Below are 116,247 nucleotides of genomic sequence, written 5' to 3'. Positions count from 1 at the left end.
TGCACCCTCTCGCAATCCGGGACCCCTCAAGGGATGTCAGAGAGCCAGTTTTGGCCCGATCCCGCAGGCCAGGCCGAGGAACCCCACTGGTGCATGAATTCATGCACTGGGCCTCTAGTTGGTGTATAAAAAGGCCATAGGTTTCTAGGTGTTAATTTTGTATCCTGCTACATTGCCAAATTCATTTATTTTTAAAAAAATGTATTTTATTGATTTTTTTTACAGAAAGGAGGGGAGAGGGATAGAGAATTAGAAACATCAATGACAGAGAAACATCGATCAGCTGCCTCCTGCACACCCCCTATTGGGGATGTGCCCGCAACCAAGGTACATGCCCTTGACTGGAATCGAACCTGGGACCTTTCAGTTCGCAGGCCGATGCTCTATCCACTGAGCCAAACCGGTTAGGGCGCCAAATTCATTTATTAAGTCTAGTAGTTTTTTTGATGGAGTCTTTGGGGTTTTCTATGTACAGTATCATGTCATCTGTGAGTAAGGACAGTTTTACTTATTCTTTTCCAACTTGGATGCCTTTTATTTCTTCTTCTTGTCTTATTGCTATGGCTAGCACTTTCAGTACTATATCAAACAGGGGTGGTGAAAGTGGGCATCCCTGTCTTGTTCCTGTTCTTAGTGGAAATGGATTTAGATTTTGCCCATTGAGTATGATGTTGGCTGTAGGTTTGTCATGTAGGTTTTATTATGTTGAGGTATGATCCCTCTATTCTCACTTTGCTGAGAGTTTTTATCAAGAAAGGATGTTGGATTTTGTCAAATGCTTTTTCTGCATCGATTGATATGATTATGTGATTTTTGTCTCTCAATTTGTTTATGTGATATATTGCACTTATTGATTTGCAGATATTGTACCATCATTGTATCTCCGGAATAAATCCCACTTGGTCATGGTGTATGATATTTCTAATGTAATGCTGGATCCAATTAGCTGGAATTTTGTTGAGGATTTTAGCATCTATGTTCATCAGGGATATTGGCCTGTAATTCTCTTTCTTTGTGGTATCTTTATCTGGTTTTGGAATTAGGGTATTGCTGGCTTCATAGAAAGAGCTTGGAAGCGTGTCTTCCTCTTGAATTTTTTGGAATAGTCTGAGGAGGATAGGTTTTAGTTCTTTGAATGCTTGGTAGAACTCCCCTGTAAAGCCGTCTGGACCAGGGCTTTTGTTTGCTGGAAGATTTTTGATCACTGCTTCAATTTCTTCAGCAGTTATCAGCCTATTCAGGTTTTTGTATTCTTCCTGATTGAGTTTTGGGAGCTTGTATTTTTCTAAGAACATGTCCATTTCATCTAGACTGTCCAGATTATTAGAATAGAGTTGTTCAAAGTATTTTTTTCATAATCTTTTGTATTTCTGTGGGATGGGTTGTTACTTCACCTCTTTCACTTCTGATTTTGTTTATTTGGGTCCTCTCTCTTTGCTTCTTGGTGAGCCTGGCTAGAGGTTCATCAATCTTGTTTATCCTTTCAAAGAACCAGCTCTTGGTTTTGTTGATCTTTTGTACTGTTTTTTTTTTTGGTCTCTGTGTTGTTTATTTCTGCTCTGATCTTTATCATTTCCTTCCTTCTGGTTACACTGGGCTTTTCTTTCTACCTCTTTGAGTTGTAGGGTTAGATAATTTATTACCATTTTTTCTTGTTTTTTGAGGTAGGCCTGTAGAGCTATGAACTTCCCTCTCAAGACTGCTTTCACTGTGTCCAATAGATTTTGTATTGCTGCGTTTTCATTGTCATTTGTTACCAGGATGCATTTTATTTCTTCTTTGATCTCTTTGGTAACCCAATCATCATATAATAGCATGCTTTTTAGCCTCCAGGTGTTTGATTTTTTTTCATTGTTTTTATTGTAGTTGATTTCTAATTTTATGCCATTGTGATCTGAGAAGATGCTTGTTATGATTTCTATCTTCTTGAATTTGAAGAGACTTTGCCTGTGTCTCAATATGTGGTTTATCTTTGAAAATGACCCATGTACTCTTGAGAAGAATGTATATTCTGTGGCTTTTGGGTGAAATGTTCTGAAGATGTCAATTAATTCCATCTGATCTAGTGAGTCATTTAGGACTGATGTTTCTTTGCTAATTTTTAATTTAGAGGATTTATCCAGTGGTGTCAGTGGGGTATTAAAGTCCCGACCATAACTGTATTGCTGTGGATATCTCCCTTGATATCTTCCAGAAGTTTTTTTTATGTATTTGGGTGCTCCTTTATTGGGTGCATATATGTTTACCAGAGTTATATCTTCTTGTTGAATTGCTCCCTTTAGTATAATGAAGTGGCCTTCCTTATCTCTTGTTATAGTCTTCACTTTGAGGTATAATTTGTCAGATACAAGTATTGCTACCCCAGCTTTTTTTTTTTTTTCATTTCCTTTCGCCTGAAAAATTTTTTTTCCATCCTTTCACTATCAGTCTGTGTGAGTCATTTGTTCTGAGGTGGGTCTCCTGTAGACAGCATATATATGGGTCATGTTTTCTTATCCACTCAGCTAGCCTATGTCTTTTGATTGGGGCATTTAATCCATTTACATTTAAAGTCATTTTTGATAGGTACTTGTTTGTCACCATTTTTATTCTTTATGCCTGTGTTCCTTCTTCTCTTCCTATTTCTTCTTTTTACAGCAGTCCCTTTAGCACAGTGGTTCTCAACCTGTTGGTCCCTTTGGGGGTCAAACGACCCTTTCACAGGGGTCACCTAAGACCATAGGAAAACACATATTGAATATATAATTACATATTGTTTTTGTGATTAATCACTATGCTTTAATTATGTTCAATTTGTAACAATGAAAATACATCCTGCATATCAGATATTTACATTACGATTCATAACAGTAGCAAAAGTACAGTTATGAAGTAGCAACGAAAATAATTTTATGGTTGGGGGTCACCACAACATGAGGAACTGTATTAAAGGGTTGCGGCATTAGGAAGGTTGAGAACCATTGGTTTAGACCTTTGATTAGATAGAGAAATTTTAAAAAATTTTAACAAAACACATGGAATCATACAAAACATATGCTTTTATTTTGACATGGTCTTCTGTGACTTGTTTTTTCACTTAGCAATCTAAAATATGCTGAATATTTTTCCATATTACTACACATAGATTTAGTTCATATCTCAAAACAGTTGCATATTCCCCATTGGGAATATCTGCCCTGTCTATTTTACTATTCTCTTTTTATGAAGATGAAAAGCCAGCTGTTTTAAGAGCAGGGAGAGAAGGTGGGAAAAATAAATAAATAAAGAGAGGGACAATTGTATGACGGGAGCGAATCAATCAGGGTACAAAGGTACTGAGGTAAGAGCCCAGAGACCAGACCATGGGATTCCCATGAGCACAGCTGTGTACTGGAGCGGGTGTGGTGCCCATTGTAGGCTCAGGACGTTTTGGGGTTGAACCCTGCCTCCTAATTGACCCCTGGCTAATGTAATTCAATTTGTTGAGCATTGTTGTCATCAAAAGTTCGCCAGGTTAAATTCTGAGTCAGGACACATGCCCAGGTTGTGGGCTTGATCCCCAGTAGGGGGCATGCAGGAGGCATTTGACCAATGTTTCTTTCTCTTTCCTTCCCTCGCTTTCTAAAATTAATTAATTGACTTAGTTATTTGTAAATCTTTATTCCCTAAATAATTTGTAGAAATGTTTATTGAGTTCCTCAAAAATCTATGTGAAATTTTTGATTTTTTAAATGAATTTTTAAATTGATTTTAGAGAGAGAACAGGATGAGAAAGAGAGACATCAATTTTTGTTGTTCCACTTATTTATGCATTCATTGGTTGATTCTTGTATGTGCCCTGACTAGCGATTGAATGCACAACCTTGGCATATTGGGATGAGACTCTAACCAATTGAGATTAGTGAACACAGATGAAATTTTGACTTTTGATTGCATCAAATGTATTGGTTGACTTGGGTGGAATTGATATATTTAAAATATTGCCATGCATTCCAAGAGTATGGCTCTGTATTTATTTAGATCAACTTCTATGTTTTTCATAAAGGTTGTTTTAAATTAAATCTTTATTGTTGTAAGTATTACATATGTCCACTTTTCGCCCCCATTGACCCCTTCTAGCCTGCCCTGTCGCATTTCCCCTCCCTGCTGACCCTACCCCCCAGCCCCCCACCTGCCCCAGGCCTTCACCACCCTATTGTCTGTGTCCATGGGTTATGCATATATGCATACAAGTTCTTTTATCTCTTTCCATCCGCCCATCCTCTCCTCCTTCCCTCTGAGGTTTCAGTCTGTTCCATGCTTCTTTGTCTCTGGATCTATTTTGGTCATCAGCTTATTTTGTTCATTAGATTCCACATATGAGTAAGATCATGTGAAACTTGTCTTTCTCTGACTGGCTTATAATTGCTTAGCATAATATTCTCTAGGTCCCTCCATGCTGTCACAAAGGTGATAGATCCTTCTCATAAAAGTTTTTTTTATAAGACATCTTATATAGTTTTCATTAATGCCCAAATTCTTCGCATATTTTTGGTTATTATTAGTAGTATTTTATTTTAAATTATACTTTTAGTTGCTTACTGATGGTGTGAGAAATGCTATTGGTTTTGTATATTGATTTAATATGCAGAGAACTTATTGAACTTATTAGTTCTAATAGTTTGTATTTAGATTATTTTTTTAAAATAGATTTTTATTGATTTCAGAGAGGAAGGGAGGGGGAGAGAGAGATAGAAACATCAATGATGAGAGAGAATAATTGATTGGCTGCTTTCTGCATGCCCCCTACTGGGGATTGAGGCCACATCCCGGGACCTCTTGGTCCATGGGATGATGCTTCATCTACTCACCACCACACCCAGGCTATATCTAGATTCTATTACTATTTCTAGATAGGTAATACATTCATTTGCCAATAATGATAATTTTACCTCTTCCTTACCAAATTTTATAACTCTTATTTCTTGTTATTACTTGATATAAGGTACAAGGAGAAATCTAAAGATTTAAAGAAATTGGAACATTATAGTGGATTTCTCTTTTGCAATCTGTTCATCTCCCCTCTAGCTATTATGTCCTGAAAGAATCCAGGAGATACTTCTCTCATTAAAGCACTGAGAAATGCTCTTATTGAATGAACACCAACTTTAAAAAATAGACCTATGGAGTCCAGCTGGCGTGGTTCAGTGGTTGAGCAAGGGACCAGGAGGTCATGGTTTGATTCCTCATCAGGGCACATGCCCAAGTTGCGGGCTCGATCCCCAGTGTGGGGCATGCAGGAGGCAGCCAATCAATGATTCTCTCTCATCATTAATGTTTCTATCTCTATTTTCCTCTCCCTTCCTCTCTGAAATCAATAAACATATATTTTAAAAAGTAGACTTATAGAGAGTGTTCTTTGTCAATATTTAGCTTCTGTGGGTAATATGAGGTAGAGGATGACCCCAATATTCCTAACTTGGACCAATTAAACCAATGCTAACTAGTCAGAATATTCCTGGAATTATTGTAGTTGTTCTGGAAGTCCTGGCCATCCACAGGACTCAGAATCACCTCTATTAAATTTTAAACAAGATTAGATCATTTCCACCAGGTGGTGCCATGCCTCAACCAGAACAGATGTGCTTAGGAAGCTCTGGATCTGGATCTATGGATTAGTACTAGTTTGGCTCACCTGGAGCATTTTATTAGATCCTCAATAACATATTCCTGCATTTTTGGCAATTGATGTTTTGGATTTGACTTTTTTTTGTGTTTTATTGGCATATTACCATAGAAATTTACCATATTTAGTATGTGGCATAATCTCTGTATTGTCTTTCTGACATATAGAGTAAGAGTTATATGGTAGGAAAGCCAAGTGGAAGCCCCTGGAATTCTTCTTTCCTATCATCATAGTGAAATTTTATAGACCCACAGATATTAGTGCCATCACCAAAGAATTCTGAGACACAAAGATAGTGATTCCTTTCTTAGGCCCATGTAACTCACAAGTTTGTGCAAAAGGCAAATGAGTGTTAGAGAATGACAGTGGATTACTTTAAAGTTAATTAGGTGATAACACCAATTGAATTTGTTATTCCATATGGTCTCCTTTTTTGGGGGAAATAAACATAAGTCCTCGTAACTAATATCTTGCTGTTCATCTAACAAATTATATTTATTCTTGACTCCAATAACGTGAGAATATCTTTTTCCTAGGAGGGACAGCAGTACAACTTCATTGTCTGCCATCAAACTTAGCTCAATTCTGTCTGTGCTACAGGAGGATTTATTGTTTCATCAGTCCACAGGCTGCTACACACTAGCCCACTGCATTGATGACATTAGGATGCAATGACCTACATACCTTTGTAAAAAACAATTATGTCAGAGGGTGGGAGAAGTATCCCATAAAATTACAGTGGTGTGTCATCTCACTGACATTTCTGGGGACCAGTTGGTTTATTTCCAAATGGAAGGACTAATAGTTGCACCACTAAGAAAGAGGCATAATTTTTGGTGGGTTGTTGACCAGTAATGGTAAAAATTTATGAAAAGTATAGCCTTGGCTGGTGTGGCTCAGTTGGTTGGGTCCCTTCCAGTGCACCAAAAGGTTGCTGTTTCGATTCTTCATCAGAGCACATGCCCTGGTTATGGGCTTGATCCCCAGTTGGGGGTGTTATGGGTTGGCTCAACGAGATAGACCACTGACTCAGAATTGAAATTTAAGAGCCTTTTATTAAGCTGGCCAGCTGACCACAGCGCCTATCTCCCCCTCTGGGAGATTCGGAGCATGTGGCAGAGATCAAGGGTGCAGTATGATCTTTATATAGCAAAGCAGTGTTAAAAATCAATTACAAAGCATTCCATTAAAAGTTCATAAAGAGTTCACAAGAACAAAGGGGGTAAACAGAGTCACACCTGGCTGGAGCATATCATAATTCATTGTTTTTCTAAGACAATCTAACAATTTTTCTTCCACTATTACCCTGACACAATCCTGCTTCCACGGTTACCCTGACACAATCCTTGAACACAATCCTCCCTCGTACATCCCCCTCCCTTCGAGCACATTCAATTTCTCATGTCTCATTTCCTCCCCTCAGCACATTCTGTAACATTCTGTAACCCTTTCATGGCTCCGTCCCCTACCCTGTAACATTCCCTACTGGTCTTATGCCCGAATCAAATCTTTGATTCAGTGCCCTCCTCTACGATATGAAATTCAGGAGGCATTTGGCAATGTAGGGGTCGAGCCACCAGGGAAGAGTCCGGCATTTGATGGTGAAGAATTGGCTCGGCCGCTGACATAGAGTCTTAGTTCCCATGTCTTTCTCCTTCCCATTGGTCAGTTCACCAGGTGAGAGGCATGAGGAGGACGGGGTTACAATTTCCAGTGCCTCTTTCCTGCGACTTTGATGGCGGTTGGAGTGCTCAGCACCACCTGGTAGGGTCCATCCCATCTAGGTTCCAGGCTGCTAGGGTCGTGGTGCTGCACCCAGACGATATCACCCAGAGAGAAGGCAGGCTGTGTTGGACTGGATCTCAGCACGTCCTCCTCCCGTATGGTTTTCATCACCCGTTGTGCTGACATGGCGCTGCTCTGCAAAGCCTGTAAGGACTTAAGCAAATTTTGGGTAGACAGCCGGGCAATTTTTTTCTCCCTTAGGCAGGGAAGAAGAGGTGGCGGCCTGCCAAACATAATTTCAAAAGGGGTGAGTCCTTTTATATACGGAGAACACCTAGCTCTGAGGAGGGCAAAAGGAAGGAGACTTACCCAGTTTTCGCCAGTCTCTAATTTTAACTTAGTTAATGTTTTCTTTAAGATCCGATTTATCCTCTCTTATCTGTCCAGAACTCTGTGGTCTATAAACACAATGCAATTTCTAAGTAACTTTCAGGGCCTTAACTATGGATTGTAACTTTGGCGATAAACGCCGGGCCATCATCGGACCCCATATATAGTGGTAAGCTAAACCGGGGGACAATTTTAGTGAGGAGTTTTCTAACTACCACCTGTGCTGTCTCTGCCTTGGTTGGGTATGCCTCAGGCCAGCCAGAGAAGGTATCAATGAAAACCAGCAGGTACTTAGACCCTCCTTGTCCTCCTGGTATCTCGGTGAAGTCCACTTCCCAGTGTTCTCCAGGGTTCTGACCTCGGAATCGCTGTCCCGGCCGGCGACAACAGGGAGCCCTTGATTCACCCAGGCACACACTTGGCACCCTCTAGCCAAGTCTTGGGATAGTTTCTGGAGCCCTGGGATGTAAAATTTTCTTCCTAGTAGTTCTGATAGCTTCGTTCCCCCCAGGTGGGTGCTCTAGTGGGCCTGGGAAGCAATGGTCCGCCCCAGGGCTTCTGGCACTATAGGCCTCCCGTCTGGCAGAATTAGCCATCCAGCCTCTCCTTCCCGGGCCCTTAGTTTCTCAGCTAGCCACTGCTCCTCTGGCAGATGAGTAGGCTTCTCTGGGAGCCTTCGTGCTGGCAGGGCTACGAGAACTTCTAGGGGCCCTACTGATCTTTTAGCCACTTCCTTGGCCTCCTGTAAGGGCAGTGTGAGGAGATATATCCTTGCAGTCCCTGGGTAGGTCTGGCAGGACGAGTGCCAGGGCGCTCACCAGGGCTTCTTAGATCTCCCCTGGCTCCTCCTCATGTCACTACTGCCGCCCCGCATACTGCATACCGGGTACCTTCCTCTACGAAGCTGCTCCCGTCGGTGTAGAGGGTCTCATCCAGATTCTGCAGGGGCTGGTCCACAAGGTCCTCGCGGAGGGAAGTGAGGGTAGTCAGTGTCTCCTCAAAGTCATGCAAAGGGGCCTCTGCCTTCTCGTCAGAGAGGAGTGTGGCCGGGTTCAAGGCAGCTGTTTTCAGGAAGCTAAAATGTTTACTCTTTTTCCCTTTCCCCACCAGAGGGCCTGAGTGAGTGCTATGAGTTCCACAAGGAAGTCCACCTTTTGGCCCCCCACTGTCAGGGTCATTCTGGGCTCCTGGGGGCCAGCTGAGCCCCGACAACCCCAATCCACCTCCTCCACCAGCATGGGAGGGAGTCGGTTCCCCTGCACGTTCAGGGCACTCCCTTTTCCAATGTCCTTCCTTTCTGCAAAATGCACATTGATTTTTCCCAAGCTTGGGTTGGACTCCTTTTCTTCCGCGAGGCTTTTCTTTGCCCTTGTTGTCTCTCCGGCCCCTTGGGCCTCCCTCCTCGCTCAGGGCCAGGAGGACCTTGGCCATCCGGGTGTTTAAACCTGCCATCGGGTCCTTCCGATTGTCAAAAACCTTCTGGGCCACCTCAACCAACTTAGAGATTGATTTCCCCTCAAAGCCTTCTAACTTCTGTCATTTTTTCTAATATTTGGGGCCGACTGGGAAATAAATGCAACATTGACAGCCCTCCGACTTTCCGGGGCATCAGGATTAGGCCCCTGGACTGTCTCTGTCACCTTAGAGAGGTTTGTGGGTCTCCAAGCAGCAGCTCGGATGCCCTCTAATAGAGTCTGGCGATACCGATCGAGAGCCTCCTTTCCCCTGTTACTATAGGGGTTCCAGTTGGGTTGCCTGGAGGGAAACACAGCCTTTAATCTGTACTAAAGGAGCTTTATTTCCCTACAGGGTCTTATATGTCACAGGACCTCACAGGGTCTGTAATTCCTGTAACAGAGGGCTAGTATTCATCACTTTATTAACCCCTTCTGTTCTAGACAGGCCTTTCCCAGTTTCCTACAGTTGAGGTTTTGTGCCACCCCTGACATGGGCATGGTCGCACAGGCCTGTAAGACAGCATACAGGTTGCTAACTGTCAACTCTTTCTCAATAGAAACCAAAATTTAATGGGTATTCTTCTTTGCCCACCTGGGCAACTGCCCTCTCGGCAGCTAGACACCTTTTACCTTTTGGGTTCATCCTACATAGTCTTCTTTCAGGACAGTTTACATATAGGCTAATTCTTCTTTCTAGCCATAAGTACAGTTTGTCCAATTTCCTTAAAATGTATGCTGGCACAGGAGAAAGTTGTTTTGCTGTGCATAGGTAGCTTAACCCCTATACAACTGGGCTCGGACCTCTGCCTAGCAAATTGCAGTCTATAAGTTCAATATGCAGCCTCCGGTCCTCCTAACCCAACGAGGTTTCAGCTAGTCTCTGAGTCAGACTCCTCCTCTCTTGGAGAATTTCAAAGTCCTGATGGCTCCCAGGTCTAGGGAGAGTGCCCTTTTCTTAACTCTGTTTATTAGTTACAGGGCCCTGCTTTCCTTGTCTTCCCACCAGTCCCCTTTATGGCAGAGCAGCGACCAGGCCTCTTTGAAGGGAGTGTACTGGAAGGGGATAGCAGCCCCTCCTCTTCCAGCAGCAACAGGTACTAAACCCTTTCAGTACATTTGCAAGCAGGGAGCTTTTACTAGCTCTATCTGCAGTTTTCATAGATCTCAGGCTTGCTACTCTATTTCTGGGGCTGTAGGAAAGCTAGTACCAGTCACTGGCTTATGGCTTAACTGCTGTAGCCTGCAAGCCAAAGGCCCAAGTACTTTCTCGCTGCTGCTGCTGCTTCTCTTTTTTAGGGCCACTGCAGGCAGCTCAGGCATCCAGCCCCCCTTCTTTGATCATTCATTCCCCAATCTGGTCTGGAGCTGGGGAATAGCGCCTTTATCTGCCTTGCATCACCAGAGGGCTGTTTGTCTGGCCCCAGATCTATAGAGGGCCGGCCTGCCCTAGTGGCAACATAGGAATAGCAGGACTGGCGGATGTCGCAAGGTCCTGCAGGTTCTCCCCCTCTCTCCCTGAAGGACCAGGGGAGCCTTTCCCTTCTGGGGCCCGGCCAAAAGAATTGTCTGTCTCTGTCCCAATTTTCCCCCTGGGAGGCATGCCCTTATCTACCGGGGTTTCTTGGACAATATGTCAACCCAAACCTGAATATAAGGAATTTGGTTAGGATGCCCTGGGTGGCCGTATATGACATAATGGACCCGGTAGGCAGCGGTCAGATCAAAAGACCCTGCATTCGGCCACCCCTCCTGGAAAGTGGGCCACTCCCATTCACAGAATCGCTGTAAATCAAAAGCATTAACATTATAACTTTTAAATCTACCCCAGAACTTCAGTTTAATACAGTAAATTACAACCCAGGTAAGAGCAACTGATAGACAGAAATCTTTATTAACTAAGTAGGCTGATTCCCCTTTAACAGTGAGCAAAAGACTCTGAGAAAAAAATAATTCTCGCAGCTGTAAGAGGCTTTGAAGACTATTAAAGGGGCCAGACCAAACGTTCAGCCAAGCGTATCAACAGAAAGCAGAATAAATCAAAGTAGCTTTTACTTTACATAGACCAGTAATGATTTACACTTTCTTAGTAGATCAGCCCAGGCTGGAGCTGTATCTAGTCCTCCTTCTCTGTAGTAATTTGGCTAGTCCCACACAAACAAACTTTGTCCCGACCCCATGATGATCGGTGGTGAGAGACAGACAAGGGAGGGGGTGACCTGTTTTCACAGATCCTCAGTCAGATGCCCGCCTGGCCGCGTCCCTTGGGAGCTTAGATTCGCCTTAGCTAAGGTGCACCCGTATAAACCCCGGGCCTGGTCACCTCCACATGGGGGTGAGTCACCGTTATGCCATATGACGAATCGCGGAACCGCAGGTTGGGGCCCACTCGGACTCCGTAACCGAAGTCGTGGAGCCACATAAAGGAGAGGAGAGGGCAGGCCCCCTCCCTCCACACTCACACACTTTCACCAGACATTCACTCAGAGTTTAAACAATCCACCCAATTCCTAACAATTTCCCCATTCCTGAGGGAGCTCTATAGCTTGCCGGGAGGTGATCAAGCTCCCCTTCCACTCACCCGGAGTGGGCCTGACTGATAGGGGGTCGACGAAGATGACTGACCCTATTCCATTTGACAAAGACTAAGACAACAAAGAACAAAGACAAAACAAACCAGCCAAATGCAACCTAAGGTTGCCCGGAACCTGCAGCTTGCTCCTTGAAGTCCTGAAAATTTTCAAAAAACATTGCAGCAGGGTGTACACAGAAGCAGACAACTTTTTGACAATAAACACCAAGACAAACAAATACCAGACAGACAAACCCAGTGCAGCCTACAGCCACACGAACCAGGGACCCCGGCCACCGTCGTGGCCGCGGGTCAGGACCAGGAGTACCGCTGCGTCCAGCCCTCCGTATAGGTCCTTCCGTGGGACGTCCCAATTCCTGTTTAACGACCGGTCCTTACCTCTCTCGAGAGTCCAGGTGGCTCAGTTTCCAAATTGAAAGTTTTTGGGTGGACTGGAGGCCTCCTTGATAGTCGTTCTCCACAGGTGTGGGGTATCTCGCTGAGTGCCCGGCAACAAGTGGGGGAGAGCCTCCTGCCTTGAATAGGGGGTCCCTCTCACCCCTGCCGGGGGAGAGCCTCCTGCCCTAAACAAGGGGTCCCTCTCACCCCTGCCAGGGGAGAGCCTCCTGCCTTAAATAGGGGGTCCCTCTCACCCCTGCCGGGGGAGAGCCTCCAGCCCTAAATAAGGGGTCCCTCTCACCCCTGCCGGGTATCTCGCTGCGGGCCTCCAAATGTTATGGGTTGGCTCAACGAGATAGACCACTGACTCAGAATTGAAATTTAAGAGCCTTTTATTAAGCTGGCCAGCTGACCACAGCGCCTATCTCCCCCTCTGGGAGATTCGGAGCATGTGGCAGAGATCAAGGGTGCAGTATGATCTTTATATAGCAAAGCAGTGTTAAAAATCAATTACAAAGCATTCCATTAAAAGTTCATAAAGAGTTCACAAGAACAAAGGGGGTAAACAGAGTCACACCTGGCTGGAGCATATCATAATTCATTGTTTTTCTAAGACAATCTAACAATTTTTCTTCCACTATTACCCTGACACAATCCTGCTTCCACGGTTACCCTGACACAATCCTTGAACACAATCCTCCCTCGTACATCCCCCTCCCTTCGAGCACATTCAATTTCTCATGTCTCATTTCCTCCCCTCAGCACATTCTGTAACATTCTGTAACCCTTTCATGGCTCCGTCCCCTACCCTGTAACAGGGGTGTGCAATCAATGTTATGTTCTCACATAGATGTTTCTCCTCTCTCTACCTCTCTCTAAAAATCAATAAACAAATTTCTTTAAAAAGAAAAACTATCATAACCTGACATAGGGAGATGTAATTCTAGGATGTAATTTAATTCTTTCAAGAATTCAAGTCTTAGAATAAAGATTTGATTAGCTGAGGTGCTGCTGGCTATCCACAAAGATCACAGTGGGTAGTTGAGAAGGCAAGCTATAAATATCAGCGATGGCCTTGGATTCAGTTGCATTTTAATGTACATATCGATATATTTTGGGCTGATTTTTCTCTTTGTTCTCCGTCTCCCTCAACATTTGATATAGAAAAAGATGCTTGTTAAATTAAAGAATAGTGGGCAAATTTTCAAGATGGAATATAAGAGGATTAAAAGATAGATGAGCATCATCCCGAGATGATCCTGAGTACAATAATTGAGATTTTGGTTTAATCATGTTTAAGAGGGATTAAAGATATAAGAGGTAGTTGCATTATGTTAGATATTATTGTCTTAAAAGTAGTTTAAGTGTGGGAAGAAACGTATATGTTGATTTTGGGGAGCCAAAAGGGTAGACTGTGGTGAAATTTGCCTCTCTCATGGTCACTTAGCATCTGAATTCCTTTCCCATGTTTAGAGGAATCTCCACACAGAGCAGAGTCTGATTCTAATGCAAAAGTCATGGATCCCAGATATTTGCTTTCCCCACAGCTAGGTACCGCCCCAGTATTGGAATCAGAAGTTAGTGATGCGAAGGAACAATATTGTAGTGCATACATTCTGGAAATGGGTATAGACACCACCAGCAGCTACATGCAGTTACCAGAGGCAGCAGGGTAGCGGTTCTAATTCTCTGGGTCCATATCCAGAGTCCGAAGTGTTGGTGGTTATAAGCTGTGATGGTGGTGCTCAGTGGCAGCAGCCATGGTATCTTTGCCAGACCAGTTCTGTGATATCATTTTGAGATATGTCCTGGCTGCTCAGCCTCTCTGAGCTTTGTTCTCAGCATTTCAGAATTCTGAGATTGTCCCATATCATTTGAATAATTTCCATAATCAGTGTCTGTTGTTTGCAAATAAGAATCCTGATTAATAAAATCTTTATTTTTTTATTTAAAAAATTTTTAATTTAATTTTTAAATTCTTTATTGTTTAAAGTATTATACATAATATTACATACGTCTCCTTTTTCCCCCATTGACCTCTCCCTGGCCACCCCCACCCCCAGCACATGCCCTCACCCCCCTAGTGTCTGTGTCCATTGGTTATGCTTATATGCATGCATACAAGTCCTTTGGTTGATCTCTTATTCCCCCCGCTCCCCGCTCTGCCTTGCCTCTGAAGTTTGACAGTCTGCTCGATGCTTCTCTGTCTCTGGATCTTTTTTTATTCATCAGTTTCTGTTGTTCATTATATTCCACAAATGAGTGAGATCATGTGATATTTATCTTTCTCTGACTAGCTTATTTTGCTTAGCATAATGCTCTCCAGGTCCATCCATGCTGTTGCAAATGGCCAGAGTTCCTTCTTTTTTACAGCAGCATAGTATTCCATTGTGTAGATGTATAGATTGTGTAGATTGTGTTTTTTAATCCATTCATCTGCTAATGGGCACTTGGGCTGTTTCCAAATCTTAGCTATTGTAAATTGTGCTGCTATGAACATAGGGGTGCATATATCCTTTCTGATTAGTGTTTCTGATTTCTTGGGATATAATCCTAGAAGTGGGATTACTGGGACAAATGCGAGTTCCAATTTTACTTTTTTGAGGAAACGCCATTCTGTTTTCACAGTGGCTGCACCAGTCTGTGTTCCAACTAGCAGTGCATGAGTGTTCCTTTTTTTCCATATCCTCACCAGCACTTGTTGTTTGTTGATTTGTTGCTGATAGCCATTCTGATAGGTGTGAGATGGTTTCATTGTTGTTGTAATTTGCATCTCTCAGATGATTGGTGACTTTGAGCATGTTTTCATATGTCTCTTGTCCTTCTGTATGTCCACTTTTGAAAAGTGTCAATTGAAGTCCTTTGCCCATTTTTTGATTGAATTGTTTATCTTCCTTTTGTTAAGATGTATGAGTTCCTATACATTTTGGACATTAGGCCCTTGTCAGATATAACATTGGCAAATATGTTCTCCCATGCAGTGTGCTTTCTTGTTTTGTTGATGGTTTCTTTTGCTGTGCAGAAGCTTTTAATTTTGATGTAGTCCCATTTGTTTATATTCTCCTTGTACACTGGTAATGAACTCAAAAGAAAGAGAAACAAAACAAAAATAAATTACCATTGCCCTAGGAGCTGTATCGGTAAAGATATTGCTATGACATATGTCTGATATTTTTTTAAATTAAATCTTTATTGTTCAGATTATTACAGTTGTTCCCCCCCCCCCCCCCCCCCCCCCGCATAGCTCCCCTCCACCTGGTTCCTCTTTGGATTCCTTTTGTTTGGGGTTTTCTGCACTTCCTGGACTTGTAAGTCTATTTCTTTCAGCAGGTAGGGGAAGTTTTCTGTCATTATTTGATTCAAATAGGTTTTCAATATCTTGCTTTCTCTCTTCTTCTGGCACCCCCATAATTCGGATGTTGGTACGCTTGAAGTTGTCCCAGAGGCTCCATACACTATCTTCATATTTTTGGATTCTTTTTTCTTTTTGTTTTTCCGGTTGGGTGTTTTTTGCTTCTTTGTATTTCAAGTCTTTGACTTGATTCTTATGCTCCTCTGGTCTGCTGTTGGGGGCCTGAATAATATTCTTTATTTCAGTCAGTGTATGCTTAATTTCTAGTTGGTCCTCTATCACAACCTCAAGGGTCTCATTAGATTTCCTCAGGGTCTCTCATTAAGTTTATCGGCAGTTTCCAGAAAATTCTTGAGAAACCTTAAAAGTGTGGTTTTGAACTCTATATCCAGTAGTTTGCTTTCCTCCATTTCTGTCATTTGTGTCCTGTTTCTTCGTCTCCACATTTTTTTATGCTTTGCTGTGTCGATAGAGTGGCTTTCTTTTTTTTTTTTTTTAAATATATTTTATTGATTTTTTACAGAGAGGAAGGGAGAGGGATAGAGAGTTAGAAACATCGACGAGAGAGAAACATCGATCAGCTGCCTCCTGCACATCTCCTACTGGGGATGTGCCCGCAACCCAGGTACATGCCCTTGACCGGAATCGAACCTGGGACCCTTCAGTCCGCAGGCCAACGCTCTATCCACTGAGCCAAACCGGTTTCGGCGATAGAGTGGCTTTCTGTGCTACGTGTCCTATAGGGCCCAGTGGCTCAGCCTCTCCAATTACCTGAGGTAGAAACTCTTGGTGCAACCCTTGTGGGCTTTGTGCACAGTCTTGTTGTAGTTAAGCCTTGATTGTTGTAGGTAACTCTGGGAGGGATTGAGCTCCAGGCCAATTGGCTGTGAGAATCAGCTGTGTCTGCAGTGGAAGAACTTCTGTGCTGGAGACACTCCTTTGGGGCAAGAGTTGCTTTAATGGGGCTTTGGTGCTCACTGAGTCTGCCCCCTGAGTGTGTCCTTTATGAATCCGAGGAGCTGCAGTCTGGATGGTCCCACTCCAACCACCAGGCACACTGGCTCCTGGATCTCTAAGGAGGTGCTAATCTAGCCTCTGCCTGAGGCTATCCAGCAGGAGCCAGCTGTGACACAATGCAAGTTGCCCTGGGGCCTTGGGCCAGCTGCAGTTTGTTAGGTAATTATCAGATTGCAAAGTGCCAGGCCTTTCATATGCAAAAGCCTCTGTGCACAGCTTGGGTGGGGCAGGTCTCAGGGGATCAACAGGGTGGAGCAAGCAGCTATGGCTACTCCTCAGTTCTACCCTAAGAGGCCCTGCGTCTCAGTGTCCCGGTAATCGCTGCAAGCACCTCTGAGAGAAAGCCACCCTTGAGTTCCGACTGATGCCAGACAGTCCAGTTTCTCGCCATATGAGTCTGGGTCCCCAGCGACTCGCCCGGAACTGGAGTTCAGAGCAGTCGGGAGCTTGAGACTCCCTCCGGGTTGAAAGAGACAACAGTGTCCTAGTTGCCAGCCCTTTCCACGTGCGCCTCTGTACTTCTGCACTCCATCTCCGCAGCTCCTCTGAGTCTCAGTGTGCTTTTCTCTTTCCTTCTAGTTGTAGAATTTTCACTCAGCCAGCCTTCCTGTGGTTCTGGATGATGTCTGTTTTGTCTTTTAGTTGTATTTTTGAAGTGGTTGTGTGAGGCAGCAATGTCCAGTGTTTACCTATGCCGCCATCTTGGTTTTTTTATGTCTGATATTTTAATGCCTATGGATTTTTTTTTTATTATTATTAGTTAAGGTATTACAAATGTGTCCTCATCCCCCCCCATTAACCCCCAACCTCCCCCCCACACACAAACTCATGCTCCCATCCCCCTGTTGTCCATGTCCATTGGTTTGGCTTATATACATGTATACAAGTCCTTCGGTTGATCTCTTCCCCTTACCCCCGCCCTCCCCTACTTTCCTTCTGGGGATTGATAGCCTGATTGCTGTTTCTCAGTCTTTGGGTCTGTCCCTTTTCATCAGTCTATGTTGTTCTCTATAATCCACAAATGAGTGAGATCATGTGGTATTTATCTTTCTCTGACTGGCTTATTTCACTTAGCATAATGCTCTCCAGTTCCATCCATGCTGTTGCAAAAGGCAAGAGTTCCTTTTTTTTTACCGCAGCGTAGTATTCCATTGTGTATATGTACCACAGTTTTCTAATCCACTCATCTGCTGATGGGCACTTAGGCTGTTTCCAAATCTTAGCTATGGTGAATTGTGCTGCTATGAACATAGGGGTGCATATATCCTTTCTGATTGGCATTTCTGGTTTCTTGGGATATATTCCTAGTAGTGGGATCACTGGGTCAAATGGGAGTTCCATTTTTAGTCTTCTGAGGTAGCTCCATACTGTTCTCCACAGTGGCTGCACCAGTCTGCATTCCCACCAGCAGTGCAGAAGGGTTCCTTTTTCTCCACATCCTCTCCAACACTTGTTGTTTGTTGATTTGTTGATGATAGCCATTCTGACAGGTGTAAGATGATAACGCATTGTCGTTTTGATTTGCATCTCTCGTATAATTAGTGACTTTGAGCAGGTTTTCATATGTCTTTCGGCCTTCTGTATGTCCTCTTTCGAAAAGTGTCTATCTAGGTCCGTTGCCCATTTTTTTATTGGATTGTTTATCTTCCTTTTGTTAAGTTTCATGAGATCCCTGTAAATGTTGGAAATTAAACCCTTATCGGTGGTATCATTGGCAAATATGTTCTCCCATGTAGTGGGTCTTCTTGTTGTTTTGTTGATGGTTTCCTTTGCTGTGCAAAAGCTTTTTATTTTGATGTAGTCCCATTTGTTTATTTTCTCTTTAGTTTCCATTGCCCTAGGAGCATTATCAGAGAAGAAATTTCTTCGGCATATGTTTGTGATTTCGCTGCCTGTGGATTCCTCTAGTATTTTTATGGTTTCCCGTCTTACGTTTAAGTCTTTTATCCATTTTGAGTTTATTTTTGTGTATGGTGTGAGTTGGTGATCTAGTTTCATCCTTTTGCATGTATCTGTCCAATTTTCCCAACACCATTTATTAAAAAGACTGTCTTGACTCCATTGTATGCTCTTGCCTCCTTTGTCGAATATTAATTGGGCATAGTGGTTTGGGTTGATTTCTGGGGTCTCTATTCTATTCCATTGATCTATATGTCTGTTCTTGTGCCAGTACCAAGCTGTTTTAAGAACAGTGGCTTTGTAATACAGTTTGATATCTGGTCTTGAGATCCCACCTACTTTGTTCTTTCTCAGGATTGCTGCAGCTATTCGGGGTCTTTTTTTATTCCAGATGAATTTTTGGAACGTTCGTTCTAGATCTGTGAAATATGCTGTTGGTAATTTAATGGGGATTGCATTGAATCTATAAATTGCTTTGGGTAGTATGGACATTTTGATGATGTTGATTCTACCAATCCATGAACACGGTATATTCTTCCATCTGTTTATGTCTTCCTCTATCTCTTTTTTCAGTGTCCTGTAGTTTTCAGCATATAAATCTTTTACCTCCTTAGTTAAGTTTATTCCTAGGTATCTTAATTTTTTGGTGCAATGGTACATGGGATTTTTTTGTTTTGTTTTGTTTCTCTTTCTTTTGAGTTCATTACCGGTATACAAAAAAGCCATAGATTTCTGGGTGTTAATTTTGTATTCTGCTACATCACCTAATTCTGGGACCTCTTGGGGGATGTTGGAGAGCTGGTTTCGGCCCAATTCCCGTAGGCCAGGCCGAGGGCCCCCACTGGTGCACGAATCTGTTCACTGGGCCTCTAGTTTTATTACAATAACATTGAGAAATTGTTGGATACTTACCATGTTTCTACTTATCCTGGGAGGGATCAGCCTAGTGAAAAAAATGAAGTTTTTGGTTTCCTTCCAGTGCAAATATTTACAGGTTGGTACCTGTCCATTTTAGCTTTTCCTGTTTAGTCACTTCTTGTTTCTCCTATAGGTTATTTTTAAATAAATTTTCTAATGGAATATAAACAGAGAAAACTACAGATTTTAACTATACAGCTTGTGAGGATATGAAAGAAAAGGAACCCTCATGCACTGCTAGTGGGAATGCAGATTGGTGCAGCCACTGTGGAAAATAGTATGGAGTTTCCTCAAAAAAGTAAAAATGGAACTCCCATTTGACCCAGTAATCCCACTTCTAGGAATATATCCCAAGAAATCAGAAACACTAATAGGATCTTGGTGAGACAGCAGCAGAGCCTTGCTCTCCAAGTCTTGCAATGCTGCCCAAGGATGATAAGAAGAAGAAAGATGTTGGAAAGTCGGCCAAGAAAGAAAAACACCCCCATGAATAAGTTTGGGGGAAGGCCAAAAAGAAGAAGTCATTCAAAGGCTAAATTTGGGACAAGCTCAATAACCTAGTCTTGTTTGCCAAAGAAGCATATGACAAATTCTGTAAGGAAGTTCCCAACTATAAGTTTATAACCTCACCTGTTGTCTCAGAGAGACTGAAGATTTGCTGCTCCTTGGCCAGGACAGCCCTTCAAGAGCTCCTTAGTAAAGAACTTATTAAATTAGTTTCAAAGCACAGACCTCAAGTAATTTATACTAGAAACACCAAAGGTGGGGATGCCCCAGCTGTTGGAGAAATTTCTATAAGATTGAAAAGTAGGAAAAACTAATCTATGGTAATAGATATCAGAATAGTGGTTACTTTTGTGGATAGTGATTGGAAGGAGCTTAATTGGGGCGGGGAGGGGGGCTTCTGTAGGGGCTGCTGTAGGGCTGTAATGTTCTATTTTTTCTTTTTTTCTTTAATAAAGGTTTATTTTTCAAAATGTACAGCCAGTCAGACCTGTTGTTCATGCATCTTCTCCAACAGCTGGGCATCCCCACTTTTGGTGTTGCTGGTGTAAATTATTTGACCTCTGTGCTTTGAAACTAGTTTAATAAAGTCCTTTACTGAGGAGCTCCTGAAGGGCTGCCATGGGCAAGGAGCAGCGAATCTTCAGTTTTTCCGAGACAACAGCTGAGGCTACTGTGTTAAGGCTATTGCCTGTTGTACTTCGTTATTAATAATTATGTATAATAGGATATTGTAAAAATTAAGTTACAAAATTTTCACTAAAATGTTTCTTTTATATATAGGCTGGGCCACAAACGTATTCGTATTCAACACCCTAAGCCGGATGCCTAGGTGGCAACTTTTTTTTTAAAGTAAGCTTAAAAAATGTGCATGTCATAGTATTCTCAAAGTGTGAGAATAATAATGTCACATCATGCCTAGTCCTCTGACTCTACTACCAGCATATTGCATAAAATCAACTACTCATAGTCTATATATGTGTATGCATGTATGTGTGTATAATATTTTCTTTACAACCCGAAATCACACAATATATGCAGTTCTCTATTCTGTTGATGGTCTTTTCCTCATTGAATAACTCATGGGGTCTTCAGGCAACTGCAGTAGCATTTCTCATAAACTTTCCCTAACACCTCTAGTCTGGGTTTTGTGTCTTTCCTCCATAACCTATGTCCCCTCTGCCATTTCTCCCTACTGTACTTTTATAAAAAATTGATTTTCAGAGAGAGAAGAGAGAGAGGTCGATTTGTTGTTCTGTTTATTTATGTATTCATTGGTTGATTCTTGTATGTGTTCTGACCGGGGGTTGAACTGCAACCTTGGTGTATTGGAACGATGTTCTAACTAACTGAGCTACCTGGCCAGAGTTCTTTATTGTGTTTTTATTTACTAGTTTATCTCCCTTACAAGATCTGAATAAGCAGGACCTCTAGTTCAATGCTTAATATACCAAAGGCACTCAATACACATTTGCAGAACACATGAGTGAGTGAGTAAGCTAACTGGGATCAACCCAAAAACTACACAAATGAGGAGCTTAATAAGGGGTGTGGTAATCAGACTTGGCTTATAGCTCTCATGCTTGAAGAGGAACTATTATAACTGCTGTTGCTGCTTGAGGAAAGTTCAGCTACTCCACTGACTCCTTCTTTGTCCGGTAACATGACCAGCAAGAAGTTAATTGCAGTGTTTGGAGCAATAGGTAAAAAGCTTACTTTTAAAGTGCATGCTGACTGCTTACTTTCCTGTCTTCTTGTTTTTAAAGTCAGAGCTTGCCAGTGTGGGTAAATTTCCTGCCTTTGGAGGAAATTAAGAAAAGTTTCTTACTGCTTGGATTTCTGATGTGGTAAAGGGGCTGGTGATTTTATTTTGTCAGAAATGATCTCAGCAGGACAAGGACAACTGACATATTCTCTATTTCTCAGTCATGTGCTGACTTGGTATGTTTCATTTCAATATAAGCTATCCTCTGGAGACTTTTCTCCCTTCACTTCCTGACAAGTGAAAGAAGCAAGTGTGGGTCTGTAGGGCATATCTAGGTGCCTAACCAATACCCCAGCCATTCTGAAAGGATGGAGGGGGTGGGGGTTAGGCAATGTGCTGAGTGACATTTCTGGGTCAGCTGCCTCAGCTTTTTAACTGCCCTCCCTGATTTCAATCTTATTTCTTCTGTTCTTTACATCCAGAGCCATCTTTGCAAAATGTTGATCAAATCAGGACACACCCATTTAATCTGTTCTCATTTCAGCCTCCTGATGATCCATTTGAAACTATCAGATCATGACATGCCTCTGCTCAAAACCCTCCAACAACTGCCTCCTCCCTCCCCCATCTCACTCCAAGTAAAATGCAAAGTCCAGCTAATGGGCCCCCATCTTTTACCCTCCCCTTTACTTGCTCAGGTGTTCCTCAAGTACACTCCCACCTTAAGTCCTTTGCATTGGCCGCCCCCTCAGCCTCCAGCTCCCTACACTGCTTTCTCCCTCCTGTCACCCAAGCCTCTGCTCAGATGTTGCCCTTTCCATGAGCACTTTCCAGATCTCCATATTTAAAATTGCAACTCCACTCCCCCTTACTGTTATCTGGCTGCCCTTCCTGCTTGGTTTCCTCCTTTACTGCTTGCCTTTCCACAGGAGAAGATAAGCTCTATGAGCAAAGGAATTTCGTCTGAAAAGAGGAAAGGACTAAAGCAGGGAGAAGAGAGAAATAAATTTGCAAAAACCAACAGCCAGTTATGACATTGACTTTAGAAGGAGTTCTTACCTTTTTTTAAAAAAATATATTTTATTGATTTTTTACAGACAGGAAGGGAGAGAGATAGAGAGTTGGAAACATCGATCAGCTGCCTCCTGCACATCTTCTACTGGGGATGTGCCCGCAACCAAGGTACATGCCCTTGACCGGAATCGAACCTGGGACCTTTCAGTCCACAGGCCAACGCTCTATCCACTAAGCCAAACTGGTTTTGGCAGGAGTTCTTACCTTTTGAGACAGCATGGATGGACCTGGAGATTATGATACTAAGTGAAATAAACCAGTCAGAGGAAGACAAACATCATATAACCTCACTTATATTTGGAATCTAATGAACAAAATAAACTGACAAACAAAATAAAAACAGAAGCATGGTTACATGGAACAACTAACAGCTGCAAGAGGGAAGGGAGGTGAGGGGACTGGATGAAAGGAGGTGAAGGGATTAGTCCAAAAACATATATACATAACACATAGACACAGAAAACAGTGGGAAAGGGTGTTTGGGATAGGTGGAGGTGGGCAAAGGGGGCGGGTAATGGAAATAGAGACTTTGCTTTGTGTGATGGGCACACTATGCAGTGTGCAGATGTTTTGTTGAGTTGTATACTTGAAACTGTTATAGCATAATCATAAGCTAGGAAAATTCCAGGACAAGCAGAATAGGAAAACTAAGATAGTTAAACCACAGTTTGAGCCAAAGTAGCCCAGCCTAGGCTCTCCTGTTGCTTTTTCTATGCCCATCTTTGTTTCACCCTCATAAGTATATTTATGCTGTGGTCAATAAATTCTTGCTTGCTTTTCTACCCTGTGTCTCTTCATTGAAATCTTTCCTTCAACAAGACAAGAACTGAGTGTTAGGTCCGTGCCAAGAGATGAGGATTTAAGAAATAATTCATATGTTGAAGCCCTAGTTTCTAATATCTCTGAATATGACTGTTATGCCCAGATTTCAAGATCTCCAACAGACCACGCGAGGGAGCCAGCCATGTCCGATGCAAAAGCAAAGAGTCCTTTATTTGAACTAGTTTGGCTCCCCGACCACACTCACCGATGCAACGGTAAGCCCAGTGGCCGAGAGAAACCTAGCCCGATGGGAAGAGGAGTTTTATAGGGGGGTGGAGTAAGGGCAGGAGAGGGGACTGTGGGCCCCGCCGATTGTCCAGGCGCAAGTCGGTGTCTCGTTACACAGGTTGTGGTCATATTAATGGCGTGCACTTCCCTTGATTATCATTGGTTAGTCCAGAGAAATCCTGGGTGTGGCTAGCAGAGGCTTGGGCTTCCGGGAAGAAGCCTTGCCGAGCACATGGCTCTGCCCAAAAATGGAGGACCCAGGGTAAGATGGAGGGCATAGTCCTCACCCTTTCATTCCCCCCTTTGTCTTGGAACTTCTGGCTCAATCATGAGACGGACTGCATTTCTATTCCACTGTTGCTAGAGGCCCATACTGGGCACACAGAACTATCAACTGAACTATCCCTCTACGCTTAACAAATGGTCTGGTGGAAGGGAAAGAAACCATTTTAGATTTAACAACTTCTATTGAAATAGGATTTTTCTTCTTAAAATTCCTCCATGGCTATCAAAAAGCCAAATCAAGATTGATTTATCTACTGTCCTGATGTTTGCATAAACACAACAAGAATGGTAACTGGCTACCTTTGCTGGAATTTCATGGTTGAACCTTAATGTGCCCCGTAGGGCCAGGAAGCCAAGCCATCCAGCTGCCATCAAGCCTGCCTGCAGTATCTGCTGAGTTAGGTGAGTCCCTCACCTGTAGCAATTCCACCTGAGCCCATGCTCCAGGCTTTAAGGCCCATCTCAGTAGCCCTCTTACTCGTTGCGGCCCAGAGTGTGTGGGGGTTCCTCAGGGATGCAGTGGCATCTTTACTGCTCCCCTTCTACTCTTACCAACTGCCAGTGATGGTAGGGCATCGGCCTGACGCTCCAGTGCCAGCCATCTTCAGGGCTCCCAAGCAGGATACCAGGCTTTCTTCGTGGCATTCTTACTGGCTTCAAGTCTTTAGAGCTCAGACAGGGCTCTTTAAAACATGATACTCCAGTCAAAGTTTTCTGTTAATAAAACCACTATTAGGAACCAGTCTTATTGAATCTATGCAAAGAAATGTATTTCCATGACTTATTTAGCATTGCCAGATTTTGGAGGAATTACATAAGGAGAAAAACATACTGATCTACTCTAAGATTTTCTGACTTTCCTTGCTAATTCCTTTTCATGGATTTAAAACAAAACAGTAACTGTTGGCATAAAACCTTCTTTCTATGCATAACCATGCCTCAGACCGTCTATTCTAAACAGGCTTTTTCCAGATTTACTGCCCCTGACATGGGCATGGTGACTCAGGCCTGCAAGACAGTATTACAGGCTGCCAACTGTTAGCTGTCTCTCAACAGAGACCAAAACCTGATGGGCACCTTTCCCTGCCCAGTTGGGCACCTGCCCTCTTGGCAGCTAGACACCCTTTACTTTCGGGGGTCAGCCCACACAACTCCCTTCCAGGACAGCCAACATACATTCAAACCTGCAAAAGAATCAAAGGTTAATATCATCATGGCCGCTTTAGGCAGCCAAATCTTCTGCTACTAAACATGTGATCCTATAAATTGTCCTTGTCTCTTTGGAGCCAGGTCCATGAAGATGCAGGCATCATCTAAGTCTATTACACAGTATTGTGGGGGCTCCTGGTGACAGGAGTGATCGCGAGCAATGTTACCAGCATCAGGCAGGTCTTGAGCTTGAGCAGGTTGCTTTGATTGCACGGATGGGACCGCTGACCGGATGTGAGTGTAATGGACCCAGGTCGCGACCCCGTCTACCTTGAGAGCAGTGGGGGTTGTCAGCACCACAGTGTAGGGACCCTTCCAATGTGGCTCTAGGGTCTCCCGGCGGTGCCTTCTGACGTAGACCCAATCTCCTGGTCTGTGCTGATGAGGAGTTGAGGTTGGGCCGGTCTCAGTCTCGTAGATGGCATGGAGGCGCGGCCAAATGTCCTCGTGCTCCCTCTGGAGCCCTCTCAAAGGAAAGAGATTGTTAAAGAAAAGCCACCCAGTCCCCGCCAGTCTCCGAGTCAGATTCCTCCTCTCTTGGAGAACTTCAAAGTCCTGATGGCTTCTAGGTAACCCTGTTTATTAGTTACAGTGCTCTGATTTCTTGCCTTTCTACCAGTTCCCTTTGTGGCAGAGCAGCAACCAGGCCTCTTTCAAGGGAGTGCGCTAGAAGGGGGTATCAGCCCCTCCTTTGCTAGCAGCAACAGGTACCAAACACTTTCAGTACATTTGACCAGCTTCATTCCCGCCCACCTTTACAGATTCTAAGGCCCATTGTCTTCCTTTAACCAGCAAGCCAAATGACACTGGCCTGTATTATTTAATTCAGCACAGGCAGGGGGAAGGGCCCATGAAATCTTTGCCCTGAGGAACTGTAAGCCCCACCCTTAAATGTCCCAATCAGACTAGAAAAGCCACAAATACCTTTTAAATCTACCCCAGAATTCCAAAATCCCAACCCAGCACAGAATATCACATAGCAAATCAAAGTTCCCAGCAAACAAACAGACAGATGTTTACTAGTTAGGCAGGCCGATTCCACCTCTGACAGAGAGCAAGTGCTCTTGGGGAAAGATCCCAGTGGCCACTCAGGGCGCTTTGCTATCAGTCAGAGCACTCAGCCTTAAAGAAATCAAGCGTGTGCCTTTTTTCCCACAGACTTCCACACTTACATGAACAAATAATTATACCCAAGTAGACATACAAACATCAAATAAATATTTACACTTACACCCTTTCAGTGAACAAGTACCTTTACAGTCTTGGTATCTTGAGCAGATAACAGGAACTCCGCCCAAGTCCCCTGATGGGGGCCTGACAGGAACAGATGTGGGGGCCTCCCTTTCCCACATCCCAGGACAGGATTCTTGACCTATGTCTCATCCAGATAGAAACGGTACTCATATTGAACAAGGAAATCAAGACTAAATAGACACGATAACTAGATACATTCCCCATTAAGAATTTTGAGGTGCATGCCACATTTATATCACAAAATACCAACAAATCAGTTTCAGTTGTGTCGAGATACAGAACAAGTCCCTGAACAGAGGCAGTAGAAAACTGCCTAGGAATGCTTCTTTTCTACCTTTTTAAAAGATAGGCCAGATTCAAACCCTTAGCCAGTCCGAGTTTTGATTTCCCTCCGGAAGTCCCAGAGACGGTGAATCCATCTAAAATCCATTCCTCCAGATACAGGACAAGTCCCTTAGAGATCCTTGATAATCTACATCAGTAATCCATTCACACAATCTCCCAAAAGTTAAAGAGGAAGGAAAGAACCATTCAATGTCCTTCAAGAGGATTTCGGCGAAACAACAAAATCGACAGATTAAACACATTGGAAAACCAAGGCCAGAAGTACCCTCTGATGTTTCAGGGGTACCAAGGAAGGAGAAGTTAGGCCACTTCCAGCCCTTCTCACAATCCACCATCAGTGACCAGTCCCAGCTCACTGGTCTACCATCCATTTAACATTTCTTTTTCCTCCCATCACACCAAGGCCATGCTTTCCAGGTAGCTAGAACTCTTAGCCTTAATTTTTAGGTGATTAGCAATACATTCAAAATTTTTTAAGAGACACAGAAATTTAAACAACAAAGATACATATTTAAGCAATAAAGACAGATCAATTTACAGAAGCAGAGACAGCATGCAATCTAAACCACAGCTGTGGGTAAACACATTATCTAGAACCTAGGTTAAACTTAGGCATATCCTGGGTCTCCTGAACACTGAATTGGCAAGTTAACTGGAGCCCTTCAACCCTGGGACAGCTGCGCTGTCCCTCCCAGGCAAAGGAAAAATGTGCCCTTTAAGATCAGTATGAAACCACAGTTTCTACTGAAATAATTGTACTTTAGAAATTGGATTACTGCTATCAGATCCTTTTAAAGACTTTGACATAACCTTTAATTGCCCTTAGTTTAAGGAAAGCAGGGTTTTCTATATTTAAGAGATTAGCTTAAAAATAAATCCGAGAGGCAAGCACACTTCCTGCCCCATCCACATTTCTATAGCAAAACTCTGCCTTAAAGTTCCACCCCTGACTAAATCAGAGGGAGGGGCCTTTGCTGTTTAAACTGGTCCTTGCATCAAAAATCTTCAGTTGAGATCACAAAATCAATCCTCCCTTCTCAATCAGACCAATAAGCAAAGGCATTTAGTTATTATAATTACAGAACTTTTCCCAATTCAATCCAAACCTTAAACTTTTAGCTGGCAAGTCAAGTATTCAGCATTTCTTAATCAGTAACATTTTTAAGAATAAACTTCAAAAATGCAAGACATTTTAGCATTTGTTCAATTTAGCAAACTCCTAAAGCCTTGGGCTGCCTTTGACTGGAAACAGGTAACCATTAAAATGCAAATTAGTTACATTCTTTCTCCCAAGGATGAGAAACTGGGAAGCAAACCAGTCTCCAGAAGTTGCCACTGGCGGGAAATTTCCGCCCACCTGCTTGTTCTGTTGGGGGAAGGGAGGCTAGCCCTTTCTCCATTAAGAAAAGCTTTCTTAATTAACAAAGGACCAGTTTTTGTTTGTCCCCCCCCCTTTGGAAAATCTGTTCTTTATTATGGAAATGCCAATCCTGCTGCTAGAATTTAGCTAGCATCTTTTTTCCCTGGGTGAATGATTAGTCTTGGGATTCATCCTGCACATTTTAAAGGAGATTCCAGCTCAAAACTCTATCCAAAATCGGATGGTGTGCACATTAGTTTTAAGCCAGCTGTTCTCCTTACATATGCATAGAAATCCCAGACGCATTTACTTGGGGAGGGGGTGACCTGTTTTCACAGATCTTCACTCAGACGGCCGCCCGACCGCCACACAAAGGAGGGGAGAGGGCAGTCCCCCTCCCTCCACACTCGCACACTTTCACCAGACATTCATTCAGAGTTTAAACAATAACAACTTCCCAACTCTTGAGGGAGCTCTAAAGCCTCCCCCAATATCCTTGAAATGATCAATCACAATACCCAAAGGTGCAGTCTGAGTCCATCCCATAACGTCCGTCCAGTACAAACACAGAAAACTAAACAGGGCCCGAAAATACAGCCTTCCAACTCCATGGAAGCCAAGCCCGAAAGCTAGACGATGGCCTTACGCCAAACCGGCGGGAGTGACCCGCCTCGTCTCAAATCCGCTAGGGGAAACTACATCCCTCGTGAGGGGCATATCCATTCCTCGTGAGGGGCATATCCATCCCTCCTGGGGAGCGGAACGTCTTCCAATTCTCCCCCGCCTGTGGTCCTTCATGATGCGTCCACCTAGACCCCTCAGGCACTTACAGATTCCAGAAAAGAGCTCTCACAGAACAGAACACACAATGACACAGGCACCTACCGTGGTCAGTCAGACTCTTCGGATCGGGGGTCCCTCAATGATCTTGGGAATCCTGGACGAGCCCCCAAATGTTATGCCCAGATTTCAAGATCCCTAACAGACCACATGAGGGAGCCAGCCGTGTCCGATGCAAAAGCAAAGAGTCCTTTATTCGAACTAGTTCGGCTCCCCGACCACACTCACCGATGCAACGGTAAGCCCAGTGGCCGAGAGAAACCTAGCCCGATGGGAAGAGGAGTTTTATAGGGGGGTGGAGTAAGGGCAGGAGAGGGGACTGTGGGCCCCGCCGATTGGCCAGGCGCAAGTCGGTGTCTCGTTACACAGGTTGTGGTCATATTAATGGCGTGCACTTCCCTTGATTATCATTGGTTAGTCCAGAGAAATCCTGGGTGTGGCTAGCAGAGGCTTGGGCTTCCGGGAAGAAGCCTTGCCGAGCACATGGCTCTGCACAAAAATGGAGGACCCAGGGTAAGATGGAGGGCGTAGTCCTCGTCCTTTCATGACTATATTTGCAGGTAGGGCCTTTGCTGAGGCAATTATATTAAAGTGAGGCCATGAAAGTGGCCCCTAATCCCGACTGATGTCCTTTTAAGAAGAGGGAATTTTGACACGCAGAGAAGCAGGAGGGGCTAGAGTGCACAAAGGAAAGACCATATGAGGACACAGTCAGAAGGCTCTTCATCTGAAAACCAAAGGGAGAGATCTCAGGAGAAACCAATGTAGCAACACCTTGATCTTGGGCTTCTAGCCACAGAACTATGAGAAAATACATTTCAGTTGTTTAAGCCACAATCTGTGGAATTTTTTTTATGGCCGGCTTAGCAAACTAACATAGCCAACAAATATTTTTTATTGAATTTTTATTTTTATAGATGTATATATAATAGTTTTAAAAGTCTAATAGTCCTTGTCTGGCTTTGGTCAGAAATCGAAGGCAGCTTTCTCTCCGAGGTTTGCAGCGGTTGCTGGGACTCTGAGAGGCAGAGCCCCTGGGGATGGGACTGACCCGCCCTGTAGATCCCCCTGGTACCCGCCCTGCCCAAGCCCTGCACAGAGGCATTTGCTGGATAGCCCCAGGCAAAGGCTAGATTAGCACCTCCCTAGAGGACAGACGTTCTCTCACTGCAGACACAGCTGATTCTCACAGCCAGTTGGCCTGGAGGTCAAATCCCACCCAGTATTACATACAACAGTCAACGCTAACTACAACAAGACTGCGCACAAAGACCACAAGGGGGTGCACCAAGAAAGCATAAAAAATTCGGAGACAAAGAAACATGACAGAAATGAAAGATATAGAGCTCAAAACCGCAATTTTAAGGTCTTTCAATAATTTTCTAAAAACTGCAGATAAACTTAATGAGATCTACAAGAAAACTAATGAGACCCTCGATGTTGTGATAAAGAACCAACTAGAAATTAAGCATACACTGACTGAAATAAAGAATATTATTCAGACACCCAACAGCAGACCAGAGGAGCGCAAGAATCAAGTCAAAGATTTGAAATGTGAAGAAGCAAAAAACACCCAACCGGAAAAGCAAAATGAAAAAAGAATCCGAAAATATGAAGATAGTGTAAGGAGCCTCTGGGACAGCTTCAAGCGTACCAACATCCGAATTATAGGGGTGCCAGAAGATGAGAGAGAGCAAGATATTGAAAACCTATTTGAAGAAATAATGACAGAAAACTTCCCCCACCTGGTGAAAGAAATAGACTTACAGGTCCAGGAAGAGCAGAGAACCCCAAACAAAAGGAATCCAAAGAGGACCACACCAAGACACATCATAATTAAAATGCCAAGAGCAAAAGACAAAGAGAGACTCTTAAAAGCAGCAAGAGAAAGAAACTCAGTTACCTACAAGGGAATACCCATATGACTGTCAGCTGATTTCTCAACAGAAACTTTGCAGGCCAGAAGGGAATGGCAAGAAATATTCAAAGTGATGAATACCAAGAACCTACAACCAAGATTACTTTATCCAGCAAAGCTATCATTCAGAATTGAAGGTCAGATAAAGAGCTTCACAGATAAGAAAAAGCTAAAGGAGTTCATCACCGCCAAACCAGCATTATATGAGATGCTGAAAGGTATCCTTTAAGAAGAGAAAGAAGAAGAAAAAGGTAAAGATACAAATTATGAACAACAAATATGCATCTATCAACAAGTGAATCTAAGAATCAAGTGAATAAATAATCTGATGTACAGAATGAACTGGTGATTATAATAGAATCAGGGACATAGAAAGGGAATGGACTGACTATTCTTTGGGGGGGAAGGGGTGTGGGAGATGCGGGAAGAGACTGGACAAAAATCGTGCACCTATGGATGAGGACAGTGGGTGGGGAGTGAGGGCGGAGGGTGGGGAGGGAACTGGGAGGAGGGGAGTTATGGGGGAAAAAAGAGGAACAAATGTAATAATCTGAACAATAAAGATTTAATTAAAAAAGTCTAATAGTCCTACAAGCCTTATAAAGAAATCCAGCAGACTCTGCTCTATCCCTTTCCACATTTTTTTTTAAAATTTGTGAATGTTTTTTATTTAATATTAGAAAAATTTCCTAATGTCTTTCTCTATTATTTGAAAACATGATTTTTTTTAAATTTTAATTAAATCTTTATTGTTCAGATTATTACATTTGTTCCTCTTTTTCACCCCCCATAACTCCCCTCCTCCCAGTTCCCACCCCACCCTCCGCCCTCACTCCCCACCCACTGTCCTCATCCATAGGTGCACGATTTTTGTCCAGTCTCTTCCCGCATCCCCCACACCCCTTTCCCCCCCCAAGAATAGTCAGTCCATTCCCTTTCTATGTCCCTGATTCTATTATAATCACCGGTTCATTCTGTTCATCAGATTATTTATTCACTTGATTCTTAGATTCACTTGTTGATAGATGCATATTTGTTGTTCATAATTTGTATCTTTACCTTTTTCTTCCTCTTCCTCTTCTTAAAGGATACCTTTCAGCATTTCATATAATCCTGGTTTGGTGGTGATGAATTCCTTTAGCTTTTCCTTATCTGTGAAGCTCTTTATCTGACCTTCAATTCTGAATGATAGCTTTGCTGGATAAAGTAATCTTGGTTGTAGGTTCTTGGTATTCATCACTTTGAATATTTCTTGCCACTCCCTTCTGGCCTGCAAAGTTTCTGTTGAGAAATCAGCTGACAGTCGTATGGGTATTCCCTTGTAGGTAACTGAGTTTCTTTCTCTTGCTGTTTTTAAGATTCTCTCTTTATCTTTTGCTCTTGGCATTTTAATTATGATGTGTCTTGGTGTGGTCCTCTTTGGATTCCTTTTGTTTGGGGTTCTCCGCGCTTCTTGGACCTGTAAGTCCATTTCTTTCACCAGGTGGGGGAAGTTTTCTGTCATTATTTCTTCAAATAGGTTTTCAATATCTTGCTCTCTCTCATCTTCTGGCACCCCTATAATTCTGATGTTGGTATGCTTGAAGCTGTCCCAGAGGCTCCTTACACTATTCTCGCATTTTCGGATTCTTTTTTCATTTTGCTTTTCCGGTTGGGTGTTTTTTGCTTCCTCGCATTTCAAATCATTGACTTGATTCTTGTGCTCCTCTGGTCTGCTGTCGGGAGTCTGTATAATATTCTTTATTTCAGTCAGTGTATGCTTAATTTCTAGTTGGTTCCCCAATATAACATCGAGGGTCTCATTAGTTTTCTTGTAGATCTCATTAAGTTTATCGGCGGCTTCTAAACAGTTCTTGAGAGACCTTAAAAGTGTGGTTCTGAACTCTATATCTTCCATTGACAATTTTGTCCTGTTTCTTTGTCTCCGCATTTTGTTATGCTTCCTTGGTGCACCCCCTAGTGGTCTTTGTTCGCAGTCTTATAGTTAAACCTTGTTGTAGCTAATACCAGGGAGGGTTTGACCTCCAGGCTAATTGGCTATGAGAATCAGCTGTGTCAGCAGTGAGAGACCTTCTGTCCTCTAGGGAGGTGCTAATCTGGCGTTTGTCTGAGGCTATCCGGCAAATGCCTCTATGCAGGGCTTGGGCGGGGCGGGTCGAACAGGATCAACAGGGTGGGCCGGAGAGAGCAGTTATGGCGGCTCTCAGTCCTGTCCCCAGGGGCTCTGCCTCTCTGAGTCCCAGCACCCGCTGCAAAGCTCAGAGAGAAAGCTGCACTCGCTCTGACCGAAGCCAGACAGTCCCGCTTCTCCCATTTGAGTCTGGGTCCCTAGAGACTCGCCCGTATCTGGAGCTCAGAGTCTGCGACTCCCTCCGGATTGAAAACGCCAACCGAGCCCTCCGCTGCCAGCCCGCTCCGCACACTCCGCACCTCAGAATTTGACTTCAGCACGGCGCCTCCTCTGCGTGTCCGTATGCGTTTCTCTTTCCTCCTAGTTGTAGGACTTCCACTCAGCCAGCATTCCTGTGGTTCTTGGTGATGTCCGTTCTGTCTTTTAGTTTCACTTTTGAAGTAGTTGTTCAGAGCAGCAAACTCCAGCGTTAACCTATGCCGCCATCTTTGTTCTCCGAAAACATGATCCCCTTTCCACATTTAACTCTTCTGTTTCTATTGGTATTAGTCTCCATATTTCTAAATAATGCGATAATGAGCTATTTCTTGATTTTTCTATGTTAGATAATATTTATTAGCTCTCCTATATCATTAGTCCCAAATACATATTTCCTTTTTGCTCATATTCCCTGTATAGTTTAAAACAATCTGTATATGAATGAAGGACTAATATGGACTTTTATAGTGACTATGTCATTATTGCTAATACTTGAGCCATGTACTGTGCACTTTCTTGTTTTCCCTGAAATTAGTAATTGTCTTAATTTTTTTTTATTTTCTACCTATCACTCATCTTTTTTTCTAATCTCCCTGTAAAACTGGATGATTTATCTCAAAATGAGGAAACACATCAATTAATCTCTTAGTTCTGTTTTTTTGCCTCTCCATGGAGACCTCCTTCCTGGAATGCTACCTTTTTTTTTTCTTTCAAGCTTCCTAGGATTTCCTTCCCCATTATTCTAATAATTCTCTTTGCCTTTTTCCTGGGTTTGTTTTCTATTTCCTGGGTTCTTCTTCCTTGCTTTATTTTGTCATTTTGCTGGAGCACACCCTCCAGTGGCTTACAGAAAACATGTACATAAGCATTACATTTCTGAGACCTTGAGTGTCTGGAAATGTCTTTATGTAGAATGTTTAGAACCAATTGATCATTTGGTTAGGTGTAAAATTCTAGACAGAAGTTAATTTCCCTTCTACATGACATTACTCCATTGCTTCCAATGTTATAAGGAAATCTGGTGCTATTTTTATCCCCCACTTTGAAGTGGCTACACTTCTGCCAAAGTTTTCAAAATATTTTTATCCCCAGTGTTTTGAAATTTCACAATTATGTAAATAATGTTAGACTTAATTTATTCATTGTGCTGGGCACTCAGTGGCCCCTTAATCTGGAAACTCATTCGATATCCTTGAACTCTGCGAAATTATATTCTTTGATAATTCCATATGTCCATTTCCTTTGGTCTCTAATTCTGGAATTCCCCTGGCTTGGTCCTCTATTTTCTCCTTCCCATTTTCCATTTCTTTTTAATTTTGAGAGATTTCTCTGACTTTTTCGATTGAAAACTTATTTCTGCTATAATATTTTAAGTATTGAGAACTTCATCTTCTCTTCTGAATGCTCTCTCTCCTGCCTCCCCTCCCTTTTTATTGGTGCAGTATGCAGATGTAGTGTTCTGAATGCAAAATCTTCTCCAATCTCTGAAGACATTAATGCTTTAACATTTTCTTCAGTACACCACATTCTTTTTTAAAAAATTTAAATCTTTATTGTTCAGATTATTACAGTTGTTCCTCTTTTCCCCCCCATAGCTCCCCTCCACCAGTTTCCCACCCCACCCTCTGCCTTCACCCCCCTCCCCCGTCCTCATCCATAGGTGCATGATTTTTGTTCAGTCTCTTCCTGCATCCTCCACACCCCTTTCCCCCCCAAGAATAGTCAGTCCACTCCATTTCTATGCCCCTGATTCTATTATAATCACCAGTTCATTCTGTTCATCAGATTATTTATTCACTTGATTTTGAGATTTACTTGATGATAGATGTGTATTTGTTGTTCATAGTTTGTATCTTTACCATTTTCTTCTTCTTCCTCTTCTTAAAGGATACCTTTCAGCATCTCATATAATACTGGTTTAGTGGTGATGAACTCCTTTAGCTTTTTCTTATCTGTGAAGCTCTTTATCTGACTTTCAACTCTGAATGATAGCTTTGCTGGATAAAGTAATCTTGGTTGTAGGTTCTTGGTACTCATCACTTTGAATATTTCTTGCCATTCCCTTCTGGCCTGCAAAGTTTCTGTTGAGAAATCAGCTGACAGTCATATGGGTATTCCCTTGTAGGTAACTGAGTTTCTTTCTCTTGCTGCTTTTAAGAGTCTCTCTTTGTCTTTTGCTCTTGGCATTTTAATTATGATGTGTCTTGGTGTGGTCCTCTTTGGATTCCTTTTGTTTGGGGTTCTCTGCTCTTCCTGGACCTGTAAGTCTATTTCTTTCACCAGGTGGGGGAAGTTTTCTGTCATTATTTCTTCAAATAGGTTTTCAATATCTTGCTCTCTCTCATCTTCTGGCACCCCTATAATTCGGATGTTGGTACGCTTGAAGCTGTCCCAGAGGCTCCTTATACTATCTTCATATTTTTGGATTCTTTTTTCATTTTGCTTTTCTGGTTGGGTGTTTTTTGCTTCTTTGTATTTCAAATCTTTGACTTGATTCTTGCGATCCTTTAGTCTGCTGTTGGGTGTCTGAATAATATTCTTTATTTCAGTCAGTGTATGCTTAATTTCTAGTTGGTTCTTTATCACAACATCAAGGGTCTCATTAGATTTCTTGTAGATCTCATTAAGTTTATCAGCAGTTTCTAGAAAATTCTTGAAAAACCTTAAAAGTGTGGATTTGAACTCTATATCCAGTAGTTTGCTTTCCTCCATTTCTGTCATTTGTGTCCTGTTTCTTTGTCTCCACATTTTTTCATGCTTCGCTGTGTCGATAGAGTGGCTTTCTGTGCTAGGTGTCCTATAGGGCCCAGTGGCTCAGCCTCTCCAATTACCTGAGATAGACACTCTTCGTGCACCCCCTTTTGGTCTTTGTGCACAGTCTTGTTGTAGTTAAGCCTTGATTGTTGTGGGTAACTCTGGGAGGGTTTGAGCTCCAGGCCAATTGGCTGTGAGAATCAGCTGTGTCTGCAGTGGGAGAACTTCTGTGCTGGAGACACCCCTTTGGGGCAAGACTTGGTTCAATGGGGCTTTGGTGCTCACTGAGTCTGCCCCCTGAGTGTGTCTTCATGAATCCGAGGAGCTGCAATCTGGATGGTCCCACTCCACCACCAGTCACACTGGCTCCTGGATCTCTAAGGAGGTGCTAATCTAGCCTCTGCCTGAGGCTATCCAGCAGGAGCCAGCTGTGACATAATGCAAGTTGCCCTGGGGCCTTGGGCCAGCTGCAGTTTGTTAGGTAATTATCAGATTGCAAAGGGCCAGGCCTTTCATATGCAAAAGCCTTTGTGGCTTGGGCGGGGCAGGGTCCCAGGGGATCAACAGGGTGGAGCAGGCAGTTATGGTTGCTCTCAGTTCTGCCCTCAGAGGCCCTGCTTCTCAGTGTCCCAGCAATCGCTGCAAGCACCCCGAGAGAAAGCTGCCCTCAAGTTCCAACCGATGCCTGACAGCCCAGTTTCCACCGTATGAGTCTGGGTCCACAGAGAGTCACCTGGAACTGGAGCTCAGAGCTTGAGACTCCCTCCCCATTGACAAAGACAACCCTGTCCTCAGCCGCCAACCCTCTCCACATGCGCCTCTGTACCTCTGTATTTTACTTCCGCACCGCACCTCACCTGAGTCTCAGTATGCTTTTCTCTTTCCTTCTAGTTGTAGAATTTCCACTCAGCCAGCCTTCCTTGGTTCTGGATTATGTCCCTTCCTTCTTTTAGTTGTATTCTTGAAGTGGTTGTGTGAGGCAGCAATCTCTGGTGTTTACCCTATGCCGCCATCTTGGTTTCTCAGGGCCTTGTCCGTGTTGTTTCTGCTTAACTTTATCAATTTGTTTATTTTGGTTTTGCTGGAGGCTTTCTTCAAACATCTGGTGACTGGCTGTATGTTCATATTTACTACTAGATCACTAAACTTCAACCGAAGCTCCTTGTGCAAAAGCAGAACTCATTGACAGCAGAACCTATAGGGTTATTGGTGGTGCATCAGTTGGGGTTTCACATGAAACAAATGCCACAATCTTTCAGAGAAGCCAAGGAAAAAATAAAGTTTGAAAGGGAAGGTTGAAAGGGAAGAGACCAATCATGAATAAGTAAGCAATAAGAGAAAGGAGCAAAGGGAAGGAGAGATGACCAAAACCCAGGGAGAGTACCAACATGGAGATAGCCACCTTTCTTCCTGTTCTTGGATTTCCTGCTGCTGATGCCTCTTGTTGGCCAGACCAAAACTGAGAGCATGAAGAGAGCCCATTGATGGAGTCCAATACAAGTCAAACTCCTAGGGCACTAAGCAGGGTGTGGAAGGTGAAGGTAGTTTTAAAGGCGCGAAAAACATATTCAGGACAGATATACAACCAATTTGATAGAGAATCCCAAATGTTAGTAACCCAGCACAGTACCGGGCATATATGACAGAGTATTCAGTAAATATTTGTAGAGTACATAAATTAGGCAAGTAATGATAATATAATCAATGACTTTGAATGCCATAAAAAAGAAATTTATGCAAGTTTTCAACTTAAAAATAAAATAGGAAGCTCTTTTGAAAAGAAAATTTTGTGAAGACCTCAAAATAAAATCTATAACCAGATAAAAATAGTTTTTCCCAGCTGAATCTGGGCTATAGGGTCTGGCACCCTGCTCACTTGGTCTCAGTGTTGTTGGAGAGCACACGAGACTTGGTTGGAAAGTTTGTAAGATGGGCATTCTGAGAAAAGGAAAGTGTGTGGAAGGCCGCCTGCCCTGTTTATCACAATTCCAACTTAGGGGAGACTTAGGGGAGTGTTGAAGGTGGTGCCCCTAATTATTCCTTGACCTTTCCAAACAAGTCTGTGAATGTGCAGACCCTTGGGTGTTTACTGGATACCTGATGCCTAATCTTTGGGTGCCCTTGCCTTGAGGACAATGGAAACACTTGTGTCCTCCCAAGATTACTTACCCTACTGATTGTACCTAAAGATAAAAATGCCAATAAAAGCCTAATGAGGCAGGCAGTCGAGGCTGCCTGGTTGCTATAGCCGGGCCATCCCTTAGCCTCTCTTCCACAGCAAATGTGTGTCAGAGTAATCCATTCATCTGTCACTCAGGCTCTGCTGGGCAGCCCTGGAGCTCCAGCAATGGTTACCTTAGGCCTCTCCCATTCTTTCTCTGCCCCATAGATTTTTCAAAGCTGCCTGTGATGCGGCTGTGAGAAACCTAGTTTGAAAACTACTGTTGCAAAAATGGGAATGCCTCCTGAAGTAGTTATTATAACAGCTGTATTCTGAATGGTGGTACTTCCTGAGCAGTTATTTTTTAGTGAACATTTCTCCTGAACCTTCCTCTGTTTCTTCTTCCCCAATGCTGCAGGATCTCAGGGTGGCTCTGTGGCCAGGGCCCTTTTGGAGAGCAAAAAGTTTGTTGTAAGAGCAGTGACCAGGAATGTGACTCAACCAAAAGCACTGGTGCTCCAGGAACTTGGTGCTGAGGTGGTAAAAGGGGACCTGAATGATAAAGCATTGGTGAAGGTCGCCTTACAAGATGCCTATGGGGTCTTTCTAGTGACCAACTACTGGGAACATCACAGCAAAGAGGAAGAAGTGTATCAGGTGGGAACACTTTTGAGCCCTTTCCTCTTACCCTTCCTGGCTGCTCTGCTCTCCCTTGAAGGGGATGGGCCTTAAGTCTGAGCAAAAATTGCCTCACTCCACAAAATCTCTCTGGTATTTATGAAATATATGTACTTGAAGTATTTCTTTGATTGTGAAGTCAGTGTTCTATAGCACATGTTAACGTCTCAAGACCATGGAGATCTGAGGATGTCTGTGCAATGGAGCCGGTCATTTGTCTGTAGATGGCATGTGAAGGGGTACCCCACAAATTAAGGTAACTCCAAAGTGAAAAGGAAAGAACAAAATGTAATGAGTATATTTTTACTTCTGGCAGAGAATTTGGGGAGAACTTAATAATGGGTACATAGAAAAAAACTAAAACAAGCAAATAAACCCACAGTGATTAACAACAGGAAAAATAAAAGTTTGTAGAAAACAATGTAACCATAGAATATTACTTGGTTCAATTTCAGCTGTGTGGTAGGCACTACTTTTTTGATCTAGCCAAACATTATGATATTGGGAATATGAAAAAAAGGGAATTGCATATATGTGTGATGGTGGTGTTGGGCTGTGTGTGTCTGTGTCAGAGATAGATAGAGAGAGAGAGAGAAAGAGAGAGAGAGAGAGAGAGAGAGAGCACATTAAAGATGAGGACTGATCTTTCAGAGTAAGAATTTAATAGGTGATATCATAAACTGAAAAAAATCAAGCATTATTAGTGCAAACCTGTTATTTAGAAATAAAGAAACAGCTAAAAGAGATGAAAGTGGTTACTTCTTGAGAGCAGTTATCATATGAGGGCTCAGGGAACATCATTGTCATTATAAATTCAATCCCCCCCCCCTTGACAATACTATTTGAAATGATGTTTGTGTATAAATTGGAAAAATGTGAAGATTAAATTTTTTAAATGTAATAATGGGATCAGCCTCTTACAGTAATGGCATAATTCAAAAAAATAAGAGTAGGATTCAGCTATTTGAGGAATAGCTGTTAAATTAATTATACCATTTACAGCTTGCCTTTTAGTGATAAACTTTGGAAGAGCTCATATTAGGAACTCTGGGTTCTAATTCTGATACTCACTTACTATGAGATCCAGGAGTACAAAGTCACTTCTCTGCTCACTTTCTGCCTCTACTAAACCAGATTAATTATGTCTTCTCTACTTGCTACATGGGGTTTTGTAAGGAAAAAAGAGAAGGAAACAATCAAAGAAAGAAAAAAGAGAGCAAGAGAAAGAGGGGAGAGAGAGTGATGCGGAAAATAAGGGGGGGGGGTGGGTTGCAGTCTGAATCTGTGCCAGTAACCTAATGTACACTCTTGATATAATTAAGTCACTGCCCCTTTCTTCACAAATTGGTCTTGCAAGACCAGTTTACCTAAGTACTACTCCCATTTTACAGAGGCCACAAACCATGAACAACCCCCCGGAGGGGGTTATCAGTGCTGGCACCAGGCCAGGCCTTTAGGTGTGGTTTCATGGCCCCATCCCAACACATGGGGCTTTTTGCAAAGCCCGCGAAAGGTCCGGAAGCCCCATCCCATATTTGGGGGACAAAGAAACCAAAGGGTATAAAGGGAAAGCTTCTTCCCGATTGGTTTACTCAGGATTTGGAGAGAAACAGTCTCCCCTGCATCTTGTACTAGTACATGCGAAACTTCTGAAAATAAATGGGTATTTCCTGTGCCTCCAGTACTCCTGCGTATTTTTCGGTCGCCTGGTAAATACTGTAACAAGAGAAAGAGAGAAGAGAGAGATGAAGGTGTTTTATAAAATTTGGAACTGAAATACAAAAAAGAGAATGTGTGTCTGTGTGTGTGCCCTCAATATCCAAATGGTGTGCAGATATAATTAATTACTAGAAAACATTATTACACTGTATGAATATTGTTTTCTCAAGTATCCCTGAGGCTCATATATAAATAAATGTGGCAGTTGATCCAAAGATACTGATAGCCTAGAGCAGTGGTTGGCAAACTGCAGCTCGCGAACCACATGCGGCTCTTTGGCCCCTTGATTGTGGCTATTCCACAAAATACCGACTTCTGCACATTGGCCATGTAGTTTCAATCGCACTGTATGTGTGCGACCGCATGTGGTATTTTGTGGAAGAGCCACACTCAAGGGGCCAAAGAGCCGCATGTGGCTCGTGAGCCGCAGTTTGCCGACCACTGGCCTAGAGGAAGGGACCAGATGTTCCTGCTGGTTCCCACTAGGCTGACTCTTAGCTTCTGATGAGGTTCAGTATTGTGTCATGGTGGAGCCTCTGCCCACCAATACTGGTGGCCTCTCAGATGGTAACTTGAATATATTTTGATGCTGAAGAGCTCCCTCTCTATGGAGGACAATAAGAAATGGATGCGGGGAAGGGAAAGCAGCACCTGCCTTCCTGTCTATATGCAAATACAGTGATCTATATAAAGAATTTACGTTGTTCCTTAGGGAAAGCTGGTGGCAGATGTAACCAAGCACCTGGGTGTGAAGCACGTGGTGTTCAGCGGCCTGGAGAACGTCAAGCGTCTGACTGGCGGGAAGTTGGCAGTTGATCACTTCGATGGGAAGGGAGAGGTGGAGGAGTATTTCTGGTCCATTGGTGTTCCCATGACCAGCATCCACTTGGCAGCTTACTTTGAAAACTTTCTCACTTTATGGAAGCCCAAGAAAGCCTCTGATGGAGATTACTACACCGTGGGTAAGTGTAATTTGTAGTGAAAGTTGACCGGACACCTGCTGTCCTCCCTTCCTCGTCCTTTGTCCCCTTCCTCCCTCTTTTCAGTGGACATGTATCATTTGAGTGCCTACTATGTGCTTACCTGTGGGTGAAGTGCTGAGAGGGATACAATATTGTTTTAAATTTCACAGAGGACTGGTTCTTGGACTGGAAACACAAAGGATTTCACTTCCAGTCTGAACAATCGGATGCTCTCTATACAAATGGTTAGCTATGCGACCTCAAGCCTTAGTTTCCTCAAGTCTAATGTAAAAATTGGACAAGATGACTTTTTTTGTTGTTGTTAATCTTCACTCCAGGATATTTTTCCATTGATTTTTAGAGAGAGTGGAAGCGAGAAGGAGAGACACACAGAGAGAAACATCAATGTGAGAGAGACATATTGATTGGTTGCTACCTGCATGCACCCTGACCAGGGCTGGGGATCAAGCCTGCCATGGAGGTATGTGCCCTTGACCTGAATCAAACCCAGGACCCTTCAATCTGAGGGTGAATGCTCTATCCACTGAGTCAAAGTGGATAGGGCAAGGTGACTTCTAAGGTTCCTTCTAGCTCATCCATCTGACCTACGATAGCAACAGGGAAAATATGCTCCTCTTGACCTGAGTCTCATGGTCAGAATTCCTAGATGGGCCCTGAGAAAGAGTCTGATTCTGAAGGTCTGGCGGCAGGGTGTGTGTGTGTGTGTGTGTGTGTGTGTGTGGGCGGGGGGAGGGGGCTAGGGGGGTAGGAGTGCTAAAGTTGTAACAAGGATTCCTAATAATTCCAATGCTTCCAGTCCACTGGCTGGACTTTCTCTGCCCGTTGGAGACATTTTCTTTGTCCACAGTCCAAGGTGGCTCTGTGGAGTGGAGGGGCTATGGGAGTATCAATGGCAGCAATTCAGTCTTTTTTCCTTGGCACATAATTAAGACTTATCAGAGGCATAACTAGTGACAAAGTCAACCTGGAGCACCTGCCATACAACAGATGACTTGGGTAATAGTTCAAACGTAACCCCCTTTCTTCCTATGCCTTTACCAGGTTACAGAAGCCAGCTCACTGACATTTCCCAGGTCCTGAACTAGGGCATTGTAATCTCTTGGTTAGATTGGCCTATATGAAGAGGTGATGCCTTAAACTTCTCCTGGTACCCAGTCCCATCTGGGGCTCCAAAGTCTATATAACCCCGTGTTTGGTATTCCTGAGACTCAGGTATCGTTCCCACTATAGGAATAGCTAATATTTACCAACCGCTTAGTAGTGGCCTGGCACTGCACTATTTACCTTCACTTCACAGATGAGGAAACTCACGTAATATAGATTAAGTAACTTTCCAAAGATCACTAGTAAGGCAGACCAGGACATGGACCCTGGCAGTCTTACTCCAGAGCCATTGTCTTTACCACTGTCCTATAGCTGCTTTGAATCTCATCTCAAGACCTTCAACTCTCAAACAAAACAAGCCTCAAAGTCAGATGAGACTTATCAAAGAGTGCCTCAAAAAGCTTAAAGTGCTTTACAAATAGAAAATACAATTAGAATTTAATCTGAGCAGGCAATGTGCCCACCAAGAAATTGCGACAGGAAGCTAATTTTGCTACAAAAGATTAAATGTGATATTTAATCCCTGGCTGCTAAGCCTGAAGTCACTTTTACACTGGATTGAAATTCAGAGACATTGATTTGTGTCCTAGCCTATTGTTTCCTAGCTGTGAGGCAGCAGGCAAGTCAATAGACTTAGTTTCTTCATTAAAAAAAAAATCTTTGTTATGGAAAGTATTATGTATGTCCCCCTTTTTCTCCCATTGACCTCTTCTAGCCCACCCTCTCCCTTTGCCCCAGGCCTCCAACCACCCTGTTGTCTGTGTCCATGGGTTATGCATATATGCATACAAGTTCTTTGGTTGATCTCTTCCCACACACCCTCCCCCATCCCCACCTTCCCTCTGAAATTCCACAGTCTGTTCCATGCTTCTATGTCTCTGGATCTATTTTGTTCATCAGTTTGTTTTGTTCATTAGATTGCACATATGAGTGAGATCTTATGATACTGCTCTTTCTCTGACTGGCTTATATCACTTAGCATAATACTCTCTAGGTGCCTCCATGCTGTCTCAAAGGGTAAGAGATCCTTAAGTTTTTACTGCTGCATAGATTCCATGGTGTACATGTACCACAGCTTTTGTATCCACTCATCTACTGATGGGTACTTAGGCTGTTTCCAGATCTTAGCTATTGTAAATTGTGCTGCTATGAACATAGGGATGCATACATTCTTTCTGATTGGTGTTTCCAGTTTCTTAATATATATTCCTAGAAATAGTATTACTGGGCCAAATGGCAGTTTCATATTTAGTTTTTGGAGGAAACTCCATACTGTTTTCCATAAAGGCTGTCTGTACTCCCACCAGCAGTGTACTAGGGTTCCCTTTTCTCCACATCGTAGCCAGCACTTGTCATTTGTTGATTTGTTTATGCTAGCATTCTGACAGGTGTGAGGTGATATCTCATCATCGTTTTATTTACTTCTCTCTGATGATCAGTGATATTGAGCATTTTTTTCATATGTATCTTGAAAAAAAGATACATATGATACATATGACTGCTGTATCATATGTATCATATGTATGTACCCTTTGGAGAAATGTCTATTTCGGTCCTTTGCCCATTTTTATTTTTTTATTATTTTATTTAATTTATTTTTAATTAGAATAAATATTTTAATATCACTATTCACCCTTTCTATATAACAGAAATGTCAACCAAATTCATGATTGACAATGACAGATCAAAACACACACATGCGATTGGTGCCAGTGAGAGCTTTATATGTATTGTGAATGCGTGAGTCAACTTAGCCTTTTATAGAATAAACTTGATTGATTAGACCTGCTTTCTGATGTAGCTAAACTTTTTCCCAGCCCAGTGAAGCATCCCAACTTCTCTTTCAGGTAATTGTCAGCAACACAGCAGTAATTATCTACACAAAGCAGATTATTATTGTAGACTAGAGGCTTGTTGAATGAAGAGATTCGTGTAATAGGCGTTCCTTTCCCCTGGCTGCTGGCACCCGGTTTTCTTTCTTTTTTTTTCTTCTTCAATAATTATAGCATTTTTATTTACAAAAACAAACAATTAAAGTTCCTAGTACTTTTTAACATATGGTACTGTGTAAAACATTTTCCTCTATGAAGAGGGACCAAACAAAATTTACATAAGTATCTAGATTCAATCCTTTTTCTATGGGTGGCACAAACTCTGCAGGCTCTCGTAGGAAATTTTTTCTTTCCACTCGCTGGAATACACGTAGGTTCATGCTGCTTCATATCACCTGACAACCTTTTGTTTTATTTTTATTATTTTTTATTTTTATTGTTTTATTGCTTAAAGTATTACAAAGAGTATTACATATGTCTCCTTTTTTCCCCGCCTTTAACAATCCCCCGGCATCCCCTACCCTCCAGTGTCTTATGTCCATTGGTTATGCTTATATTCATACATACAAGTCCTTCGGTTGATCTCTTACCCCGCCACTACCCCCCCCCCCCCCAAACCCTTCCCGGCTTTCCCACTGTAGTTTGACAGTCTGTTCGAGGCAGCTCTGCCTCTGTATCTATTTTTGTTCATAAGTTTATACTGGTCTTTATTATCCATGAGTGAGTGAGATCATGTGGTGTTTTTCCTTCATTGACTAGCTTATTTTACTTAGCATAATGCTCTCCAGTTCCATCTATGCCATTGCAAATGGTAAGAGGTCCTTCTTTTTTTACAGCAGCATAGTATTCCATCGTGTAGATGTACCACAGTTTTCTAATCCATTCATCTACTGATGGGCACTTAGGCTGTTTCCAGATCTTAGCTATGGTGAATTGTGCTGCTATGAACATAGGGGTGCATATATCCTTTCTGATTGGTGTTTCTGGTTACTTGGGATATAGTCCTAGAAGTGAGATCACAGGGTCAAATGGGAGTTCCATCTGTAGTTTTTTGAGGAAACTCCATACTGTCTTCCACAGTGGCTGCACCAGTCTGCATTCCCACCAGCAGTGCACAAATGTTCCTTTTTCTCCACATCCTCTCCAGCACTTGTCGGTTGTGGATTTGTTGATGACAGCCATTCTGACAGGTGTGAGATGGTACCTCATTGTTGTTTTGATTTGCATCTCTCCGATGATTAGTGACTTTGAGCAAGTTTTCATATGTCTCTTGGCTTTCTGAATGTCCTCTTTTGAAAGGTATCTATTTAGGTCCTTTGCCCATTTTTTGATTGGGTTGTTTATCTTCCTTTTGTTAAGTTGTATGAGTTCCCTATAAATTTTGGAGATTAGGCCCTTATCAGATATAACATTGGCAAATATGTTTTCCCACGCAGTGGGCTTTCTTGTTTTGTTGATGGTTTCTTTTGCTGTGCAGAAGCTTTTTATTTTGATGTAGTCCCATTTGTTTATTTTCTCTTTAGTTTCCAATGCCCTAGGAGCTGTATTGGTGAAGAAATTGCTTCGGCATATGTCTGAGATTTTGTTGCCTTTGGATTCTTCTAGAATTTTTATGGTTTCCCGTCATACATTTAAGTCCTTTATCCATTTTGAGTTTATTTTTGTGTATGGTGTAAGTTGGTGGTCTAGTTTCATTTTCTTGCATGTATCCATCCAATTCTCCCAACACCATTTATTGAAGAGACTATCTTGACTTCATTGTATGTTCTTGCCTCCTTTGTCAAATATTAATTGAGCATATTGATTCAGGCCAATTTCTGGGCTCTATATTCTATTCCATTGATCTATATGTCTGTTCTTGTGCCAATACCATGCAGTTTTGAAAACAGTGGCTTTGTAATACAGCTTGATATCTGGTATTGAGATCCCACCTATTTTGTTCTTTCTCAGGAACGCTGCAGCTATTCGGGGTCTTTTTTTATTCCAGAAGAATTTTTGGAGAGTTCGTTCTAGGCCTGTGAAATATGCCATTGGTATTTTAATGGGAAGTGCGTTGAATTTATAGATTGCTTTGGGTAGTATGGACATTTTAATGATATTGATTCTACCAATCAATGAACATGGTATGTTCTTCCATTTGGTTATGTCTTCCTCTATCTCGAGGTAGTTTTCTGAGTAGAGGTCTTTTTCCTCCTTAGTTAAGTTTATTCCTAGGTAGCTTAATTTTTTTGCTGCGATGGTAAATGGGATTGTTTTTTTAATCTCTCTTTCTGTAAGTTCACTATTGGCGTATAGAAATGCCATAGATTTCTTGGCGTTAATTTTGTATCCTGCTACATTGCCGAATTCTTTTATTAAGTCTAATAGTTTTTTGATGAAGTCTTTAGGGTTTTTTATGTATAATGTCATGTCATCTGCAAATAAGGACAATTTTACTTCTTCTTTTCCAATTTGGATACCTTTTATTTCTTCTTCTTGTCTAATTGCAATGGCTAATACTTCCAGTACTATATCAAACAGGAGTGGTGAGAGTGGGCATCCCTGTCTTGTTCCTGTTTTTAGGGGAAATGGTGTTAATTTTTGTCCATTGAGTATGATGTTGGCTGTGGGTTTGTCATATATGGCTTTTATTATGTTGAGGTATGATCCTTCTACTCCCACCTTGCTGAGAGTTTTTATCAAAAATGGGTGTTGGATTTTGTCAAATGCTTTTTCTGCATCAATTGATATGACTATGTGGTTTGTTTCTTTCAATTTGTTTTGTGATGTATCACGTTTATTGATTTGCAGATATTGTACCATCCTTGCATCCCTGGGATAAATCCTACTTGGTCATGGTGTATGATCTTTCTGATGTACTGCTGGATCTGATTTGCTAAGATTTTGTTGAGGATTTTGGCATCTATGTTCATGAGGGTTATTGGCCTGTAATTCTCTTTCATTGTGTTGTCTTTACCTGGTTTTGGTATTAGGGTGATGCTGGCTTCATAGAATGAGCTTGGAAGTGTTCCTTCCTCTTGGATTTTCTGTATTAGTCTGAGGAGGATAGGTTTTAGTTCTTCCTTGAATGTTTGGTAAAACTCCCCTGTGAAGCAGTCTGGTCCTGGGCTTTTGTTTGCTGGAAGCTTTTTGATGACTGCTTCAATTTCTTCCATAGTTATTGGCCTGTTGAAATTTTTAGATTCTTCCTGATTGAGTTTTGGAATGTTGTATTTTTCTAGGAATATGTCCATTTCCTCCAGGTTGTCTGATTTGTTGGAGTAGAGTTGTCCATAGTATTATTTAACAATCATTTGTATTTCTGTGGGGTGTGTTGTTATTTCGCCTCTATCATTTCTGATTTTGTTTATTTGGGTCCTCTCTCTTTGCTTCTTGGTGAGCCTGGCTAGAGGTTCATCAATCTTGTTTATCCTTTCAAAGAACCAGGTCTTGGTTTCATTGATTTTATGTATTGTTTTTTGGTCTCTATGTCATTTATTTCTGCTCTAATCTTTATTATCTCCTTCCTTCTGCTCACTGTGGGCTTTTCTTGTTGCTCTCTTTCTAATTCTTTGAGTTGTAGAGTTAGATGATTTACTATCATTTTTTTCTTATTTTTTGAGATAGGCCTGTAGAGCTATAAACTTCCCTCTCTGGACTGCTTTCATTGTGTCCCAAAGGTTTTGGATTGTTGTGTTTTCATTGTCATTAGTTTCCAGGATGTTTTTAATTTCTTCTTTGATCTCATTGGTAACCCAATCAATATTTAATAGCATGCTATTCAGCTTCCAAGTGTTTGCGTATTTTGTGTTGTTTTTATTGTAGTTTATTTCTAATATTATGCCATCGTGGTCTGAGAAGATGTTTGGTATGATTTCAATCTTCTTGAATTTGGGGAGACTTTGTTTGTGACCCAATATGTGGTCTATTTTTGAAGATGTCCCATGAGCACTTGAGAAGAACGTATATTTTGTGGCTTTGGGGTGAAGTGTTCTGAAGATGTCAATTAAGTCCATCTGATCTAGTGAGTCATTTAGGATTGCTGTTTCTTTGCTGAGTTTTTGTCTAGCGGATTTATCCAGTGATGTCAGTGGTGTATTAAAGTCCCCTACTATGATTGTATTGTTGTCCATCTCTCCTTTGATATCTTCCAGGAGTTTTTTTATGTATTTGGGTGCTCCTGCTTTGGGTGCATATATGTTTACCAGGGTTATATCTTCTTGTTGTATTGATCCCTTTAGTATTATGAAGTGGCCTTCCTTATCTCTTGTTATGGCCTTCACTTTGAGGTCTATTTTGTCCAATATAAGTATTGCTACCCCAGCTTTTTTTTCATTTCCATTTGCCTGAAAGATATTTTTCCATCCCTTCACTTTCAGTCTGTGTGAGTCCCTTCTTCTGAGGTGGGTCTATTGTAGACAGCAAATGTATGGGTCATGTTTTTTATCCATTCAGCCACTCGATGTCTTTTGGTTGGAGCATTTAGTCCATTTATGTTTAAAGTTATTATTGAAAGGTACTTGTTTGTAGCCATTTCTTTTTGTGTGTGGCTGTTTTCTTTCTGAGCTTTTTATTTCTTCTTTTTACACCAGTCCCTTCAGCATTTCTTGCATTGCTGGCTTGGTGGTGGTAAACTCCCTTAGCCTTTTTTTGTCTGTGAAGCTTCTTATTTCCCCTTACATTTTGAATGATAGCCTCACTGGATAGAGTATTCTTGGATTCAGTCCTTGGCTTTGCATCACTTTGTAAATTTCTGTCCATTCTTTTCTGGCCTGATGTCTTTCTGTTGAGAAATCATTTGATAATCTAATGGGAGATCCCTTGAATGTAACTTTCCATCTCTCTTGCAGCCTTTAGGATTCTCTCTTTGTCCTGAACATTTGCCATGGTAATTATGATGTGTCTTGGTGTGGGTCTTTTTGGGTACACCTTGTTTGAGACTCTCTGTGCTTGTGTGATTTTTTTCTTCCCCACCTCTGGGAAGTTTTCTGATATTATTTCTTCAAATAGGTTTTATAACCCTTGTTCCTCTTTCTGTTGTTATGGCACCCCTATTATTTGTATGTTGTTTTGCTTCATGTTGTCCCATACCTCCCTTAGGTTCTCCTCCTGTCTTTTAATTTTTTTCTCCAATTGCTGTTCAGTTTGGGTGTGTTTTGTTTCTCTGTCTTCTAATTTGCTAATTTGGTCCTCTGCTTCTCCCAGTCTACTGTTGAAACGTTCAATGGTGTTTTTTATTGCAGCTATATCACTCTTCATTTCTTCTTGGTTCTTACATAATTTATTGATTTTTTCATCTGTTTCTTCTTGTTTCTTGCATAAGTTGTTGATTTTTTCCTCCATCCAGTTTATGCATTCAAGGACCCTTAATCTGAATTCTTTTTTCTGTCATGTTGCATGCCTCGGTTTCACTTAGCTGCTTTTCTGGTGAGTCCTCCTTTTCTTTCCTTTGGGGGTTTCTTTGTCTACCTATGTTTGATCTCACTGACATATCTAGATGTTGAGTCATTCAGTGGCTCCTCCCTGGGTGGCAGTGGCTCCTCGGGCTGTGGTTGCTCCTCGGGTGGTTGTGGTATCAGCTGCTCCTCAGTTGGCAGCAGCTCCTCTGGTGGGTGCTGTTCACAGTTGTGGTGGCTCCTCTGGCTGGTGGGGGGAGGCTTCACACACAGCTGCTGTTCCTCAGACAGAGGGTGTGGTGATCAGGAGGCTGCTGTTCCTTGGATGGGGGCATGCTACACAAGCAGTTGCTACTCCTTCGAATTGTTACTTTTAATCTCTTAAGTGGCCTCAGGGCAAGGTGTTTTCCAATATGGTGTGTCAACTGTCTTCCCCCCAGGCAAGGCAGATGTCTATGTGGTTGTGTGAGGGAATGACTGAGCCAAGGAGACTTGGGGTGTCTGCCTTCTGAGCTCTGTCCCCTAAGTCCCCAGTGCTGGCTTCTGCTCTCACAGCTCCAGTCCACTTCAGCCTTCCTCTGCCAGAGCACAAGGTGGGTGGCTACACAGGGAATGTTTGTGCCTTGGCCCTTTAATAGGGTGCCTGAACTTTCAGCTGCCACTCCCTGGCAGACAGCACCCCACTGCTTTTCACAGCTTGATGTTATGTGGATACCTTCCTCAGTTTGGTGCTCTCTGCTGGGGAGCCCAGCTCCGGAATTAGATCCCAGAATTCTCAGTGGCACCTTCCCCCCCTCCACCACCGGCTGAGATATCTCTCTGGGTCTTCAGTTCCCCTCTGTGGGTCACGTCTCTGCCCCTCCTACCAGTCTCTATGCCGGCTCCACCTTCGGTCCTTGGGTATCAGGGTTTTCTCCTGTGAGTTTTCCGTTGATTATTCAGGAAGACTTCTTGTATTTCACTTGTAATTCCAGCTTGTTCCTGGGAGCATGACCATGCAGCATCCTCCTACTCTGCCGCCATTTTTAATCTCTCCTTTGCCCATTTTTAAATTGGATTGTTTGTCTTCCTTTTGTTAAGTTGTATGAATTCCTTATATATTTTGGATATTACCCTTTCTCATATGTATCATTGCCAAATATGTTCTCCCATACAGTGGGATCCCTTTTCATTTTGTTGATGCTTTCTTTTGCTGTGCAGAAACTTTTTGTCTTGATGTAGTCCCATTTGTTTATTTTCTCATTGGTTTCCTTTGTCCTAGGAGATGGATCCATAAACATACTGCTGTCGATCTCTCCCTTAAAGTTCTCCAGAGGTTTTTTTAAAAAAATATATTTAGGTGCTCCTATATTGGGTGCATATATATTTACCAGGGTTATATCCTCTTGTTGGATTGATCCCTTTAGTATTATGTAGTGACTTTTATTGTTTCTTCTGATGGCCTTCATTTTGAAGTCTATTTTGTCATGTATGACTATTGCTACCCCAGCTTTTTAAAATTTGTTTTCATTTGAATGGAAACATTTTTTTCCATTCCTTAACTCTCATCCTGTGTTAGCCTTTTGTTCTGAGGTGTGTCTCTTGTAGACAGCATATATTTGGTTCATGTTTTCATATCCATTCAGAGTTTCTTCATTTAAAAAGTTAGAGTTCTGAGGCTAGATCATATCCATTTTGGGTTCCAGCCTCGGGATTCTGGGATTCTGGGGACCCATGAGAGGCTGTGTCACACTGTAGGAAGGGGTTTTTGAGTGACACATGAGGGTTTGAGCCCACTTCTGCTGCTTGCTGGCTGAGTAATTTCTGGAAGTACCTGATATTCCTTGAAACAATTCCTTGAAACAATATTTCAAGATTGTTTTGAAGATTAAACCAGCCAATATTTTGAGCTCATTCATTCATTCATCCATTCATTAAATATTAGAGGGCTTATTACTATGTTATAGTCTTTTACTGGGGAATCAGTTCAAAACAGAGTCTGCCCTCATGGAGTTTTTATTTGGGTGGAGGAGATAGATAATAAACATAATAGATAAGTAAAGTATATTGTATGTTAGGAGGTAAGTACTGTATAAAAATAGGGCAAGGTAAGTTATATGTGGAGTGCCAGCAATAAGGAGGTGGCATGTGAAACTTAAACAAGAGGATCCGTGGGCCTCTTTGAGAAGGTGATGTCTGAGCACCTTCTGATGGAGCTAGGTGGTGGTCTTTGTGAGTATTCAGGAAAGAACATTTTGAGAAGAGCGAACAGCTAGTGTGGCTGGAACAGAGCAAGTAAGGGAGAGTAGTAGAAGGTGAGGCTAGAGTTAACAGAGGTCTGGTCCTGTAAACCACTGACTTGTCTTTTGAGGGACAGAGAGCCATTGGAGGGTATGGTTAGACATGATATGAGCTGATGTTAGTTTTATAAGTTGACAAAGAGACCATGGAAAGGCAAGAGTGGAAATGGGTAGACCAACTTTGCAATAATCCAAGTCAAAGATGATGGTTCAAGATGTCTTTGACCATGGTGGTAGCAGTGAAGTTGGTGAGAAGTGGTCAGATTCTCTAGACATACTATGAATAGGATTTTTTTAAAAAAAGGATATGGGGTGTGAGAGAAGTGTCAAGCTGACGCTAAGATTTTTGACTTGAGAATCAGGAATGATAGACTTGAAATGGGGCAAGTTGGGGGTGAATGGGTTATAGGAATTCATTTTGAAGCACATTGACATGTTTATTAAACAATCAATAAGGATGTTGAGTAGGAAGTTGGGCAATAGAGCCTGGAATTCAGCAGAGAAATCTGGATTGTAGATATAACTAATTATATTTTGCACAAAGCAGATTCTTAGTGAATGGTGGCTTTTAAAAAATCACTACCCAGCCATTATAGTATGTTCTCAAATCTAAACTTTGTAACTAATTGTGCATAGATTGTGGCCACTAGGTGTTACATTGCTTTCCTACCTTTTGTTCAGTGGTTGATTAATTCAAGTTGGTATCAATTCAAGACCTACCAAGGATGTGATATAATTACCTATTTTTATCTCTCTTTTTTGTTTTTGTTTTTACTAGCACTGCCTATGGGGGACATTCCCATGGATGGCATCTCTGTTGCTGATATCGGAGCAGTCGTCTCTAGAATTTTTGATTCTCCAGGAGAGTTCTTAGGCAAGGCTATGGGCCTCAGTGCAGAAGCGCTAACAGTACAGCAATATGCTGATGTTTTGTCCAAGATTTTGGGGAAAGATATCCGAGATGCAAAGGTGAGTTCTTAGAAGATATAAATGTGATCATAAGAGTCCAGCTTAGGTCACACCCCACTGACTTATGCATTCTGGTAGACTCTCCATGCATTTAGACAAGGATTCAGCTTAGGCTGTCAGAAGAAATTGAAGAGGATTTCAGTTCCACAAATCTATCTTGTATTGGTGCATCTGAATCCTACCCTTATGGCTTTATTTCTTTGGCTTAAGGTTAATCAGCTTGTTAGAGTAAAATTACTTTTGGGTGGCAAGAACTTAGAATCTGAAGACTGAAGTACAACTTTTTCATACACACTATCCAACTCTTCTCTCATAAGCACTCATTGCTGATCATTCCAGTCTGCCAGAGCTCTCTGGTGTGGGCAAGGCACTTACCTTTCTGAGCCTCAGCTTCTTCATCTGTGAAGTGTGATAATAGCATCTACCTCAGGATGATCTTGTGGAAATGAGAGAGAATATATTTAAGGGGCTTAGCACAGTGTTTGGTACATACATACCTATTGGTATATATCAAGTACCTCTTGTGTACCTGGTGCTATCTTTGAGGAGTTTACATCAGAGTGAAAATGTTAATGCACATGAAGTCACAGGGATCAGTGCAGCTCTAACACTATAGATGCTTAACTGTGTTGTCCACACTCTCTGTGACCAAAGAAGGGTAGGAGAATGCTTTATGGCAAAAGTGGCTTTGAGGTGGTCCTTGAGGGTGGGCAAGACTGTGTCTAGATGGAGGGACTAAATTCTAGAATTCTAAACTCTAGCTTGACTAAATCCAAATGAATGAACCAGGGGCAGTGTGAGAAAGTAAGCAAATCTTGGCTCTGCTCTTACCTATCTGTGGAATATGTCAAGTTACTTAACCTCTTTAATCTCAGTTTCTTCATTTGCTAAAATATATATATATATATATATATATATATATATATATATATCCACATATATATCCTATCTAATAAAAGAGAAACATGGTAATTAGCTGTAACTTCGCTACCCTTCCCATTGGCTAATCAGGGCAATATGCAAATTAACTGCCAGCCAAGATGGCGGCTGGCAGCCAGGCACTGAAGTGAACATGAGGCTTGCTTGCTCCAGTGACGGAGGAAGCCAACGTTCCCTGCCTGCCGCTGCTGGGCTCTGAGCTGCTCTCTAAGAAACATTGTTACAAATATAGAAGCTAAACAAAACCCCAGAAACCTGCTTTCAGGCAGCCGGGATCTCAGAGCTGGAGTCGCAACAAAGTTTCAAATACAGAAGGTAAACATAGCACAGAAACCTGCTTTCAGCAGCTGAGGTCTGAGCTAAAGCCTGCTCTCAGCACCAGTGACAGCCATAGAAGGTAAATAAATCCCAGAAAAAGAAAAAAGAAAAAGAGGAGAGGTTGGGAGGAGCTTCAGTCACCCACCAGCCTGAAAACAGCCCTCAGCCCCTCATCCAGACTGGCCAGGCACCCCAGTGGGGACCCCCACCCTGAAGGGAGTGTGACCAGCTGCAAACAGCCATCATCCCCTCATCCAGGCTGGCCAGGCACCCAAGCAGGACCCCCACCCTGATCCAGGACACCCTTCAGGGCAAACCAGCCGGCCCCCACCCGTGCACCAGGCCTCTATCCTATATAGTAAAAGGGTAATACGCCTCCCAGCACCAGGATCAGCAGAGCCTCGAGGCTTCCCAGCACCGGGATCAGTGGAGCCGAGAGGCCTCCCGGCCTGGGATCAGTAAAGTCACAAGGCCTCCCGAACCCAGGATCAGCGGAGCCGTGAGGCCTCTTAGCACCGGGATCAGCTGAGCAGTGAGGCCTCACTGCCCCTGTGTCAAGTGGAGCCGCGAGGCCTCCCAGCACTGGGATCAGCAGAGCTGTGAGGCCTCCGGGCCTGGGATCAGCGTAGCCACAAGGCCTCTTGAATCCGGGATCAGCGTAGCCACAAGGCCTCTTGAATCCGGGATCAGTGGAGCCACGAGGCCTCCTGGCCCCTGGAGCAGCGTGACAGGGGGCAGCGCCCAAACCCCCTGATAGCCCTGCAGCTCTGTGTGTGACAGAGGGCGGGGCCACAACCTCCCTATCCATCCTGCTCTGTTCGTGAAAGGAGAAGGCGACCCAACCCCCTGATCTGCCCTGCTCTGTGCATGACAGGGGGTGGCGCTGCAACCTCCCCATCGACCCTGCCTTGAGTGTGACAGGAGGTGGCTCCCCAACCCCCCAATCAGCCCTACCCTGAGCGTGACTGAGGGTGGCATCGCAACCTCCTGATTCGCCCTGCTCTGTGCATGACAGGGGGTGGCACCCCAACTCCCCAATCGGCCTTGCTCTGAGCCCGACCAGGGGCTGTGGCTCAGGCACCTAGGGATTGGGCCTGCCCTCTGCCACCCGGGAGTGGGCCTAAGCCAGCAGGTCATTATCTCCCAAGGGGTCCCAGACTGTGAGAGGGCACAAGTGGGGCTGAGGGATACCCCCCTCCCCCAGCCAGTGCACAAATTTTTGTGCACTGGGCCTCTAGTATATATATATGTGTATATATATATATATTATGCAAAGTGTCCCCTTTGGAGTTCGAGCACTCACTATGATCACTATGATGCGTGCTGACCACCAGGGTGCGGCGCAGAATGAAGGGAGGCACTGGTCAGCAGCTGGCAGCCGCTAGGGACCCTACCCATGCACAAATTTTGTGCACTGGGCCTCTAGTACCTAATAAGATTGTTTAGAGCAGTGGTTCTCAACCAGATGATTCTAATGTGCAGCCAAGGTTGAGAACCACTGGTTTAGAGCAGTGGTCAGCAAACTGCGGCTCGTGAGCCACATGCGGCTCTTTGTCCCCTTGAGTGTGGCTCTTCCACAAAATACCATGTGCGGGTGCACATGGACAGTGCGATTCAAACTTGTGGCCAATGCGCAGAAGTCGGTATTTTGAGAAGGGGCACACTGAAAGGGCCAAAGAGCCGCATGTGGCTCGCGAGCCACAGCTTGCCGACCACTGGTTTAGAGGATGAAATGATATATCAATGGCAGGCACCTGGCACTGGGTCGGCAATTAGTAAGCCCTTGATAATTGATCATGGTATAAATCAGGTGGGAGTGGCTTAGACTAGAGTGTGGATAGGACAGACCTTTTACAGAAAAGTGAGAGGAACTGATGATACCACACATTACCAGCCAGTTCTCCAAAGCAGGTGTTGGTAAGAGGAAGGACAACAGGGCTTCTGAAAAGGAAGTATGTGTGCCTTGCAGACACCCTCAGAGCTAAAAGGAGGCTCCATACCTTTTTTCAAGATGGCAGGCAGGGACTAGTCTGTCTCTCTGCCTCTCTTGGCTTCATTCCACCATCTGTAAAATGAGTGTTGTTGGGGTGATTTTTAACGTCATACCCAGCACATTCTCTCTACAGGAGGGGTCCACAATTAGGACCCACCACCTGCTTTTTTTTAAAATAAAGATTTATTGGAATGCAGCCACACCATTGTTTATGTATTGTCTCTGGTTGTTTCCATGATACATTGATAGAATTAAGTAGTTGTGACTTAGCCTACATGACCCACAAAGCCTTAGATATTTATATCTAGCCCTTTAGGAAAAATTTTGTTGATGCCAACTCTAGAATGTTTCCTAAAGGTAGGCCCAGAAAGTTGATTTTTGTTTTCATCTGCAACTCTTGGTCCAGTGAATCTTGAGTCATGAGGGGTTATCTAGATTCCCAATTCAGAGTCAGGAATAGGAGCTACAAGGAGGCTAAGAAACCCTAAAAAATTATTATAGGTGTCTTTAATGAAGAAAATAAGTTACCCCCCAACCCAAGATGATAGCCAATCACTCAAAAGAAGGACTCATGAGAGGATCTGCAAAGTCACTTGTACCTGGGTGTAAATATACTTCCCAGGGACTGACCTGTCTCCAAGGGTGTTTGCATTTGGGCCTTATATTTCTTTTGTTTCATGGGGTTTGAAGTCTGTATGGAAGAAGGAGAGAAAGGTGAAGGAGTGTGGGCATGTGGAGAGTGTTTATTCTCAGTGGGCCAGGTAGATGTGTTCAGGGCCTTCCAAGCATCACTCAATCACATACTTGGTCCCTGACTCTTTTTGGCACACCAAGTTATTTCACAATTCCGCAGAACTTCTCTGGCACCAAAAGTTCTAAGGCATTAGAAGCTGGAAGTTCTACAGAATGATATTCTTGCTGGGTACAATATCCTTGGATTCAGACCCTTTCTTTGCATGACTTTGTATATTTCATTCTATTCCCTTCTGACCTGTTGTGTTTCTGTTGAGAAATCAGTCACTAGTCTGATGGGGGATCCTTTGTAGGTAACTTTCTGTCTCTCTATGGCCACTTTTAATATTCTTACTTTGTCGTTGGTGTTTGCCAATTTAATTATAATGTGCCTTGGCATCAGTCTTTTGGGGTTCATTTTGTTTGGGACTCTGTGAGCTTCTTGGATTTGTGTGAGTTTATTCTTCCCTATATCAGGGAAGTTTTCTGTCATTATTTCTTCAGACATGTTTTCTTTCTTTTTTTTTTTAATATATTTTTTATTGATTAAGATATTACATATGTGTCCTTGTCCCCACGTTACCCTCTACCCCCCACCCCCCCCACCCCCGCTCATGCCCTCACCCCCCCGTTGTCCATGTCCATTGGTTAGGCCTATATGCTTGCATATAAGTCCTTTGGTTGATCTTTCCCCCTTACCCCCAACCTCCCCTACCTTCCCTCCAAGTCCCGACAGTCCAATCAATGCCTCTCCGTCTCTGGATCAGTCCTTGTTCATCAGCTTATGTTGTTCATTATATTCCACAAATGAGTGAGATCCTGTGGTATTTATCCGCTCTCAAGTTCCATCCATGCTGTGGCAAATGGTAAGAGTTCCTTTTTCTTCTTCCTCTTCTTAAAGAATACCTTTCAGCATTTCATATAATGCTGGTTTGGTGGTGATGAACTCCTTTAGCTTTTTCTTATCTGTGAAGCTCTTTATCTGACCTTCAATTCTGAATGATAGCTTTGCTGGATAAAGTAATCTTGGTTGTAGGTTCTTGGTATTCATCACTTTGAATATTTCTTGCCACTCCCTTCTGGCCTGCAAAGTTTCTGTTGAGAAATCAGCTGACAGTCGTATGGGTATTCCCTTGTAGGTAACTGAGTTTCTTTCTCTTGCTGTTTTTAAGATTCTCTCTTTATCTTTTGCTCTTGGCATTTTAATTATGATGTGTCTTGGTGTGGTCCTCCTTGGATTCCTTTTGTTTGGGGTTCTCTGCGCTTCCTGGACTTGTAAGTCCATTTCTTTCACCAGATAGGGGAAGTTTTCTGTCATTATTTCTTCAAAAAGGTTTTCAATATCTTGCCCTCTCTCTCCTTCTGGTACCCCTATAATTCTGATGTTGGTACGCTTGAAGTTGTCCCAGAGGTTCCTTACACTATCTTCATATTTTTGGAATCTCTTTTCTTTTTTCTTTTTCGGTTGGGTATTTTTTGTTTCTTTGTATTTCAAATCTTTGACTTGATTCTTGGGATCCTCTTTTCTGCTGCTGGATCTCTGTAAATTATTCTTTATTTCAGTCAGTGTATGCTTAATTTCTAGTTGGTCCTTTTTCATGTCCTCCATGGTCTCCCTATACTTATTGAGGGATTCATTAAATTTATCGGCGGTTTCCATAAAATTCTTGAAAAACCTTATAACCGTGGCCTTAAACTCTATATCCAATCGTTTGCTTTCCTCCATTTCTGCCATTTGTGACCTGTTTCTTTGTCTCCGCATTTTGGCAGCTTCCCTGTGTTGATAGAGTGGCCCTGTGCGCCAGGTGTCCTGTAGGGCCCAGTAGCTCAGCCTCCCCAGTTACCTGGGGTGGACACTCTTGGTGCACTCTTGGTGCCTTGGTTGTTGTAGAATCACTGGGAGGAATTGACCTCCAGGCCAATTGGCTGTGAGAATCACCTGTGTCTAAAGTGGGAGAACTTCTGTGCTGAAGACACCCTTCTGGGGCAAGACTTGCTTCAGTGGGGCTTTGGTGCTCACTGAGTCTGCTCCCTGAGTGCGTCCCTTATGGATCTGAGGAGTTGCAGTCTGGATGAACCCCCTCTGACCACTGGGTACAGTGGCTCCTGGATCTAAGGAGGTGCTAATTCAGCCTCTGCCTGAGGCCACACAGCAGGAGCCACGAAGAGGCTCAGCTGTGAAGCAATGCAAGCCGCTGCGGGGCCTTGGGCCTTCTCTTGGAAGTTCCAGGTCTGCCTGGTTCGGCTGCAGTTAGGTACATTCACATGCAAAAGCCTCTGCCGCAGCCTGGGTGGGGCGGGGTCTCAGGGAGTCAGAGGGCGGAGAAAGCAGCCATGGCCGATTCTCCGCCCGGAGTCGCGCGTCTCAGTGTTCCGGTAACGGCTGCAAGCACCTCTGAGGGAAAGCCGCCCTCAAGTTTGCTCGCTGCCGGACAGACCAGCTTCTCCCCGTATGAGACCTGGGTCCCCAGAGACTTCCCGGAACCGGAGTTCAGAGCCGTCGGGAGTTTGTGATTCAAAAAGACAGCCACGTCCTCAGGCGCCACCCCCTTTTTCGCGCGCGCGCGAGCCGCCGTACTTCTGCACTTCACCTCCGCAGCGCCTCTGGCTCTCAGCGTGCTTTTCTTTCCTTCTAGTTGTAGAATTTACACTCAGCCAGCCTTTCTGTTGTTCTGGATGATGTTTGCTCGGTCCTTTGCGGTAATTTTCAATTGTTGTGTGAGGCAATAATTTCCCGGTGTTTACCTATGCCGCCATCTTAGTTGCTCTCCAGACATGTTTTCTATCCCTTGCTCAGTTTCCTATCCTTCTGGCACCCCTATTATGCGAATGTTGTTTTGTTTCATGTTGTCCCAAAGTTCCCTTTGGCTCTCCTCCTGCTTTTTAATTTTTTTTTCTAGATGCTGCTCTGCTTGGGTATTTTTTACTACCTTGTCTTCTAGCTCACTGATGTGGTCCTCTGCTTCTTCTCGTCTACTGTTGATGCTTTCTATTGAGTTCTTTAAGCGGCGATGTCATTTTTCATTTCTTCTTGGTTGTTCTTCATTTCCTCTTGGTTCTTACACATTGTATTGAATTTGTCTTCCATTCTTTTCAGAGACCTTATGACCATTTCTCTGAATTCTTTCTCTGACATATTGCTTGCTTCCATTTCATTTGCTTCCTTTTCTGGTAATGCCTCCCTTTTTCCCCATATGCGGGCTATTTCTTTGTCTCCCCATGATCTCTCTTCTCTGGGTATCTGGTTATATAGATCTCTCTTTCCTGTGTTGATTTAAAGGCACAAAATACAACACAACAAGGCACAATGCACAAGGCACTCAACACAAATGTATGCATGATACTAATAACTCCAAATAAAGGTGACCACCAGAGAAAAAAGAATTAGGGGATAAGAAAAAAATGGAGTGCAAAAATGATATTGAGAAAAGGAAAAAATTAAGAGAGAAAAGAAAGAGAATAAAAATAAGGGGACAAAAACTATTTATATGGGGAGAAAACCCCAATGGAACAACCACTAATCCTAAAAAATGCAGACAACAAACACCCAGAGATGAATTCAAACTAACAACAACTAATAACAAGCAAGGAGTGGAAAAACAGAAGCAAAAAAACAAACAAAACCAAAAACAAAACACACACAAAAAGAGAAACAATCTCACAAACAAGCACAAAAAACAATCTAATCAACAATCAAGCAAACAACAATAGGACAGAGAGAATGCAAGGCAAAACAAAACAAAACAAAAAAACCTAGAACAAACAAAACAAAGCAAAACAAAAAAACAATAACAACAACAACAACAAAAGGGAAGAGAGAAAAAAATTTGAAAAGTGAAGAAAGAGAAGAGAGAGGTGTGTGTGGACTTAAGCAGGCTATTAGAAATTAGATATATAAGTAGGGTGAATTTTTAACAGGGGTTAAAAAGAAGGAATAGGGAAAATCTAAAGCAGGAATAGGGTAAGAGAAACAGGACAACAAAAGGGGAAAAGTGAGGAAGAGAGTGTTCGCATAAAGGTAAAGTTGAGATAGTGTAAAATGATGATAAAGGAAAAACTAAAATAGAATGTAGAACACTAATCCCAAAATAAAATAAAATAAAGAGAAAATAAAATGACACTTTAAGAAAAGGTAAAATAGTAGTAGTAATAATATTGATTAAAAATAAAAATATAATAATTAAAAAGGTAAAATCAAGTGAGGAAGAAGGAAAAAAATAGTTTCTTAGGTAAAAGGTGAAAAAATAAAAATGTGCAGTAGTGAAGGTCATTCACTTCCTCTACTGTTCTGTTTGGCATGCCTGTTTCCTGTCAGGTAGTCAGGACAGTATTGAAGTTCCCTGTGTTCCACTGCTCCTCTGTGTTGTAAGCCACAGTCCTGATCTTCAAGCAGGCAGTATTTCTTTGTTTCTCAGCTCCTTTATTTGTGTTTACACAGGAGTCAATTTGTGATTCAACCCCTGGGTGGCAGTGTTTCTGGATTGACCTCCAGGGTTATAAGTCCTCTCTAGCCAGTATTTAGATTTTGTTTTCCCTGTTGCACTTAATACTGGTTTGGGAGAATGAACTGCCCCAGAGCTGTTTCTCTGATCATTACTCCCTGCTCTGATCCCCAGGTTCCACAAAAACAACTTTCCCCTGCAGTCTTAGAGTGCCCCCAATTGGGTGATCCTATGTTCTAGGTTTAGTAATATAAAGCAAGGATTTAAAGAGAAAAAAAGAGCCAGAGTAAGTGCGCAAACTTGAGACTTTTACCCTCTGGCACTACGTGCAACTCTGTGAACGTCTCTGTGCACGTCTTTTTTCCCCTGGCACTAAGCAGCTGGCACACTGGTAAAATTTCAGGCTGCCTTTTTGCGCTCAATCCAGCTGTGGGTTGATTTTTAGAGCTCCCTTCTGCCAGCAGCCTTGTGGATCCCCTTCCACATTCGCGGATCATAGCCCCAACGGCCGTGGATTTTGTGGGGCACAGACTTCCCCCAAATCTCTAGATTTCATTGTGCGCATTTCTCTCTTCAGCCTGGATCACAGACCTCACCTTTCCCAAGGTGAAATCTGACTTTCTGTGAGAAGGTGCAGAGCTCATCTGAGTCCACGTATTCTTGCTGCTTGAGATCTGGCGTTCCTGGGTTCGCAGCTGGCCCCTGGGTGTTGTGGTTGTAGAGTCCTGGGATGTTTAGGCTTCTGATAACAGCCACTCTCCCCTTCAAGATGGTGTGCTCTCCACGGCAGAGCTGGTTGCTTCCGGAGAGATTTCAGCAGCAGTGGAGGCTGCCCTGTCCGGCAGTCCCCAACAGTTGCCCCCCCCCACCCCCTCCCTGGTCAGAAGGAGGCATAACTGCTTCAGTGAGTGCATGCCCTGGAAGAAACTCCCATCAGGAACTCTGGTCTGGCTGAAACTGTCTGTCCAACCCCAAAAGGAACATGTCCCTCTCAGAAAGTGAGACACAACAAAAATCTCTTCCCTTCAAAAATCTGCAGATAAGAATCCCTTATTTCACTAAGGAATATTAGTTGTCAAAGTTATAGGATGAGGGAGTGACTTAAGGAGACAGACATTTTTAAAGTCATCTCCATGCTTCTCATATAGTCTTCTTACTAAAATTTTAAATTGTTTTCTTATTTCAAATACTAGAGGCCCAGCCCATGAAATTGTGCATAGGTAGGGTCCCTAGGCCTAGCCTGCAATCAGGGCCATCTTCTGCCCGCTCGCCAGTTCCCAGTCCCTCACTGCTGCCGCCAGCCACCTGGTTACCATCGCCGGCCCCAGTGGAGCCTGCAGGCCAGGGGGGTGGGGGTAGGGACCAAGAGGTGGTCAATGCACCTCATAGCGACTGGTGGAGCGCTTGTTCCTGTCCTTATGCGTTATGGTCCCTGGGCTTTTATTATATAGGATAGCAAATGCTTATTTCAGAAAATTATAAAAAAGAAAGCAAAAATCATGTACTCAGAGATAGGAACTAATAAGATCTGACACATTATATTCTAGTCTTTTTCCAGTATATATATGTTTGTATCTAGCTTTTTCATTTAATGTTATATTATGAGCATTTTTATTTTGTCGAAGTTCTTTAAAAACATTAATTTTAATAACTACATAATATTCTTAAAGTATATATACTAAAATTTATTCTGCCATTTCTTGTTTTTGCATAGGCAAGTTATTCTTAATTTTCCATATTATAAATGGCATATGACAATCATTTTTAAAAAATGTATTTTTATTGATTTCAGAAGGAGGGGAGAGGGAGAGAGAGATATAAACATCAATGGTGATAGAGAATCACTGATTGGTTGCCTCCTGCACACCCCCTATTGGGGATAGAGCCCACAACCAGGGCATATGCCCTTGACTGGATTTGTACCTGGGACCCTTCAGTCCCCAGGCCGATGCTCTATCCACTGAGCCAAACCAGCCAGGGCAAAAATGAGTGGTTTGTGTGTGGCAATTTCCAAAGGTCAAGTGGAGTAGCAAGGTTAGGGTTTATCTTTAGGGCCTAAGGACAGATTACACTGGATTCAATAGTTAGAAATTGTCTTTGCTAATTCAGGAGGGGGAACTATTGATGTAGTTAGTGTCAGAGGGACTCAAGGGGTGGGTTTTGTGGAAGGTGACAGAAGGCATCTCAGTAAGTGTGTGGTGAGCAGCATTTGTGTGAGCCTGGGCCTGGCAGAGTCTGGGATGGTTGAAGTCAAGATGCTCATTTCTAATCAAAGATTGGAATGACGATGGAGGGACATCAGCCCGTAGGAAAGGATAGAGAGTGCTGCATGGAGGTGGAGGGCCAGATGGGTAGACTGTCAGAGAGGGCTGCTGAGGGACTGTATATGAAAGCAGGTCAGATGAAGGGAGGACAGATCTATCATTTCTTATCCAAAATGCTTGGGACCAGAAACAATTTGGCTTTCAGAAGCTGCAGCTTCTAGATAGATTGTGTTCTACATGTATGATGTAACATCACCATCAGGGGCAGGACAGGAACCTGTAATATCGCTGCAGAAAAATATATGACTACTTCCACTAAACGGTATCATTAAAAAGCATAAATAGCTTCAAAGTTCAGATCAGAATTAGTTCAGAAAAGTCAGTTTGCTGTCAAATTCCTTATGAAAAAAACTCGTGAGCTTCTTGGGTTTTGGAGTTAGGCTGAAGAATTGTGGACCTATGTCATCATGAAGGTGAATCATTTATTCTCAAACTATTTCAATGAGAGCTGAAACATTTCCTTTTTAAAAAATTTACTAATTTTTTTTAACTTGTTCTTAAAAGATCACCCTGGAAGCTTATGAGAAGCTGCGCATTCCTGATGTGGAGGAAATGGCCAACATGTTTCGTTTCTATCAGATGAAGCCAGCCCGTGATGTCAAGCTCACCCACCGACTAAACCCCGAAGTCAAAAGCTTCAGCCAGTTTGTCTCAGAGAACAAGGAAGCCTTGATGGGCATTTAACTGTTCACCACAGGCACCTGACAGCTTTCTTTTTCCCTGATTCTGGCCCTCTGTACAGCACATCTCCATTTACAGAACAGATATGTTAGAATGCAATAGTTTGCAACTCCAAAGGCATCCCTGAAATTCTCTCTGAAGTAGGAAACATGGAAATGGTGATGGAGACAATGATTTGATTCACATATAACTTTCCAGCTAGTGATAAGGATGGTATACCTGTTAAGTAAGAAGCCCCAAACCTGGCACCTTCTGTAGCTCTGTCTCCCCAATAGCCAAGTCGCCTCACCAGACTCTGGCCTGAGGAACTTGGAGCTTCTTCCCTAACATGAATGGCAAGTGGCCACTCAGCCTTCTCCTGCCTAACTGATCCAGAGCCCTGGCTCTGAACCTCTCCTCCGTAGCTCCAGTTTTTTCCCCAAGTGCATTGTCACATTCTCAATGAACTAAGTAATTTTAATTTCTTTAAAAATATATTTTTATTGATTTCAGAGAGGAAGGGAGAGGAAGAAAGAGATAGAAACATCAATGATGAGAATCATCTATTGCAGCTGTGGGCAAACTACGGCTCGCGGGCCGGATTGAATAAAACTAAAAAAAAAAAAGACCGTACCCTTTTATGTAATGATGTTTATTTTGAATTTATATTAGTTCACACAAACACTCCATCCATGCTTTTGTTCCGGCCCTCCGGTCCAGTTTAAGAACCCATTGTGGCCCTCGAGTCAAAAAGTCTGCCCACCCCTTAGTGGCTGCCTCCTTCACACCCCGTACTGGGGACTGAGCTTGCAACCTGGGCATATACCCTGATGAGGAATTGAACCGTGACCTCCTGGTTCATAGGTCAGTGCTCAACCACTGAGCCACTCTGGTGGGGCTAATTTGTTAAAAGAAAAACCTTTGTAGATAACTTTCTGGGGGAACATGCTATTCAATGAACAAGCACAAGTATTAAAAACTCTAAAATTCAGTTTTGCTTCAGGGTTGAAAGTTAATGTTCTCTGATTCATTCATTAAACCATTTATTGAATCATCACTCAATTACTGTATTTGTCTATTCATTCTTCTGTCTTTCATTTAAACCAAGGGTGGGAAACCTTTTTTTCTGCCAAGCGTCATTGGATATTTAAAACATCATCTGTGGGCCATACAAAATTAACAACTTAAAAATTAGCTGCTATATTCAATCAAACATTCAATTAACTGGCTCCTGATGCCTTTGCAGGGCCAGACCAGATGACTTCGTGGGCCTTATACGGCCCTTGGGCTGTATGTTTCCCACCACTGATTTGGGCATTCCACAAACTTTATTTTTGGCACCAGTACTGATGGTGAATTGGAACTTCTCTCCCCTCCTATATGCTTTCCTTATTTTAAAAATCCTCATCCGAGGGTATTTTTTCCATGGATTTCTAGAGTGAGTGGAAGGGTCAGAGGAATAGGGGGAGAGAGGAGAAACATCGATGTGTGAGAGACACATCAATTGGCTGCCTCCCACACATGCCTCCACTGGGGCTGGGGAACTTGCAACCTGGGTAGGTGCCCTTGACTGGGAATCGAACCCAGGACCCTTCAGTCTGTAGGCTGATGCTCTAACCACTGAGAAAAAATGGCCAGGGCCTATGTGCTTTCTTATCGGAGTGGTCCACGCTCCAAAGCCTACCATGACTCCTTTTCAGCTTGTGGTTGGCTTTGTGTCATGCTAGGGCAAGGGGACTCTCTAATCATGTAGCTCCAAGCCAAACCCAGAGGCTCTGCAGTGGATGAAGGCAGGAGCTTGAGGCAAGGGCTGGGGAAAGGTAGGGAAGTGGAAAGAGGAGGTGATGGAAGGGCCCCCATAGTATTGTTGTATATCTCTGGCTTAGCATTTCTACGCCTCATTTACTAGTCTTCCTCTTGGCTGTGAGTGACTGGCACTCCTTTATATCCTGGTACTTGGCACATGATAGGTGATCAATAAATGTTGGTTATCTAAATGAGTGAATAAAGCTAATTGATCATATCATTGCAAGGAAGGGAAATAAACAGGTGTCTAGGTTGGAGAGTGGTAAGAACCAGCAAGTGGTACTTAAAGGGCCAGAGGTTGTCCACTTCTGGGGGAGGCAGGCAGGCAGTGACTGGTCTTGGGAGCGGCTGAGCAAAGATGGCGGTGCCTATGGGTCTGACTCAGAGGAGAAGGAGCCTTAGAGATGCCAAATATCAGCCTTTTGGGTCTTTCAAGGTATCAAATGGTTTGTTTGTGTTGAATGAAATATGTTGAAGTTATTGCATTTTGATTCTTGAGGGGAAATTGCAGTCCAAGTGCATCTGAAGACCACTCTCCTTTTCAGACTGCTCTCTGCTTACCTTCGGAGCAGTAATTCACTGCAGCTCAAGCTCTCAACCCTGAGAAAAGGGTCTGGATAAATTTCTAAAAAGGGAAAAGCAAAACAAAACCCTAAACTAAAAATAGGTGTTTTATTACTTATCTGGGTGGGCCAGGCAGGAGGAATGGCTGCTGTCTCCTAAATAGACCTCAGTGTCACTGAACTGGCGAGTGCCTGCAGGTCACATGGCCTCTTGGGTGGCTGGCTGGTTCTTTCGGCCTTTGGAACAAGGCTGGGGTAGCCCGAGGCCAGCCCTGTCATTGTTCCTACAAAGCATAAGAAGCTCTTTCGGGATTTGGAAGCGAACCTACAGTACCCATCTGAGATGAGACAGAGTCTTTTAGGGGCCTGGTTTGCATCCCCACCTCACTTGACCAATAAGAGGAAAGAAAGAACAGGGAACATTAGCCTGAAACATTTTATATTTGTTGCCTGTAGACAAGGGACTTCCCCACCATCCTCTCCTCTCCCCCATGGACAATCTCCAGGCCTAGGGAGAGAAAAGCTTCCTTTTGGAGTTGCTCAGAATATACACTTGGGGACTCAGGAGAGGCACAGAGGGTGGAAATGAGGCTGTGAGCCACTGCGAACAAAACCACCCTCTCTTGACCACAGGGAATGGGTTGGGTGGGGGTGGAGGTGCTGGCACAGAAGGAATGCAGGAGGAAATCTCTCTCTGTGGTTCTAGAAGTGTTCCTGGAAACCCAAGCCATGAAGTCAGACCATGCTGGATGTGATTCCTGACGCACCACTGACTGGCTGGGTGAACTGGGGCCCGTCACTTGACCTCTCTGGGTTTCAGTTTCCCCATCCTCACAAGGGGCTGCTGGAAGGACTGAAAGACTGAAAGCATGGAAAGCACTTTGGACAGTCTTTGGTAGATAGTAAGTGCTCAATAAACAATAGCTATAATTATTATCGAGACTAATTCCTGCCCTTGCTGCCTTTACACAGCACCTGAGTTCTGAGGTGCCCAAGGGCTGCTCCAGGTCTCCCTCACCCCACCTGCTCACCCACTGGCTTTCCCACTGCAAGTTTCTTGTGCCCTGACTGCCCTCTGCTGGTGGTCTGGTCCCTGCCCTTCTTCCTTTGCCCGCCACTAGATGGCAGGACAAACCTAGTGTGAGAAAGGGTCACTCTAACCCAGTGGTTCCCAACCTGTTTTTGGCCATGCCCCACCTAAGCATCTCTAAAATCCTGATGGCCCCTCGTGACATATAATTCTTATTATTCAAAAAGTGAACTCCTTGGTGCACATCACAGCCCTCAGTCTCTCAGGCTCTCTCATCACCTTCCTTGGTCATTTCAGCGAACATATGCTGGGCACCTTCCCTATGCCTGGCACTACAGCACTGGCCTGACTCATGGTAGAGGGTGGGCCTCAGGCCAAAGGTGAGCCTTCTATTGAAACAGGGCCTTAGGCCCCTGCCCCGGGAGCAGAGGAGCATAGGAGCGAGGGCAGAGCCTGGGTGTGGGCACTCCTACACTGGCTTCTCCACCATCATCCTCTCTTCCGCCCTGGGGAATCCTTCCAACTCTGGAGTCCCATCAGGACTGCACAAGGAGCAGAGGCAAATTCCCCAAAGGAATTTGGGGCACTGTTAGGAAAAGGAAGTGAATGCTGGACAGGCCCCAAGGTCTACTCTCCAAAGTAGGTGTTCTTTGGCAATGGAGTCCACTGCTGGACTCCTTGCAGAAGCGAACAGGAAGGCAATAGCATGAATTTAACACATCCCAAAGGATACGTTTTTATAGCATTTCTGAAGGGCTATGCAGCAATCTGTTCCAAGAGGATTAAAAATGTGCACACTCTTACCTGGCTCTAGGAAGCTATTTTAAGTAAATAAATACAAATATAAGAAGGATTTTATATGGAAGTGTTGTTCATGAGAGTAAAAAATGGAAGTAAGCTAACTGTTCAGCATTCAAGGAATGTATAATTAAATTGTTGAGTAGTTTAAAGACTCCCTCAAATTTAAAAATTTTGAAACTATTATTTGTAAAGAATTTTTACCCACAAAAAAGCACTGTTTGCAGATAGTCACCATGATGCACATTACATCCCCATAACTTACTAAATTTATAACTGGAAATTTGCACCTTTTGACCATCTTTAGCCATTTTCCCACCCCCACTCCCCTAAGCAATCATCAATCTGTTTTCTAAATCCATGCGCTCAGATTTTTGTTTTATTAGATTCCACATATAGTGAGATCATATGATATTTATCATTTTCTGTCTGACTTATTTAACATAATGCATTCAAGGTCTACCCATGTTGTTTCCTTGGCAAGATTTTATTTTTTTATGGCTGAATAATATTCCATTATATAACACTAGAGGCCCAGAGCATGAATTTGTGCATGGGTGGGGTCTGGCTGGCTCACCCTGATCGGGCCGATTGGGCCGATCGGGCCGATCGGGCCAGGCCAGCCTGGGGGAGGGGAGGGGATGCAATAGGAGGTGGGGCTGGCCAGGAGAAGAGGAGGGGGGGCGCGGGCACCCGCTTGCCCAGCTCCCAGGTTGAACTCCCAGTCAAGTGGACAATTTGCATATGAGCCTTTTATTATATACGGTGATAGATATATCACATTTTATTTTTTATTTTTTTGAATTTCTTTATTGATTAAGGTATTACATATGTGTCCTTATCCCACCACAACCCCCCTGACCTCCCCAACTCATGTCCTCACCCCCCTGTTGTCTGTGTCCATTAGTTAGGCTTATATGCATGCATACAAGTCCTTTGGTTGATCTTTCCCCCTTACCCCCACCCTCCCCTACCTTCCCTCTGGGGTTTGACAGTCTGATCGATGCTTCTCTGTCTTTAGATCTGTTTTTGTTAATTAGTTTATGTTGTTCATTATATTCCATAAATGTGATCATGTGATATTTGTCTCTCTCCAACTGGCTTACTTCACTTAGCATAATGCTCTCCAGATCCACCCATGCTGCTGCAAATGGTAAGAATTCCTTCTTTTTTTACCACAGTGTAATATTCCATGGTGTAGATGTACCAAAGTTTTTTAATCCACTCATCTACTGATGGGCTGATGGGGATCAGGCAGGAAGAGGCAGTTAGGGACAATCAGGCCAGCAGGGAAGGGCAGTTGGGGGCGAGATCAGGCCAGCAGAGGAGGGCAGTTGGGGGTGATCAGGCCAGCAGGGGAGGGCAGTTGGGGAGGGACCAGGCTTTCAGGGGAGGGCAGTTGGGGGGTCAGTTAGTTTCCCTCCAGATGGAAGGACGAATAGTTGCACCACTAAGAAAGAGGCATAATTTTTGATGGGTTGTTGACCAGTAATGCTAAATCTGGTGGTAAAAAATGATGAAAGGTATAGCCCTGGCTGGTGTGGCTCAGTTGGTTGGGCCTTGTCCAGTGCACCAAAAGGTTGTTGGTTTGATTCCTGGTCAGGGCGCATGCTCTGGTTATGGACTCGATCCCCAGTTGGTGGGGTGCAATCAATGTTATGCTCTCACATAGATGTTTCTCTCTCCTCTCCCTTCCTCTCTCTAAAAATCAATAAACATATTTCTTTAAAAAGAAAAACTATTGTAACCTTACATAGGTAGATGTAATTCTAGGATGTAATTTAATTCTCTCAAGAATTCAAGTCTTAGAATAAAGATTTGATTAGCTGAGGTGCTGCTGGCTATCCACAAAGATCACAGTGGGTAGTTGAGAAGGCAAGCTATAAATACCAGCTATGGCCTTGGATTCAGTTGCATTTTAATGTACATATCGATATATTTTGGGCTGATTTTTCTCTTTGTTCTCCATCTCCCTCAATATTTGATATAGGAAAAGATGCTTGTTAAATTAATGGATAGTGGGCAAATTTTCAAGATGGAATATAAGAGAATTAAAAGATAGATGAGCATCATCCTGAGGTGATTCTGAGTACAATAATTGAGATTTTGGTTTAATCACTTTTAAGAGGGGTTAAAGATATAAGAGGTAGTTGCATTACTAGGTGTACCAGTTAATAATATGGATTTTTTCAATAGATGGAGTTACACATATGTTGATATATATGCGATTTGATATGTATGCTATTTTGTTATATTGACAACAAGTTTCAAAACTTCATATGTCAAATTTGCTGAAGGTGTTAACATCATAGATATTTTTACACTTAAAAATGTTGAATTTCGTGCCAAAAAAAGAGCATTTGCGGGAAGTTATAGTTCATTACTTTATTTTGAAGAAAAGTGCTGCTGAATACTTCGGGAAGCTTATGGTGAAGATGCTCCATCTCAAGATACTTGTGACCGCTGGTTTAAATGCTTTAAAAGTGATGATTTCTATGTGAAAGACAAAGAATGTCCAGGTCAACCAAAAAAGTTTGAAGACCGATAATTACAAGCATTATTGGATGAAGATGCATGTCAAACTCAAAAACAACTTGCAGAAAGATTAAACGTTGCTCAGCAAACAATTTCCAATTGTTTACAAGCAACAAAAAAGATTTTAAAGGAAGGAAAATGGGTGCCACATCAACTGAATGAAAGACAAATGGAAAACCGAAAAGTCATCAGTAAAATGTTGCTTCAATGGCACGAAAGAAAGTCTTTTTTGCATAGAATTGTGACTGGCGATGAGAAGCGGATTTATTTTGAGAATCCCAAATGCACAAAATCATGGGTTGATCCAGGTCAACCATCAACATTGACTGCAAGGCCAAATCGCTTCGGAAAGAAGACAATGCTCTGTGTTTGGTGGGATCAGGAAGGTGTGGTGTATTATGAGCTTCTAAAACCAAGTGAAACTATTAATACTGATCACTACTGACAACAAACAATCAATTTGAACCACACTTTGATCGTGAAATGACCAGAATGTTCCAGAAGACACGGCAAAGTAATTTTGCTTCATGATGACGCACCATCACACACTTCAAAACCAGTTAAAGACACCTCAAAAGATCTTGCCTGGGAAGTATTAACCCACCTGCTGTATTCCCTAGACCTTGCTCCTACTGATTACCACTTGTTCTGATCGATGGCACACGCGCTTTCTGAGCAGCACTTCAGAACGTACGAAGTGGAAAATCGGGTCTCCGAATGGTTTGCCTCAAAACAAGAAAAGTTCTATTGGGACGGTATCCACAAATTACCTAAAAGATGGGGAAATGTGTAGCTAGATATGGACATTACTTTGAATAAAGCACTTTTGATGTTTCTCTTGAAATTATCGTGTTTTCTTTGATTACAAAATCTGCTATTATTAACCGGTACACCTAGTATGTTAGATATTATCGTTTTAAAAGTAGTTTAAGTGTGGGAAGAAACGTATATGTTGATTTTGGGGAGCCAAAAGGGTAGACTGTGGTGAAATTTGCCTCTCTCACGGTCACTTAGCATCTGAATTCCTTTCCCATGTTTAGAGGAATCTCCACACAGAGCAGAGTCTGATTGTAATGCAAAAGTCATGGACCCAGATATTTGCTTTCCCCACAGCTAGGCACCACTCCAGGCTTGGAATCAGAAGTTAGTGATGCGAAGGAACAATATTGTAGTGCATACATTCTGGAAATGGGTATAGACACCACCAGCAGCTACATGCAGTTACCAGAGGCAGCAGGGTAGCGGTTCTAATTCTCCGGGTCCATATCCAGAGTCCGTAGTGTTGGTGGTTATAAGCTGTGATGGTGGTGCTCAGTGGCAGCAGCCATGGTATCTTTGCCAGACCAGTTCTGTGATATCATTTTGAGATATGTCCTGGCTGCTCAGCCTCTCTGAGCTTTGTTCTCAGCATTTCAGAATTCTGAGATTGTCCCATATCATTTGAATAATTTCCATAATCAGTGTCTGTTGTTTGCAAATAAGAATCTTGATTAATAAAATCTTTATTTTTTTATTTAAGAAATTTTTTAAATTTAATTTTTAAATTCTTTATTGTTTAAAGTATCTATAATAATAAAAGCATAATATGCTAATTAGACTGGACAGCTGAATGACCTTCCAGACATCATTCTGGACTAAGCCATGGCAGCAGGGGCTGAGGTAGAGGTGGTTAGGGACAATCAGGCAGGCAGGCGAGTGGTTAGGGGCAATCAGTCAGGCAGGCAGAGGGGTTATGGGTGATCAGGCAGGCAGGCAGGCAAGCAGTTAGGAGTTAGCGGTCCCGTATTTTGAGAGGGATGTCTGACTGCCGATTTAGGCCCGATCCCACAGGGGTCCTGGATTGCAAGAGGGTGCAGGCTGGGCTGAGAGACTAACCCTGCCCCCCATACAGGAATTTTGTGCACCGGGCCTCTAGTTATATATAATATTTCATATGTTTCCTTTGTCCCCCATTGACCTCTCCCTGGCCACCTCCACCCCCCAGCACACGCCCTTACCCCTGTAGTGTCTGTGTCCATTGGTTATGCTTATATGCATGCACACAAGTCCTTTGGTTGATCTCTTACCCCCAACTTCCCCCTACCCCAACTTCCCCTGCCTTCCCTCTTAAGTTTGATGGTCTGTTCGATGCTTTTCAGAAGACTCTGGATCTATTTTCGTTCGTTACTTTCTGTTGTTCATTATATTCCAAATGAGTGGGATCATGCAATATTTATATTTCTCTGAATAGCTTATTTTGCTTAACATAATGCTCTTCATGTCCATCCATGCTGTTGCAAATAGTAAGAGTTCTTTCTTTTACAGCAGCATAGTATTCCATTGTGTAGATGTACCACTGTTTTTTAATCCATTCATTTGCTGATGGACACTTGGGCTGTTTCCAAATCTTAGCTATTGTAAATTGTGCTGCTATGAACATAGGGGTGCATATATCCTTTCTGATTAGTGTTTCTGACTTCTTGGGATATAGTCCTAGAAGTGGGATTACTGGGTCAAATGGGAGTTCCATTTTTACTTTTTTGAGGAAACTCCATACTGTTTCCCACAGTGACTGCACCAATTTGCATTCCCACTAGCAGTGCATGAGGGTTCCTTTTTTTCCAAATCCTCACCAGCACTTGTCATTTCTTGATTTGTTGATGATAGCCATTCTGACAGGTGTGAGATGGTTTCATTGTTGTTTTGATTTGCATCTTTCAGATGATTGGTGACTTGAGCATGTTTTCATATGTCTCTTGGCTTTCTTTATGTCCACTTTCGAAAAGTGTCAGTTGAAGTCCTTTGCCCATTTTCTGATTGAATTTTTTATCTTCCTTTTGTTAAGATGTATGAGTTCCTATACATTTTGGACATTAGGCCCTTATCGGATATAACATTGGCAAATATGTTTTCCCATGCAGTGGGCTTTCTTGTTTTGTTGATGGTTTCTTTTGCTGTGTAGAAGCTTTTTATTTTGATGTAGTCCCATTTGTTTATATTCTCCTTAGTTACCGTTGCCCTAGAAGCTGTATCAGTAAAGATATTGCTATGACATATGTCTGATATTTTGATGCCTATGGATTCTACTAAAGTTTTTATGGTTTCCCGTCTTATGTTTTAAGTCCTTTACTCATTGTGAGTTTATTTTTGTGTATGGTGTAAGTTGGTGGTCTAGTTTCGTTTTGTTTTTGTTTTTTTGCGTGTATCTGTCCAATTTTCCCAACACCATTTATTGAAGAGACTGTCTTGACTCCACTGTATGCTCTTGCCTTCTTTGTCGAATATTAATTGAGCATGATGGCTTGGGGCTATTTCTGGGTTCTCTGTTCTGTTGCATTGGTCTATATGTCTGTTCTTGTGCCAGTACCATGTGGTTTTGAAAACAGTGGCTTTGTAATATAACTTGATATCTGCTATTGTCATCCCTCTAGCTTTGTTCTTCTTTCTCAAGATTGCTGTGGGTATTCGGGGTCTTTTTTTATTCCATATGAATTTTTGGAGAGTTTGTTCTAAGTATGTGAAATATGCCATTGGTATTTTAATGGGGATTGCATTGAATTTATAGATTGCTTTGGGTAGTACGGACATTTTAATGATGTTGATTCTACCCATCCATGAACATGGTATTCTTCCATTTGTTTATGTCTTCCTCTATCGCTTTTCTCAATGCCCTGTAGTTTTCTGAGTACAGGTCTTTTATCCCTTTAATTCAGTTTATTCCTAGGTTTCTTAATTCTTTTGGTGCAATGGTAAATGGGATTTTTTGTAGTTTCTCTTTCTTTTGAGGTCATTATTCATGTACAAAAAATCCATAGATTTCTGGGTGTTAATTTTGTATTCTGCTACATCACCAAATTCATATATGAAATCTAGTAGTTTTTTTTGATGGAGTCTTTAGGGGTTTCAATGTACAATATCATGTCATCTGTGAATAATGACAGTTTTACTTCTTCTTTTCCAATTTGGATGCCTTTTATTTCTTCTTCTTGTCTTATCACTATGGCTAGCACTTCTAGTACTATGTTGAACAGGAATAGTGAGAGTGGGCATCCTTGTCTTTTTCCCATTCTTGGGGAAATGAATTTAGTTTTGGCCCTTTGAGTATGATGTTGGCTGTAGGTTTGTCATATAAGGCTTTTATTATGTTGAGGTATGATTCCTCAATTTCCACTTTGCTGAGAGTTTATATCAAGAAAGGGGGTTGGATTTTGTCAAATGCTTTTTCTGCATCAATTGATTTAATTATGTGATTTTTATCTCTCAATTTGTTTATATGATGTATCACATTTCTTGACTTGTGGATATTGTACCATCCGTGCATCCCCGCAATAATCCCAGTTTATCATCTTGTATGATCTTTCTGATATAATGCTGGATCCGATTTGCTAGAATTTTGTTGAGGATTTTAGGATCTATGTTCATCAGAGATATTGGCCTGTAATTCTCTTTCTTTGTAGTGTCTTTATCTGCTTTTGGGTTTAGGGTAATGCTGGCTTCATAGAAAGAGCTTGGAAGTGTGCCTTCCTCTTGAATTTTTTGGAATAGTTTGAGGATAGGTTTTAATTCTTCTTTGAATGCTTGGTAAAACTCCCCTGTGAAGCTGTCTGGCCCAGGGCTTTTGTTTGGTGGAAGTTCTTTGATTACTGCTTCTATTTCCTCCAAGTTATCATCCTATTCAGATTTTTTGATTCTTCCTGATTGAGTTTTGGAAGGTCATATTTTTTAGAAATATGTCCATTTTTTCTAGGTTGACTAGTTTGTTGGAATAGAGTTGTTCATAGTAATTTTTTTTTTTTTTTTTTTTACGATCCTTTGTACTTCTCTGGGGTCTGTTGTTATTTCGCCTCTTTTATTTCTGATTTTGTGTACTTGTGTCCTCTCTCTTTGCTTCTTGGTGGGCCTGGCTAGAGGTTCATCAATCTTTTTTATCCTTTCAAAGAACCAGCTCTTGGTTTCATTGATCTTTTGTATTTTTTTTGTCTCTATGTCATTTATTTCCACTCTGATCTTTATTATTTCCTTCATTCTGCTCACTCTGGGATTTTCTTGTTGCTGTCTTTCTAATTCTCAAGTTGTAGAGTTAGATAATTTATTACGAGGTTTTCTTGTTTTTTGAGGTAGGCCTGTAAGGTTATGAACTTCCCTCTCAGGACTGTTTTCACTGTGCCCCATAGATTTTGGATTATAGTGTTTTCATCATCATTTGTTTCCAGGATGTTTTTTATTTCTTCTTTGATCTCTTCGGTAACCCAATCATCCTATATAATAAAAGCCTAATATGCTAAGTGTCTGGTCATCCAGTCAGCTGTTCAACCAATCAAAGTGTAATATGCTAATGATATGCTATGGCTGCTCAACTGCTCGCTATGACATGCCCTGACCACCAGGGGGCAGATGCTCCAACTAGGAGGTTAGCTTGCATCTGGGATCTGGCCAATAGGGACTGATCAAGACAGGATGGACACGCCCTGGAGCCCTCCTGAAGTCCCTCCCCACCAGGGGGCAGATGCAGCAAGCAGGTGGGTGGTAAGGAGTGAGGGGTACCAGACTGTGAGAGGGTACAGGCCAGGCGGAGGCCCCCCCCCGCCAGTGCACAAATTTTGTGCATCGGGCCTCTAGTTGTTTAATAACATGCTATTTAGCCTCCAAGTGTTTTAATTTTTTGATTGTTTTTATTGTAGTTTATTTCTAATATTATGGTGTTGTGATCTGAGAAGATGCTTGATATGATTTCAATCTTCTTGAATTTGAAGAGACTTTGCCTATGTCCCAGTATGTGGTCTATCTTTGAAAATGTCCCATTGTGCACTTGAGAAGAATTTGTGTTCTGTAGCTTTAGGATGAAATGTTCTGAAGATGTTGATAAAGTCCATCTGATCTAGTGAATAGTTTAGGATTGCTATTTCTTTGCTGATTTTTTTGTGTGTAGAGGATTTATCCAGTGATGTTAATGGATATTAAAGTCCCCTACTATGATTGTACTGCTGTTGATCTCTCCCTTGATATCTCCAGCCTTTTTTTTTTTATGTATTTGGGTGCTCCTGTATTTGGTGCATATATGTTTACCAGAGTTATATCCTCTTGTATTGATCCTTTTAGTATTATGCAGTGGCCTTCCTTATCTCTTGTTATGGGCTTCACTTTGAGCTCTACTTTTTCAGATATAAGTATTGCTATTCCAGCTCTTTTTAAATTCCATTTGCCTGAAAAATATTTTTTCATCTCTTTAATTTCAGTCTGTGTGAGTCCCTTGTTCTGAGGTAGGTCTCTTGTAGACAGTATATATATGGGTCATATTTTCTTATCCATTCAGCCACTTTATGTCTTTTGATTGAAGAATTTAGTTCATTTATGTTTAAGGTTATTATTGATAGGTAATTGTTTGTAGTCATTTTAATTCTTTATGCCTGTGTTCCTTCTTCCCTTTCTATTTTTTCTTTTTACAACAGTCCCTTTAGCATTTCTTGCATTGCTGGCTTGGTAGTGATAAACTCCCTTAGCCCTTTTTTGTCAGCAAAGTTCCTGATTTCTGCTTCAATTTTGAATGATAGCCTTGCTGGATAGAGTATTCTTGGATTCAGTTCCTTGCTTTACATCACATTGTATACTTCATTCCATTCCCTTCTGGGCAGATGTGTTTCTGTTGAGAAATCATTTGATAATCTAATGGGAGATCCTTTGTAGGTAACTCTCCCTTTCTCTCTTGCAGCCTTTAAGATTCTCTATTTGTCATTAATGTTTTCCATTGTAATATGTTGTGTCTTGGTGTGGGTCCTTTTGGGTTCATCTTGTTTGGAATGACTTGTTTCTTGCCCAAATCAGGGAAGTTTTCTGTCATTATTTCTTCAAATAGGTTTTCTAATCCTTGTTCCTCTTCTTGTCCTTCTGGCACCCCTATTATATGTATGTTACTTCTTTCATGTTGTCCCAAAGTTCCCTTAGGCTCTCCTCCTGCTTTCTAATTTTTTTCTCCAACTGCTGTTCAGATTGGGCATGTTTCTCTGCCCTGTCTTCTAATGCTCTAATTTGGTCCTCTGCTTTTTCTAGTCCACTGTTGAAACCTTCCATTGTGTTTTTTATTGTAGCTACTAGAGGCCTGGTGCACGAAATTCATGCATGGGTGCGGTCCCTAAGCCTGGCTGGTGATCTAAACGTGAGCATCTAGTGTGGAAGGGCAGATCCAAGCTGACCTCTGGGCCCGGGGCAGCACCTGGTCCCCCCGGGCCCTGCGCACCCCCCTCCACCTGAGTCATTGGGCATCCACAGGGCTCCCTCATCACCTGGGAGCCAGGTGGCAGTCCTGCCCCCCCACGCTGGTCACCATTTGAAGGGTGATTGGTGGGGCAATCGGGCCCCACTCGCATCCGCCTTGGCCTGGTGCCATCCGCTCACCTGCTCCACCATCCCAATGTGGTCCCGCTCTTGTCAGGGCCCATTGGGGCTGGCAGCACCTCCACTGCCGCCTGCTGCCAGTGCCATGTCGTCGACACCCACCACATTCTGCGCCGCCTCCTGGTGGACAGCGCACATCATAGTGAGTGGTTGAACTTCCGGTCAAGGGTACAATTTGCATATTAGGTTTTTATTATATAGGATATCATTTTTGATTTCCTCTTGATTCTTACATAAATTGTTGATTTTCTCATCCATCAGGTTTATGATGAATTCCTTATCTGACATATTGCATGCCTCCATTTCACTTAGTTTTCCCCCTGGGTGCTTCCTCCTTTTCTTTCCTTTGGGGGTTCTTTGTCTCCCCATTTTTCCTCTCACTGAAGGGTCCAGGCACCAAATCATGTGAGGCCTGTTGCTGAAACGAAGGCCTTGGCAGGTGGGTCATGCACCCAGAGATTCACCAGAGTGTCCAGGTAGCAGGATATGTGGGGCCTCAGTTTCGGGCCAGTGGGAGGGTTGTGTACCCTGAGAGTCACTGGAGAGCCCAGGCGCTGGTACATGAGGGGCCTGTGGCCACAGCAGTAGGCCAGTGGGAGGGTCACACACTCCAGGGCTCACATGAGCCTGTCGCCGGGGAGGCTGGAGTCCTGCTGTCCATGGGTCTGCAACTGAGGTAGCAGGTCTTTGCCTGGAGTGGCTGTAGGGTCCTGCATGGTGTCTGAGGCCAGTCTGGGTGGTGGTGAGGCTGGGCTCTGAGTCACAGCAGCTCTCCCCTTCAAGATGGCATGGTTTCTATGCCAGCGCCGGCCACCTGGGTGTGCTTGTAGTGGTAGCAGGAGCTCCACATCTAAGACAGCACAATCCTCCAGCTCCTGAAAATCCTGAAGGATCTAACTGCCCCTCACTCACACACACACACATATACCACACGTGTCTACACACTCCCTTTTTGTTCCCTGCCTCACTCACATTCTCTCCCTAACTGCCATCCTTCCAGCCTGCCAGCCACCATCTTGATTCCTATTTTTTTATTTTGTAATCCTTACCCAAGCATATTTTTCCATTGACTTTTAGAGAGTGGAAGAGAGAGGGAAAGACTGAGAGACATATTGATGTGAGAGAAACATATGCCCCAACCAGAACCCAGGCCGGGAAGATCCTGAAACTGAGGTATGTGCACATGACTAGAATCAAACCTTAGTCCCTTCAGTTTGCAGGCTGATGCTCTATCCACTGAGCCAAACCGGCTAGGGCCTGATTAATAAAACCTTGAATATACTAACATTTTTTTATGGTTTTATGACCTTTATTTTTGTTCATCTTTGTTCTTCTCAATAGATACGAAATTGTTCATAAAAAATTATCTCAGTGGTGTAAAGAAAAAATGCATTAAAATATAAGACCAAATATGCTGTGTGTTTCCCTCAGAGTAGTAATTGTATGAGAAAAATGTTCCTAGTTCTTTATACTTAACAGAATTTTCCAAATTTTCATCATGGGAATGCATTATTTGATAAAGAAGAAAAATCAATTAGAATATGAGAAACAATAACAAAAGCAAAGATCTTCATTTAAACATTTTTATGCTTAAAACAGTCAGCTTTTTCCTTTACTAGGAATATCTTTCCTACCCAGCTCAACAACTCTAATCCCTGTCTAAACTGGAATATCGGGCCTTTCAGAAGCATTTCCCTTGATTTTGTTCCTATATCCAGCTTCTCTCCAAGTGACAAGTGATCTTTTTCTTTTCAGAACATCAATAATTTAACTTAAATCTATCCTATATACTAAAGAGCTAATATGCAAATAGTTATCACGTCCTCATGCCCTCGCGCCCTCTTGCCAGGGTCAGGGAACCTGAGGCCAGGCCTGGGGACCCGAGGCTGCGCCCCCCACCCTGTGGGGCTTGATGGAGGTGGGGCCAGTTGGGTCTGGGTCTCGCGCAATTTCGAGATGCGCGCGGGTGGGCGGGGACTTGACTCTGGGTCCTGCAGCACACCCCAGACTCGGCTAGCCCCAGGGAGGGAGATTTTCATATACATTTTACTAATTTTCTTTCATCTCTGACACTTCTATTATAGAGAAAGGGCAAATAGCAATATTAAAATATTTCCTCTAATTAATTCCCTTTTAATGTGCATGAATTTCATGCACCGGGCTGCATGTGGCCCATGGGCCGCAAGTTTGACATGCTTGTCCTAAACACACCCAGACTCCACAGTAACTGAATTATGGACAATCCCAGGGCAATAAAGTGATCAACCCACCCTCTTGGCTAAGTAGGAAGCAACTTTCTGCTGGAAACCAAGATCAACAGTAATTGATATAAATGTGAGGAGTCTGGCAGAAGGCTGACCAGGACTCCTTTTGATATTCACAGGGTGAATATCTACATTTTATTACCTGCTGCTGACTCAATGGCCTAAAGCAAACTCCCCCCAAACCTGACAATCTTACTGTTTACTAAACATTACCATTGATATGTCTGTTTGCATCCCTAAAAGGGAATTGTGTATTCTAGCAAATAAAAGCAGCTGGAAATGGAGACTCACAGAGAACTTGACTGCTATGGTTGAGTTTTCCTCTGGTTTCCCCCGTATTAAAAATAATATTTTGTCTTGTGTGTCATTTGTGGGTCAGCTCTTCCACCAAGCCGTTGAACCAGAGAAAGCCACGCTGGCCAAGGACTTTCACACTTTCTTCAACTCTGACACATCTAATCTGATTTCTTTAAGAGCCACTCCCAAGGTTCATATTCAACTCAAGTTTGAAACAAAAACAAAGCTCCCAGAGTTTTTTGACCTGCTCCTACCTCAGTCCTCCCCATTTTGGTGAATCACAACTTGATCTTCCAGCTGCTCAAGCCAGAACACTCTGAAGTCATCGTTTGCGCTTCTCTTCTCACCTCTGAAAACTGCTCTATCAGTGAACCCTGTCAACTCTTTTTTTTAAGTCAGCTTAAAAAATGTGCATGTTATAGTATTATGCAGTAATCAAAGTGTGAGAATAATATTGTCATATCATGCCTAGTCTTCTGACTCTATTACCAGCGTATTGCATAAAATCAACTATTCGTAGTCTATATATGTGTATGCATGTATGTGTGTATAATATTTTCTTTACAACCCGTAATCACACAATATATGCAGTTCTCTATTCTGTTGATGGTCTCTCCCTCATTTAATAACTCATGGGGTCTTCAGGCAACTGCAACAGCATCTCTGAAAAACCTTCCCTAACACTGCCAGTCTGGGTTTTGTGTCTTTCCTCCATAACCTATGTTCCCTCTGCCATTCCTCTCTACTTCACTTTTTTTAAAAATTGATTTTCAGAGAGAGAAGAGAGAGGTCAATTTGTTGTTCTGCTTATTTATGCATTCATTGGTTGATTCTTGTATGTGTTCTGACCAGGGGTTGAACTGCAACCTTGGTGTATTGGGACGATGGTCTAACCAACTGAGCTACCTGGCCAGGGCTCTCTATTGTATTTTTATTTACTAGTTTATCTCCCTTACAAGATCTGAATAAGCAGGACCTTTAGTTCAATGCTTAATATACCAAAGGTACTCAATACACATTTGCTGAGCACATGAGTGAGTGAGTAAGCTAACTGGGAACAACCCTAAAACTACACGAATGAGGAGCACAATAAGGGGTGTGGTAATCAGACTTGGCTTATAGCTCTCATGCTTGAAGAGGAACTATTATAACTGCTGTTGCTGCTTGAGGAAAGTTCAGCTACTCCACTGACTCCTTCTTTGTCCGGTAACATGACCAGCAAGAAGTTAATTGCCGTGTTTGGAGCAACAGGTAAAAAGCTTACTTTTAAAGTGCATGCTGACTGCTTACTTTCGTGTCTTCTTGTTTTTAAAGTCAGAGCTTGCCGGTGTGGGTGAATTTCCTGCCTTTGGAGGAAAATTAAGAAAAGTGTCCTATTGCTTGGATTTCTGATGTGGTAAAGGGGCTGGTGATTTGATTTTATTTGTCAGAAACTATCTCAGCAGGACAAGGACAACTGACATTCTCTATTTCTCAGTCATGTGCTGACTTGGTATGTTTCATTTCAATATAAGCTATCCTCTGGAGACTTTTCTCCCTTCACTTCCTGACAAGTGAAAGAAGCAAGTGTGGGTCTGTAGGGCATATCTAGGTGCCTAACCAATACCCCAGCCATTCTGAAAGGATGGAGAGGGTGGGGGTTAGGCAATGTGCTGAGTGACACTTCTGGGTCAGCTGCCCCAGCTTTTTAACTGCCCTCCCTGATTTCAATCTTATCTCTTTTACAATCTGTTCTTTACAGCCAGAACCATCTTTGCAAAATGTTGATCAAATCAGGCTACACTCATTCAATCTGTTCTCATTTCAGCCTCCTGATGATCCATTTGAAACTATCAGATCATGACATGCCTCTGCTCAAAACCCTCCAACAACTGCCTCCTCCCTCCCCCATCTCACTCCAAGTAAAATGCAAAGTCCAGCTAATGGGCCCCCATCTTTTACCCTCCCCTTTACTTGCTCAGGTGTTCCTCAAGTACACTCCCACCTTAAGTCCTTTGCATTGGCCGCCCCCTCAGCCTCCAGCTCCCTACACTGCTTTCTCCCTCCTGTCACCCAAGCCTCTGCTCAGATGTCGCCCTTTCCATGAGCACTTTCCAGACCTCCATATTTAAAATTGCAACTCCACTCCCCCTTACTGTTATCTGGCTGCCCTTCCTGCTTGGTTTCCTCCCTTACTGCTTGCCTTTCCACAGGAGGAGATAAGCTCTATGAGCAAAGGAATTTCGTCTGAAAAGAGAAAAGGACTAAAGCAGGGAGAAGAGAGAAATAAATTTGCAAAAACCAACAGCCAGTTATGACATTGACTTTAGAAGGAGTTCTTACCTTTTGAGAAAGTGTGGATGGACCTGGAGATTATTATACTAGGTGAAATAAACCAGTCCGAGGAAGACAAACATCATATGATCTCACTTATATTTGGAATCTAATGAACAAAATAAACTGACAAACAAAATAAAAACAGAAGCATGGTTACACGGAACAACTAACAGCTGCAAGAAGGGAGGGAGGTGAGGGGAGGGAGGTGAGGGGACTGGATGAAAGGAGGTGAAGGAATTAGTCCAAAAACATATGTACATAACACATAGACACAGAAAACAGTGGGAAAGGGTGTTTGGGATAGGTGGAGGTGGGCAAAGAGGGGGGGCGGGTAATGGAAATAGAGACTTTGCTTTGTGTGATGGGCGCACTATGCAGTGTGCAGATGTTTTGTTGATTGTATACTAGAAACTGTTATAGCATAATCATAAGCTAGGAAAATTCCAGGACAAGCAGAATAGGAAAACTAAGATAGTTAAACCACAGTTTGAGCCAAAGTAGCCCAGCCTAGGCTCTCCTGTTGTTTCTTCTATGCCCATCTTTGTTTCACCGGCCTAAGTATATTTATGCTGTGGTCAATAAATTTTTGCTTGTTTTTCTACCCTGTGTCTCTTCATTGAAATCTTTCCTTCAAGAAGACAAGAACTGAGTGTTAGGTCAGTGCCAAGAGATGAGAATTTAAGAAATTTTATTACATTCTCTCACAGTGGACTGGGGCCAGTATGATCTAGTAGGGAGAGCAGGCTATTTATATCTCCTGTGCAGGTCAGGGCAACAGGTGGCACTGGGTGCAGGCTAGAGCAGCGGTGGGCAAACTTTTTGACTCGAGGGCCACAATGGGTTCTTAAACTGGACTGGAGGGCCGGAACAAAAGCATGGATGGAGTGTTTGTGTGAACTAATATAAATTCAAAGTAAACATCATTACATAAAAGGGTACGGTCTTTTTTTTTTTTAGTTTTATTTATTTCAAACGGGAGTAGTTTGCCCACGGCTGGGCTAGAGGCTGGGTGTAGGCGGTTTACTAGAAACTAGAAGCCTTAGTCATATCTTACAAAACCTGAATGAGAATAATAGGAAAACTGCAGGGAAGGTAAGAGCCCCAAGCAGGGCCAAATGGAAAAGTACTGAGCACAGGAGAAAGGTAGAGTATATGCCTGACACTGAGGTCTCCTCCTATCTCCAGTAGCAAAACCTGTATCGTTTTGCTAACCAATGTCACCCCAATAAATTCAATTAAGTACTAGTAAAAAGGTAAAAAAAAAAAAAAAAGGTAAATGGGACATGGAGATGATTGTATAAGGCATTAGGGTGAAGGTGAGAATATTGTTATTTTCCTGAAAGAAATAAGGAGCCATTAGAGGAGTTTGAGCAGAGTGACTAGATATGACTTCTACATTATAAGGATCATTTTAGGTTCAGTTTTTCAAAGAGTGTGTAGGGGCAAGGGTTGAAGCAGGAAGACCTTTAGGAGGCTGCTGCCATAGTCCAGCCAAGATGGCTGTGGCTTAGATGGGAATGGTAGCAAAGAGGTGGTAGGAAGTGATCAGATTCCAGATATGTTTTAAAGAGAGTTGACAGGGGCAGTGTGGTGATCGTGGATGGGGGAAGGGGGTATAGGAGGGTGGAGGGGGAAAGGTGGGTAGAGGATGGTATAGGGCAGTGGTCAACAAACTCATTAGTCAACTGAGCCAAATGTAACAGCACAATGATTGAAATTTCTTTTGAGAGCCAAATTTTTTAAACTTAAATTATATACGTAACTACATTGTTATTAACTTTATTAGGGTACTCCTAAGGCTTAGGAAGAGCCACACTCAAGGGGACAAAGAGCCACATGTGGCTCGCGAGCCGCAGTTTGCCGACCACAGGTCTAGGGGGATAAATGGTGATGGGAAAAAAAGAGTTGATAGGGTTCACTGGTAGATTAGCTTTCAGAGGTGAGAAGAGAACAATGACTTCAGAGTGTTCTGGCTTGAGCAGCTGGATGATCAAGTTGTGGTTCACCAAAACGGGGAGGAGTGAAGTGGGGGCAGATCAAAAGATGCTAGGAGCTTTGTTTTTGTCTCAAACTTGAGTTGCCGCCTAGGCACCCAGCTTAAGCTGTTGAATACAAACCTTGGGAGTGGCTCTTAAAGGAATCAGATTAGATGTGTCAGGGTTGAAGAAAGTTGCTTCCTACTTAGCCAAGAGGGTGGGCTGATCACTTTATTGCCCAGGGATTGTCCGTAGTTCAGTTACCATGGAATTCTGGGTGTGTTTGGGTCAAGCGTGTCAAACTCGCGGCCCATGGGCTACATGTGGCCCACAATGAATATTTTTGCAGCCCAGCCAATGTAACCGTATGTAAGAAACATTTTAATGTAAATTTTTTAACTTAATTTTTATAATATCCTGTTTATATAATTATTAATAATTAACTACAATGTTTGCTAATGACTAATTACTATAATCATTTGTGTTGCATTCATTTCTCTTACACACCTTACAAGCAGGCGCACCATTTCTCTCCACTAGTCCTGTTGCAGAAGACTGGAGAGGAAAACCATGTCACACTTAGAGAAAGGGAGTTACATTTTATTATTAAATTCTGTGCAGGCCCAGAGAAAAATGTGTCTTTCAAATTCTGGGCCCCCCAACATGGAGGAAACTCTCTTTATTTATACTTTCTTCAGTCCTTTGTCTCCCAAATTTGGAATGAGACTTCCGGGCCTTCTGAGAAAGAAGGCCTGCATGCTGGGAAGGGGCCATGAGACCATATCTCAAGGCCTGGCCTGGTGTCAGCACTGACAACTCTGTCTGGGCCACAGTTTAAGGCCTCTCTGGAATGGGAGCAGTCTTATTTTCCTTATTATTTAAGCCAGAAGCCAGAATAGCAGGGTTAAAATTTCAAACAGCAGTTTTTATATAAGATGGATGCTTCAGTACTAGCAGCAAATATTTTAGCAGCCAATTGCCACGCCATTAGTCTTATATTGACTTGTTTGGTGTACGCAACAAGAAATATTTCGCTTTCGGAGACAACAAAAATAGGCTTATTTGCGTTACGCTTATTAATTTGTGCAGTTATTCAGTGTCTGGTAAGTTAATATTCAAGAAAATGTATTAATTTTTATTAAAATGTTCTATTATTTTATGTTAACGATTACTCATTTATTTCAGCCCTTTGTATTCAGCATGTCTCTATCGAAATGAACCTACATTTCTATGGAAATTGAAGCTTTTGTTTTTTTGCGGCCCACATCAACTTAAACCTTGTTTATTTGGCCCGTGTTAGCCTTTGAGTTTGGCATGCTTGGTTTGGGTGTTTGAGGTAGGGTTGTCTTATTTAGCAGATACAAATATAAGATATTTAGTTAAAATAAAATAATAATATATATATTTTTATTGATTTCAGAGAAAAAGAGAGAGGGAGAGATAGAAACATCAATGATGAGAGAGAATCATCAATTGGCTGCCTCCTGCATGCTCCACACCGAGGATTGAGCCGGCAACTGGAGCATATGCCCTGAACGGGAATCAACCGTGACCTCCTGGTTCATATGTTGAAGCCCAACCACTGAGCCACACAGGCTGGGACTAGTTAAATTTGAGAGGGACATGTCTTAACCCTTACCTTGCATGTGTTTGCACATCACACTCTGAACAGTGCTTGCCATTCAAATGCTACTGTGGACGTAAAAAGGGGTTCTATGGAAAGTAACCTCACAGGGTGATCTAACCATAAATTCCTAACTGGGCAGGTCATGGTGGGTAGTCATGGCACAGGCATATAACTTCTGTAGAGAATGGCTTATCTTGGCCTTAAACTAGTCCTGTCCATTGCTTTGGTGCATGGACCTTCAAAGGTTAACACACCTTTGAAATAACCACCCTCAAGAGAGCACATAATCTTATTAACTATCCTGTTATTTAATCCCCACCTTGCTTTCTGCTACCTTCAGGCGATCTTCCATTCTTTCCCTCCTTAATTTCAAATGCATAAAAGAAGCTGCAAAACCTGTTATTTTGCAGAGCACTTGAGATTTTTGCTCCCTGGCATATGTCATCAGTTGGCTCAAATAATTTTAGTGTATGTGCTGCCAAAGCAAGCACTCAAGTAAACTCTTACAAAACTTCTCTACAGATTTGGATGTTTCTTATGTAGACACTGTCCTCAATATGGAATTACCTTAAAGATAATTGGGTCCAAGAGGGAATGTTCCAGAATAAATGGGGAGGGTCTGGGACAACCGAGTATGTCAAGAATGGATGCTCTGGGAGCAGCTTTATCGGGCTGATAAGTTTATGGTTATGTCTTGCTAATTTAAAGGAACAGGGCCAAGATGGATAAATTCTTTTCTTGGTTTGGTTCTTAGTAAAACATAAAAAGTGGGAGTGGTAAGAGAGCCAGTCCTGGTTTTGGTCCAGCTCCTCTTATTTGTTTATACAGGTTTAGGCAGGACTGTCTACTTCAAAGTTAAGAGTTGAGAACACAGAGGTTTCAGTCTTTTCACTTCATTCATTCATTCATTCATTCACTCATTCAACATATAGATGTTGAAAACTTGCAATTTGCCAGAGAATAGTCTCAGCACATGGTTGGAAAACAAGGAGAACCCAGTTTAGTAGGAGGATTTTTAGGAAATAATTACAATAGGTAGTGATGTGGGCTGAATTGTTTTTCCCTCCAAAATAATTCATATGTTGAAGCCCTAGTTTCTAGTATCTCTGAATATGATTGTATTTGCAGATAGGGCCTTTGCTGGGGCAATTATATTAAAGTGAGGCCATGAAAGTGACCCCCAATCTGGACTGATGTCCTTTTAAGAAGATGAAATTTTGACACACAGAGAAGCAGGAAGGGCTAGAGTACACAAAGGAAAGGCCATATGAGGACACAGTCAGAAGGCTCTTCATCTGCAAACCAAAGGGAGAGATCTCAGGAGAAACAATATAGCAACACCTTGATCTTGGGCTTCTAGCCTCAGAACTATGAGAAAATATATTTCAGTTGTTTAAGCCACAATCTGTGGAATTTTTTACGGCAGGCTTAGCAAACTAACATAGCTAACAAATATTTTTTATTGAATTTTTATTTTTATAGATGTATATATAATAGTTTTAAAAGTCTAATAGTCCTACAAGCCTTATAAAGAAATCCAGCAGACTCTACCCCTTTCCACATTTAACTCTTCTGTTTCTATTGGTATTTGTCTTCATATTTCTAAACAATATGATAATGAGCTATTTCTTGATTTTTCAATGTTAGATAATATTTATTGTCTTTAGCTCTCCTATATCATCAGTCCCAAATACACACTTCCTTTTTGCTCAACTCCCCAGTATAGTTTAAAACAATGTGTATATGGATGATGGACTAATATGGACTCTTATAGTGACTATGTCGTTATTGTTCATACTTGAGCCACGTAGCGTGCACTTTCTTTTCTCACATAATTTCTTATTTTCCCTGAAATTAGTAATTGTCTTAATTTTTTATTTGTTTAGTTTTCTTTCTACCTATCACTCATCTTTTTCTCTAATCTCTCCAGTAAAGCTGGATGATTTATCTCAAAATGAGGAAACACATCAATTAATCTCTTAGTTCTGTTTTTTTCTCTCCATGGAGACTTCCCTCCTGGAATGCTACCTTTTTTTTTTTTTTTTTTTTCAAGCTTCCTAGGATTTCTTTCCCCACTATTCTAATAATTCTCTTTGCCTTTTTCCTGGGTTTGGTTTCTATTTCCTGGGTTCTTCTTGCTTGCTTTACTTTGTCATTTTGCTGAAGCACACCTTCCAGTGGCTTACAGAAAACATGTACATAAGCGTTACATTTTTGAGACCTTGAGTGTCTGGAAATGTCTTTATGTAGAATGTCTAGAATCAATTGATCATTTGGTTAGGTGTAAAATTCTGGAAAGAAGTTAATTTCCCTTCTAAATGACATTACTCCATTGCTTCCAATGTTATAAGGAAATCTGGTGCTATTTTTATAGCCTTCTGCCAAAGTTTGCAAAATATTTTTATCCCCAGTGTTCTGAAATTTCACAATTATGTAAATAATGTAAGACTTAAGTTATTCATTGTGCTGGGCACTCAGTGGCCCCTTAATCTGGAAGCTCATTCAATATCCTTGAATCAGCAGTTCTCAACCTGTGGGTCGCGACCCCTTTGGGGGTCGAACGACCTTTCACGGGGATCGCCTAAGACCATCGGAAAACACACATATAATTACATATTGTTTTTGTGATTAATCACTATGCTTTAATTATGTTCAATTTGTAACAATGAAACTGAGGGTCACCACAACAGGAGGAACTGTATTAAAGGGTCATGGCATTAGGAAGGTTGAGAACCACTGCCTTGAACTCTGGGAAATTATCTTCTTTGAAAATTCCCTATGTCCATTTTCTCTAGTCTCTCAATCTGGAATTCCCCTGGCTTGGTCCTCTATTTTCTCCTTCCTGTTTTCCATTTCTTTTTAATTTTGAGAGATTTCTCCAACTTTTTCGATTGAAAACTTATTTCTGCTATAATTTTTTAAGTTTCTGAGAGCTTCATCTTCTCTTCTAAATGCTCTCTCTCCTGCCTCCCTCTCCCTTTTTATTGGTGCAGTATGCAGACGTAGTGTTCTGAATGCAAAATCTTCTCCAATCTCTGGAGACATTAATGCTTTAATTTTTTCTTCTGTACACCACATCGTTTCTGCTTATCTTTATCAATTTGTTTATTTTGGTTTCGTTGGAGGCTTTCTTCAAACATCTGGTGACCTTTGGCTGTGTGTTCATATTTACTAGTAACTTCAACTGAAGCTCCTTGTGCAAAAGCAGAGCTCATTGCAGCAGACCCTATAGGGTTATCAGTGGTGCATCAGTTGGGGTTTCACACAAAACAAGTGCCACACCCTTTCAGAGAAGCCAAGGAAAAAATAAAAATTGAAAGGGAAGAGACCAATAATGAATAAGTAAGCAATAGGAGGAAGGAGCAGAGGGCAGGAGAGATGACCAAAACCCAGGGAGAGTACCAACATGGAGATAGCCACCTTTCTTCCTGTTCTTGGATTTCCTGCTGCTGATGCCTCTTGTTGGCCAGACCAAACCTGAGAGCATGAAGAGAGCCCATTGATGGAGTCCAATACAGGTCAACCTCCCAGGGCACTAAGCAGGGTGCGGAAGGTGAAGGTAGATCTGAAGGCATGAAAAACATATTCAGGACAGATATACAACCAGTTTGATAGAGGATCCCAAATGTTAGTAACCCAGCACAGTACCTGGCATATATGATAGAGTATTCAGTAAATATTTGTAGAGTAGATAAATGAGGCAAGTAATGAAAGTAATGATCATATCATCAATGACTTTGAATGCCATAAAAAAGAAACTTATGCAAGTTTTCAACTTAAAAATAAAATAGGAAGCTTTTTTGAGAAGAAAATTTTGTGAAGAACCTCAAAATAAAAACTATAACCAGATAAAAATAGATTTTCCCAGTTGAATCTGGGCTATAGGGTCTGGCACCCTGCTCACTTGGCCTCATTATTGTTGGGGAGCACACGAGACTTGGTTGGAAAGTTTGTAAGGAGGACATTCTGAGAAAAGGGAAGTGTATGGAAGGCCATCTGCTCTGGTTATCAGAATTCCGACTTAGAGGAGTGTTGAAGGTGGTGCCCCTAATTATTCCTTAACCTTTCCAAACAAGTCTGTCAATGTGCAGACCCCTGGTGTTTACTGGAATCCTGATGCCTAATCTTTGGGTGCCCTTGCCTTGAGGACAATGCAAACACATGTGTCCTCCCAAGATCACTTACCCTACTGATTGTATCTAAAGATAAAAATGCCAATAAAAGCCTAATGAGGCAGGTAATCGAGGCTGCCTGGTTGCTATATCCCTTAGCCTCTCTTTCACAGCAAATGTGTGTCAGAGTAATCCATTCATCTGTCACTCAGGCTCTGCTGGCCAGCCCTGGAGCCCCAGCAATGGTTACCTCAGGCCTCTCCCATTCTTTCTCTGCCCCATGGACTTTTCAAAGGTGCCTCTGATAGGGCTGTGAGAAACCTAGTTTGAAAACCACTGTTGCAAAAATGGGAATGCCTCCTGAAGTAGTTATTATAACAGTTGTACTCTGAAAGGTCGTACTTCCTGAGCAGCTATTTTTTAGTGAACTTTTCTCCTGAACCTTCCTCTGTTTCTTCTTCCCCAATGCTGCAGGATCTCAGGGTGGCTCTGTGGCCAGGGCCCTTTTGGAGAGCAAAAAGTTTGCTATAAGAGCAGTGACCAGGAATGTGACTCAACCAAAAGCACTGGTGCTCCAGGAACTTGGTGCTGAGGTGGTAAAAGGGGACCTGAATGATAAAGCATCGGTGGAGGCCGCCTTACAAGATGCCTATGGGGTCTTCCTAGTGACCAACTACTGGGAACATCACAGCAAGGAGGAAGAAGTGTCTCAGGTGGGAACGCCTTTGAGCCCTTCTCTTACCCTTCCTGGCTGCTCTGCTCTCCCTTGAAGGGGATGGGCCTTAAGTCTGAGCAAAAATTGCCTCACTCCACAAAATCTCTCTGGTATTTATGAAATATATGTACTTGAAGTATTTCTTTGATTGTGAAGTCAGTGTTCTATAGCACATGTTAACGTCTCAAGACCATGGAGATCTGAGGATGTCTGTGCAATGGAGCCGGTCATTTGTCTGTAGATGGCATGTGAAGGGTACCCCACAAATTACGGTAACTCCAAAGTGAAAAGGAAAGAACAAAATGTAATGAGTATATTTTTACTTCTGGCAGAGAATTTGGGGAGAAATTAACAATGGGTACATAGAAAATAACTAAAACAAGCAAATAAACCCACAGTGATGAACACAGGGAAAATAAAAGTTTATAGAAAAAAAATAAATGTAACCATACAATATTACTTGGTTCAACTTCAGCAATGTGGTAGGCACTACTTTTTGATCTAGCCCAACATTATGATATTGGGAATATGAAAAAAAGGGAATTGCATATATGTGTGATGGTGGTGTTGGGCTGTGTGTCTGTGAGAGAGAGAGAGGGAAAGAGAGAGAGAGCACATTAAAGATGAGGACTCATCTTTCAGAGTAAGAATTTAGTAGATGATATCTTAAACTGAAAAAATCAAGCATTAGTAGTGCAAACCTGTTATTTAGAAATATAGAAACAGCTAAAAGAGATGAAAGTGGTTACTTCTTGAGAGCAGTTATCACATGAGGACTCAGGGAACATCTTTGTCATTATAAGTTCAATTCCTTGTCTCTCCCCCCCCCCCCTTAACCCCCTCCCCCTTGACAGTACTATTTGAAGTGAGATATGTATATAAATTGGAAAAATGTGGAGATTACATTTTTTAAGTGTAATTGGTGGGATCAGTCTCTTGCAGAAATGGCATAATTCAAAACATTAAGAGCAGGATTGAGCCATTTCAGGAATGTCTGTGAAATCAATTATACCGTTTACAGCTTATCTTTTAGTGATAAACTTTGGAAGAGTCCATATTAGGAACTCTGGGTTCTAATTCTGATACTCACTTACTATGAAGCCCAGGAGTACAAAGTCACTTCTCTGCTCACTTTCTGCCTCTACTAAACCAGATTAATTATGTCTTCTCTACTTGCTACATGGGGTTTTGTAAGGAAAAAAAGAGAAGGAAACAGTGGAAAGAAAGAAAAAAGAGAGCGAGAGAAAGAGGAGAGAGATAGAAAGGGAGAAGAAAGAGATGAAGGTGTTTTAGAAAATTTGGAACTGAAGTACAAAAAAGAGAATGTGTGTGTGTGTGTGTGTGTGTGTGTGTGTGTGTGTGTGTGTGTGTCTTTATTATGCCCTCAATATCCAATTGGTGGGCAGATATAATTAATTACTAGAAAACATTATTACACTGTATGAATATTGTTTTCTCAAGTATCCTTGAGGCTCATATATAAATAAATGTGACAGTTGATCCGAAGATACTGATAGCCGAGACTCTAGGTCCTAGAGGAAGGGACCAGATGTTCCTGCCCGTTCCCACCAGGCTGACTCTTAGCTTCTAATGAGGTTCAGTATTGTGTCATGGTGGAGCCTCTGCCCACCAATACTGGTGGCCTCTCAGATGGTAACTTGAATATATTTTGATGCTGAAGAGCTCCCTCTCTATGGAGGACAATAAGAAAAGAAAGCGGGGAAGGGAAAGCAGCACCTGCCTTCCCGTCCATATGCAAATACAGCGATCTATATAAAGAATTTACATTGTTCCTTAGGGAAAGCTGGTGGCAGATGTCACCAAGCGCCTGGGAGTGAAGCACGTTGTGTTCAGTGGCCTGGAGAACGTCAAGCGTCTGACTGGCGGGAAGTTGGTAGTTGAGCACTTTGATAGGAAGGGAGAGGTGGAGGAGTATTTCTGGTCCATTGGTGTTCCCATGACCAGCATCCACTTGGCAGCTTACTTTGAAAACTTTCTCACTTTATGGAAGCCCAAGAAAGCCTCTGATGGAGATTACTACACCGTGGGTAAGTGTAATTTGTAGTGAAAGTTGACCAGACACCTGCTGTCCTCCCTTCCTCGTCCTTTGTCCCCTTCCTCCCTCTTTTCAGTGGACATATATCATTTGAGTGTCTACTATGTGCTTACCTGTGGGTGAAGTGCTGAGAGGGATACAATATTGTTTTAAATTTCACATAGAACTGGTTCTTGGACTGGAAACAGAAAGGATTTCACTTCCAGTCTGAACAATCGGATGCTCTCTATACAAATGGTTAGCTATGCGAACTCAAGCCTTAGTTTCCTCAAGTCTAATGTAAAAATTGGACAAGATGACTTTTTTTTTGTTAATCTTCACTCCAGGATATTTTTCCATTGATTTTTATAGAGTGGGGAAGGGAGGAGAGACACACAGAGAGAAACATCAATGTGACAGAGACATATCGATTGGTTGCCTCCTGCATGCACCCTGACCACGGCTGGGGATCAAGCCTGCAACAGAGGTATGTGCCCTTGACCTGAATCAAACACAGTACCCTTCAGTCCGAGGGTCGATGCTCTATCCACTGAGTCAAAGTGGATAGAGCAAGGTGACTTCTAAGGTTCCTTCTAGCTCATCCATCTGACCTACGATAGCAACAGGGAAAACATGCTCCTCTTGATCTGAGTCCCATGGTCAGAATCCCTAGAGGGGCCCTGACTCTCCAGAGAAAGAGTCTGATTCTGAAGGTCTGGGCTGAGGCCAGGAGTGCTATAGTTTTAACAAGGATTCCTAATAATTCCAATGCTTCCAGTCCACTGGCTAGACTTTCTCTGCCCTTTGGAGACATTTTCTTTGTCCACAGTCCAAGGTGGCTCTGTGGAGTGGAGGGGCTATGGGAGTATCAATGGCAGCAATTCAGTCTTTTTTCCTTGGCAAGTAATTAAGACTTATCAGAGGCATAACTAGTGACAAAGTCAACCTGGAGCACCTGCCATACAACAGATGACTTGGGTAATAGTTCAAACGTACCCCTTTCCTCCTATGCCTTTACCAGTTACAGAAGCCAGCTCACTGACACTTCCCAGGTCCTGAACTAGGGCATTGTAATCTCTTGGTTAGATTGGCCTGTATGAAGAGGTGATGCCTTAAACTTCTCCTGGTACCCAGTCCCATCTGGGGCTCCAAAGTCTATATAACCCCGTGTTTGGTATTCCTGAGACTCAGGTATCGTTCCCACTATAGGAATAGCTAATATTTACCAACCGCTTAGTAGTGGCCTGGCACTGCACTATTTACCTTCACTTCACAGATGAGGAAACTCACGTAATATAGATTAAGTAACTTTCCAAAGATCACTAGTAAGGCAGACCAGGACATGGACCCTGGCAGTCTTACTCCAGAGCCATTGTCTTTACCACTGTCCTATAGCTGCTTTGAATCTCATCTCAAGACCTTCAACTCTCAAACAAAACAAGCCTCAAAGTCAGATGAGACTTATCAAAGAGTGCCTCAAAAAGCTTAAAGTGCTTTACAAATAGAAAATACAATTAGAATTCAATCTGAGCAGGCAATGTGCCCACCAAGAAATTGCGACAGGAAGCTAATTTTGCTACAAAAGATTAAATGTGATATTTAATCCCTGGCTGCTAAGCCTGAAGTCACTTTTACACTGGGTTGAAATTCAGAGACCTTGATTCTTGTCCTAGCCTGTTGTTTCCTAGCTGTGAGGCAGCAGGCAAGTCAATAGACTTAGTTTCTTCATTAAAAAAAAAAAAATCTTTATTATTGAAAGTATTACACATGTCCCCCTTTTTCTCCCATTGACCTCTTCTAGCCCACCCTCTCCCTTTGCCCCAGGCCTCCAACCACCCTGTTGTCTGTGTCCAAGTGCTATGTATATATGCATACAAGTTCTTTGGTTGATCTATTCCCACCCACCCTACCCCATCCCTGCCTTTTCTCTGAAATTCCACAGTCTGTTCCATGCTTCTATGTCTCTGGATCTATTTTGTTCATCAGTTTATTTTGTTCATTGGATTTCACATATGAGAGAGATCACGTAATACTTGTTTTTCTCTTACTGGCTTATTTCGCTTAGCATAATACTCTCTAGGTGCCTCTATGCTGTCTCAAAGGGTAAGAGATCCTTATTTTTTTACTGCTGCATAGTATTCCATGGTGTACATGTACCACAGCTTTTGTATCCACTCATCTACTGATGGGTACTTAGGCTGTTTCCAGATCTTAGCTATTGTAAATTGTGCTGCTATGAACATAGGGATGCATACATTCTTTCTGATTGGTGTTTCCAGTTTCTTAGTATATATTCCTAGAAATGGGATCACTGGGCCAAATGGCAGTTTCATATTTAGTTTTTGGAGGAAACTCCATGCTGTTTTCCATAAAGGCTGTCTGTACTCCCACCAGCAGTGTACTAGGGTTCCCTTTTCTCCACATCGTAGCCAGCACTTGTCATTTGTTGATTTGTTGATGCTAGCATTCTGACAGATGTGAGGTGATACCTCATCATAGTTTTAATTTACTTCTCTCTGATGATCAGTGATGTTGAGCATTTTTTTTTCATATGTATCTTGGCCATCTGTATGTACACTTTGGAGAGATGTCTATTTCGGTTCTTTGCCCTTTTTAAAATTGGATTGTTTTGTCTTCCTTTTGTTAAGTTGTATGAGTTCGTTATATATTTTGGATATTAACTCTTTATCACATGTATCATTGCCAAACATGTTCTCCCATACAGTGGGCTCCATTTTCATTTTGTTGATGGTTTCTTTTGCTGTGCAGGAGCTTTTTATGGTGATGTAGTCCCATTTGTTTATTTTCTCCTTAGTTTCCTTTGTCCTAGGAGATGGATCCGTAAACATACTGCTGTCGATCTCTCCCTTATAGTTCTCCAGAAGTATTATTATTTTATTTAGGTGCTCCTATATTGGGTGCATATATGTTTACCAGGGTTATATCCTCTTGTTGGATTGATCCCTTTAGTATTATGTAGAGACCTTTATTGTTTCTTGTGATGGCCTTCATTTTGAAGTCTATTTTGTCAGGTATGAGTATTGCTGCCCCAGCTTTTTTTTTCATTTTCATTTGCTCGGAAAATTTTTTTCCATTCCTTCACTCTCATCCTGTGCGAGCCTTTTGTTCTGAGGGGGTCTCTTGTAGACAGCATATATTTGGTTCATGTTTTCATATCCATTCAGAGTTTCTTCATTTAAAAAGTTAGAGTTCTGAGGCTAGATCATATCCATTTTGGGTTCCAGCCTCAGGATTCTGGGATTCTGGGGACCCATGAGAGGCTGTGTCACACTGTAGGAAGGGGCTTTTGAGTGACACATGAAGGTTTGAGCCCACTTCTGCTGCTTGCTGGCTGAGTAATTTCTGGAAGTACCTGATATTCCTATGTTTCAAGATTGTTTTGAAGATTAAACCAGCCAATATATTGGGCTCATTCATTCTTTCATCCATTCATTAAATATTTCAGGGCTTATTATTATGTTCTATTCTTTTACTGGGAATTAGTAATAAACAGTTCAAAACAAAGTCTGCCCTCATGGAGCTTTTATTTGGGTGGAGGAGATAGATTATAAACATAATAGATAAGTAAAGTATATTGTATGTTAGGAGTTAAGTACTGTATAAAAATAGGGCAGGGTACATTATATGTGGAGTGCCAGCAGTAAGGAGGTGGCATGTGAAACTTAAACAAGAGGATCAGTGGGCCTCTTTGAGAAGGTGATGTCTGAGCACCTTCTGATGGAGCTAGGTGGTGGTCTTTGTGAGTATTCAGGAAAGAACATTTTGAGAAGAGCGAACAGCTAGTGTGGCTGGAAGAGAGCATGTAAGGGAGAGTAGTAGAAGGTGAGGCCAGAGTTAACAGAGGTCTGGTCCTGTAAACCATTGACTTGTCTTTTGAAGGACAGAGAGCCATTGGAGGGTATGGTTAGACATGATATGAGCTGATGTTAGTTTTACAGATTGACAAAGAGACCATGGAATGGCAAGAGTGGAAATGGGTAGACCAACTTTGCAATAATCCAAGTCAAAGATGATGGTTCAAAGTGGCTTTGACCACGGTGGTAGCAGTGAAGTTGGTGAGAAGTGGTCAGATTCTAGACATACTATGAATAGGATTAAAAAAAAGAAAGAAAGGATGTGGGGGGTGAGAGAAGTGTCAAGCTGACTAAGATTTTTGACTTGAGAAACTGGAATGATAGACTTGAAATGGGGTAGTCTGTGGGAGGAGCAAGTTGTTGGGGGGCTATAGAAATTCATTTTGATGCACATTGACACGTTTACTAAACAATAAAGAAAGGATGTTGAGTAGAAAGTTGGGCAATAGAGCCTGGAATTCAGCAAAGAAATCTGGATTGTAGATATAACTAATTATATTTTGCACAAAGCAGATGCTTAGTAAATGGTGGCTTTTAAAAAATCAATACCTAGGCATTATGGTACGTTCTCAAACTAAACCTTGTAACTAATTGTGCATAGATTGTGGCCATGAGGTGTTGCATTGCTTTCCTACCTTTTGTTTAGTGGTTGATTAATTCAAGTTGGTAACTCTTACTGAGGATGTGATATAATTACCTATTTTTATCTCTTGGTTTTTTTTTGTTTTGTTTTGTTTTTACTAGCACTGCCTATGGGGGACATTCCCATGGATGGCATCTCTGTTGCTGATATCGGAGCAGTCGTCTCTAGAATTTTTGATTCTCCAGAAGAGTTCTTAGGCAAGGCTATGGGCCTCAGTGCAGAAGCGCTAACAGTACAGCAATATGCTGATGTTTTGTCCAAGATTTTGGGGAAAGATATCCGAGATGCAAAGGTGAGTTCTTAGAAGATATAAATGTGATCATAAGAGTCCAGCTTAGGTCACACCCCACTGACTTAAACATTCTGGTAGACTCTCCATGCATTTAGACAAGGGTTCAGCTTAGGCTGTCAGAAGAAATTGAAGAGGATTTCAGTTCCACAAATCTATCTTGTATTGGTGCATCTGTATCCTACCCTCATGGCTTTATTTCTTTGGCTTAAGGTTAATCAGCTTGTTAGAGTAAAATTACTTTCGGATGGCAAGAACTTAGAATCTGAAGACTGAAGTACAACTTTTTCATACACACTATCCAACTCTTCTCTCATAAGCACTCATTGCTGATCATTCCAGTCTGCCAGAGCTCTCTGGTGTGGGCAAGGCACTTACCTTTCTGAGCCTCAGCTTCTTCATCTGTGAAGTGGGATAATAGCATCTACCTCAGGGTGATCTTGTGGAAATGAGAGAGAATATATTTAAGGGGCTTAGCACAGTGTTTGGTACATACGTACCTATTGGTATATATCAAGTACCTCTTGTGTACCCGGTGCTATCTTTGAGGAGTTTACATCAGAGTGAAAATGTTAATGCACATGAAGTCACAGGGATCAGTGCAGCTCTAACACTATAGATGCTTAACTGTGTTGTCCACACTCTCTGTGACCAAAGAAGGGTAGGAGAAGGCTTTATGGCAAAAGTGGCTTTGAGGTGGTCCTTGAGGGTGGGCAAGACTGTGTCTAGATGGAGGGAATGATGGGGCTGTCCTGGCTAAATTCTAGGATTCTAAACTCTAGCCTAGCTAAATCCACATGAATGAACCAGAGGCAGTATGTGAAAGTAAGCAAATCCTGGCTCTGCCCTTACCTATCTGTGGAATCTGTCAAGTTACTTAACCTCTGTTTCTTCATTTGCTAAAAGGAAAATATATATATATATATATCTATATATATATATATATATATATACACACACATATATATATTATGCAAAGTGTCCCCTTGGGATTTCGACGGACTGGAAGTTTGATCTCTCGCTATGATGCTCACTGACCACCAGGGGGTGGCACAGAACGAAGAGAGGCCCCGGCTGGCAGCCAGCAGCCACTAGGGACCCTACCTGTGCACAAATTTCGTGCACTGGGCCTCTAGTACCTAATAAGATTGTTTAGAGCAGTGGTTCTCAACCTTGGCTGCACATTAGAATCACCTGGGAATCTTTTTAAAATCCTGATTTCTGGGCCTCATCCTCCAGAAATTCTGTTTCTTTGTTATGGGGTGGGGCCACAACATTAGTAACAAAGAAACAGAATTTCCGAAGGATGAGGCCCAGAAATCAGGATTTTAAAAAGATTCCCAGGTGATTCTAATGTGCAGCCAAGGTTGAGAACCACTGGTATAGAGGATGAAATGATATATAAATGGCAGGCACCTGGCACTGGGTCGGCAATTAGTAAGCCCTTGATAATTGATCATGGTATAAATCAGGTAGGAATGGCCTAGACCAGTGATGGCGAACCTATGACACGCGTGTCAGAGGTGACACACGAACTCATTTTCTTTGGTTGATTTTTCTTTGTTAAATGGCATTTAAATATATAAAATAAATATCAAAAATAGAAATCTTTGTTTTACTATGGTTGCAAATATCAAAAAATTTCTATATGTGACATGGCACCAGAGTTAAGGTAGGGTTTTTCAAAATGCTGACACGCCGAGCTCAAAAGGTTCGCCATCACTGGCCTAGACCAGTGGTCGGCAAACTCATTAGTCAACAGAGCCAAATATCAACAGTACAACGATTGAAATTTCTTTGGAGAGCCAAATTTTTTAAACTTAAACTATATAGGTAGGTACATGGTTATTAACTTAATTAGGGTGCTCCTAAGGCTTAGGAAGAGCCACACTCAAGGGGCCAAAAAGCCGCATGTGGCTCGCGAGCCACAGTTTGCCGACCATGGGCCTAGACTAGAGTGTGGATAGGACAGACCTTTTACAGAAAAGTGAGAGGAACTGATGATACCACACATTACCAGCCAGTTCTCCAAAGCAGGTGTTGGTAAGAGGAAGGACAACAGGACTTTCGTGAAGGAAGTGTGTGTGCCTTGCAGAGACACCCTCAGAGCTGAAAGGAGGCTCCATACCTTCTTTCAAGATGGCAAGCAGGGACTAGTCTGGCTCTCTGCCTCTCTTGGCTGCATTCCACCATCTGTAAAATGAGTGTTGTTGGGGTGATTTCTAAGGTCATGCCCAGCACATTCTCTCTACAGGAGGGGTCCACAATTAGGACCCACCACCTGCTTTTTTTAAAATAAAGATTTATTGGAATGCAGCCACACCATTGTTTATGTATTGTCTCTGGCTGTTTTCATGATACATTGATAGAATTAAGTAGTTGTGACTTAACCCATATGACCCACAAAGCCTTAAATATTTATATCTAGTCCTTAGAAAAAACTTTGTGGACGCCCACTCTAGAATGTTTCCTAGAGTTAGGCCCAGAAAGTTGATTTTTGTTTTCATCTGCAACTCTTGGTCCAGTGAATCTTGAGTCATGAGGGGTTATTTAGATTCCCAATTCAGAGTCAGGAACAGGAGCTACAAGGAGGCTAAGAAATCCTAATAAATTATTATATACTAGAGGCCTGGTGCACGAAATTTGTGCACTTTGGGGGGGGGGGCGTCCCCTCAGCCCAGCCTGCACCCTCTCCAATCTGGGACCCCTCTCGCAATCCGGGACTGCTGGCTCCTAACTGCTTACCTGCCTGCCTGCCTGATCACCTCTAACTGCCTCTGCCTGCCAGCCTGGTCACCCCCAACTGCCCCCTCTGCTGGCCTGGTTGCCCCTAACTGTCCCCTCCCCCCCCCCCGGGCCTGGTCGCCCACACAGCCTGCTGTTCAGTCATTTGGTTGTCCCTCACTAACCCCCCTGCCGGCCTTGTTGCCTCATGCAGCCTGCTGTTCAGTTGTTACTGTTACTGTGATGGCATCCCAAACAATTTGCATATTCCTCTATTATTAGTATAGATATCTTTAATGAATAAAATAAGTTACTCCCAAACTCAGGATGACAGCCAATCACTCAAAAGATGGACTCATGAGAGGATCTGCAAAGTCACTTGTACCTGGGTGTAAATATACTTCCCAGGGACTGACCCCTCTCCAAGGGCATTTGCATTTGGGTCTTATATTTCTTTTGTTTCATGGGGTTTGAAGTCTGTACAGAAGAAGGAGAGAAAGGTGAAGGAGTGTGGGCATGTGGAGAGTGTTCATTCTCAGAGGGGCAGGTAGACGTGTTCAGGGCCTTCCAACATCACTCAATCACATACTTGGTCCCTGACTCTTCTTAGTACATCAAGTTATTTCACAATTCAGCAGAACTTCTCTAGCACCGAGAGTTCTAGGGCATTAGAAGCTGGAAGTTCTACAGAATGGTTAATGCAGTGCTTAGTAACTAGTCTGACTTGAAGATGCTGCCCAGGGTTCTAGAGTGGGGAAAGGCTTAGGCATCATGCTACTCTGGGGAAGGATGCACGTGGCCACAAGGTGGCGCTCCAGCACTGGCAGTCTGACTTTCCCCGCCCCCTAGTCTGGTCAGAAGGAGGCATAACTGCTTCAGTGAGTGCATGCCCTGGAAGAAACTCCCACCAGGAACTCTGGTCTTGCTGAAACTGTCTGTCCAACCCCAAAAGGAACATGGTCCTCTCAGAAAGCGAGACACAACAAAAATCTTTTTCCTTCAAAAATCTGCAGAAAAGAATCCCTTATTTCACTAAGGAATATTAGTTGTCAAAGTTATAGGATGAGGGAGTGACCCAAGGAGACAGACATTTTCAAAGTCATCTTCATGCTTCTCATGCAGTCTTCTTACTAAATTTTAAATTGTTTTCTTATTTCAAATATAGCAAATGCTTATTTCAGAAAATTATAAAAAAGAAAACAAAAATCACGTACTCAGAGATAGCAACTAATAAGATCTGATACATTATATTCTAGTCTTTTTCCAGTATATATATGTTTGTATCTAGCTCAGCGGTTCTCAACCTGTGGGTCGCGACCCCTTTGGGGGTCGAATGACCCTTTCACAGGGGTCACCTAAGACCATCGGAAAACACATATATAATTACATATTGTTTTTGTGATTAATCACTATGCTTTAATTATGTTCAATTTGTAACAATGAAAATACATCCTGCATATCAGATATTTACATTACGATTCATAACAGTAGCAAAATTACAATTATGAAGTAGCAACTAAAATAATTGTATGGTTGGGGGATCACCACAACATGAGGAACTGTATTAAAGGGTCGCAGCATTAGGAAGGTTGAGAACCACTGATCTAGCTTTTTCATTTAATGTTATATTATGAGCATTTTTATTTTGTTAAAGTTCTTTAAAACATTAATTTTAATAACATTATGTTAATAACTACATAATATTGTTAAAATATATATATTAAAATTTATTCTGCCATTTCTTGTTTTTGCATAGGCAAGTTATTGTTATTTTTCCATATTATAAATTGCATATGATAATCATTTTTTTAAAGAATATATTTTTATTGATTTCATAGAGGAAGGGAGACGGAGAGTGAGATAGAAACATCAATGATGAGAGGCAATCACTGATTGGCTGCCTCCTGCACACCCCCTATTGGGGATAAAGCTCACAACCTGGGCATGTGCCCTTGACTGGAATCGTACCTGGGACCCTTCAGTCCCCAGGCCGATGCTCTATCCACTGAGCCAAACCAGTCAGGGCAACAATGAGTTGTTTGTGTGTCACAATTTCCAAAGGCCAAGTGTAATAGCAAGGTTAGGGTTTATCTTTGGGGGCTAAAGACAGATTACACTGGATCCAATAGTTAGAAATGGTCTTTGCTAATTCAGGAGGGGGAACTATTGATGTAGTTAGTGTCAGAGGGACTCAAGGGGTGGGTTTTGTGGAAGGTGACAGAAGGCATCTCAGTAAGTGTGTGGTGAGCAGCATTTGTGTGAGCCTGGGCCTGGCAGAGTCTGGGATGGTTGAAGTCAAGATGCTCATTTCTAATCAAAGATTGGAATGATGACGAAGGGACATCAGCCCGTAGGAAAGGATAGAGAGCCTGGTGCCAGAGTGCTGCATGGAGGTGGAGGGCCTGATGGGTAGACTGTTAGAGAGGGCTGCTGAGGGACTGTATATGAAAGCAGGTCAGATGAAGGGAGGGCAGATCTATCGTTTCTTATCCAAAATGCTTGGGACCAGAAACAATTTGGCTTTCAGAAGCTGCAGCTTTTAGATTGTGTTCTACATGTATGATGTAACATCACCATCAGGGGCAGGACAGGAACCTGTAATATCTCTGCAGAAAAATATATGACTATTTCCACTAAACGGTATCATTAAAAAGCATAAATAGCTTCAAAGTTCAGATCAGAATTAGTTCAGAAAAGTCAGTTTGCTGTCAAATTGCTTAAGAAAAAAACTCAAGAGCTTCTTGGGTTTTGGAATTAGGCTGAAGAATGGTGGACCTATGTCATCATGAAGGTGAATCATTTATTCTCAAACTATTTTCAATGAGAGCTGAAACATTTCCTTTTCAAAAAATTTACTATTTTTTTTAAAAACTTGTTCTTAAAAGATCACCCCGGAAGCTTACGAGAAGCTGGGGTTTCCTGGAGCAGAGGAAATGGCCAACATGTTTCGTTTCTATCAGATGAAGCCAGCCCGTGATGTCAAGCTCACCCACCGACTAAACCCCGAAGTCAAAAGCTTCAGCCAGTTTGTCTCAGAGAACAAGGAAGCCTTGATGGGCATTTAACAGGCACCTGACAACTTTCTTTTTCCCTGATTCTGGCCCTCTGTACAGCTCATCTCCATTTACAGAACAGATATGTTAGAATGCAATAGTTTGTAACTCCAAAGGCGTCCCTGAAATTCTCTCTTAAGTAGGAAACATGGAAATGGTGATGGATACAGTGATTTAATTCACATATAACTTTCCAGCTAGTGATAAGGATGGTACACCTGTTAAGTAAGAAGCCCCAAACCTGGCACCTTCTGTAGCTCTGTCTCCCCAACAGCCAAGTCTTCTTCCCTAACATGAATGGGGGGTGGCCACTCAGCCTTCTCCTGCCTAACTCATCCAGAGCCCTGGCATTGAACCTCTCCTTGGCAGCTCCAAGTCCCCCCCCCCCCCAGGTGCATTGTCACATTCTCAGTGAACTAAGTAATTTTAATTTCTTTAAAAAATATTTTTTAATTGATTTCAGAGAGGAAGGGAGAGGGAGAAAGAGATAGAAACATCAATGATGAGAATCATCTATCGGCTGCTCCCTGCACACCCACTACTGGGGACTGAGCCTGCAACCTGGGCATATGCCCTGACCAAGAATTGAACTATGACCTCCTGGTTCATAGGTCAGTGCTCAACCACTGAGCCACTTTGGCAGGGCTAATTTCATAAAACAAAACAAAACAAAACACACACACAAAAAAGCTTGGTAGATAACTTTCTGGGGCGGGGGCAGGGGGAACATGGTGTTCAATGAACAAGCACAAGTATTAAAAACTCTAAAATTCAGTTTTGTTCAGGGTTGAAAGTTAACGTTCTCTGATTCACTCATTAAACCATCTATTGAATCATTCAATTACGGTATTCATCTATTCATTCTTCTGTCCTTCATTTAAGCCAAGGGTGGGAAACCTTTTTTCTGCCAAGGGCCATTGGATATTTAGAACATCATCTGTGGGCCATACAAAATTAACAACTTAAAAATTAGCTGCTATATTCAATCAAACATTCAATTAACTGGCTCCTGATGCCTTAGCAGGGCCAGACCAGATGACTTCGTGGGCCTTATACGGCCCTTGGGCTGGATGTTTCCCACCACTGATTTAGGCATTCCACAAACTTTATTTTTGGCACCAGTACTGATGGTGAATTGGAACTTCTCTCCCTTCCTATGTGCTTTCCTTTTTTTAAAAAAATCCTCATCTGAGGGTATTTTTTCCATGGATTTCTAGAGTGAGTGGAAGGGTCAGAGGAATAGGGGGAGAGAGGAGAAACATCGATGTGTGAGAGACACATCAATTGGCTACCTCCCACACACGCCTCCACACGGGCTGGGGAAATTGCAACCTGGGTAGGTGCCCCTGACTGGGAACTGAACCCAGGACCCTTCAGTCTGTAGGCTGATGCTCTAACCACTGAGAAAAAATGGCCAGGGCCTATGTGCTTTCTTATCGGAGTGGTCCACGCTCAAGCCTACCATGGCTCCTTTTCAGCTTGTGGTTGGCTTTGTGTCATGCTAGGGCAAGGGGACTCTCTAATCATGTAGCTCCAAGCCAAACCCAGAGGCTCTGCAGTGGATGAAGGCAGGAGCTTGAGGCAAGGGCTGGGGAAAGGTAGGGAAGTGGAAAGAGGAGGTGATGGAAGGGCCCCCATAGTATTGTTGTATATCTCTGGCTTAGCATTTCTACGCCTCATTTACTAGTCTTCCTCTTGGCTGTGAGTGACTGGCACTCCTTTATATCCTGGTACTTGGCACATGATTTGTGATCAATTAATGTTGGTTATCTAAATTTCATTTATTGATCACAAATCATGTGCCAACATTTTATTCAAATTTTGGTTTGAATAAAGCTAATTGGTCATATCATTGCAAGAAAGGGAAATAAACAGGTGTCTAGGTTGGAGAGTTGTAAGAACCAGCAAGTGGTACTTAAAGGGCCAGAGGTTGTCCACTTCTGGGGGAGGCAGGCAGGCAGTGACTGGTGTTGGGAGCGGCTGAGCAAAGATGGCGGTGCCTATGGGTCTGACTCAGAGGAGAAGGAGCCTTGGAGATGCCAAATATCAGCCTTTTGGGTCTTTCAAGGTATCAAATGGTTTGTTTGTGTTGAATGAAATATGTTGAAGTTATTGCATTTTGATTCTTGAGGGGAAATTGCAGTCCAAGTGCATCTGAAGACCACTCCCCTTTTCAGACTGCTCTCTGCTTACCTTTGGACCAGTAATTCAATGCAGCTCAAGCTCTCAACCCTGGGAAAAGGGTCTGGATAAATTTCTAAAAAGGGAAAAGCAAAACAAAACCCTAAACTAAAAATAGGTGTTTTATTACTCATCTGGGTGGGCCAGGCAGGAGGAATGGCTGCTGTCTCCTAAATAGACCTCAGTGTCCCTGAACTGGCGAGTGCCTGCAGGTCACATGGCCTCTTGGGTGGCTGGCTGGTTCTTTCGGCCTTTGGAACAAGGCTGGGGTAGCCCGAGGCCAGCCCTGTCATTGTTCCTACAAAGCACAAGAAGCTCTTTCGGGATTTGGAAGCGAACCTACAGTACCCATCTGAGATGAGAAAAAGTCTTTTAGGGGCCTGGTTTGCATCCCCACCTCACTTGACCAATAAGAGGAAAGAAAGAACAGGGAACATTAGCCTGAAACATTTTATATTTGTTGCCTGTAGACAGGGGACTTCCCCACCATCCTCTCCTCTCCCCCATGGACAATCTCCAGGCCTAGGGAGAGAAAAGCTTCCTTTTGGAGTTGCTCAGAATATACACCTGGGGACTCAGGAGAAGCACAGAGGGTGGAAATGAGGCTGTGAGCCACTGCAAACGAAACCACCCTCTGTTGACCACAGGGAATGGGTTGGGTGGGGGTGGAGGTGCTGGCACAGAAGGGATGCAGGAGGAGATCTTTCTCTGTGGTTCTAGAAGTGTTCCTGGAAACCCAAGCCATGAAGTCAGACCATGCTGGATGTGATTCCTGACGCACCACTGACTGGCTGGGTGAACTGGGGCCAGTCACTTGACCTCTCTGGGTTTCAGTTTCCCCATCCTCACAAGGAGCTGCTGGAAGGACTGAAAGATTGAAAGCATGGAAAGCACTTTGGACAGTCTTTGGTAGATAGTCAGTGCTCAATAAACAGTAGCTGTAATTATTATCGAGACTAATTCCTGCCCTTGCTGCCTTTACACAGCACCTGAGTTCTGAGGTGCCCAAGGGCTGCTCCAGGTCTCCCTCACCCCACCTGCTCACCCACTGGCTTTCCCACTGCAAGTTTCTTGTGCCCTGACTGCCCTCTGCTGGTGGTCTGGTCCCTGCCCTTCTTCCTTTGCCCGCCACTAGATGGCAGGACAAACCTAGTGTGAGGAAGGGTCACTCTAACCCAGTGGTTCCCAACCTGTTTTTGGCCATGCCCCACCTAAGCATCTCTAACATCCTGATGGCCCCTCGTGACATATAATTCTTATTATTCAAAAAGTGAACTCCTTGGTGCATATCACAGCCCTCAGTCTCTCTCAGGCTCTCTCATCACCTTCCTTGGTCATTTCAGCGAACATATGCTGGGCACCTTCCCTATGCCTGGCACTACAGCACTGGCCTGACTCATGGTAGAGGGTGGGCCTCAGGCCAAAGGTGAGCCTTCTATTGAAACAGGGCCTTAGGCCCCTGCCCCGGGAGCAGAGGAGCATAGGAGCGAGGGCAGAGCCTGGGTGTGGGCACTCCTACACTGGCTTCTCCACCATCATCCTCTCTTCCGCCCAGGGGATCCTTCCAACTCTGGAGTCCCATCAGGACTGCACAAGGGGCAGAGGCAAATTCCCCAAAAGGAATTTGGGGCACTGTTAGGAAAAGGAAGTGAATGCTGGGCAGGCCCCAAGGTCTACTCTCCAAAGTAGGTGTTCTTTGGCAATGGAGTCCACTGCTGGACTCCTCGCAGAAGCGAACAGGAAGGCAATAGCATGAATTTAACACATCCCAGAGGATACGTTTTTATAGCATTTCTGAAGGGCTACGCAGCAATCTGTTCCAAGAGGATTAAAAATGTGCACACTCTTACCTGGCTCTAGGAAGCTATTTTAAGTAAATAAACACAAATATAAAAAAATAAATAAAATTTCCAGGATTTTATATGGAAGTGTTGTTCATGAGAGTAAAAACTGGAAGTAAGCTAACTGTTCAGCATTAAAGGAATAGATAATTAAATTGTTGAGTAGTTTAAAAACTCCCTTAAATTTTTAAATTTTGAAACTATTATTTGTAAAGAATTTTTACTAAAAAAAATCACTGTTTGTGTTTTAAGTGAAAAATTTTGGATGTGAAATAACATTATATCTGGCTTATTAATTCCAATTGTGTAAAGTATACATGTACATGGTAAAATATTGAGAGGAAAAGCACCAAGATGTTACTAGTGGTTTTCACTGAAAAATGAAATTTTGGTTGATCTCTATTTTCTCCTTTTAAGTTTCCCCTTTTATGCAGCTTTCCATGACTACAATGTCAATTAGATGTTTAATTTTATGTAAAAAAGTTACTTTTATAATTTAACAGATATCACAGATTGTCCTAATTCTTCCCTTTGTTATGACAACTATAATAATTGTTACTTATGAGTGTTCGCTGTGTACCAGCCATTGTGCTCAGAGCTGTAGAGTGGGGCCTTGACTTACGAGTGTCCCGACTAACGAGTTTTTTGAGATACCAGCTGTCTCTCCGCTGATTTTTTGCATTGAGTTGATAGAGTAATTTGAGTTAACGAGCTCCTTAATGAGGTCCTTCACGAGCTCGGTCTTGGAACGAATTAAACTTGTAAGTCAAGGCCCCACTGTATATGCAATCTTTCACTAAATCTTTGTACCAACACCATAAACAAGGTCATCTTCTTATTTTGCAGATAAAGAAACATACGTCGTGCCCTTATCGGTTTGGCTCAGTGGAGAGAGCATTGGCCTGCGGACTGAAGGGTCCCGGGTTCGATTCCGGTCAAGGGCATGTACCTTGGTTGCGGGCACATCCCCTTGTGCAGGAGGCAGCTGATTGATGTTTCTCTCTCATCGATGTTTCTAACTCTCTGTCCCTCTCCCTTCCTCTCTGTAAAAAATCAATAAAAAAATATATTAAAAAAAAGAGAAACCAAGATGGCAGCATAGGTAAACACCGGAGATTGCTGCCTTGCACAACCACTTCAAAAATACAACTAAAAGACAGAACAGACATCACCCAGAACCACAGGAAGGCTGGCTGAGTGGAAATTCCACAACTAGAAGGAAAGAAAAAAGCATATCAAGACTCAGAGGAAGCGCAGTGCGGAAGTGAAATACTAAGGTGCGGAGGCGCGCACGGAGCGGGCTGGCGGCTGAGGGCACGGTTGTCTGTTTCAATCGGGAGGGAGTCTCAGGCTCTGAGCTCCAGATCCGGATGAGTCTCTAGGGATCCAGACTCAAACGGGAGAAGCGGGACTGTCTGGCATTGGTCGGAACTCGAGGGCAGCTTTCTCTCCGAGGTTTGCAGCGGTTGCTGGGACACTGAGAGGCAGAGCCTCTGGGAAGGGACTGAGAGCAGCCATAACTGCTCGCTCCGCCCGCCCTGTAGATCCCCTGGGACCCGCCCCGCCCAAGCCTTGCATGGAGGCATTTGCAGGATAGCCTCAGGCAGAGGCTAGATTATCCCCGCCCTAGAGGACAGAAGTTCTCCCACTGCAGACACAGCTGATTCTCACAGCCACTTGGCCTGGAGGTCAAATCCCTCCCAGTGTTACCTACAACAATCAAGGCTTAGCTACAACAAGACTGCACACAAAGACCATAAGGGTGTGCACCAAGAGGGTCTACCTCAGGTAATTGGGACACTTAGCACAGAAAGCCACTCTATCGACACAGTGAAGCATAAAAAATGCTGAGACAAAGAAACAGGACACAAATAACAGAACTGGAGGAAAGCAGGCTACTGGATATAGAATTCAAAACCACACTTTTGAGGTCTTTCAAGAGTCTTCTGGAGACTGCCAATAAACTTAATGAGATGTACAAGAAATCTAATGAGACCCTCGATGTTGTGATAAAGGACCAACTAGAAATTAAGCATACACTGACTGAAATAAAGAATATTATACAGACACCCAACAGCAGACCAGAGGAGCACAAGAATCAAGTCAAAGATTTGAAATGCGAAGAAGCAAAAAACATCCAACCGGAAAAGCAAAATGAAAAAAGAATCCGAAAATATGAAGATAGTGTAAGGAGCCTCTGGGGCAGCTTCAAGCGTACCAACATCAGAATTATAGGGGTGCCAGAAGATGAGAGAGACCAAGATATTGAAAACCTATTTGAAGAAATAATGACAGAAAACTTCCCCTACCTGGTGAAGGAAATAGACTTACAAGTCCAGGAAGCACAGAGAACCCCAAACAAAAGGAATCCAAAGAGGACCACACCAAGACACATCATAATTAAAATGCCAAGAGCAAAAGACAAAGAGTGACTCTTATAAGCAGCAAGAGAAAGAAACTCAGTTACCTACAAGGGAATACCCATATGACTGTCAGCTGATTTCTCAACAGAAACTTTGCAGGCCAGAAGAGAGTGGCAAGAAATATTCAAAGTGATGAATACCAAGAACCTACAACCAAGATTACTTTATCCAGCAAAGCTATCATTCAGAATTGAAGGTCAGATAAAGAGCTTCACAGATAAGGAAAAGCTAAAGGAGTTCATCACCACCAAACCAGGATTATATGAAATGCTGAAAGGTATCCTTTAAGAAGAGGAAGAAGAAGAAAAAGGTAAAGATACAAATTATGAACAACAAATACGCGTCTATCAACAAGTGAATCTAAGAATCAAGTGAATAAATAATCTGATGAACAGAATGAACTGGTGATTATAATAGAATCAGAGACATAGAAAGGGAATGGACTGACTATTCTTGCGGGGGGCGGGGGGAAGGGGTGTGGGAGATGCGGGAAGAGACTGGACAAAAATCGTGCACCTATGGATGAGGACAGTGGGTGGGGAGTGAGGGCGGAGGGTGGGGTGGGAACTGGGAGGAGGAGAGTTATGGGGGAAAAAAGAAGAACAAATGTAATAATCTGAACAATAAAGATTTAATTTTAAAAAAAAAGAAAAAAAAAGAAACATACGTCATAAGTTTTAGTAACTTACCCAAAGTCACCTAATCAGTAGGTTGCAAAGCCAGAATTGAAGTTCACATCTGAATGTCTCTAAAGTTCGTGAGCTTCCCACCATACGGGAACTTTGGTCAGTGCAGTTCTCAGGTTATGAAAGGATTGGGTTGTCAAATTCATTCAGAATTCAGTTGTTTGGAATTTGGGACATATTTTCTGTTAGAAACACTGTAGAGAGGAGACTCCAACCTGCATAAAGATCAACCCTCCAAAAACTGGTGAAGCCATATCTACTCACATGCTGTGAAATCACAACTTTCGATAAGGTGTTTCCTGCAAACCCTTTCCCAGATGCACACAGAGAATAACGAAACTGATGTTCGGGTGAGGACAGGCAGTATTTGGGCAAGTCACAAGGAGGAAAAGAAAGCATAGCCAAGAGGTGCCTCAGGGTACAGGCCAAAGCCAAGGGGTCTGAATGGCTGGCTGGAATGCATTAGGATCGGGGACAGGGCTGTGTATAGAGGCCCTTCATGGAAACCTGGAGATCATTGGGTGTCAAATCTAAAGGTTTTCAAGAGCCAGGAAGTTAACTGAATGAAGTAGACCACATGTAAACAACAGAATAGTGGGGACTATGGCAGTGAGAGACTGCATGACCCACCTACAGGTACTGAGTTAAAATTTAACAGAAATACAGTGACACCAAACATAAATTGCCTCAGCTGTTCCTAGAAGGATGGTTTTCTAATCTTAATGTGGAACCATCCAACTTTGTGGAAGGGTGAGGCTGCAAGGACTGTGGGTGGAGGGCTTGATCATGATGAGGAAGAGCAAGAACAAGATTCAGGGTCCCCTATTTTGGCAATGGGACTGTGGGTGGAGGAGCTGGTTGGCAACAGCTGCTTCGATTTGTATGTCCTTACAAATGAAGCATCCATCCCCTCATTGCTTCTAGCAGAGGTTGGGCCATGGAGGCAGAGAAAGAAGAAAGGAACCAACATTTGCTGAAAGCTGCACTTTTCATAGTCGGCACTTCCTTTAAGGCTTCTTATCTCCCTGAGAAGTTGGTGTATGTGGCAGACTAGCAAGATGATTACAAAACCTGTTTCCACGTCTTCCTGGGCACAGCTGGACCTCATTCCTAAGTGTTCTTCGCTGTTAATGGCAGCCATGTAACTGTGATATAGACACTAGCATGTGAGCAGAAGTATGTGCCATTTCTAGGCCCAGCATAAAACTCTTCCATCATCTGCCCCTTACCTTTGGATTGATGTCTTCAAGCCTGATGACCTGGAAAGCCATGTTTAGAAAATGGTGAAGCCAGACAAAGAGAGAACCCAGGCACTTAATGCCCCTCTTGGAGGGCAGCTCGAAGATTAGGAACATGTGTTCTAAACTTTATGTAAACCAAAACCAAGCTTCCATAAAGTTAGGGCCAATTAACTTTTTTTGGGTGTTTATTATAGCAGCTGGCATTGCTTTAGCCAATATGATGTTTTTATGCCCATTTTATTTATTTTTATTGTTCATTAAATTTTTTTTTAATATGCTTTTTAAAAATGGATTTTTAGAGAGAGATGGTGAGAGAGAGAGATAGAAACATTGATTCAGCTGCCTCCTGGGGATCGAGCCCACAGCCGGGGCATGTGTCCTGATTGGGAATCGAACCAGAGACCTCTTGGTCTATGGGTCGATGTTCAACCACTGAGCCACACTGGCTGGGCCCCAGTGACACTCTTGCTTGGCCCCCTTGTTCATTAACATCCGTATCCTTCCAATCTGGGCTCTGGCTTGAACTCTGTGAACTGCTCAAGACCTCTTTGTTCAAACAGACAATGGTTGCAACAATAACAAAGAGGAAAATCAGATGCAGGTGAAAGTTTATTTTTAACATTTGCGAGGCCATATGGGGACTTAACATGAAAATTAGAGCTCTTGCTTCCACCCGCTCTCCCTCAAAGTGGCTTGGGTGCTTTTGGCTGGCCAGGAGGACTCCAACACGCTTGGATCCTTTCCAAGCAAGTGCACCATTTGATAAGGTAGACAGTTCTATCTTTCTGGGGTCTTCTTTTGGCCAGAAATAGGCATACTGTTTGGAGATGGTGTTAAACTTGGGCCCACAGAGTGTCATTGGTTTGGGAAGGCATGCTGCTCTGGCCACCCCAAATATGTGAAGTTTCTTGATATTTTAGTCAAACTAGTTAGAGACATAAAAAATGTGTAATAAAGTGAAAATAGGTGAAAAGCTCTGTTGGGGTTGGGGATGGCCCCCAACCCCCTACCTTATTCCTTTTCTGTGGTTCTCTCCCCTGGAGGCCCACAGGTAGCAGAGGTTGGAAGATTCTTCTGAGAAATAGCAGGACCCCTAGTAGCCAGTTTTCAGGCTGCATCTACATTGTGCAGAGGATTTGACCAGGTTATTTCATCATCCTATTATCTCTGGAGGTAAGAGTTAGTATCAGCTGTGTTTGATCAGTAAAGGAAAAGCTCTAAAAGTAATGAGTCAGCCCATTCATTGCAGAGCACACCTAAGATTATTTCACTCCAAAGTCATTGTTTCCCATTGTCCCATCGTGTGGATGAGCATTAATTTTCTTTTTTTAAAAAAAATATATTTTATGATTTCAGAGAGGAAATGAGAGGGAGAGAGAGATAGAAACATTAATGATGAGAGAGAGTCATTGATTGGCTGCCTCTTGCATGTTTCCTACTGGGGATCTAGCCCACAACCTGGGCATGTGCCCTTGATCAGAATTGAACCTGGGACCCTCCGGTACATAGGCCGATGGTCTATCCACTGAGCCAAACCAGCGAGGGCGGGCACTAGTTTTCTTATCCCCGATTTTCTGTTTTCCAGGGGAAGACAGGAACGTGCAGACATGGCTCTGTGGGTTCTCTCCTCTCAGAACCCCAGCAGCTGCCATTTTCCTGCAGAAATGAAGAAACGAGAAGATGTGGGTTCAGAGTAGCCATGATTATAATAAAATATTTCAAAACAAAACAAAAATGAAATGGCTTATTCTTTTTGTGCTTCACTTTAAGTTAAATTGGCTTTCTGATATAGAATGGTGTTCCCTTCTGATTCAGTTCTTCCCTGGACAGGTCTGGAACAAAGTATGGACTGAGGAAGAAAGTGAGAGGGGAGTAAATGGTCCCAAGGGGTAAGAACCACATTTCTTCTTTTAGGACACTTGGTGAATGTGCCTTCCCTATTGCTTGTGTGTGTGTGTGTGTGTGTGTGTGTGTGTGTGTGTGTGTGTGTGTGTGTATTTATTTATTTATTTATTTTAGAGGCCCGGTGCATGACATTCGTGCACTGGGGAGTGTGGGGACCCCTCAGCCTGACCTGCACCCTCTCCAATCTGAGAGCCCTCAGGGGAACCCTCTCTAATCTGGGAGTTTCTGTCTGTCTTTGCAATCATATGAGCGAATTGTCTGAGCTCCCAACTCAGTTTGGTTTGTTGCTCACAGAATAATAGAGGCTTTTTTCCCCCTTTGCTTCACTGGTGGAGATTTCCTGGAAGTTTTAGGATATCTTCCCTTTAATTATTCCTAGACACTCTGATTTTACTTCTGTTTCTCACCTTTGCTTTCCCTCCATCCCCCACTGGAACAGTAACTTGCTCCAGCCTCACTTTGCTCTAGTGCAGTAGTTCTCAACCTTCCTAATGCCATGACCCTTTAATACAGTTCCTCATGTTGTGGTGACCCCCAACCATAAAATTATTTTCGTTGCTACTTCATAACTGTAATTTTGCTGCTGTTATGAATCGTAATGTAAATATCTGAAATGCAGGATGTATTTTCATTGTTACAAATTGAACATAATTAAAGCCTAGTGATTAATCACAAAAACAATATGTAATTATATATCTGTTTTCCGATGGTCTTAGGTGACCCCTGTGAAAGGGTCAATCGACCCACAAAGGGGTCGCGACCCACAGGTTGAGAACCACTGCTCTAGTGTCTAGGAGATCCGCCTGTCACCAGAACTACGATTCCCAGCATTCCTGGTGCTCCCCATGCTCTGGGCTTCCACTTCCGGTCTGGGGCTGCCACCAAAATTACTATTCCCAGAATTCCTGGTGTTCCCGCGATCTTGGTTTTCCCTTCCTGCTCTGTCTCTGTCCCATGGCCTCCCACTCTGCCAAGTCCTCCAAGCTGCCAGCTCTCCCCCTCTGCTCTCCATCTGGTGGCTTGGGGAGCCGATTTCCCCAAGCCGCTCCACTCTCCGCCGGCTCTCCCTCTCTGCTCTCCACCTGGCACCTGTGTATGCAAATTAACCTGCCATCTTTGTTGGGTTAATTTGCATACACACTCCTGCTTGGCTGGTGAGCATAGCGGAGGGATGGTCAATTTACATGTTTCTCTTTTATTATATAGGACTAGAGACCTGGTGTATGAAATTTGTGCACTGGGTGGGGGAAGGTGTCCCTCAGCCTAGCCTGCCCCCTCTCCAATCTGGGACCCCTTGGACATCCCTCTCACAATCTGGGACTGCTGGCTCCTAACTGCTCGCCTGCCTGCCTGCCTGATTGCCCCTAACCGCTTCT

The 116,247-nt window shown here is 42.7% G+C and overlaps 2 protein-coding genes and 1 pseudogene across 2 annotated transcripts; all 3 read left to right on the top strand.

Moving 5' to 3' along the window:
* The first annotated feature begins 19,789 nt into the window (after positions 1-19,789).
* On the top strand, positions 19,790-20,191 carry LOC118675752 (annotated as a pseudogene).
* A 1,236-nt stretch (positions 20,192-21,427) lies between these two features.
* On the top strand, positions 21,428-65,136 carry LOC118677572 (nmrA-like family domain-containing protein 1). Its single transcript, XM_036352756.1, has 5 exons — positions 21,428-21,577; positions 38,637-38,875; positions 41,328-41,577; positions 52,967-53,157; positions 64,410-65,136. The coding sequence occupies exons 1-5, from the start codon at positions 21,538-21,540 to the stop codon at positions 64,587-64,589; spliced, it is 900 nt and encodes a 299-aa protein (XP_036208649.1). The 5' UTR covers positions 21,428-21,537; the 3' UTR covers positions 64,590-65,136.
* A 17,185-nt stretch (positions 65,137-82,321) lies between these two features.
* LOC118676906 (nmrA-like family domain-containing protein 1) lies at positions 82,322-105,140 on the top strand. Its single transcript, XM_036351562.1, has 5 exons — positions 82,322-82,480; positions 91,735-91,973; positions 93,774-94,023; positions 98,630-98,820; positions 104,427-105,140. Exons 1-5 carry the CDS (start codon positions 82,441-82,443, stop codon positions 104,604-104,606), a joined length of 900 nt encoding a protein of 299 aa, XP_036207455.1. The 5' UTR covers positions 82,322-82,440; the 3' UTR covers positions 104,607-105,140.
* Positions 105,141-116,247: the final 11,107 nt, after the last annotated feature.

This window comes from Myotis myotis, unplaced genomic scaffold, assembly GCF_014108235.1.
Source record: "Myotis myotis isolate mMyoMyo1 unplaced genomic scaffold, mMyoMyo1.p scaffold_m19_p_2, whole genome shotgun sequence".
Lineage (NCBI taxonomy): Eukaryota > Metazoa > Chordata > Mammalia > Chiroptera > Vespertilionidae > Myotis > Myotis myotis.
This window is presented reverse-complemented; position numbering and strand designations above follow the sequence as displayed.

Excerpts from the sequence above, each read along its gene's own strand:
- LOC118677572 (XM_036352756.1), top strand. The coding sequence starts at position 21,538 with ATGACCAGCAAGAAGTTAATTGCAGTGTTTGGAGCAATAG. Across the intron at positions 21,578-38,636 it reads TGCAGTGTTTGGAGCAATAG|GATCTCAGGGTGGCTCTGTG; the intron begins GTAAAAAGCTTA and ends CCAATGCTGCAG. Across the intron at positions 41,578-52,966 it reads TGGAGATTACTACACCGTGG|CACTGCCTATGGGGGACATT; the intron begins GTAAGTGTAATT and ends TGTTTTTACTAG.
- LOC118676906 (XM_036351562.1), top strand. The coding sequence starts at position 82,441 with ATGACCAGCAAGAAGTTAATTGCCGTGTTTGGAGCAACAG. Across the intron at positions 82,481-91,734 it reads TGCCGTGTTTGGAGCAACAG|GATCTCAGGGTGGCTCTGTG; the intron begins GTAAAAAGCTTA and ends CCAATGCTGCAG. Across the intron at positions 91,974-93,773 it reads AGGAGGAAGAAGTGTCTCAG|GGAAAGCTGGTGGCAGATGT; the intron begins GTGGGAACGCCT and ends ATTGTTCCTTAG.